The sequence below is a fragment of the Akebia trifoliata genome, chromosome 10, assembly GCF_017979445.1.
Source record: "Akebia trifoliata isolate Shusen 1 chromosome 10, ASM1797944v1, whole genome shotgun sequence".
Lineage (NCBI taxonomy): Eukaryota > Viridiplantae > Streptophyta > Magnoliopsida > Ranunculales > Lardizabalaceae > Akebia > Akebia trifoliata.
In genome coordinates, this window is record NC_141384.1 from 21711164 (window position 1) to 21855342 (window position 144179).

The 144179-nt window shown below is 35.7% G+C and overlaps 4 protein-coding genes, 1 long non-coding RNA gene and 1 pseudogene across 7 annotated transcripts; 4 read left to right on the plus strand and 2 right to left on the minus strand.

Moving 5' to 3' along the window:
- The first annotated feature begins 34861 nt into the window (after window positions 1–34861).
- DJ1D (Class I glutamine amidotransferase-like superfamily protein) lies at window positions 34862–50711 on the plus strand. The gene is made up of 5 exons (XM_086456037.1): window positions 34862–35019; window positions 35322–35438; window positions 42436–42876; window positions 46989–47351; window positions 50315–50711. Exons 1-5 carry the CDS (start codon window positions 34954–34956, stop codon window positions 50501–50503), a joined length of 1176 nt encoding a protein of 391 aa, XP_086312163.1. The 5' UTR covers window positions 34862–34953; the 3' UTR covers window positions 50504–50711.
- Window positions 50712–59050: 8339 nt separating this feature from the next.
- On the plus strand, window positions 59051–62577 carry LOC147393262 (uncharacterized). Its single transcript, XR_015182208.1, has 2 exons — window positions 59051–59290; window positions 62141–62577. It is a non-coding gene; the product is annotated as an uncharacterized LOC147393262 (long non-coding RNA).
- Window positions 62578–67515: 4938 nt separating this feature from the next.
- On the minus strand, window positions 67516–72990 carry LOC147393263 (homeobox-leucine zipper protein ROC2 pseudogene; annotated as a pseudogene).
- LOC147393264 (RNA-binding KH domain-containing protein) lies at window positions 72757–108658 on the plus strand. Of its 2 annotated transcripts, none has more exons than XM_086454928.1 (13): window positions 72757–73028; window positions 76432–76654; window positions 78338–78414; window positions 81908–82018; window positions 96310–96378; window positions 104393–104449; window positions 104559–104597; window positions 106741–106845; window positions 106991–107073; window positions 107153–107234; window positions 107651–107794; window positions 107897–107971; window positions 108273–108658. In XM_086454928.1, the coding sequence occupies exons 2-13, from the start codon at window positions 76444–76446 to the stop codon at window positions 108384–108386; spliced, it is 1167 nt and encodes a 388-aa protein (XP_086311054.1). In that variant the 5' UTR covers window positions 72757–73028; window positions 76432–76443; the 3' UTR covers window positions 108387–108658. The 2 variants fall into 2 exon arrangements, with proteins under 2 accessions (XP_086311054.1, XP_086311055.1); XM_086454929.1 differs by lacking the exon at window positions 72757–73028 and adding an exon at window positions 75631–75779.
- Window positions 108659–121109: 12451 nt separating this feature from the next.
- On the plus strand, window positions 121110–122840 carry LOC147393265 (coniferyl alcohol acyltransferase-like). The gene has a single exon (XM_086456113.1). It carries the CDS (start codon window positions 121128–121130, stop codon window positions 122595–122597), a length of 1470 nt encoding a protein of 489 aa, XP_086312239.1. The 5' UTR covers window positions 121110–121127; the 3' UTR covers window positions 122598–122840.
- A 1097-nt stretch (window positions 122841–123937) lies between these two features.
- Window positions 123938–134323, minus strand: LOC147393266 (exopolysaccharide production negative regulator). Of its 2 annotated transcripts, none has more exons than XM_086456114.1 (5): window positions 134015–134323; window positions 132927–133057; window positions 127027–127152; window positions 126677–126804; window positions 123938–124319 (listed from the first exon to the last, which is right to left on the minus strand). In XM_086456114.1, exons 1-5 carry the CDS (start codon window positions 134244–134246, stop codon window positions 124010–124012), a joined length of 927 nt encoding a protein of 308 aa, XP_086312240.1. In that variant the 5' UTR covers window positions 134247–134323; the 3' UTR covers window positions 123938–124009. The 2 variants fall into 2 exon arrangements, with proteins under 2 accessions (XP_086312240.1, XP_086312241.1); XM_086456115.1 differs by having other exon boundaries at window positions 123939–124316.
- Between the last annotated feature and the right edge of the window lie 9856 nt (window positions 134324–144179).

Sequence of the window (144179 nt, forward strand, 5' to 3'; positions counted from 1 at the left end):
TACCACAAAACCCATAAAAAAATTCGAAGAATTCAAATCTAAGAAAGAGATACTTCAATTTGGAGATCAGAAATCAGATCCGGTGACAGAACGAAGCGAGGAATACTGTACAAGAAGTTGTTCTATCAGATCTGAGGGAAAAAAATCATTGCGTTCGGAAAAGGTAAGTATTTTTTTATTTTTTTTATTGATTAGGTCTTTTTAGCAATGTAGTTCTATTTGAGAATTAGTAGAGATCGGCGTTTGTCGGGCGGGGTTGGTGCCTAACACCTTCCAACTCCATAACGTGATCCCCGAACTTAGTTTCTTATTTTTCGTAGATTAGTTTCTTTTGCCTTTTAGAGTCAATGTTCGGTTCCTAGACCATAATAACTAGGTGGCGACTCCCAAACCTCAAGGGTCAAAAGCGGATCCGCACACCCCGCGGATCGAAGGCACTTTCAGTGGCGACTCTGTTGGGGACATTGAGGATCAAACTTGAAAAGTCCCAAGTATGGGAAGCATTGCTAGTAGAGACCTTTTTTATTATTATTTTAGTTTATTTGTTTATTTGTATGGTTTATCCTTCTTTTGGCTCTATTATTGATCGTTATGTTGAATATTTTGATTGGCACCTTTTTTATGGTTCGATCTAAGAACATTCAGAACAACCCTAAATAATTTGGGATTTCAAAAGGGTGATTTCATTAAGGACGGAATGATAGTTATAAACCATATAGATTTTTTTATTAGTTTTTTATTTATCTTTTAGGAATCGATCTGTCTTTTGACATTTTTTTTAGCTTTTTTTAGTTTTGTGTCAATCTACCCTTTGGCATTACTTATATTTAAAAAAAAAACAGAGTTTTTGGCATGCTATTAACAAAATCAGCAACTTACTATTTTAACTCGTTGGTGTGCCCCTAGTAGAAAGTCACTTTTACGTGTTAAACCCTTAACATTTTTATATTGATCAGTGGTGTGCCGATAGTAGAAGAGTTTTTTTTTCATTTTCTATCTCCTTCTCAATAGAGAAAGAAGAGACAGCAAAGGGGAGAAGACGTTTCTCCTTCATCTCTCTCTCTCTCTCTCTCTCTCTCTTTATCTCTTCGTCTTTTCCTTCTCTATGGGATTTATTCATCGATTGATATCTGCCAAACTCCAATCTAAGGATTCGGATTTATGGGCTCAATTAAGGAATCGATTAAATGGAGAACAAGCCTGCTAACAGATGCGATGGATTTGAATCTTTGATACGAGTATGTTTCTTCGATCCGATTAATTTCGGAGCAAAAAAAAAACAGAGAGAGAGAGAGAGGGAGAGATAGATACGAATCAGCTAATAAAGGAGAAAAGAGAAGAAAATAGTCCATTATTGTCCAACATATAAATCGACAGCAAAAGAGAGAGCATAGATGTTGCACCAGGCCATACATTCACATTCTCTACAGCAGAGGCTATGGATTGGCCAACAAGACATGTGAGATAGATGAGGTTGGATGAAACTCCATAATAAACGAACCTCTCTGTGATTTCTACTCCAATAATGAAAAAAGCAGATCACTTCCATCACCATTGGACCTGGTGTGGAGGTTGAGGTGACGTTTCTTTGACCCATAAGCATATGTTTGAAGTCGCTATTTTCTTGACTCCTTGATTGTGTGATTAATATAGATGCTTTCTTTTTATTATGTTTGCATCTTATCATCTAATTGGTTGAGGGATTCGTCGGTTTTTAAAGCGAATATGTCTTTGAAAGAGGTCGTGAGTGTTGCTGCAACAACATAGGAATATAACAAGCTTCAAGTGCTGTGAGTGTGTGCTGCTGGCAGCAACATTTTTTATTAAAAAAAAAATAGATTTTTTTTGACACACCAACTTTTGCTAGCGTTTTTACTAGTGCTACGTGGATTGGGTTTGTGTTTTTGAAGAATAATTGAATGAAGGCATGAGTGATGTTGCTGCCAGCAATATTAAAATGCAAAAATGTGAAGTGTTGGCAGCATGTTGTGTGTTGGCAACAATTAAAAAAAAAAAAAGAGAAACCGAGTTGTGCGTTGTGTGTCGTTGTACCAGCATGGCAGCAACATATAAAAATGTGGTTGGGTTGTGGTTTGTTTCTGTAGCAAAAAAAAAAAAAAGGGGGGGGGGAGTAAGACTATCTTCACCAAGTTAGTAAGGTTATTTTCCTTACTAAGGGTCATTGACGCCCCCACGTGGCAGCAATTTTTTTTTTTATAAAAAAAAAAACAAAAAAAAGGAGTTTTGTTGTGTGGTGGCAGCAAGAAGATGGTGGTCTACCTGTGTGTGATGGCAACAATCGAAGATGGTTAAATTGTGAGTATCCTGGCAACAACATAAAAATTTGTGGCCTATAATTTTTTTTTTAAATAGGCTAGTCTTACTAATTTAGTAAGGTCTCTTCCTTACTAAGGGTTATCAATCTCGCCACGTGGCATCCAAAAAGGTGATCTAATGCCATGTGTTGGTGACGAACAAAATTCCATGAACTTTTAAAGGAAATTTTCAATTTAAAAAAAAAATTTAATTTCATCTTAAATTTTGATTTGAAATTTCATAATCACTCATTTTCAAAATCTTGGACTTAAATTTCTCATTTTTAAAATTGATTTTTTGGATCCAAATCTTTTCCAATCAAAATTGTAAAGGTCATGAAATTAGATTATCAATGAGGGAACCACGTGGCCTAATGACCCTTAGTAATTTTGAAATCTCAATGTGTTAGTCGAGATAACCCAAGTTCTCTTTGAGAAATTTGTTGAGTCCTAAATTCAAAAATGCAAAAAATTCCTAAAATTCCAAGAAAAAAAAAAGAATTTTTTGTGCATGTTTCAATATTGGATCTGATCGATTATTCTGTGCTATGTTCATTGATTGATTATCTGAAATACCATGATCTTAATGGATATATACATGCTTTGATTTCGAATTGGATATTTTGAATATTTATATATTTTTTATCAATATTTATTCGATATTCATATGTTGATGGCTTGATTGGTTTGATCTAACCCATGGGCCCATTTATTCGAGAAAAGGCCTCGGGCACACCCTACCCTGTTTTGCACACACCACATGCATGTTTACTGTTTTACACACTTTATCGTCCCATATAGCCAACGTGGCACTAGTGCGTGGCTCAGTCTCTTCGGAGATGCGACGTCATTCATGAAAACCACAACTCCAGTCGTGTACCTTAGGGTATATCAAACTGGAGCATTAATATTTTTTGATCAGGTGATTCTGAGAAGTATATTGATGTACACAGGCTGGAGCAACCTGAGCCTTTGACCTATTGTGAGCCACACAGTCACATGTCCCGATTGCCAACGTGGTACTAGTACGTGGTCGGTCCCTTCGTGGGATGTCAAACCATTTATGAAAACTACAACTCTTGACTCGTACCCGTAGGTATATAAAAGATAATCCAAGTACATCAATTGCACTTTTTGGTCAAAACCAGTGCCTAAGCGAGATCCTGCCCCGCTGTACCCTATTGTACGAAGGGGATAGACTATGTCTATTCTAGACGAGAGGTATTTAAGTGGGCCCTTGCTCAACATTGTACGCCACCTCTCAACTAAGGATCAAACTGGCTATTTTTGACTTCAGAGAAGTGAGTTGAGGTTTTATATTATCACCTATACGGTATATCAAACCGAGTCACCACGTATTTAGAGGTATATAGGTGTGCTTGGGCAAGGGTGGCCAGATAAATTGCATTGCACGTAGTGAACTTAGAGACTAGAAAATTTCCTATAGGTCACGACCTGAACTGACTATGGGTGTTCCCGGGTTGCTTAATTTAATCCAACCAATAGGTAAGTGGGTGAACTGATCCAGACTATTCAAACGAAGCCCAGTATATCGGTCCGACCCAATCGGTGAAATGTACTGATCAAACTAGTTGGCCCAATTGACAAATGGATCAAATTGATCAATACCAAATCAGTTGGACTAATTGGTTTCACTTTTAAAGATCCAGACCACTTTGTATAGAAAGATTCGATCTTAGGATCAAATTAATTTGTCTGATCAAAGGTTCAATCCCAATCAGGGGTAGACCCGTGTATAACATCTCTCACTTTCTTGGTCACCATAGACTTATAGTGCATTTGGATTCAATATTTTCCACCGGACTTGGGCTATTCTATATCGAAACTTTAATCATGTGGTTAAGAGTCAAGCCTTTAGAATCAATGGTTAACCTTGGTTTACTTTCAATCAGGTGATAATTGGTCCCAAACGTTCTAAACCTCCATCTGTACTACTTTGGAGTCCGTGAAAAAAGCCGTCTTTCTAGAGTACCATTGTCAAGTAGTCAGTCTTTGCCACGAGAAGAAACGAGTACTATGGATGAAGTTGCACTCCGTCAAATTTTAAAATCTTTTCAAGCACAGATTATTGCTTCTATCCAAACACAAATCGAATCCCTGAAAATTGAAAAGGGAAAAGATAAAGGTATAGAACCTCATGATGTGTTTGACCTCATTGAAAACCAAGAAGATGATCAGTTACACGTTAACCCTGTCCTAGCTCATCGAATAACTCAGGTTGAAACTGCTTTGAAGAATATTAAAGACCCCATGATCTTACTCTTGGATTAGGGGTAATGACCTTATTTCCAACGGTCCGTCTGCCAGAGAAGTTCACAATATCAGATATGGAGAAGTTTAACGGTATTGGATGTCTTAAGACTCACTTAAAAGTATATGTCGGCATAATGCAATCTCAGGGTCTAAGTGAAGAACAGATGGCTCAACTTTTTCAGAGAACCCTGACAGGTCTTGAACTACACTGGTTAATGTCATTGGACTCATCTTGGGTAAGAACATGGCATGAATTGATGAAAGAATTTATTGGTCGATATTCATTCAACACGGATATTGAACTCACAAGAAGAGATCTAGAAACTACTAAACAGAAACCCGGGGAAACTTTCACTGAGTTCATTGCTCGATGGAGAGCTAAAGCCGCTCAATTGTGGGACCGACATCAAGAGAAGGAACAAGTCAAGATTATCCTCAGGAATCTCACTCCAAATTATGCCAAATATTTGATGCCTCAGTACCTTCCCACTTTTCAATCCCCCCTTGAGGCTGGAAATCAAGTTGAGGATGCCTACTCTTCGAGACTTTTTGGTAACCCGTCTGAGTCAAAATCCAAGCATTTCAAACTTAATGTCAATTCCTTACAAGTGGCCAACACCACCTTCGCACTATCTCCTCAAGCTACTCAACCTTCACAAACTAAGCCTAGGAGACAGTTTGCCAATCTTGGAATGTCTCTTAGTGTTGCTTATAAAAATTGATGAAAAGGGGATTGCTGACACCTTTACAACCTAAGCCTTTACCTAATCCTCTTCCCCCAAACATGGATAATGGGCAATTCTATGAATTCCATCAGATGCCTGGTCATGTTCTTGACAGGTGTATTACTCTCCGACATGCTATCCAAGACCTTATTGAGCAAGGAAAAGTCACCATACCCACTCATACTACTCCCAATGTTAAGACTAACCCTTTGCCTACTTTTCAAAATCAGCTCCCTCCTACTCTGAACCTAATATCCATATCCAAACCCGAATCAATTGACCCAATTTCTTTCATTCACCCAATTGATCTTAATAGTGCATTCGCTCCATGCTAGAATGAGCTCAACTACCCTAAGGCAGTGACAGAACTGAAGAACAGAGAAATCATTGAAGCAACGGGTTGTCTCACATATGACAGGCTTGAATCGGAATATGAAGAGATAATAAAAGTAAGCAAGTTCAAGTCATCCATCGAAGATAACTGAAGTGGCATAGACTCTAAAATTGTGTCCCTCCATTCAGAATGATGTCGTCTTTTAAGTCTTCTTATTTTATTTTTTTTAGCTTTAGTTGCGGCAGTCTTTGAATTCAGTTAGTCATCTTTATTTTTGGGTTTTAGTAAGGTTTGTCAGTCTATGTTCTTTTCAATTCCAATAAATAAAGAAACTTTTGATTATCATGTGTGCAATAACGATTTGAATATAAGATTTAACATGAGAAATGACTTAAAGCTCACTAACTGAACTTAATAAATATTGGAATTAAAGAGTACACTCAAGAAGTGCAAATTGGTGATACATTATCCTCAAGAGAACATGAGAGAATAGTAAACTTACTTGAGAAATTCAACAATATTTCTTGCATGATCTCATAAGATATATGGATGAATTACACAAAAACATAGATCAAGTCAAGAGTGATTTCAAAGTCAAAGATTATCGGTAAAAAATGATATAGTTGAAAGCATCGACAAAAACGCTAAGACTTATAAGTGGATCTACCATGTTTCTCACTCAAAAGAGGGGAGTTTCATTCATAAGAGAATAAAAGATTTTCTCGAAGTTTTAGAAGAGTTGAATAGTCAGAAAACTTAAAAGAAGATTGAAGAATATTCATTCTCAAAAGAAGACCTTACTCGACAGAGCAATCCAGATATCAAATTCTTGAAACTTTGACCAAGTCGAGCAGCATTCATCAAAAGAGGCCTCCTTTGGTCGAATCATTTTCTTATCTTACAAAAAAAAATATAACCTTCTTTAGCCCCTCGCTGCCTTTAAAAAAAAAATCAATAACATTTTCTTTCTAAGCCACGCCGACCTACCTTGGAAGGGAATCTTAGTATGAACTACGTTTTGACCTGATCCCAAAAGAGAAAATAAATATTTGGGTACGTAGGCAACCTAAGAAGTTACTTCAGGCCTGGTCATGCAAAGAATATGTGTATTCTCTTGTCATCTAAAAGGAAAATCCCCTATTGAAAGGTTTAAAAGAAAAGAATGTCAAACTAGGGGCATTAGAAAAAAGAATCAAAAGAATTGATAAAAAGAAAAGAATGTCAAACTATGGGCATTTAGAAAAAAAAATCAAAATAATTGACAGAAAAGAGAGAATATCAAACTAGGGGCATTTTGGGAAGTTGAGCCTTTATATCTTTTCTTTCTAAACCATATCCTAAACCCACCTATTAAGTCCTCCTGAATGCTAATTGACTCGGTTAAGGTGCAGGGAACTGAGAAGTTGTCGAGTTGGTTATACAAGATCATCAAGAAAAAAAAGAGAAGCCCGCTAAGTCGAAAATCCGAAAAGGCGATTTAGGCAAAATTTAGGGCATAACCATAAAAAAGAAAGCCTACTAGGTTGAAAACCTGAAAAGGCAACTAAGGCATCATCAGAAAAAGAAAAACAAGGCCCGCTAAATTGAAAACCTGAAGAGGCGATTTAGGCAAAAATTAGGACTTCATCAAACGGGAGGAAAGGTCCCATCAAGAAGAAAAATTCAAAAGGAAGCTTGTGCAGAAACTAGAAAATGCAGAACCATTCAAGCCACAATATTCGTTTTTTAGCCAAGAGCTCACATCCAACGAAAACAATGTTGAAGTCAAAAAAATCAGAATCATCTTGAACATTGTAGGATTTTCAAAAGTATTTTTACTTGTTCAAGTGTTCGCTAATGGAAGATATAGAATCATCAACCACTTTGAAGAGAAAGATCTTCTATTCTAATATTTATCAAGATTTTTTAAGTCCAGCTCAAGCATTTCTCAAAAAAAAAAATAATGATCAATTCTTTATTTGCACATATGATAATCTTAAGAGTCTTAAATTTAAGAGAATGTCAGTTCTTCTATCTGTCATACATCAAAGTCCATATTTTTCAAGCGTAATCCATTCCATCAGTCTCGTAGTCAACTCCCAGTTAAAGCCAACCTTGAAACTAGGGGCATTTTGGAAGGTCATTTAATTCCAAAGTTTTTGTTCTTAATCACATGATAAAAAAAAAATCTTACAAAAGCTTAAAAGTCCGGCGAAACCCAATGATAATTATGAATCCAGATGCATGATAAGCCAACAAAGGCCTGATCTTTCAAACTTTGAACTCGATTTTGAAGCATAGAATGAATTAATAGGATTGTTTAAGTTCCTATAAATCTAAGCCCGAGAAACGTGGCTTAGTAAGTTCGAGTCCGAAAAACGAGACTCCAACTTTTTGAATTATAGAATGAGTAGGTTTTTTGAAGTGCTTACAAACCTAAGTGCGAGTCCGAGAAACGAGACTCCAACTTTTTGAATCATATAATGAATAGGCTTTTTGAAGTGCCTATAAACTTAAGTTCGAGTCCGAGAAACGAGACTCCAACTTTTTGAATCATAAAATGAATAGGCTTTTTGAAGTGCCTATAAACCTAAGTTCGAGTCCGAGAAACGAGACTCCAACTTTTTGAATCATAGAATGAATAGACTTTTTGAAGTGCCTACAAACTTAAGTTCGAGTCCGAGAAACGAGACTCCAACTTTTTGAATCATAGAATGAATAGGTTTTTTGAAGTGCCTACAAACCTAGGTTCGAGTCCGAGAAGCAAGACTCCAACTTTTTGAATCATAGAATGAATAGGTTTTTTGAAGTGCCTATAAACCTTAGCTTGAGTCCAAGAAATGAGACTCCAATTTTAACAGGATTGTTTAAGTTCCTGTAATCCTTAGCCAGAGTCCGAGAAACGAGACTCCAGCTCTTTTTGAATCATATTGAATTAACAGGATTGTTTAAGTTCTTTAGCTCGAGAAACGTGGCTACAATAGGTTCGAGTCCGATAAACGAGACTCATACTTTTTCGAACTTTAAAAAAGAATTTCAAATAGGATTTAATGAAGTTCCTACATTGTTATAACTCCAATTACTTCATTGTTCAACCTTGCCATGATTGTTTTCGTTGCATAAGCACATTTCAATATTGAATCATTATTGTCAGTAAGAGAAGATCTCTAGGACTTGACACATTTTTACTCAGTTTCACACAGTACACACACTCACACTTGCACTTTTTAGTCAAGGAGAATTCTTTAAAATTCAAGGATCTAACACTGTCAATGAGAGCTCGCGCTCAAGGACCTGACATTTTTTTTAATTCGGGGAGAGCTTTACCCTCAAGGATCCGAACACCCCGACGAATTGCTAAATCAGGCTGCAAAATGAACTGTCACTAGCTTTGGCTTTCGGATATCGCACTATCTACCAAAATAGATTTGCTATCTAGTTGCTTCAATCCTCTGCCAAAGAGGGGCATCTGTAGACACCCCATTTTTGTACTTGCTTGATTAATCAACTCGTCAACCCGATTGCAACGGTTCCCAATGAATGATGATTATTCCAATGCTTTATTTTGTTACCAGTTATGTTTCAGAAATTCGGATGAGGTATTCGAACTGACGAAACTGTATAAATCATGCTACGCTAGGAAAACACGACTCCAGAAATATAGAAATCATTCATTTTTTAGACAAAAAGAAGTTTCACGATAAAAATCACTAAAAATTAACCAAATTATCAAAATACCCCTAATATCAAAACAACCCTAGAGCCTACGTTACGATTAGAAAAACTCATTCAAACACATAAAACAACCAATCGAAATCAAATAAATCATTTCGTCAATTTTTACAGAATTTGACAAAATTACAAAAAATGTCCCTCATAAAGTTCACAATCATTTCACACATAAAAAATTCATAAATTTCACAAACTAATATTTCCATTGAATTCCTTATGAAAAATTGATTCTAAAACATCATAAAACATTAAAAATCGACTTAAAACGTGAAAAGTCCTTTTCGGGGGTAAAATGGTAATTTCACAATTTTCATAATTAAAATTTTTGAAATTAATAAATAAAACATTAAATAATTAAAGAGAAACATTAATGAGATTAATTTAAAAGTTTGAACTAAAAAAATCGATCAATTGGGCTCTCATGAAAAATTGTTGAGGGTTCGTGAGATATTTCTTTAAGGACCCCTTTATTTAGGGGTCCAAAGAATTAAAGATATAATAGAGGAGGGTTCTCCAAAAAAATTAAAGTCAATCAAGCAAGACTAAGGTCAAGGTATTAAAGTCAATCAAGTGAGATTAACGTCAAAATTAAAGTCAATTAAGCAAAACTGAAGTCAAGATATTAAAAGTCAATCAATTAAGACTAAAGTCAAAATATTAAAAGTCAATCAAATAAGACCAAAAGTCAAAATCATAATAGAGTTCTAATTAAATAATAACTCTATCTAATAGAGTTCTAACTAAAACACAACTCCACCTAAAACAATTCTAATTAAAACACAACTCTACCTAAAACAAGTCTAACTAAAACACAACTCTAACTAAAAGAATTACAATCAAACACTAATTCTATCTAAATCAACCCCTAAAAAAATCTATAAATAGAGGTCCTCACACCCTATTTTCAATCAAATCATAAACCCTAGGAAAAGTAGGTCAAGAAGCCTCTCCAACCTTCCCAAAACCCTAATTTTGAAGCCTCAACTTCTTACCTAACACCCATACTTCGATTTTAGCTTGAAAAATACCTAGAAACCCTTCAAAAACACCGCAAAACCCATAATCAAATCTGAAGAATTCAGATTTAAGAAAGAGATACTTTAATTTGGAGATCAGAAATCAGATTCGATGACAGAGGAATACTGTATAAGAAGTTGTTCTATTAGATCTGAGGAAAAAAAATCATTGCGTTCGGAAAAGGTAAGTATTTTTTTATTTTTTTTTATTGATTAAGTCTTTTTAGCAATGTAGTTCTATTTGGGAATTAGTAAAGACCGGCGTTCGGGCGGGGTTGGTGCCTAACAGCTTCCAACTCCGTAACGTAATCCCCGAACTTAGTTTCTTATTTTTCGTAGATTAGTTTCTTTTGCCTTTTAGAGTTAATGTTCGATTCCTAGACCGTAATAACTAGGTGGTGACTCCCAAACCTCAAGGGTCAAAAGCGGATCCACACAGCCCGCGGATCGAGGGCACTTTCAAATGGCTAATTGACTAAACTATTGATATAAAGACTAACGTACCAATTGAACATCACTTGTCTTTTCACACTTTACAATTATTCTAATACCTATTTTGCAAATTCTTAAATGATCTTCCAAAAATCTTATTCTTTTTTCGCAAGGCCTCCCAATGGTATAAATAATTTCATTACTTGACCTGTGTCAGTGGTTTCTAGCTCTAGCAAGTGTGCAAACTCTTCACAGAATCATATAATCTAGAAGAATCAATATTGAGTAAAACTCCACATTCTAACATTATAATTAGAAATTGTACCTTCCAAAACTTCGTTGGAGATAGGTACTTTCTCCTGGGTCACAATCTTTGCTCGTGACTGTGATAAATGACATTATTTCCTAATATTTTCCACCTGACCACACGCGTAACATGTTAACAATCTTGTCTTCGTAGATCTTTATGGAGTAGGCAGTTAGTAGACTAGGGTCTATAAACTTTGAACATGCCTTGTTGATTCCTTTGGCCCTCTTGGTATCATTGGAGCTCCAAGTGCTCTAAAACTCGGTGATTGGGCAACTCTACAACTTGATAGTGGAGGAGTTCTATATTGTGGATACACGGATCTGGGGAAGATTAACCTCGAATACATCGGCCTCTTAGCCGAATCTGATCTGGGAAGAAAAGAAATCTAAGGTCAACTCATTTGCCCTTTGGAGGTCTGAAACTCTATCTCCTCTTGTTTTATCCTTTAAGCTTGATTGACTGTATCTCTTTAATTGGTAGTCTCAATCATCGACCTCCTCGCCCTTAGGTAAGTTTATAGTCCTCTAAAGAATTTACGGCCCTTCTACAAATCTGTCAGGATAAGCTCGGGCGCATATCGTGACAACCTAATGTACATCATATCTTAGTCTTTGTAATTGATAGATTACCCTGCACTAATCTCAAAACTCTTAGTGTTTGATTTCTCGAGCAATCTCGGATATAAATCTATCGAGAAATATCCTCTCGAAGTTTACCCACTCAAACGATCCATCTCCCAATACATTCATCTCAAAATGTTACTAATGATTAGCATTCTCGTCCAACTAGAATGTAATCACCATCACCCATTGATTTCTTCGGCATTACATGTCACTCAAAATCTTTTAGGTCTTCAAAACCCACTTATTGACCTCAATCAAATCGAAAAAGTCTCCAAATCTTGATAAACGTAATCGTTGAAAATTCTACAACCACATCCTTGGATTTACCTGTCTTTTGGGCTTGGGAATTCTCTCATTCTTCAAAGGCACGACCTGTGGTAATGGTCCCTAAGGTGGAATAGTATTTCCCTTTTGCGAAGAAGTCCAACGCTCCTTTATTTCTTGGATTTAGTGATGCGCCTTGCAATCGTGGTAAGTCTTGTACCATCTCTCACTTCCGATCGCTAGTCTTGTCTGTTCGGGATGGCACGAATATGTTATCAACTTTATTTAAATCTGGTGGCCTTATTGTTCCTTCAATTGATTTGTCTAGCATCTTTTTGGAGGCACGCATCCTTAATCAAGTGATATTGACCCAAACATTGTTCTCCTTTATGTCCCGATTTGCCACATTCATAATATACCACAACTCTTTCTTTCGACTGATTTAATAGTATATGTTATTTCTTATGATATTCTTCCATCCATTGAGTTGGTATGTCTATAATATCACTCCCCACTTATTGTTATTTTCCTATAAATTTGTTAGTTTAGTAACTGTTTGTCGCTAATTGCCTTCCTTCCATTTGGCTTCGAGGTGTTGGTGGTTGCATTATTCATATTTCTTCTCTAAACTTGTCATGAGACTCAGACACCTATCCAATGAATGATATTAGTTGTGATATCAGGTCAAATATCTTATCCAGAACCTATCTTGTCTCTGTTGCGTTTTGGCCTCTACCTTATCCATTCCTCTAGCTTATGTTCATCCGTATTAAGGCACTTATCATAATAAGGCCAAAGCTACTCTTACGTAACTATGAATTACTATCATAGATTGGAACTTAGTAATGGACTCCATTTCCATTACTAAAGAATAAACTTAGAATCCTATCTTAGGCTTACAAGGCTCTATAAACATCTAGACACGGAAGAACTCATAATTTCAATACGGAATTACTAATGAGCTCGGATACCGAATTCCTAGTGACACTCTATGATTATCGCTCTAATATATGTGGTATCAGCTAACTCTTCAAAACATAGCAGATCAGTATCCCATACGGATCTAATACTATGCTCTGATACCATCTGTGGCGCCCCGCCGAACGCTAACACAAATCCCCATGTCAGATCTCAAGGTATTATGTAGCACCTCGAAATTTCGGCATGGTTTCCTCTGTTTATGTTAGCATTCCAAGGCGTTCAACCTGCACCTGATAAACCACATACAATCCTGCATTTACATACATAATGTAATAACGAGCGGAAGCCTATATACATCTAATATCGTACGATAAATCAGAGTACGGAAGAAGAAAAATTATATACAGGATTATACAAAATTCCTCACTCTAACATAATTCCTAACACTCAAGACAGAATCCATAAGACTACTTGGAGAAACTGACACCACTAGGGGGTATAGCCCTATGAAAGCGCCCTCGATCCGCGGGGTGCGCGGATCCGCTTTTGACCCTTGAGGTTTGGGAGTCGCCACCTAGTTATTTCGGTCTAGGAACCGATCAATGACTCTAAACGGATAAAAACTAATCTAAAACCAAAAAAATCGAATTCGGGGATCATGTTACGGGATTGGAAGGTGTTAGGCACCAACCCCGCCCGGCCAAATCCAGTCTCTACTAAATTCCCAAGTAAATTACATTGCTAAAACCTAGATAAAAATAAATAAAAATAAAAATTTACCTTTCCGATAGCAAGGACTTTGTTCCCTCAGATCTGACAAAAAGAGCTCCTTGTACCGTGCTCCCTTGCTTCGTTCTGTCTCCGGATTTGACTTCGGATCCCCTAGACCGAGGTATCTCCTTGTTTTTGAATCTGAACTCTTCAAGTTCGTTACGGATTTGGGGGTGTTTTTAGAAGGCTTTTGGGTGTTTTCTAGACTAAAATTGAAGGAGGGATGTTAGTGAAGGAGTTGGGACTCCAAAACTAGGGTTTATGGGGGACTAGGGGAGCTTCTAGACCTACTTCTCTTAGGGTTTATGATTTTATACGAAAATAGGGTGTGAGCACCTCTATTTATAGAATTTTTTTAAGGTTGATTTGGATAGAGTTAGTGTTTAATTAAAGATCTTTTAATTAGAGTTGTGTTTTAATTTGACTTGTTTTAGGTAGAATTGTGTTTTAATTAGAATTGTTTTAGGTAGAATTATTTTTAAGTTAGAACTCTATTAGATAGAGTTATTAATCAATTATAATTCTATTATGACTTTTGGTCTTATTCGATTGACTTTAGTCTTAATTGATTGACTTTTAATATTTTGACTTTAGTCTTGCTTAATTGACTTTAATTTTGACTTCAGTCTCACTTGATTGACTTTAATACCTTGACTTCAGTCTTGCTTGATTTACTTTTAATTTTGGAGAACCCCCTTCCATTATTTCTTTAATTCTTTGGACCCCCAAATGGAGGGGTCCTTAAAGAAATATCCCACGAACCCTCAACAATTTTACCCGAAAGTCCGATTGATCGATTTTTTAGGTTCAAAATTTTAAATTAATTTCATCAATGTTTCACTTTAATTATTTAATATTTTATTTATTAATTTCGAATTTTTTAATTATGAAAATTGTGAAATTACCATTTTTCCCCCGGAGAGGACTTTTCACGTTTTAAATCGGTTTTTAATGTTCTAGGATGTTTTAGAATCTGTTTTTCATAAGGAATTCAATGAGAATGTTGGTTTGTGTCATTTATAAAAAATTTTATGTGAAATGATTGTGAACTTTATGAGGGGCATTTTCGTAATTTTGTCAAATTTTGTTAAAATTGGTGAAATGATTTATTTGGTTCCGATTTGTTATTTTATGGGTTCGAGAGAGTTTTCCTAAGCGTAATGTAGGCTCTAGGGTTGTTTTGAGGTTAGGGATATTTTGGTAATTTGGTAATTTTTAGTGATTTTTATCGTGAAATTTCTTTCTGGTCTGCAAGATGATGATTTCTATGTTTCTGGGGTCGTATTTTCCTAGCGTAGCGTGGTTTCTAATGTTTTGTCAGTTCGAGATACCTCATCCGGATTTCTGAAACACATCTGGTAACAAACTAAAGCAATGGAATACACATCCATCATTGGGAATCATTGCGATCGGGTTGACGAGTTGATTAATCAGGCGGATGCAAAAATGGGGTGTCTACAAATGCCCCTCTTTGGCAGAGGGTTGAAGCAAACTAGATAGCAAATCTATTTTGGTAGATAGTGCGATATTTGAATGCCAAAGCTAGTGACAGTTCATTTTGCAGCCTGATTTAGCAATTCGTCGGGGTGTTCGGATCCTTGAGGGTAAAGCTCTCCCCGAATCAAAAGGTTGTCAGGTCCTTGAGCACAAACTCTCACTGACGGTGTCAGATCCTTGAATTTTAGAGAATTCTCCCTGACTAAAAAGTGCAAATGTGCAAGTGTGTGCACTGTGTGAAACTGAGTAAAACCTGAGCATAAATTGAGCATAGTCTGAGTATAAACTGAGCATAATTTGAATATAAACAGAGCAAGATTTGAATATAATCTAAGCATAAACTGAGCATAGTTCCGAGAAAACCCTCGGTGGTAACTGAGCATCTCAGTTCCGAGAAAACCCTCGGCGGCATCTGAGCATAGTTCCGAGAAAACCCTCGGCGGTAACTGAGCATAGTTCCGAGAAAACCCTCGGCGGCATCTGAGCATAGTTCCGAGAAAACCCTCGGCGGTAACTGAGCATAGTTCCGAGAAAACCCTCGGCGGTAACTGAGCATAGTTCCGAGAAAACCCTCGGCGGTATCTGAGCATAGTTCCGAGAAAACCCTCGGCGGTAACTGAGCATAATTCCGAGAAAACCCTCGGCGGTACCTGAGCATAGTTCCGAGAAAACCCTCGGCGGTATCTGAGCATAGTTCCGAGAAAACCCTCGGCGGTATCTGAGCATAGTTCCGAGAACACCCTCTACGGCATCTGAGCATAGTTCCGAGAAAACCCTCGGCGGTACCTGAGCATAGTTCCGAGAAAACCCTCGGCGGTATCTGAGCATAACTGAGCATAATTCCGAGAAAACCCTCGGCGGTATCTGAGCATAGGTCCGAGAAAAACCCTCGGCGGTAACTGAGCATAGTTTCGAGAAAACCCTCGGCGGTAACTGAGCATAGTTCCGAGAAAACCCTCGGCGGTATCTGAGCATAGTTCCTAGAAAACCCTCGGTGGTAACTGAGCATAATTCCGAGAAAACCCTCGGCGGTATCTGAGCATAGTTCCTAGAAAACCCTCGGCGGTAACTGAGCATAGTTCCGAGAAAATCCTCGGCGGTAATTGAGCAAAATCCAAGATAACCCTTGGCGGAGACTGAGCAAAATCCAAGATAACCCTTGGCGGCAACTGAGCAAAATCCAAGATAACCCTTGGCGGAAACTGAGCAAAATCCAAGATAACCCTTGGCAGAGACTGAGCAAAATCCAAGATAACCCTTGGCGGAAACTGAGCAAAATCCAAGTTAACCCTTGGCGGCAACTGAGCAAAATCCAAGATAACCCTTGGCGGCAATTGAGCAAAATCCAAGATAACCCTTGGCGGCAACTGAGCAAAATCCAAGTTAACCCTTGGCGGAGACTGAACAAAATCCAAGATAACCCTTGGCGGCAACTGAGCAAAATCCAAGATAACCCTTGGCGGAAACTGAGCAAAATCCAAGATAACCCTTAGCGGCAACTGAGCAAAATCCAAGATAACCCTTGGCGGAGACTGAGCAAAATCCAAGATAACCCTTGGCGGAAACTGAGCAAAATCCAAGATAACCCTTGGCGGAGACTGAGCAAAATCCAAGATAACCCTTGGCGAAAACTGAGCAAAATCCAAGTTAACCCTTGGCGGCAACTGAGCAAAATCCAAGATAACCCTTGGCGGCAATTGAGCAAAATCCAAGATAACCCTTGGCGGAAACTAAGCAAAATCCAAGTTAATCCTTGGCGGTAATTGAGCAAAACTGGTAGAGGAATGAATGAATTTTGGAAAAGAATGAACGAATTTGGAGAAAACTGATTAGAATGAATCGGAGAATGAATAAATCTGGAAGATAATGAATCTGGAAGAGAAATGATCAATTCCAAGAATGATTGGATCTTAAAAGAATCTGGAGAATGAAAGAATGCCATATCTCCTATGTGAGATCAAAATGTTTTTGTTTGAACCTCAAGGATTTATCAAAAAGTTTTATGAATTAAAACCTGAGTTTTTATTTCTCTTGAACCTCAAAAGTTTTTCAAAAAAAACTGTTATCAAGAGGGTAACCTTAAATTTGGGGTTCTCATTATCTTTTTGGATTAACATTGCTCAAAAACAAATCACCTCTAGTTTGACAATGAACATGGCCTTGAAAATAATTGAACACATCGTGCAAAAAAATGCCCCTAGTATAAGGGGGAAAAGTTACAAAAGAAAGAAAATGCCCCTTGTATGAAGGTTTGAAATAATTGATTACCACAAGCGCAATAAAGACTCAACTTTTTAAATTTGTATTAATTTTATTGAAGGTTTTGAGTCAGGCTCAAGAGTACAAAATTATTTCTTTTCGAGACTCATCATATAATTCACCTTTATCTCCCTTGGTTCATTTGGGGAAGTAAACATTTTCAAATCGATCATAGACAAGATACTTGTGGCTTCTGAGTCTATGCCTGGCTTAAGCTAAGTATTGAACTTGGTTATTCGAACTTCTAATGTTTCAGTTCGGACCGCTCTCAGCTTGGGATCTTTTTCTATTTTTCTTTGTTGCTCTAACGTTTGCCTAGATCGCCTTTTCAGGTTTTCAATCTAGTGAGCTTGCTCTAACTTTTGCCTAGATCGTCTTTTCAGGTTTTCGATCTAGCGAGCTTTTTTTTTTCTTGGCTCTGATTGTTGCCAAAGTCGTCCTTTCAGATTTTCAACCTTGCGAGCTTGCCTTAATTTTTGCCTAAGTCGCCCTTTTCGAGTTTTCAACTTAGCAGGCTTCATCATTTTTTATCTTTTTATTTTTTTTTTTTGTCTCTGAACTTCTGGAGTTGCTGCCTGATCATCCTTTGCTATCTTCCTTGACTTTTCGCACGGTACTTAGGAGGACTTTTATAGGTAGGCTTAGGACTGGGTATAAAAAGAAAGGGATTTTGAGGCTCAAAAACCCAAATGCCCCTTGTGTGACATTTCCTTTTAAATTATTTTCTTTTTTCTTGAATTTTCTTTCCCACTTTGACAATTTTTTCTTTTGAATTTTTTTCTTGATTTTTTTTATTGTGTGGGAAAATATATTTTTTTATTTTGATGTGGTCGGGCCTAAAGTAACTTCTAAGGTTGCCTACGTACCCCAGAATTTTGGAATCAGACCAAAACGTAGTTCGAATCTTCCCTCCCCTAGGTTAGGTGATTGGGCTGAGAAAGAAAAAAGGCATAATTTTTCTTTTTGAAAATGCTGCAAAGGGCTGAGAACGGAGATATTGAACTGGATAGCAAGAAAATTGATTCGGCCAAAGATGGCCTCCTTAAATGTAGTACCATTTGATCCGGTCAAGGTTGGTTGACTCTGGTAGTTCACTTCCATCATGATCTTGAAGTCTGACGACTTTTCCAGACAGTATTTTCTTAATGAATGAATTTCTCCAATTGGGTTCAGACTTTCTCCTATAATCGAGGAGGAGTGTTCAATTTTCTTTGAAGTCTGATAGTTGAATCCTTGACCTGTAAATGATGAGCTTTGACCTTTTTGTCAAATGCACGGGTGACTCTTCTTAGATAAGCTTGCACATGGTACAGGGCTTTAACTCGTTTTCTTCGATCAAGTTTAATTCTTCATAGTGCTGACGAACCCAATCTGTTTCTAGCAAATGATTTTCCAACAAGACCCTAAGAGACGAAATTTCCATTTCAACTAGCAAGACTGCTTCCATGCCATACACTAAAGAGTAAGGAGTAGTTCCAGTAGAGGATCGAATTGAAGTTCGATATGTCCATAGCGTGAATGATAATTTTTCTGACCAATCTCGATGTGATTAACACATTTTCCTGATGATAGTCTTGAGACTCTTACTAACTGCTTCAACCGTTCCATTGATCTGAGGACGGTAGAGAGATAATGTGATGTCGAATCTCGAACTTTGAACAGAGTGATAACCTAAGCTTTGATGTACGACCCATTATCAGAGATCAATACCGTTTCAACTGTTTTGATTAATCTGATAATGGTAATCTATTCTGGGAGCTCTACCATGTTGAGAAGTCTAGCACTGATATATTTTGTAAGTTCTTCTTTGATCGAATTTTATCAATTCAATATCTAATCTGTGTCAGACAACACACAAGCTTGCACCTAACATATCCTCATGGGCCCACGCGAACAAGTCTTTTGAAATTTCTGAGAAAATTCATTATCCCCTTGTGTTCCTCTAGGGATAAGTTAGTTCCAATCTGAATTTCTTGGGAATTATTTTTGTTCCGAGGTCATTGACCTTTGCTTCCTCGAGCAAGACATTTATCTTCTCATTCAAGAGGGGGTTCCTTATTAGAGGAATTTCTCCTTGAAGCCAGTTATTAGTTAATTCGTTAATGCGCTCGCGGTATTCAAAAATTTTCTTTATCCAATCAAATTCAGAAGAGACGACAGACACCTCTATAAACTCGATAAATTAACTCGACTCAACAGGAAAAGAGTAGACTCAATTTAAAGAAGACATGACCTTACTGAAAAAAGGGACTCGAGCTAACCCAAATGACTCATGAAAACAGAAGACAACTACCCACACCGGGCTTGATTAGGACTGAGGACTGAGACATTGCTTACAACCGGCATGACTGAGGCACTGTGATCTTCAAAGAAAAACTGGGCGATGTTGAGAAATTTTGAGGTTATTTTTGACTGTTGACTTAATATTGACGTTTACTCTAACTGACCGGATTTACAACCCTAGCTAGACGATGGACGATTGAGCTTAGATATAATGATAACCCTTAAACCTCTTTGAAGGTGAATTTAACCAATTTCAGTGTCACCCCCTTGATAACATTTTAAATGAACCCTGAGATTTTATTGAATTTTGTGCACCAATCCATTAAATAATTTATCCATTCAATGATTATTCAGAAGGAAAATAATTATGTTGCACTCTTGAAAAATATTGGAAAATAATGTTTTTATTTCACAAATCTGATTATTTTTTGCAACATTTTTTTGGTAGTTTTCCAAGGTCCATAAAAACTTTTCATGCAAAAATAGATCTTTTGCAAATTATTTTTCCTTCTTTTTCTTTCCTTTTGGAAAACATTTTCTTCTGGAAAATATTTTTTCTCTGAAAAATAGTTTTTTATTTGAAAAGTATCTTTTCTTGGAAAATATTTTTTGGAAAACGTTTTTTCTTAGAAAACATTTTTTTTAGAGAATAACACTTTTTTTGGAAAACACTTCTTTTGGAAAATATTTTTCTGGAAAATATTTTTCCTTCGTAAAATATTTTTCTTCTTTGAAAATTTGATTTCTATTTCGATTTAAATGGCCCGGTTCATCAGGATTGTTGGATCGAGTTGGGCTGGGTCATTTGAAAGAGATGGATTTTTTATTGGGTCGGTGCACCCATTTTGATTTTCAAAAATAACATTTTTTATCTTTGAGGACAATCATACACTCTGATCTCATCATTCACATACATCCATTTTATCATTCACATGCATTCTGATCTCATCATTCACATACATCCATATCAATCACAAAGTCTCATAAAATTTCATTCAATGAACAACCCGGGAACACCCACGATAAGTTCGAGTGGTGACCTACTGGGAAGGTTTCTAGACTCTAAGCTTACTACGTGCAATGCATTTTCATCTAGCCACCCTTGCTCAAGCACACCTATATACCTTTCGATACGTGGTGACTTGGTTTGATATACCGTGTAGGTGATAATCTAAAACCTCAATTCACTTCTCTGAAGCCAAAAACAACCAGTTTGATCTCCAGTTGAGAGGTGGCGCACAATGCTGAGCAAGGGCCCACTTAAATACCTCTCGTCTAGAATAGACGTAGTCTATCCCCCTCGTACAGTAGGGTACAGCGGGGCAAGATCTTGCTTAGGCACCGGTTTTGACTAAGAAGTGCAATTGATATACTTAGATTACCTTTTATACCTACGGGTACGAGTCAAAAGTTGTAGCTTTCATAAATGATTTGACATCCCACGAGGGGACCGACCACGTACTAGTACTACGTTGGCAATCGGGACATGTGACTGTGTGGCTTACAATAGGTCAAAGGCTCAGGTCACCCCAGCCTGGGTACATCAATATGTCTCTCAGAATCACCTGATCAGACGGTATTGATGCCCCAGTTTGATATACCCTAAGGTACGTGACTGGAGCTGTGGGTTTCATGAATGACGTCGCATCTCTGAAGAGACTGGGCCACGCACTAGTGCCACGTTGGCTAAATGGGACGTGTAAGTGAGGAAAGCAGTAAACGTGCATGTGGTGTGTGCAAAGCAGGGTGGGGTGTGCCCGGGTTTTTTTTCAAACAAATGGGCCCATGGGCCTGATCATACCATCATACATTGGATTACATGGAAATTTAATCGAAACCAAAACCATTCAAATCATATGAACATTTAATCAAGATCAACATCATTCCAATCACATGAATATTTAATCGCGATCAACATTATGATCAATATCAAACGTATATTTCGAGCAAGATTATGGCATGTTAGAAGGGTGATTAACATAAACTACTAATATGGTCCGATTTAAGATCCAACCATGCACATCACCTTCATATATCAATCATGGTAAATTAATAAATATGGTATGTGGCAACCAATTAGACCCGATCATTGCAATAGGTACAATTTGATAATTTTTATGGTCCAATCAAGGGTGTTTTGGGGCGACCCGAAATAATTCGAAATTTCTAAGGGTATTGAATTGAGGGTATAATGATGATTGATGAGATAATGATGGTGTTTTTATTTTTTTATTTTTTTATTTTTTTATTTTTTTATTTTTTATTTATTTTTTTTAAAAATTGAGCCCAATCGAAAGAAAATTAGAAAACAAAATAAAACCATACAACAAGCATATGTTGCCGTTGAAAACATTGACAGAAAATTGATCTGCTTTCTTTTTCTTTTTTTTAAAACTTTTTATTTTTTTTTACTTTGATTTTTCTTTTTAAAAAACAAATTAATTTCCCGCTTTTTATTTTTAGGGAACAAATCGATTTAAAAAAAAAAAAAAAAAACTCAAAATAATTTTGTAAAACAGATTATACGTTGCTGCCCAAAATCCGACCTCATCCATTATCGTCGAGATCAACCTTAGATACCATTCAGAACAGTAGAACCACGTCGAGATCAGCCTTAGGTGCTATTTTAAAACAACAGAATCGCTGTTATTAACTCGGTGTTCGGCTACGAACGTTCTTGGTTATTCAGAACCGAGAGTAAGAAAAGAACCATAACCGATAGCTTCGACAAATTTAATCGAGCAAGAACACAGAGAGAAACTGAAATTCAAACATCCATCGAGGTCTTCACATTCGTGGTCGAGATCAGAAGTACCTTCCTTACAAGAACGACTGATCGGGCAAAAACAGCCACTAAAAATTGAAACATGAGACGATCTTTGAGTGAAGAAGATGCGAAATAATCAAGAAACAGCACCCCATACCAGTCCCAAAAAAAATCGAGAGAAAACAACGATATTTGTGATCTTTTATATCAATTGAATCTCCCATCTCACAGAGGAGACAGCGCCTCAAACCAGTATGTTCGTCGTTATTTGTTCGATCTAGAGGTAATCAGGATGAGGGCTGCTTTGATCGGTTGATACTTAAATCGACTGAGATTCGCAAACCCAGGTATGGTTTAAGGAACCCTTGGGGGCAAAGCTCTTGAGACAGATGGAGTCAGTTGGGGAAGAAGACGGATTTGTTTTTAAAAAACTGTTTTAAGAAGGGCTGAAGAATAAATAAAAAGAAATTTCTTTTACTAACAACTCCCTATGAGCATCATTGGGTTTAAAAGTAGAAATCAAGTTGTACTGGGAGCACACCACCAAGGGCTACTGTCAACAGTAACTCAAAAGAAAACTTTTTTTTTTTTTTTTACTTCTTTTGTTTGGCTGTCTTATGTGCAGCATGTCTTGCCTAAAAAAAAACTAAACACCTAAATAATAAACAAATAAACAAAAAAAGAAAAAAACGGAAAAAAAACAAATAAATCTAATTTTTTTACACCTTATCAAATAACATAAAATCGTATTTCTAAGAAAAATCTTTAGTTATCTAAACAGACACAGATCGACATACCTTTAAAAATAAAGAAAACAACCTTTTTTTTGTTTCATTATTCCATCATCATTATTCTACCCTCAATCACGTTATTCTTTGAAATTTAGTATTATTTAAAGTTACCCTAAGTGACTCTCAATCGAAATACAAAAAATGTGCCACATTACCGTACCCGGAATTAAATAGAAATTAATGATTGGGTCAGTAAATAAACGAACAAAAAACGGTAACCAGACAATAATAAGAAATTACCTAAAAATCAAATGGAAAAGAAAGAGAGCAAAAACAAATAAAATCTAGGTCAGTGGCAATATTCCCAAACTTGGGGTTTTTCAAGTCTGTTCCTTAATGTCCCCAGTGGAGTCGCCACTGAAAGCGCCCTCGATCCGCGGGGTGCGCGGATCCGCTTTTGACCCTTGAGGTTTGGGAGTCGCCACCTAGTTATTTCGGTCTAGGAACCGATCAATGACTCTAAACGGATAAAAACTAATCTAAAACAAAAAAAACCGAATTCGGGGATCATGTTACAGGATTGGAAGGTGTTAGGCACCAACCCCGCCCGGCCAAAGTCGGTCTCTACTAAATTCCCAAGTAAATTACATTGCTAAAACCTAGATAAAAATAAATAAAAATAAAAATTTACCTTTCCGATAGCAAGGACTTTGTTCCCTCAGATCTGACAAAAAGAGCTCCTTGTACCGTGCTCCCTTGCTTCGTTCTGTCTCCGGATTTGACTTCGGATCCCCTAGACCGAGGTATCTCCTTGTTTTTGAATCTGAACTCTTCAAGTTCGTTACGGATTTGGGGGTGTTTTTAGAAGGCTTTTGGGTGTTTTCTAGACTAAAATTGAAGGAGGGATGTTAGTGAAGGAGTTGGGACTCCAAAACTAGGGTTTATGGGGGACTAGGGGAGCTTCTAGACCTACTTCTCTTAGGGTTTATGATTTTATACGAAAATAGGGTGTGAGCACCTCTATTTATAGAATTTTTTTAAGGTTGATTTGGATAGAGTTAGTGTTTAATTAAAGATCTTTTAATTAGAGTTGTGTTTTAATTTGACTTGTTTTAGGTAGAATTGTGTTTTAATTAGAATTGTTTTAGGTAGAATTATTTTTAAGTTAGAACTCTATTAGATAGAGTTATTAATCAATTATAATTCTATTATGACTTTTGGTCTTATTCGATTGACTTTAGTCTTAATTGATTGACTTTTAATATTTTGACTTTAGTCTTGCTTAATTGACTTTAATTTTGACTTCAGTCTCACTTGATTGACTTTAATACCTTGACTTCAGTCTTGCTTGATTTACTTTTAATTTTGGAGAACCCCCTTCCATTATTTCTTTAATTCTTTGGACCCCCAAATGGAGGGGTCCTTAAAGAAATATCCCACGAACCCTCAACAATTTTACCCGAAAGTCCGATTGATCGATTTTTTAGGTTCAAAATTTTAAATTAATTTCATCAATGTTTCACTTTAATTATTTAATATTTTATTTATTAATTTCGAATTTTTTAATTATGAAAATTGTGAAATTACCGTTTTTCCCCCGGAGAGGACTTTTCACGTTTTAAATCGGTTTTTAATGTTCTAGGATGTTTTAGAATCTGTTTTTCATAAGGAATTCAATGAGAATGTTGGTTTGTGTCATTTATAAAAATTTTTATGTGAAATGATTGTGAACTTTATGAGGGGCATTTTCGTAATTTTGTCAAATTTTGTTAAAATTGGTGAAATGATTTATTTGGTTCTGATTTGTTATTTTATGGGTTCGAGAGAGTTTTCCTAAGCGTAATGTAGGCTCTAGGGTTGTTTTGAGGTTAGGGATATTTTGGTAATTTGGTAATTTTTAGTGATTTTTATCGTGAAATTTCTTTCTGGTCTGCAAGATGATGATTTCTATGTTTCTAGGGTCGTATTTTCCTAGCGTAGCGTGGTTTCTAATGTTTTGTCAGTTCGAGATACCTCATCCGGATTTCTGAAACACATCTGGTAACAAACTAAAGCAATGGAATACACATCCATCATTGGGAATCATTGCGATCGGGTTGACGAGTTGATTAATCAGGCGGATGCAAAAATGGGGTGTCTACACCCTAATACTTACCAGGTGACGGATTCTGGTTGTCTATCTGACCAACCAGATGATCCTCGCTCTTGTTCTACACTTGTTTCGCCAAGCTTCAGATCTGAAACTAAAAAAAATAGAGAAGGAAAGGGTGAGTAACAATGGTTACCCAGTAAGGAAGCAACAATTTCTGCCAATAACCTCTCCTAACATGAACGAATAAACATACTGAATCATTTTAAAATAAACAAAGTTTTACAGAAGAAACCTACGATTAACTGGTATATATAGCCAGGGATGAGCAACTAAACATTTTAAAACTCACATTACATCGATCAGCAGTACTCACTATAACATTCTCTTTTTATACAAATCTAATTGATCAAATGGAAATAATAAACATGCATTTCATTTTATATATGAAAATAAGCAACAGATACATAATACACAATGGTCGAGTATTGGAATTAGAGAGTTGGGATTCACGACTTGATCGCTCCCAGTCGGGACATAATTTTACAATTCTTCTCTGGTTTTTAGTTCCTGATTTTGTGGCCGGTCGCTGCACTTACCACGCTTGGTTGACCATTTATCCGGCTCAGGCTGGCCGTTTGACGTGACCGTAAGCAATGGGTCTTTTTTCGATGTGTCAGAACGTTCGACTACTATAGATTGTTAGTGATCACTGACTAATCATCTTCGTCTATGCCTATCAGGCGTACATGTGATTCCCAAAGATACAACCATTCGTATACGACCACCTTTACATTACAAGTTCACTGGTAAAGATAGAGAGGAATAAACCCGGATTTCAATTGTGACTCCACTCTCATACGCGTCCCATACCACGTATGAGCTTGGTGGTCCCTACCGTACATCCCAGGATAGTACACCACTCCGGATGATATGATGCAATATCCCTTCAGGCATTCACAAACTCTTTAACAGCTCACAAAATAATTACTTATATATATTATTTTCATTTGAAAACAAAAGAGAAATTAACAATACAAGGTTGAGAATAGATATCCAGTTTCCTACCATGCAAGTATGGCCACCCAGCCTAAAATAAATAACATAACAGAGCACCTCGCGCTAACAGAAAGTAAATAAACATGCAACCAGTAACATTATCCCTGGATATCTGTTCACCAACCTGCATACAACACAGCAACGTAAAATGCAGACATCACCCCTCGGGTGTGACTCTGACATTTTACCGTTTCATACCCTTTTTCCCTTTTTTCGACTTTTACAGTTTTCAATATCTTCATAAAATATCCATTTTCTGATATTCATCAACTCAATATGAGTTCATTGAATATTAAATCACATTTTTCAACTATAGAATTTATTTTTATCAATAATATTGAAAAAAAATACAAATTTCATATTAAAACGGGGTCCGAGCAGTGCACAAGACTCAATTTATGGCAATAACCCGTTAAAATACCCTACCCACGTATAATTTATTAAAAATACAATTAAACATATCAAACATACAATTTCTGGCGTGAATTTTTGAAATAACAAAATAATTCTATATTTTAAAAATACATCCAAATTTTTCGATAAAATCCTAAATGCAATTTTCACAATCTAGATTACTAATAGAAATTGAGAGTTCCTTACAATCACTAAGCGATGGAATTGAAGCACGTGCGCGGAAATCGAGACGATTGGCGCGAAAATCGAGATAGACCGAACTTTGAAGCGGCTGATTTTCAAAACTGGCTTGGTGGTTTCGAAGATCTCGATGTACTCGTCTCTTCTCCCTTCTACGGCGAAAGACGGTTTGACCCCGAAATCGATGAAAATCGAAGTCGAAGTTACGAAAATCTCCGTATAATAATACAGCTGATTTTTGACTATACGGGGTGAAAAAGACGAGAAAACGGAAGGAACTTGGTTGGGTTATGTAGAGAATGAGGCTGCGGACGTTTCTCCCTTCTGCGTCGGAAAGCGATTTGACCCCGAAACGGACGAAATCCGAGGTCAAAGTTTCGAAATTTTCGTATCCAAATACGGCTGATTTTTGACGATATCGGGTGAAATAGAAAGTGAAATGAAGAAAGGTTGGGTGGGTTTTGTAGAGAACGAAGCTGCGGACCTTTTTCTCTTCTGCGGCGATCGTCGAAAGTGGACCGTTTGCGAGAGATCTGAGGTGGAAGGTCGAAGAGAAAAAAAAATGTCATTTCGTATAGGTCTCGGCTGTTTAGACGCGTTGGGGAAGATGAGATTAAAAAAAAAAATTTAAATATTATTTGTATAATATTTGGGACGAATTCGGTATTTCGCCTATTGTTTTGATCGACGATAACTTAGTCATTCGGTCTCCAAAACTGACAAACGAATACTCTATTTCGCGTAATTTTTCATTCCGAATCTAATGGTATAGTAAATTTTTACAAATTATGTCTCCATCAAAAATTTACATTTTTGGCCTGACGTGACCCATAAACTTGATGTCATTTTCGTTTTTGGCGATAATTCAACTTCCTGATCTCCAAAAATGACAAATAAATAGTCTATGTTGAATAATTTTTTGTTATGAACCCAATGGTATGATCAAATTTTAAAAATTATTGCTCTAACAAAAAGTCATTGTTTTAGCCTGGTCCGACCCGATAATCGAGGATTTTGCAACTTTTATATTCGGACTCGCATTTGAGCGTGCTTACAGGCTAAACTATGTTTTTCTATCATTTTGAATCTAATGGTGAGGTCAGATTCCTTTAAAAATGATCAGAAATATCCTAAAGTTTTACCTATAAATCCTACTTTCAAGATTTTCTTAAAATTCCACTATTTATTTTTCCTCGAGATACGAATTAAAAATTTGGGATTTTACAGACTGAGTTGAATTCAATGAATTACAACTCATGACCATTGTAAGAGACACATACAGACATGTGTGTCTATTCAAACATTCACAATCCAAACTCTATAGACACATGTCTGTTCGAAAAGTTATAATTTTTTTCAATAGTCTTGATGATTGTCTTGTTCAAGGAGATAGAGTTACAATTCTATAAATTTTCATGTGTTTTCTTATTTTCATTTATTCAATTTTCGAGTTATTACTTGCAGAGTGTCATTCGATTTTCAAGAGATTTTTTTGTGTATTTTTGGCCCCGTTTGATTCAACTGCCTGAATCTGCTGTTAGAAGTTGAAACACTAAAAAGCTTGTTTGTTACAGCTTCGTAAAAGTGCTGTGCTGTTGACTAGAATCTGGTAATTATTGTTTGATACAGCTTCTATAATCTGTTGTTTAGGATAAAATGACCAGAATACCCTTAAGGTTGATTGAACACTTAAAATGCATAAAAAATTACCAGAATACCCTTACAAATATATAATTACACTAAATATATATAAATATAATAAAATTATATAAATTTTTTAAAAATAATTTTTTTAATTTTAAAATATTTATAATTCAAAAAAAATTATAGAAAAATTTATAATTCTACAGAAATTTCGGTAGCATCTCCTCTTAAAAATGGACATATGAAATTTTCCTGATAAACAAAATATCTGCATAATACGCAATTCAACATTCACATTACATCATATATACATAACATATCCACATCACATCATATATACATAACACATCCATATAACTTCTAATTTACATTCCGACATCATTTAAACATAATAATCATAGTTAATATAATAAGTAAAATTGAAATAAATAAAAACATGAAAAATATACATCGAACAAATGCATACAAAATATATTTTTCATTCTTCTTATTTGACTCCGTTACTTTATCTTGAGGAATATTATCATTGATCATGTCAACTTCATCTGCCCACACAAAAGACCATGCATGTCTCTATAAAGTAAAATAACACATGAATTAATATCAGTCTCACCAAATATAAATATACACCCAACATTAATATCAATATCATATTACCTGTCAAGATGGACACCTATAAAACATCCTCATAAATTTTCTTTTGTTTTAGCTGTGATTAATGTCATCACATGAACAACATGGTGGATACGTATAATTTACCATCAATGCTATTCATCATACACAAAGAACATAAATAAATAAGCATAAAATTTTCAAAATATAATTAAAAATAGTATAATCTTTATTCTAGTATCGAATAACAGTATTTATAATTATAATACAAAGTAAAAAAATTTAATATGAAAATGCATCAATGATTGCCAGTAAAAATGACATCAACTATTGAATCCCTATGCATTTTCATTGTTTGTTGACTTTGATGACCTATTGATGGGGGAACTGGATACTTTTAATCAATGATCCCATCTTCTTCCTCTTCCATTGCCCCTTCTTCCTCGAATCGAATAAATTCTTCATCGGTAATCACATGTTTTCTAATAAAATTGTGCAATGCTATGCAGGCCACAACAATGTTTCGTTCTTTATCCAAATTATAGGAACGCATCATCTTCAAGATAGGTCATTTTACCTTCAAAATTCTAAAGGTTCGTTCGATCACATTTCGAAGTGAAGAATGTAAATGATTAAACATTTCTTGTCGACCATTTTCCCGTGACCTCCGATAGTCTTGTAGATGGTATCGAACACCTCGGTAAGGTGTGAGATAACCTTCCATGAGCGGGTACCCAGCATCTACCAGATAGTATTTACCTATTATCCAAAAAAAATTTATATTACCTAATCTTGAATATAAATATATATAATTGACAAACTTTTAAATACAGACCTTGTGGAGGATATGAAAAATTTAAATTAGGAGTATTCAATGTCTCAAGGAAGACCCGTGAATCATTAGCCGATCCTTTCCAACCAACCACCACATAAGTGAACAACATGTCAAACGAACATGTTGCCATTATATTTTGCGTGAGTCCCTTATGTCATCGATATTGCATTTGGTCTGTTATTGGTACAAATGCACTAACATTTGTTCCGTCTATCGCTCCAATACAACCCTACATATTTTTTAATTATATTAATCTATAAACATTAATAAAACAAATATATTTAAAGTGTATGTATATAAGAAATTACTTTAAAATATGACAAAAAACGAGGATTGTTACGGATATGCGGAGAGACTTCATTGAGGTCGGGAGGTACAATAAAGGACATTGACAAGTTCACAATCGCCAAAAGAATTATGTTGAAGTACTTGCTAACCGTTTCAAGTAAATGAACAAAACGATCTGCAATTACTCTTTGTCCTTGATTATGTCCTATTATCAATAGGAATATTGCTACTTGTTCTTGAATAGTAATATATCATTGCATCTTTAGCAGACCCCATTCCTCCAAAATGGAACATAGATTAACAAATACATGATTTTCCATTCTAAATAATGAGTGGCACATCGTATTATCATTTAGTATTTTCTGCACAAAATCAATCCCCTTGAACGGACAATTACTATGTTCCTCCCTATTTAAGACATTCTCACAATAAAATAAAAAACCTAGGATGACTCCTCTCGTGCCTATATTTAAAACACATGACCTAACAATATTATTAGTATCATCATTTGAATCCATGGTATCAGTCGTATCAACAGTATTTGTGGTATCAATATCTGAATCCATTTAACCTGTTTATAGATCTATATTAGTTGTATATACACCTAACTACAATACACAATAAAATGATATCCACCACATACAACAAAACTCATTATCCACAATATTAATCATAATAAACATTCAATAGTGCAAATAATATCCATCTAACAGAAAATATAATATAAGTCTAACAAAAATTAACATATCAATCTAACAGAGTATATTACATCATATTAGTGCAAAAAGTAACTAATGTATATTGCACCCTATAGGTACATCATCAAATCAACATATATATAAAAGTAACCAAGTATATTGCACCCTATAGGTGTATCCCAAGACCAACATAATATAAAAATAATATGAAAAAATGTCTAACAATCTCTCCCAGCCAAATAATCAGTCATTTTGCTCTCCAACCACCTAAGACGAATATCTGTTGATCGTAACCCACAAAAAATCTCTTTGAATTGCTTGTTTTTCATAAACATCTTCAACGCAAAATGATAGAGATCACTGTTGGGGGTTATATCTGTTAGCTGGTCTAAGAGGTCGATTGACTATTGAATAGTGCCTTTCTTAATAGAAGTAAGATTGATAGAAGTAAATATTTGATTGTTAACTACATCTACGAGCTTCTCCAATGACTGGCCAATTCACATAGCAGTAGTCATCTTCTACCTACGACCCTGAGGTTGTAGAGTATCGCCACTTTTGCGTCGAACAGGGTCTGTGGGTGGGGGTACAGTAGCGGTAGCATCATCCCCTAACTCATCAGCATCATCAGGAGTAAAGTCTAGAGGTGTCTGAGACTCCGGGGCAAGGTCTCCATGACATCTTCTAGATCATCCCCAAGATTATCTGGTTGGTTTACTGATGTAGATGGCATTGTACCAGATGCAGGCGATCACATCCGGCTACCAGTAGCATATGTGCCTCCAAAGATTACATCTAATTGCTTCGCAAACATTAAAGGCTTCGATCGAAATATTGCATCTTTTGGATGATGCTTTAAAAAATAAAAATTCTAAATTATATATAAAAGAAATAATTTTTTTTAAATAAATAAAAGAAAGAAATAACAAAAAAATATACCTCTAACCACCCATCCCACCACTCCTCACTTGCATCTAATATATCAGTCTCAACATCATAAGAGACGCCAGTATTTGTGCAAATCTTATTCCAACGTCCTCAAATTCCTTTTTGTCTATCCCACTTATTTTTCATTTGCCCTCTGTCATAGTAAACGCCAGTTATCCTTTTAAACTCCTTCACCAATGTTTCATATCCGATCTTATCAAGTACTTTATGTGGTCTACTCCCCTTTTTAACTAATTCATAGTATATCTCGACCCAAACTTCATGTTGTTTGGGTGTCCAATCTGCTTTCGCACTCTTTGAATTGTTATCTTCCATCTGTCAATGGTAATAACAACAGTAGTGCATGGAACAAAACATGTCATATTCTACTTCAACTTCATCACCAATTTTTTGTAAAATCTTTAGTCAACTAACAAAAAAATCAGAAGAGAAACCAAATAGAGGCAATGTATAATGAAAGAAAAGCACAATGTATAAGTTAAAGAAAATCACATATATATATTTTTTGACTTTTGCACAATGTATAATCAAAGAGAGAAACAAGGAGGCAATGTCAGGTTATCTTATAGATAGCCGGAAGAACGCACAGTTCTCAGTCCCACGCTGAGGGATCCTTGTGTTCCCAATATTTGACTGTACATAGTACAGTAATTGATGTGTGTGTGTGCGTGTGTAAATTACTCAAAGCTCAAACAACTTTTTTGCTCAAAACTGAAATCCAGTCCTTACTCGACCAAACCTTACATTATGAATCATGCTACCATGACTAATTTAGTAAGGTTGTAAATCTTACTAAGGAAAATGATGAATTGAAGAGAAATTTGAGTAGATTATAAAAAATAAAAATATCTTGGACATTTAAGAACTCTTAGATAGAAGATGACTTGTTTTAGGAAGTCATGCTACCATGACTAAGAAAATGTTTTAGAGCCATGGACAAAATTTTCTTGGGGGTAATGATGGAGAGATGACCATGGTAAACAAATAAGATTGGGGGTTATATTGCCTAATCTTTCTAAATCCTCAACCCTTCCTAATCCAAACACCTTGCTATTGTGAAAATTTATTGCCAACCCAAAGACCGCCTGAAAACAACATAGAGTGACGCTTAGAAATCTAATTTGGTCCATCAAGGCATCCATCATTGTGAAAGTGCTTTGTTGATGGTATAATAACTCAAAGAATTCTTTTTTATTAACATTGTGAAAGTGCTCCACCCAATTATTGGACAGAATTGGCCCTTTTGGTCTATTTGGTTTGCAAGATGGAGCTGCATTATTCGGCAATATGAGTTTTGGGGAAAATAAACAGTTTGCTGAACTATCAGTCACTGCCATGTTCAAAAGACAACAAAACTATCAGTCACTGGCAATATAACCCCCAATCTTATAGATTGCTTCATCCATTTTATCCATTTCAACAAACATATTAAAGATTTAAGTGTCCTCCTGCCTAATCCATTTTATTTAAATCATGTTTCTCTATATAAATAGAGGAAGAACTTCAAGAGTGGTCTCAACAATCCAGAAGAACAGAAACAAAATAAAAAATAATATATAAGACAAAATTCATGAATTCATTCTTCAAAATAATAGAGCAAAACCCAACATAAGAAATGGGTTTCCCAAAAATCTTAAGAAACCGAAACCCTCAAAAAAATTAAATAAAAAAAACTCATGGGTTGTTCTCCTCATTGCTTAAATATGAAATTTACAAAAAAAATAAATCTAAAATTTGCATCAAGTAGACATTAAAATTGAAAAAAAAAATCTGAAATTTGTATCAAGTAGACATTAAAATTGAAAAAAAAAAAAATCTGAAATTTGCATGTTTATAGGGTTAGAAAATTCGAACAAAAAATCCAGATGTTTGTCGAGAAAGAAGAGACGAAGTTGAACTCCTCACGCAGATCTGTGCGAGGCTGATGTGCGAGAGAGAGTGAGTGAGTGAGAGCTTCGCGTGAGAGGAGTGCGAGAAAGAGAGAGAGAGAGGGAGAGGGAGAGAGAGAGAGTGAGAGCTTCGCGTGAGAGGGATCTGTAAATACAGATTTGTGCGCAGCCGTATGTGATGTTTGTTGATCGAGAAGAGAAGCAGCCGAAGGTGTGGGACAGAGAGAGTTGTGTGAGAGAGGTCTATGACAGAGAGAGGTGTAAGAGAGAGCTTCTATGAGATGAGGTGTGAGAGATTTGGTTGAACGAGTGGGAGAGATGGTTTCGATCGAACGAGAGAATAGAGATGAGTGACAGGGGCATAGCGGTCAATTTACATGAACCGTTTATTCGATCATATATTCCCCCGCAAACGCGATAAAAAAAGTGCCTAATTTGCACTTCTCACATTTACGTTTCAAAATGCACTTTTCTAACGCTGGATTTTAACAAACGGAAATTTAAATGCAAACGCAGATTCAAATCGCAAACGCAGTAAAATTTGCGTTTTGAAGCGGTAACAAACAACGCCTTTGAAAGTATAATTCACAATACAAATTCATTTGTACGATTCCCTCAAAATAACCCAACTCTGCTTTCACATTGTCTTTTTTGTTTCTCAATCTTGAAAAATAGGTGGACTCCCTTTCGTTGTTTTATCATCCTCTTCTAAGGGCTGTTACGTAACATCATTTCAGTTACATGACACGTATCTTTTAAGGAATATATCATGTAAATGCAAGACTGACACGTATTTATCATTTTTTCTCCTTTGCAAGGAGAGTAGTTTCACTTGCAATAACGTCACAATGGCGTTTCTAGATGCTCGTGCCACTCAAAAGTGCGCAAAATTGTTTGCGTGGTTAAATTTTATTGGTTGTGAACAATTGTTTGTCCGACGACGTTGGATACTGGAATAATCTTCTTCAATATAAACGTCCGTCCTCTTCCTCTTCAGTTGAGCTTAGCCCTCATCTCATCTGATAACACGACCATCTCTCCCACCACTTACTCAAAAAGTCAAAATGGAGAGCTCAAAAGCTCATAAAACCGTTCTAATACTCTGCGGAGATTACATGGAAGACTACGAGGTACTTTAGATTTACATCCACAAATAGTTAATTTTTAAAAAAAAAATTAATAATTAATCTCACTAACTTCTTTAAATCTAATTTACCAAAAACATGCCTTGAAATTTGAGAAATTCCCATTTCAACGCACTATTTATTTTTATTTAATTTCGAAAAAGAAAAAAAAGCTAAAAGTTTCGTTTTCTGAATTAAAACCATTTAGTCAAATAGTTTTATATATAAAATAAAAAAAATTCTAATCATTTATTGATATTAAAGTGGGGAGGGGGGTTGAACTAAAATATGGAATGGGGGTGTTGTAGGTAATGGTACCCTTTCAAGCACTGCAAGCTTATGGAATCTCCGTAGATACGGTTTGCCCTGGGAAGAAAGCTGGCGAGATCTGTCGAACTGCTGTGCATCAGAGTGCCGGCCATCAGGTTTCTACCTTTTTAGTAATAAATATAGGGTTATTTATCCATTTTTTTTTGGTAAATCTCAGAGAATAGAGAATGATATCCCTGCCCTGTGTTTCTGTTTCCAAACTGATGATATGCTCCTTGACTTACGTTTTGTCTAAGAGACTAAAGTAAAATGACATAAATGCCCTTTTCTTCATTCGCTCTAGCTGATTTTAATTTTTCCTAACTTCAAGCTATTAACCATTAATTTTACTTCTCCAAGAATAATCATATCTTGTTCTTGAGGTTTGAAGGTTGAAGATGGGGGTTTAACAAACTTTGATTTGGAGACTGGTTTTGGAGCTTTAGGTTATTTGCATTAGTCTTTGAGAGAATACCAAGGTCAAGGGATAGAACACTGAGGGTTTGTTCTTTACAAAAGTCAACTCTAATTTTAAAAGTTAAATTTTGAAAGAAACAGAAGCCCAGAGCTTGAAAATTCACATCTAGTAGAAGCTTGTTCGTTACAGAAGCACATAAGCCAGAAATTGATATTTGTTTGCTAGTTTTTTATTGTTGGATTTTGGTAAAATGACCAGAATAACCTTAATGTTGATAATGCACTTAGAATGCACAAAAAATGATTAGAATATATAAATATAATAAATTTATATTAAAAAATTATAAGAATAATTATTTTTAATTTAAATAAATTTATAAATTTTATAATTCTATCGAAATGTCGGCAGTATCTCCTCTTAAAAATGAATATATGAAATTTTCTTGATAAAGAAAATACCTGCATAATACACAATCCAACATCCACATAAAGATGAAGAGTATTTTGGTAATAAAATAGTGATGATGAATTATTTTTGGTCTTGGTAGTAAAGATGAAGGGTATTTTGGTAATTCTCTTTTGTTTTTTAAGGTTAGGTTTAGTTGAAATTTTTTTTAAAGATGAAGAGTATTTTGGAAGATGAAAGGTATTTTGGTAAAGATGAAAGGTATTTTGGTAATCTCCATTTGTTTTTTAAGGTTAAGTTTGGTTGAAAATTTGATTAAAGGTGAATGGTATTTTGGTAAAAATGAAGGGTATTTTGGAAGATGAAAGACATTTTGGTAAAGATGAAGGGTATTTTAGTAATCTCATTTCATTTTTTAAGGTTAAGTTTGGTTGAAAATTTGATTAAAAATAAAGGGTATTTTAGTAACTATACTTGAGTCGTTTTACGTTTTTGGCTTCCCGCAAAAGCCATTTGAAGAAGTCCTTCCTTTACGACTTTTTTTAAGAGTTACTTTTGGACTTCAATTGAAATTAGCGAGAGCCAAAAAAGCCCAAACGAACATCATTTATCTGGTTTTTTTGGCTTGAAGGTAAAAAAAGAAAAAAAAAAAAAAAAGTTGGCTTCTGAAATTCAAACGAATAGGGCCTGGGTATTTCTAATGTAATGTATTACCATAACATGGAGGAGCATGTCTAAATCACCCTTTATGTAATATATGCTTTACTGTTTTCAGCCATTAAATGGTTATCTTATGGGGAAATTATAAATAAAAAAAACCTAATAAAAACAATTTTACTACTGGCACACCCATGGTTTTTAAACTCGGTATCGCGTCTCGTCTCGTTCAGCTCCGATACCGAGTCATCTCGGACGAGTTTTCCGATACGTTTGAGACGTCTCACGAGATAACTCGAAAATTTGTACATGAGTTGTAAAACTCGGTCAAAAAAATCACTTTGTGAGTTGGTCTCGTTCAGCTCTGATACCGAGTTAACTCGGGCGATACGTCTCGGTCTCGGACGAGTTTAAAAACCATGGGCACACCACGTTGAAAGTGCTGTGTTTTTTTTTTCGAATTTTTTTTTAATCCTTCTCATGGCGCACAACAGGATTTTTTTTTACTAACAGCAACATAAAACTAAAAAAAATAAAAAAAATTCTTTTTTTCTCTTTTCTTTGATGCCTTTATCATGTGTAGATTCAAAATAAAAATAATTTTTTTATTTTTATTTTTTGCACACCACGCACAGTAACATTAAAACATTTTTTTTTATAGAAAAAACAATTCATAGCTCCTTGTCTTCAACAATCATTATTCCATCCCCAATTTCTGGAAATTCAAAATTATTATGGATCACCAATTGTGACCTTGATTGCACCATAGAAAATAATATTCCAAAAATAATATACTCAAAATCCAATAAAATGAGTTCAAAACAACAAAAATAATGAAATCTAAAATAAAAGAATAAATAAACAATTAAACGAAATAAAATAAAAACTAGGTCTATTTGGCAATATTCCCATACTTGGGGCTTTTCAAGTTTGATCCTCAATAGTCCCCAGTGGAGTCGCCACTGAAAGTGCCCTCGATCCGCGGGGTGCGCGGATCCGCTTTTGACCCTTGAGGTTTGGGAGTCGCCACCTAGTTATTACGGTCTAGGAACCAAACTGACTCTAAAAAAGATAAAAATTACTAATTTACAAAAGAAAAAAGGGTCCGGGGATCACGTTACGGGGTTGGAAGGTGTTAGGCACCAACCTCGCCCGGTCAAAGCCGATCTCTACTAATTTCCCAAATAAATTACATTGCTAAAAAAAACCTAGATAAAAACATTAAGAAATTATACCTTTTCGAAGACAACTTTATCGTTCCCTCAGATCTGACAGAGTAACTCCTTATTCAGTATTCCTTACTTCAATCTGTCTCCGAATCTGATTTCTGATCTTCGAGGCGAGATATCCCTTCCTTAGATCTGGATTCTTTGGATTTATTTATGGATTTTGGGGGTATTTTTGAAGGGCTTCTAGGTGTTTTTTGAGTGAAAATTGAGGTATGGGTGTTAGGTAAGGAGTTGGGACTCCAAAACTAGGGTTTATGGGAGGTTAGGGACAACTTGGTTACTATGCTATTAATAGCCATTGCTTTCTACAGAATTGGTGGTTCAATGGATGAACATAGTGAACCGTCTTAAAATACAAAATTTTGAAAATTTGTGATTAAATCTTGGAAAAGCAAGTACAATTTGAAGAACCTTTAATAACAAAATGATACATAAATTAGGGAAACTTTCGTATAAAAAAAAATGGGAAAAATTTTGCGGATGCAAATGATGTTTTTGAGTTTCTTCCCAAAATCCAACATCTTCAACCTCTCTAAAATCTCTATCTTGTTAATGAGCTTTGAATGTTGAAGAAGATAAAATCTTCTTCTTTAGTAACGCCTTGTTCTATTTCAATGGGACCGGCTTTTTTTATAAAAGTCAGCTTGACCCTTTGAATGGGACCAACTTTTATACAAAACCTTCCCCCACTCAGTTGGTCGGACCACCGTTGGTTCGATTTTTAAACCATTGCTTCATGGGGTTGTTAGAGAGTTGAGCTTTGAGACTCACCCATATAAGAACTTATGTCAGGGAAGAAGCAATTCATCCCGAGGACAACGATTCTATCAATGATGAAGAGGCCACATCCCTATCCACCCTCATCATCAAGGTACAATAATATGATAGGGTGGGTTACAAAATTGTAGGATCAGTTGCTCAAGATAAGTATTAGGACTACGATTGGGGATTTGATTTGAATTGTGGTGAATATTTCATATATACATTAGTTAATGAATTTCTCTATAAATATGTTTTTTTTTTTTTTTATAACCAAATTTCTCTATAAATATTCATTGTATTTCCATTTGAGAATCGACCAAAAATCAATAAAAATTGCATGAAAATGCAAGGAGGACCCCATGGTTTTCTCTTGTCCCCTTTCTTCATATTTTTATCTGTATTATCTGTGATTTGCGGTAGCGCATACATCTTTGGCACTAGACCAGCCAACGACCTTTAGAGTACACAAGCAATCATTGAGGGAAACAATCATGACATAAGAAGATGATCGATTGGATTTTATTGATGATAGGCCATGAGATCAGAAGGGAAAGGAATTGAACCATCAAGATAGCCAGTAAGATTATAACCAGTGAGAGAGGGGGGGGGGGGGGGGGGGGAGAGAATGAATTGTTGTTTCAATAAAAGATTAACAGAGATGTTGTTACAAGGTTAGAAGGATTTGGTAAAATTTTGAAGATTGGGGGTGAAGTCCATGACTGCAAAATAAATAAAGCAGAAGTTTAGTGGGGTAATGGGCGCATGAGTTTACAATGCAAAAACTATTTGCTTTGATACCATGAAAAAAACCTGTTATAAAAGCCTTCTTCCTCATACTGAGAATTAGTTGATGATCACTAATTTATAAGGAATTACATAATGGTGTTTTTATACAATATTATGATCTCTTTTGAGAGTTTTGAGGGGGATGTTATACATGATTTTTTATACGCATAAAGATGAATTCATTAGAAGGAACGGAGGCTGAGATGACCAGCTGAGAAAGTATAAGCAAAAGACACAACCTATCAACAGAACTTTACCAAAACAAAGATACTAAGAATCCAAAATACAATAAATTTGATCCTATTGAACCACAAAATTTTCAAATAAGATCCCTTTAAGCTCCCTAAAGACTGTACAGAAGAAAAAAAAAAAAAAGAAGATGACCCAACACCAACAGGATCGCATCCTCGATGGTTCAGCCTTTCTTTCAAAAATTCGATGGTTATGCTCCTTCCGGACCCCAACAAAATAGCGAAGTGGGTAACACTCCACATTATTCTCTTGCAAACCATGGAGGAGTTTTCCCAAGCAGCTCTAGCTTGAAAACACTTTGCATTGACCCCAACAAGCACCCCACCAAACCAGTTAAATGCTCCCAAATCCGGCTCACAAAAGGACAATGGATCAATAGATTATTTGTCGAATCCTCACACCGCAAGCACATGGGACAACAATTGGGCACCAGCGTTTCTCGTTTCCTAATAAGGTGTACATCGTTAGTAGAATCCTAGCCAAGTTGCCAACGGCATGAAGACGGCAACCTTCGAAGGAACCTTTGGACCCCACACTGACATAACTGGGAAAGAATGACCTTGTTGCTACACCAAAGACATATAAAAAGACTTCACTGAGAACAGCCCATCCTTTCTTCCCACCTAAACTTTCCCATCCTCCATACTACTCCTCAACTGAACCCCCTCGAAAATCTCTAGCAAAGAAGCAATCCCATCAACCTCCCAATCATTGAGGTTTCTTCGAAAGCCAAGATCCAAGTATATAGAGATCTCTCTGGAGAGATTCCACGGAGTAGCTATAAAAGATATGATTGGAGTTGTAATACAAAATATAGTATCTAGGGTGGACTAAGTCAACTCCTATGATTTAGGAGTTTATGGAAATCGTGTGCTTATCTATTAGATTCCTATAAAAATTTAACATTAATTGAAGTAAATGAGACTGGATTAAGTACATATAAAAATTTTCATTTTGGATGATTGGGATGTAATCAATTTGGGTCCCTCCCTGTCTCTCATTTTCCTTTTTCCAACTAATGCACTCACATCATGCATTTATAGCAGTCTTCTGAGTGTAATTGCTTTTATACTTTTATTATCATTTAGAACTTTATTTTATTAGCCTTTGGATGAGCCCAAGAATATCGAAGTCAAACATGATGTATGTCCACTTATATTTTTAACTGATAGAGCCAAGCGAATGATTGGTTAATTAGAATTTGGAATATCTCACATTGAATTATCCAAAAGACAAAGAACCCAAGTTGGCATGAGGAAATTTAGGTCAATGAAGATGCCTTCAATTACAAACTTACTATCAAAAATAGTCAAACTTAGCAAAATGGTGAACTTTCCAAAAATGATAAAAAAAATTAATTTGACTAAAATTTTTATACTAACCTTAGAATACTCGATAATGACCATCTAAAACAAATTAGGACTCAAATATCATAAAACTGGCTAAAAATGCCAAAAAATAAAAATAGAAATCTAACACTCGGACTGAAATTGACCTCCAAAACAACCTTTTCTTGAGCTTCGTGTTAGAGAGAACTTTGTAGCTCTTTTCCTTAATTTTCTGAATTGGTAAATAGTATAATCAGTCTGATTGCAAAGTTATGCTCCTTTGAAATAAAGACAAATGTTTGTCCCTTTAGCACTCCATAATTTTTTTTTATATAACCTTTCCTATATCAGACGGGATCCATTTTCCTCTTCTATAGTCTCTTGGGTTTTCAATTTTTTGTCTAACTTAACATCTTAATCTGATTAGCAGGATTTCTTATTGCTGAGATTTGGTATCTCCTCATTGCCTATCTTTTGTGCCGGCCAGCTTTTCTCCAAAATTGTTCCATTTATGTCCCTTCCTAAATTAGGATATTCAACCAAATACAGTTGTTAAAGTTCTTTCTATCTTTAGAATGTCTTTAAGTACAATGTCGGTCAGTTCAAATAAGGCTCTTTAAGATATACCAAAAGCATCTAGTATCTCACCAGAAAATATTCTCATACGATAAATAACTCAGTTGATTTTATTTATTTATTTATTTTTTTTGCAGAAGAAAACTAGACCTAAAATTAATTTGTAGTGGACCCCACATTTTTTGGACAAGGCATTGATGATATTCCTTGTAAAAAATATGTAATCATAGAAGAGAACATCAAAGGAACCAATGAATGACCGTAAGGTATACCCATGGCATAGATTGTCATGTGTATGCGTGATGTTGGGACCACCATTCACTGCCCCGAGCAATCTCTTAAACAAACAAATTGGCCTGGTTGGATGATCTTAATTTCTTAATGATTAGTTTATCACATTCTTTTGGACTGCCAGAAAATATGGCAAACTTTCCAGAGAACGAGTATAAATTAGATGGTTATGATCATTAATTGGGTTGATCATCTTTGGAGATTTCCTAGGTTGGTTTATTTGAGTGGTGGGCCACCCCTTCATATGCCCTGCTTGTACGATATGCCATTATAGTCCATCTATATGGAATATGGGTACCATATGAGAACCGTAATTCCTAGATGGAATGCATCTATGCAGTTTAGTAAAAGAGTAGCAAAAAATGACATTTTTTTTCTTCTCTGTTTTGATTTATTTTCATGGTTGCAGACTTATTCTGAATCACGGGGCCATAATTTCACAATTAATGCAACATTTGAGGAGATTGATGCTAGCAAATATGATGGGTTGATTATCCCAGGAGGACGGGCCCCAGAGTATCTTGCCATGAATGGATCTGTTCTAGACTTAGTGAGTAAATTCTCCGACTCTGGCAAGCCAATTGCCTCCGTTTGTCATGGACAATTGATCTTGGCTGCTGCGGGCTCGGTCAAAGGTCGGAGGTGCACGGCATACCCTCCTGTGAAGCCTGTACTTGTTGCTGCTGGTTCTCATTGGGTCGAACCTGAGACCATGGAGGCATGTGTAGCAGATGGTAATCTTATAACTGGAGCAACGTATGAAGGCCATCCCAAGTTTATTCGGCTTTTTGTGAAGGCACTTGGAGGCACAATAAGTGGCTCGAATAAGAAGATTTTGTTTCTTTGTGGGGTGAGTTTTGAAGTTGTTTGTAAAGTTTCAAGTATTGAAATACCTAAACCAGGAAATTTTTTTCTGAAAATGGAGCCTCATTTTCTTCGGACAGTTTCAAATATATAACCTCTCATAAATTTTTAAAGAGGAGTATGAAACAGTTAATTACTTGTTCAACATTAAATAAATCTATATAATAAAACACAACGGTGGGTACCACTGTTGCTACAATTTTGTGGGGATAAACGTTCCAACCAGCTACTCCACTCCTATCCCACTTTATGCCTTTCTTGTTCACCCGCTTTAATTTTATTGTCTTTCCTCTCCGCCTCTCCCCTTTTTTCAATAATATTCCTCTAATTTTATTATCTTTCCTCTCTTACCCCCTTTTTTCAATAGTTCCCCTCTAACTTGACTATCTTTCCTCTTTTACCCCTTTTAACCCACTTTATTATCTTTCCTCCTTTCTTAATAGTACCTCTCCAAGTTGACTATTTTTCCTCTTTTACCCCCTTAACCTCAAATATTTTTAATTGACCCCTCCAACTTTATTATTTTTCCGCTGTTACTCTCTTAACCCGCCGGTGAACTCTAGTAATACCTCAAATAAGGAAGAACATGAAGCCCTAGAACTTGTGTGCGTAAATAAACACTACATGCCCGCTTTATTGTAGAACACGTCTCTAGGTTTTTATACAGCATTTTTCATGACTGCTAATTTTTGTAGTCTACTGACTACAAAGTTATTGTCACAGCATACATGTAGGATGAAGGGGTTGTGACCTATTACAAAGTGTCCAACCTATGAGATCATGTTGACCAAGGCCAACTTGATGAGCCTAACTATTTGATTATTAGACTTTTCCGGACAGAAAAATGTCTTGTTCCTTTGGCCATTCAAAAGATTGTGCGACATCTCATATGGTTATGAAGAACTGGTTCCAAGATCCTCATGTGTCTCACAATTAAGAAATAATAGTTTAAAGATTGGGCTCTATTAAGAATGGCAGCCAATCCCATTATTTTCATCATACCTCGATCTAGATAAATTCAAAAGTTCCCAATATTTTCACCTAAACCTTATGCCTAGATCTATAAAGAAAACAACTTTGATTTGTGTGTTTGGGAGTGGATTCAGTATTCAATACAGTTGTTTGCTTTTACTTTTCAGAGAAAAGGTAAAATACATGTTTTGGTTTTGACATTTCTTCTACAAAGATCATTTGAATCACACATCTATAGGTCTTATATTAATATTATTATTGTTTAGCTTTTTATGTTTTTTCATTAAGTTATTTAACTTTTTTTCCTTTGTTTCCATTTTTTTTCTTGATATTCTTCTTCTAAGTTATGTTTAGATAATTGTTGTAACTTGTATCCCTTCTTTAAGAATAAGGTAATTAAGGGGTATGTCCCTCATATACTGAATCCCATCTTTTCTTTTTTTCTTGCTTGTTAAGAAAAAAAGCTCCTGAATGACATTCCTGGTTTTAGAAAAAGAAACACCTTCTTTAGTTTTCTCTAACGCAATCTATTTTTAATTGCTTTAACGCTGTTACTTCTATACTTGCCTATGTGTAGATTATACAGCTATTGACACATATACTACTGGTACAAGCAATTCTTGATTATCAATGTGTCAGAAGCTCTATGCATTTACATAATCATTTACCTATTATATTTGAACTTATATAGTTGTTTACCATGGGATATTGATCCTCATAGTCCATTTTCATGCGTTGTTAACATATTTTTTTTTTACATTATTATTATTCCACGCTTCTTCAAACTTCCCACCATATTGACCCAGGGTTGATTATATAATTGTTACCATTACATTGAATTTGAACAATTGAGAGATTGGACCAATAACCAACTTACACTCTATAACATTGATGGGTTTATCAATATTTTGCCCAACAGGGATAAGAGGAATTGGGTCTTGAATAGGATGGTTGGTTCTCCGGTAAGATACACACACACACACAATACTATAATCAATCATTCTAAGCCTAATTTTCCAGCTTTGTTTGTTTGGGTGTCCAAAATTCTTTCCAATTGTTTCATTTTTTATCATGTTGCAATTCGTGGTACATTCCTTTCTCATTTTGCAGTTGGTTGTATTACGCCTAAAATTGAGTTAGGGACTCCTTGCTGCTGGTACTTCGCCAGAACAATCTCTCATGCTGGATGTATTCTTGGATGATTCTCCCTTTCTCCATTTTTAGGAGATCTAGAAGGAACCTTTCAAAAAAAAAAAACAAAGGGTTGTACATTTTTTTAGGGTTATGCTTGAACTCTGCTCCGTAGATGGTGTTCTTTCTCTGTGTATATTTCCTCTTCTTAATAAAACTTACGTTTATAAGCAAAGAAGTTTAATTCTAGGGTGAAATGAAAGATTATTTTTTCTAGGCATAATCTTAAACATCATCAGCACCAAAGCCTTTTCCTGAAAATTTGGGGTCGACTGGATGTAGCCTATTCAATTAAAGTGTGCTCATATTTGCTCACTACATCTATCCCCGTTCTTTTTTATCTTCTATTCGCTTCTTTAGGTCCTTTAACTTGTTTATTCCTTTTAATTAGGTCCTTAATAGGCCTTCATTGTACATGAGTAAATTATCTCAAATCAACTTTCCTTGATTCTATTACCTATAGGTGCTTTTCTAGCATCTTCTCCAATGCGCCCATTTCTAACTTGATCTTTCTTGGTCTTTTTTTTTAATGGGTAAGCTGGACTTTAACCCACGACCTCAAAGTTGCTTTGCAATATGTCAAACCAACTGAGCTATGGGTCTAAGTCTAATATTTCTTGGTCTTTCCATTCATCCATCTTGTCATCCTCATATCTGCGATGTTCAATCTATGAACAATATGTTTTTTGATTGCCCACCATAAAGCATAGCCGGTTTTACTACTTTTTTTAAAATAAATTTTTTCTCTTTTAATTTGATTGAGATGCATCAGTCACATAGCGCTCTAGAAGTACATCTTCATTTAAATTATACAATACTAATTCTATGGGTAAATTCTCCTCAACCTTTCCATTCTCTAGGATAATAGAACCAAGGGGATGAAAGTGATCATATCAGGATATTCCTTGACCATCTACGTGGCCTAGCAAAAAAAGAGGGTATTCCTTGACCATCAATTTTTACTGGAATCCAAGGGTGTCATTATCAAAATTTCACCATAAATACTTGGTCTTTGTTCTACTTATTTTGAAGTCCTTGGACAAGAAAACAACTCTCCAACCTTCTAGTTTTGCGTTCACTCCTCTCTAATATCATTTGACAACACTACATCATTTGCAAATAACACATACAAAGGGAATCACTCATAATCAGGAGCGCAGTTTCTTCATCTAAATTAGAGCAAATAGATATAGACTTAAAGCCATATAACATTGTAACATAGAACTCTCTTTTGTCTGCACCATTGTTCTCAAATGTGTCATAGCTCTCTCATACATGTCCTTAATTATATCAATGTATCCAAGTTAAACTCCTTTTTCCCAATACGAACCAAATTAACTCATTAGGCAAGTTGTCTTATGCTTTATCTAAGTCAATAAGAATCATGTCAGATTCTTTCTGTTTTATTAGTTTTCCATAAATTGTCTGCGTAGAAAGAGTGCCTTGATGGTTTATTTTTCTGGCATAAAATCAAATTGGTTATCTTGTAGCTCTATTTTGTATTAATCTTTGTTACATCACTCTTTCCTAGTGTGACTCATATGTTTATGTCACATTAGTTAGTGCAGTTTTGTATGTCTCCTTTGTTCTTATGTATAGTTTTGAACATGGACAACAATGATCAATGGAGACAATAGTGAGAAAGAATACTTTGGTGCTTGTTAAAGGCTTATAAAAAGTGGAAGGAAGGCCGAAAATGTTTATGGGGTAGTCAAAAAGGATATAAATTCTCGTGTATGTCTATGGTGTGTATGAGTGTGTGTGTGTGTGTGTGTGTGTTGGGGTGGGGGGTGGGTGCGTGGGGAGCAATAAGATCAATATAATTGATTGTCAATCTTCTTGGTTATTTGGATGAGTTGAACTCAGAGTATGGAGACTGATTTTCAACTTTTGTTGAATTCTTCAAATCATTATCTTCTTTATTGAATTTTGCAGGACTACATGGAAGATTACGAGGTAATGGTTCCATTTCAGTCTCTTCAGGCTCTCGAATGCCATGTTGATGCAGTCTGCCCTAAAAAGGTGGCTGGCGATACCTGCCCAACGGCTATCCATGATTTTGAAGGTGATCAGACTTATAGTGAGAAACCAGGCCATGATTTCACCTTGACTGCAAGCTTTGAAGGGTTAGATCCTTCAGGCTACGATGCACTCGTGATCCCTGGTGGTAGAGCTCCAGAGTATCTTGCATTGGATGAGAAAGTGATTGCTTTGGTTAAATACTTCATGGAGAAGGGAAAGCCAGTCGCATCCATCTGCCACGGCCAACAGATATTATCTGCTGCAGGTGTTCTCAAGGTAGGTAAATTTTTATTTATTTATAATAAATCTCTAAAATTTCTGTTTATATATGAGTTACAGAGATGGCAATGGGCACTTGGGGGGTCTCATTTGGTGGACAGGAAAGGATGGTATACCAATGACCAAGCAGTTTCTATGCTGCAGCAGGAGTTGGTTGAGACCCACCATTTTAGTTTCCAAGGCCTGCATGGAAACTTGGAAAAGTTTTCCTGGATAAGAAAATTCTACTGTTTTGGTTTCTTTAAAGGAATTTTAAAACATGGAAATTTCTTTTCAAGGTAAGATTTAAAGCAAAAGTTCTGAGGAACTTTTTTATTTGCTTCCATATTGTACTATCTTTTTTTTTTTTTTTTTTTTCTTTGTACATTGATATGATACTGTTTGTATTAATTGAAGTGAAAAAAAAGAGAAGATATGACTGATTTGAGGTGGTCGTGCCTCCGAAATTCGTCAATAGTCATTTCTTCAATGATTAATACGGTTACATCCTCTCATATAAATACAAATTGATTGCCTACCTCTTAGAAATGTAAATAATTTACTAACGGAAGAAAAACTAGGAAACTAGTAGTTTACATTGTCCTTAATTTTGCTAAGTGTACATGTTACTAGTTAAGTGGTGACCTCAGTATGTTACTAGTTGATACAATCCTAGATATTATTAATTAGAATAAAATAAGAAAAGAGAAATAGAGTACATATGACCAATTTGAGGTCGTGCCTCCTAAATGCCTCGAATAGTTATTTCTTCAATGATTCATCCTTACATCGTACCATGTTAAACTAATTGATTGTCCATCGTTTAGGAAAATAAATATAAATAATTTAAAGGAAAAACTAAATGGATTACATTCTTCTTAAATAATTTTTTGGAACTACATAAGGCCTGACTGAACTGCCTATATTGCGGCCAGAGCAGCAACATCTAGTTAAGTACCTTAAAACCCAACTGAACTACTCATAAAGTCGCCTTAATTAGCTCTGCTGCAATAGTATTGCAGCCATACCATACCAGCACCCTAGATTAGCCCGTCCGACCTTATTTTCATGCCCTAAAACCTTGTTGGCTAAAGTGCTGGGCCTGTGACCCTTTCCTAAACCATCACCCATCCTTGGTAACAGCAGCAGTCTAATCATAAGTGTAATCTCATCTGAAACCCAAATTTTTATAAAACCATCACTCCAAATCCCATTTTCTTTAGCCCATACCTAATCTACCTACCTACCTTAAACCATACCCAATCTATCTTAACCCTACACACTTAGCCAAGAAGTTTCCCTTTAGGCACAATTACTATTATTATAATCTTGGGTTTTTTTGTTGAATGTTTACATCATATCCCTTATTGTAGAACTTTTGTTTATTCCTTCAACATATAGCCAATTGGGATTGTGGAAACCTTCTTAATGGCCAATTAAAACTCTTTGGACATAATCAATCCTTGAAAAGATCAATAGAATTCAAATTGGCTATTGCATCGAGACCATAGTTTAGTGGAATTACAAAATAATCATTCAAATCCCTCTTTCCATATTTTAGAGATTAGCCTTGTTGAACTGTAATTAGCCTAGAACAATTTCTTTAGCCCTTATTAATTTTCCTTGTGAAAAAATTATCTTTTCTTTAATGATTTTTCTTTATCTTAATAATTAATTCTGATCTTGGACTCATCATTCTAGGTTAGTTGCATCACCTCTCAAACAGAGAGCTAGAGAACAATGTTTATTGGTGAATGATTTGAGAGAATCAAGTCACTTTAGTTATAAATTCATGTTTTCATTTAGGGGCTCACAAAAATCTGTTTTTAAATCACAGTTAAACTTGGAGAAAATATGGCATGTTGTGCTTAACTGGATTTTTTTGCTCTTTGATTGGGGGTTTCATCAAATGGGCTCTTTCTTTTGATGGCCAAATTCTCTTAATATTTTACATGATTACATCTGAATGATTCTAAACATCAGAGTTGTAAACTATTCTCTTTTTGTTGATCATCACTATTATTTCCATTTGTATGAAAGAAATCAATTGATGGGGTCATTGGAATAGTAAACAACTTCAGATTGGGCACTTATTGGATGGGGGGTCAGTTTGGATAAATCCAAGAAAGGTTTGGAAATTTGTTGTGAAACTTACTGGGGAATTATACGAATGATGTGTTTAGGTTTCTTCCAATGATTCATCATCTTCGGCACCTATCTTGTTCTTGAGATTTGAAGGTTGATGAAAGAAAATTCTGAGGTTGAAGGGTAAAATTTTACTGTGGAGGTTGACGACGAATTTAGGAAAAAAATAAAAAGTAATGTTCTTGCTTTGGTTTTGGAAGTGAAGAATAAAAGAATGTTTAATGAGATTTTGAATGAAGAAGAAGAAGAATGAAGGTTGAAGATGATAGTATCACCCATTAATTTATCGATTTGCCAATTTAATTGGCTAGTCCTTTATTTAGTGAATTCCTTTGAATTTTTTGAAAAAATTGGATAATTTTGTGAGAGAGGTTGCTGCAAGGTCCATTTGGTGTAGTTGTTTCTGTGGTTATGCAAGAGGGTCTTTGTCAATTGATGTGTGCTACTGCATCGTCCGTTGTTGGTGATGAGGCGTACTATGTTTCCTCGGGAGCTTAATTCTGCACCGATCAAACTTTGTAGTTCTTCCTTAAAGCAATAACTAATTTTCTCTTATCAAAAACACTTTCCCGACTAACTTAGTAAGGAAAAAGGGTCTTACTAAGGTTAATCTACCTTCAAAACAAACCTCGAGATTTGTTATGAATCTCGAGGTTTTGTTTTGACAGTGGATAAGCCTTTGTAAGGCATTTTTTCCTTACTAAGTCAAGTCAGGCTCTTTCTCTATTGAACAATTTGTAATTTAGAGTAGGGACCTTTGCCCCTCTCCTCTCTCTTCTCTGTTCTCCCCCTTAATGCTGACACTATGTTCTGATTTCTGTGGAATTGTGTTGTAGGGAAGAAAATGTACGGCATACCCAGCCGTGAAGCTCAATGTGATCTTGTCAGGGGCAACATGGTTAGAGCCGAATCCAATAGAACGTTGCTTTACTGATGGAAACTTGGTGACTGGAGCAGCTTGGCCTGGGCACCCTGAATTCATTTCTCAGCTGATGGCGTTGCTCGGTATAAAGGTATCATTCTAATGTGTGTGTGTGTGTGTGTGTGTGTGTGTGTGTTAGTTTCTCACTTTCCTTTGCTTGTTATGCCTACGAAAAATAAAGTATACTCGAGAGAGAACTGCGGATGTGTACTCTTGTTCTATGTATATAAGACCTACATTTGGTGGGTTCCCTCCAATAGAATGAGTAATGTCAGACTGAAATCATTTGATGTGCACATTCACTTCGATTTGATCTGGACCCTTAGTTTCAGTTGCTTTCACATATTGCAATATTCAAGTCTTGCTTTCCCCGCTTAGAAAAAAACATAAATCAATTTACAATTCAACTCTATTTAGAGCCTTCTGTCGATATCCATTTTTATAATTTCTTGTAACACTTCAGTTTCGGTTGTGAACTTGTATGAAAACTGAAACAAAACCATGTTTACAGACATTAAAATTATTTATAATGTTAAGACCCAAACCATTGCTCCAAAAATTACCTGGCGGTAATGGAGTGGAAAATTTAAGTCTTAAGAATTGTAACATACCCCCACCCTTCAAGGCTGACGCCCTCGTTGGCCCACTTTATGGTGAGTCTCCTGGCCTCTTTCCAAGTATCAGGTTTTAAGAAAATAGGTGCAATCGAAATAAGAAAACGAATTGAAAAACAATCACAAGATGTAATTATACAAAGAAACACAGAGATTTTACATGGTTCCCTCTAGATTGAGGTACATCCACGGATCATTCACACCGATTCCAACCTTTTCACTAAAAACGAGAAATATAAATACATCAGGAAATCTAATTAAGGTTTAACATAATATTAGAGAAATTACAAAAATACCATTAGGAAAATTTCTTTCATTGACTAGGGTAAAGGCGTGGCTTGATTTACAGTACCTCATTGTTGACCAGTACTATCAGGCTCCACAAATCACAACACCAGGTACCCCTTTTTCTTTTTTCCATAAGTCGCCCCATCCTAGACTAATGGAGGATTTTGGTTAGGGGTGCAACTTGATTCGCTTTGAGGTCAAATTGGAACTGAACTGACATAGGTCGCTTCCACTAAATAAGAATCAGAACTGAACCAAATTCCATTGGAACCAAAGCAACCCAAACCGAACTAAATTCGGTTCGGTTCTATGGGTTGCTAATATTTTATAAATTGTAATTAACATTTTTTAATGTAAAAAACAAATATATAATAAACAAAAAAATTTTGTACAATAAATCACTAATTTATCCATAAAATATCATTAATCTTTCCCAACTCTTAAAATAATTCATAATAATTATTATATACATATATATTTATTTATTGCATGCATAAGGGTTCAGTTCGGTTCTATACAAACTTGATCCGAGAATTGAACTAAATTTATCGGTTCTCCATTTTCGTAACCCAGAATCAAATCGTAACTTGTTCCAAGCCCAATCAAACCACCCCAAAGCTATCGGTTTGATTCGGTTCAAGTTACACTCCTACTTTGGGAACAGTGGAGAAAGAGATGAGGGTTTCTACGATGCCGAGAATGAGAGGGATACAATGGAGGGATCCTGGGGGGGAGAGAGAGAGAGAGAGAGAGCGGGGAAGAAGAGAGAAAGAAAGAGAGCATATGGAAAATCAAGCGAGATTTCGAAATCCCGGGGGTCAAGGTGGGAAATCTAAATCCCTCATGTGCTAGACATTTTGTTTAAGGTGGAAAATGGGTTTCCAAGGAAAATGTTAATCAAACCGTGGAAAATATAATATTTTCCACGAAAAACCATTTTCCTCTTTCACTTTCCATTCGTAATCAAATATACTCTTAGTAAACTTTTTATATCTAAATGATCCCTCAACCCCATCTCTCCTTGTAATTTTTTTGGAGTATCCAAACTACATTTTCCTCATCTTCTTCACATATTTAGATTTTTCAATGGTTATTGCAATTATTTTTGACGACTTTTAACCTTGACAAATGAAGAATGATATTCTGATTTTGATCATTTAGATGTATTTTTCGATTTATTTTGATGATTTATAACAAAAAAAAGTAAGATCAACATTTTTATCTCAACAATGATAAAAAAAAAAATGTTGTATTTGATAAAATTATTGAACTCAATAATAAAATGTTGAACGCCACAATAAGGTGTTGAACTCAGCAGTGTGAATGTGTTTTAGATTTTTTTTATTTTTTTGGTTTGTCCAACTTCTGTATCAGATAGATTTTCCTGAAATACCCAAAATGCACATAAAATAATTGTGAAAAAGACACTCAAATAAAAAATTATGAACTCTGACGCGTGATCCTTGGGACAAGTCCCATCCACAAAGAGTGAGAAAATCCTGCGATATCCAAAACAAATGGTGGTGCTCGACAGTCAATGTTAGGAGTCAAAATTTGTCCTATATGACTTAGAAGTTTTAGATTGAGCTTATTTTTTGTGAGGATGATCTCCATGGTGAAGAGATCACCGTCACAAAAAATCAGCCCAAACTGAAATTTCTAAATCCATCAAGAGTAATTTACAAATTATCGGTAAAAAATTGACGGTTCACAATTCTAAACCACTTTTGATGGGGTTAGAAGTTTCAGATTGGACAGATTTTTGTGAGGATGATCTCTATGATTAGAAAAATGCATTGGCTCCCTAAAAGTAGGTACCCGAACCTGAACCCCCCCTCCCCTCCTCTATAAAAAATAAAAAGTTTCAAATATTTTAACGGTATCACTAAAATACTTCTTTGATTGCAACAAAAACAAAAAAAAAACAAAAGAAAAAGACTCTTTATCAAGAAATTGAGAATTTTGGTAATCCATTCCTACAAAATTAGATGTATTAGGTTTACCCTCCACAGAAACACAATGCAAGAATAGGCTTACCCCTTATTAGTCAAAAGCGGATGTCCCTTTTTGCTGATGAATTAATAATGAAAATTTGATTTTACTCAAAATGCCATTCAAAAACTTAAATTAGTAATCCATAGTTGAATAAAATCAAACTTTAATCATTAATTCATTCATAAAATGGGATAGTAACTTTTGGTCAAGGGTAAATCTAATATTGCCAATTTTATAGGGTGTGTTACTTAAACTACCAAAGAAACTTAAAATCTTTGGCATTATAAATACACATTGGCATTATGCCTCGTATCAACTTAGCTTTGAGTCGTTTAAAATGCCAAACAACTCAGAATTTTTGTTCCTAGTAGTTCTAGCTTTTGTACCAAAATAAGTAGAGTAAATAGACTTCAATTCCACTTGGATATCCATTACACAAAGACCCATTGTTCGTAGGCATGTCAATAGATAGTGAAAATTTTAGTCCAAATTTTTGGATAATAAAAAAAATTGGATTTAAAAGTAGATATTTTATTAATATTTAATAAATATATAATATTTCAAATAGGATATTATAAGAAAAAATGAAGATATTTTATTGAGAGACCTCAAACCCAAGTATTATTTTATAGATATTCTCCTAAAGCATAAAACTTGCTTTTTCAATCTTGTTACAAATTCTCACTTCACAAAGGCATTCTTTTTTAAATGATAAGACTACCGTGGAGGAATAAAATCCACTTTCATTTGAATCGTTCATGTCGGATCAATCAACATGTATCCCGAGACATACATGTGACATTATCAGGATTATATTCTATCTAGTTCAAGAAAAAATCGCAATAAGAAAGGATTTTTTTCATATGAATAATTAATATATTTGGATAATAATAAAGATGAATGTTATAATTTGAAAATGATCATGATTCATTTTTAAGATTATAATGTATTTTCTATTTAAAGGAGTAAAAGCAATTGTAAAAAAGATGTGGAAATGGTAGCTAAGGGCTGTCATGTAATATTGATTATAGTGGAATTGAGCCATCAGATATAGACATTTTTGCCAGACCATGTAAAACCTTGATACTTTTCTCATTTTTCTATTATTTTTAAGATTATTTATGAGATTTTGAGGAACATGAGCCAAACTATCCCACCAAAGCTCTAGAACCTTGTGCAAACCAACTCCAATTATGGGATTTCCTAGGTGAGACTCATTGAATAGTTGGCCACTAAGTGCAAACCAACTCCAATTATGCGACAAGTCCCTCGCTAAACACATGGATAGGCCAACAACTATCCCACAACCTCAAAGTTGTTTTGCAATCTATCAAACCAACTGAGCTATGGTTCTAAATCCTAAATTGCCTATCTTAATAGCATACATATTATTATTGTTTTGATAAGTGTAAAATTTCATTAATAGCATAACTATTATGAAAATGTATAGAACATCAAATTTGAAAGAAAGTGGTGCCAAGTTGTTTAATTTGTAAAGTGTGTGGGTGTTGATATGCCACCTTCACCTATTAATTACTGACCACTAATCTCTCTTGTCTAGCCAAAAAAAAAAAAAAAATTGTAAGTAAAGGATTTCGGATAAAAAATATTTAGTAAACCTTTTTTTATTGTATATGGTGTCTCAACTACAATATTGTCAACAATTTTACCTAGTTTTATACAAGTATAACTGAAAAGTGTGATATAAGAACGTTGTTCTCACTTTGGTACCAAAGATGAAGAGAATCTTTAGCACGGAAGGATAAAAAATTACCATTTTCTTTTCCAATGTGCCATATGTTGCTACTTGTGAAAAATAAGAAGCAATCAAATGGTTTAGGTGGCTGTCAATGATTGTTGAGGTACCTAGGCACTCAAACTCTATACCACACTTATTGAAGAAAAGAAGTATTTTAATACAAACGAAAAAAGAAGTATTTTAATACAATGTACATGGAAAATTATGAACTCATAGTTGTTGAAGAAAAGAAGAGCTTTCTTGTTTTGCAAATTTGTATCTCTATTATGCTATTTTCAATGAAAAGTTATGAATGTGGGGATAGGGAGCTTGTGGCCATTTGATTCCCCATGAATTCAAACTGATTTTTATTGAATCATGGCCAATCAATTGCTCATGATTCTAAAATTAGATTCGGATCACATAAAGTTGGCCCATTAAACCTTATTTAACTCATTTGGAAGATGAGGGCATTTAGGTCATCTAAAGTCAAAAGAGGTTTTCTGCTAAATGCTTTTGGACTAATGGTTAGAAATGGGAAATGTTCAGCACCCTAAGTTTTACCACACACTTTAACAAACGTTTTTTGTCCTACATGGGTTAGAAGCTTTGGAATGAGCTGATTTTTGGTGAGGATGATCTCTATGATTAGAAGATCATCCTCCCCAAAAATCAGCCCATTCCGAAATGTTTAGCCCCATGTTTACACGTTGAAAAATCGTGGACCGTCTATTTTTTGTAAATCAATTTTGATGGGGTTAGAAGTTTTGGAATGAGCTGATTTTTGGTGAGGATGATCTCCTCACCATAGAGATCATCCTCACCAAAAATCAGCTCATTCCGAAACTTCTAACCCATGTAAGACAAAACGCGTTTGTTAAAGTGTGTGGTAAAACTTAGGGTGCTGAACGGGACCCGTTAGAAATAGTTCTACAATTGCATATTGTAAATGACTAAAAAGTTTCCTCTTGGGCTCCATAGGATAAGAGAATATCCTAAAAGATTAAAATACCATAAACATAATTCAATTTTTCAAAATTTTCTTGCTTATTCTGTTTTTTTTTTTTTTTTTTTTTAAACATGGTATAGAGGACCAAGACCCAGTCCATCAGGCAGTCCATAGGACAGGCCCAACCCAAGTTTCCTAGTCATACCCGATAGGACTAATCCATGACCACATGCACCGACCCACACAACACATGTTGCATTTTAATCAAGAAATGGTCCTCGATTTCAAACTCTCTAGTTGTTGGTCTTACCATTGAAGCACATCCCTTGGTGGGTTTATTTTGGATATGCATAGCCGTGATTCAAATTTCTTGCTTGTCATTAGAATTCAAACCACTAAAACACAAACAGGTTTTATCAAACCTTACCAAAATTACAGAAATCAGTCAAAACTTCAAAGATGCTAAAAATAATATAAAAATATAAATTTTCATAAAATTAAACCCTAACTCACTTTCGTTCGAGATTTATATCCAAAAAAGGAATAGGAATAAGAAGAGGGGCTTCAGAAAGGCTTGGGTCTTCTTCCACGTAAATCGTACCTCAAGATGCCTTAAAATGAATAAAAATCGAGCAAGATGTCACCTTCAAGATAATCATTTCCCATCAAGGATATTCATTGAGAAAGGAAACTGAAGTGCACAATACCTTGCTTTGAGTCAGGTTGCATCCCAGAATATCCTTCTAATTCCCGTAAGGGAGTACCAATTTTTTTTAGAGATTTCAATATCCTACCATTCACCACCATTTCAATTAAAGGATAGATTCCAACATCCAAACATTTAAGAGTTATATGTATAATAACTTTTCTTCACACAAATTCTTGGTTATTGCATAAGAAAATTTAATAATATTGGATTCAAAAATTGATATAAAATATGGGTATTGGTCATTCCACCACAAAATTGATTTAATATGCTTTTGTTGATTGCATGTAGGAATTGTTAACAACGAAAATAATAAATCTTATAGGAAATATACTCGATCTGAAAATGCTCTCTCTAGCCCTATCCTCCACGATCTACCAATAGAGTGTAAAGAATAAAAAAATAACAAAAGAGAATAAAATAACCATTGAAAAAAGGAAAAAAAACAAAATCAGACCAAAGATAGTTAAAAGAGATTGGAGCCAAAGTCAACCTAGGGGATCAAAAATACATACCGAAAGAGTTGTGGGAAAATAAATGGGTAGCCCTAATTTTACCCATAAAACTTTTTTAAAAAAAAGAAGATAGATTAACTCTGTGGATGATTTTCACATTGATTTATGAAGAGAAGCCAACAAAGCTTCACCATCATTGTTGCATCTTGCAACTCAATAATGGGTAGCAAAAGAAATCGAAAGAGAGATATCTGGGAGAGGGAGGGTTTTGATATTAGAGTCAGAGAGCCGTGTATGAGAGATGGGTGGGATTGATGAGCGGGACATTCCAGGGACTTTTTTCAATTTTCACATTCTCGAGATTTGTAACAATATTAAATCCCAAGCCTTTCTTATCTCCACAAAATTGTAGTTTAATGTGAGGTTTGTGTCACAGAGAACTGTTGCAACTCAATTGTATTTTATTATAGAGTCATTATAATCTGACTTAAGCATGTGGCATACTCAATTGACTTACCTTAGGTGACAAGTTCAAAAACCCTAGATCTTCTCTCCTTAAGATAAAAACTACATTTTTTTTATAGGACTATAGTTCTGTATTCAAAGGAGAGCACATCTATGATTCCTGAGCCATCCTGTCAGATAAGTCGATTGAGTTGTCACGTGCCTAAGTCAGATTATCAACACTCTTTATTATATAGATTATAATTTATTATTATTATTTTTAAGTTTTAGGTTTTATTTGTCTTTAGTAGAATTTTTCCAAAATTTTTAAATGGTTAAAACCTATTCTCTCAATATCGAACAAGACGTATTGTCCGAGTCAACTCGATATCAGGTAAGGGCAAGACGAGTACGAGAAATCAAGTTTTAAAACCATGGGTTGGACTCCTTGGAGATGCTCTTCATCGTGTTCACTATTTAGTGGGTGTTTGATAGCACTTCAAAAATGGGTTTGTATAGTTTTTTGGTCTCAAAATGCAATTACGTGCTGCGATTCGCGTTTGATAATTCTTAAAAAAAATAGATTTTTGAAGGTTTTTTTTACCGCAGTTTTGAAAAGCGGATTCGCGTTTATAAAAAAGCACTGCTGTGAAATGATGTAAATACCCTTAGGGTATGTTTGATTGCATGGAAAGTCACTTTCCATGGAATTTGAAATCCATGGAAAATTAGTAGTGGAAAATAGGTAGGGTTGGAAAATCAAATTTCATTGTTTGATTTCACTTAGATAAAATCATGGAAAAAATATGAGAAAAAGGAAGAAAAGGAGAAGGAGGAAGAAGATGAGAGGAGGGGGAGAGGAAGAAGAAGATGACGAGGAAGAGGAAAAGGGGAGGATGTGGCGACGGTGACGGCGAAGGCGACGGTGGCGGCAACGACGGCGACGGTAGTGGCGATGACAACGGAGGTAAATGAGGAAGATGGGGGGAAAACGTGGTGGTGGTGGTGGTGGCAGAGGAGGTGAGGGATGAAAAATAAGAAGAAGAAGAAGAGAGAGAGAGAGAGAGAGAGAGAGAGAGAAAGAAGGTGGTCGGAGACGGAGCCGACGGCGACGGCGACGACGAGGTTAGTGTAATGGTGGTGGTGGTGGTGGTGATAGTGGTGGTGGTAGGGAAGAATTGAGGATGGAAAATATGGGTGGATTTCATTTTCCCACCCATATAGGTGGGAAAGTGAAATCCATGATTTAGTGGACTTTTTGAATGGGGTGGAAAATGATTTCCATTTCCATGTGCAATCAAACACTTGAAAAATGTCATTTTCCATGGAAATTGATTTTCCACCCTATTTTCCATGTGCAATCAAACATACCCTTAATGATTTTTATTATTTCCAACGACAGTCCGCGACTAAACCTAACTCGTTCTCTCTATCGTTTTCAATCTATTTCGTGAACCTTCGATTTCGACAGCAACGATGACCCCATTGACGATGACGACGACGACGTTGTTTTCGTTCAATCTAAATACATCGACGATGACGATGTTTTCGTTCAACCTAAACCCCATCAAGACGGCGACCACGATCGACGCCATTGACGACGACGACATGAAGTCCGCTCGAACTAAATCCATCCACTTGACCCCTTTTCCGATTGACACCTTCAGATCTCTTCCCACAACAGCTTCTTACAGCATCTCTGTGAGCTCTCTCTCTCTCTCTCTTATCGATCTCAATTTCTGTTACTGATCTTGACGAAATTGCAACTTGAAGGTTGGATTAACAAAAAATTTTCTTTCTTTATAATTTCTTGGTAGGTTTTGTTTAGATGTTGAGATTAGGAAATTATATTAATTCTTCTCTTCTTTGACATCCTATTTGAATTGCTCATGGGATTTTTTTTTACCTATAATTTACTGTGATATTATGTTTTGATTTTGATTACTGCCTTATATTGTTGAATTTCTTGTTCTGATTTAATTACTTGAATCCCTAATTTGGCACAAAGTGTAGAAATAATTGTAGTTCAATTGAATGTGAGCTCATTTAGAGTCTTAAAACAAGTGAATTAGTTTATTGAGACATTTTTGTTTGAGGTTCAAGATTTGTTTCCCAGCAACAATGGGTGTGGTGCCTTTGTGAAATATTATGCTCTTCAATTAGCCCAATCCATTCTACTCTTCTAAATTCAAACTTTAAGGTTTATATACCGTCCGTCTCCTACAATCATCATATTAAGAATTTTTCTGTAAGCATTTAAATCATCTAATATTCAGGAAGACAAAGATGAGCCTTTAAATTTGTTGGTCATTTTCTTTTTACCTAATCATTGGTCATTGACTTGAGGCATTGGTTCTCGTGAAATTACGTGTTATAAATCATTGCAATAATTTCTCAGCATGCATTTTCTGATTCAGTAGTTGGAGAAAGGTGCATTTGGCATCTTTGTTAAGGAACCATAACCTTCCCTAATTCAAATTACTAGGTATGAATATTTATAATTGGAATACCATTATTTGGATTTGAAACTTGAAAGTTGGTAATAGCCACCTTAATTTTTTTTTCTTTCCAATTTTAAATATTTTTATATATGTTAATTTTATGTATATGGGGCTTATGTTTCAAGGCTTAAGTCTCGTGACGCTAGTTGTTCAAACACCTTGCTTTGCACCTTAGCATTTGAAAACATTGTTTTATTTGGTATGAGAATATTTTGCATGTTGAAGTACAAAGTGACTATGCTTTCATTATGCTCGAATGTCTTACTAGATTCATCTCGTACTTTGTTTTTTATTTGTATAGACGTCTTTTAGTTGGTTTACACTGCACTCTTGTCTAATATTAATTAAGATAAAGTAACGGATGCAAATAAGAAGAATGAAAAATATATCTTGTATGTATTTGTTGGATGTATATTTTTCATTTTTTTATTTATTCCAGTTTTATTTATTATATTAGCTATGGTTATTATGTTTAAATGATGTCAGAATATAAATAAGATGTTATGTGGATATGTTATGTATATACTATGTAATATGAATGTTGGATTGTGTATTAAACAGGTCTATAGCATTTTTAAAAGGAATTACTGTCGAAATTTCTATAGCATTATAAATTTTTATAAAATTATAAATTTTTATAATTAAAATAATTATTTTTTATAATTTTTTAATATAAATTTATTATATTTATATATATTTAGTGTAATTATATATTTATAAGGGTATTCTGATCATTTTTTATGCATTTTGTGTGCATTATTAATATTAATTAGACAAGTATTTTATTTATTAGGAAAATTTCATATGTCCATTTTTAAGAGGAGATGTTGTCGAAATTTCTATAGAATTATAAATTTTTTATAATTTTTTAATATAAATTTATTATATATATATATATATGGGTCGTGTTCGGATGACAAACAAACCTACTCACATCGTGACAAATCGTAGAGACCGTTCGATTTCGCGCAGATCTGCAATCCAGATCATAAGTAGCGTTACAATCGATTTAAACAAATAACTTTTCCGATTTTACAACTACCTCCCTGTAAAAAAAAAAAACCCAAATCTGAGTTCTCTTCTTCCTTCGTCGTTTCTCTGCGTTTGAAGCCCTCTCTACAGAAAACAAAAACAAGCTTCTTCCTTGTTTGCTTTTCTCTACTAACTACAACGACGACGACGACGAAGCCCTCTCTACAACTACTTCCTCGTTCCTCGTTTCTCTCTGCTCTCTGCGTTCGAATAAACTTTGTCTTCTTCGTTCGATCAGAGATTAGATCTGACCTCGTTTCTCTGCAATCGATCTTCTTTGCTGTAAACAAACGTCACGGTGCAGAGAAAAGAAACCCCATATCTCTCTCTCTCTCTCTAACTCGTTGCAAAGAACCCCAACTTGACAGAAACCCAACCCGACTGAACTGAACTTCCTCTGTTGGAAACGAAGAAACCCAACTCGGCTTCGTCCTCATCTCTCTCTCTCTCTTTCTCTCCAAAGAAACCCTAAGGTAAACCCTTAATTATTATTTTTTTTTAATTTTTTTTTTCATTTGTTTTATTTTTATTTTTTATGTATCGATTATGATGAATCATCGACAAATTTCACTGATAAAATAGAGTGATTTTTTGCCTACATTTTGTGCAAAGTTATGATCTGTGGTAATCCTTCATCTTGTTTAAGTGTAATGTTCTGGTCTGGAGAAAAATTAAAACAGTAGATGGTCCGAAACATTTTGAAGAATTTCTGAAACATTCAATGTTTCTAATGTAATGTAGTTTCCAACTCTTAGCATCCAACAATTTGCTATGTTGGATTCCATCACTCATATTTCTGTTTATCTGATATAGAATGGTATTGTATTGGGTTAGCATGTACTGTATATATATAAATTTGTTGCTTGGATATCTCTCAACTCCAATTGATTAGTATGAAACAATCACCACTTTAGTATTGCATTGGTTTGCCCAATTGATTTAGGCAAATTTTAATCCCCTCACGCAGATTTTAATCCCCAATTTTTAATATTGGTAAATAAAAATTTTAAATTTGCAGGGTTCATTGCACATATATGGGAGGATACATGTCAAAGAATGTTATAGGATCAGTGGGTGATGTCATTTCAGAAGACCAAATTCACTCATTTCGTAGAGTGAGTGAACAGTTCACAGCTATGTTCCATAGGAAGGCTTTCTTGCATTGGTACACTGGAGAGGGAATGGATAAAATGGAGTTTACTGAAGCAGAAAGCAACATGAATGATTTGGTGTCTGAATACCAGCAATATTAGGATGCGACTGCAGACGAGGAGGATGAATATGAAGAAGATGAGGAACTTTTGGAGGGTTGAATGAGAAATATGAGTATTATAGATGGAGAAATGATTTGGATTTGCTTATTAATAGTTGATTGGGATGCAGACTAGTTTTGATTGCAATATGTTGTGTTTTGTGTACTTTTGGCTTTTGTTAATGTTTTGGATGTTGGGATGATGATGGTATGTTGGCAATGGGCTATTGCTAATATCTGGTGTGGGGATCAGTTACTTTTTGTTTGGTTAAGTTTACAATTTAACAAGGTGCTGGTTTTCTATTGGTTGGTAATATTGAAATTGCTGAAATTGTTCTCTGATGCTTTCAGCATGGATAATGTGTTATGTCAGCTTATATAATTTGTATCATTTGCATTTAAGCTGATAGTAGTAGTAAATACATAGCTGGAAAGGGAAGAAGAAAAAGAAAACTCATTAATGGTTGAGAATGGTGGCATCAAAACCCACAGTTAAATTCAATTGGATACTGAGGCTTTTGTACTGGGGCTCTGCTATGTTTGAGTATGGCTAGTGTGTTGGAATCTTATTTATGGTTGGTTGTATCTTGGAAGAGCATCTCTGGTCAGGACAAAAAATTTTATTAAAAACTTTGGTTCTGTTTGTTAAATTGGAAAACAAAAATGTGTTGAATTGCTTTTGACATTTGTGTGTTGTATATTAGAGAGTGCTATTATTTGTTGATGTTATTGCTGCTTAGCTGATATATGGGACATAGTCCAAAACAGGTCCCCATTACATGCTTGAGTTGAATTACAATCAACCTTTTGGCCTTTTTAGTGCTCAATGTCACTTGTTTTTGTGCTTGAATCACGGATACATTGTTTTATAAACTGTAAATTAGGGCTAAAGCTGTTGAATTTTTTTTTTCTTTTCAAAATGAGTTTTATCATCCATGCTCTCCATGAAATTAGAGTTTGTTTGGAACTAAAATGGACTTTCTACGATCATCTTGGTAATGGAAAGAAAAAAAGATTATCTTAGTATTGGTAGAGAGTATACACCTATAGGTCTCTGAGCACCCCTAGGGGACAGGATAGGATGGATACCTATATTGCAAGTATGCTGATGTGTGCATATAATCAACCATTCAAGACAGGTAGTGGTGAAAGTCTTTCGACTGGTGAAACCATAGACCTAATTTCAATTCTTGGAGTTACTAATCTCATTAAAAATAGGCTTATTGAACAAAACAAAACAAAAAATAAAAAAAATCAATCAATCCACAAGAAACATTAGCATTAAATAAGTTATTTCTTGTTGGACTGCCAGAATCTGTTCAAGTGGAATTTCTACGCCAAGATATCCTCCAAGTTAAGTTAAATTATGGGTCGTAACAGACTGCAGGCAATATAAATAGAAAAATGATGCACCAGTCAAAGATTAGCACAAAAATAGATTACAACATCCATACAAGATTCCTTAGATGGATCCATACATGAAAATTTTGGTGATATTACAAGAAGACCAGAGTTCACTCCCATGCCCAAGAAGACCAGAGTTGTGAGTACCATCACCCCATGTGTAAAGATCCCTAGATAATGTAACAACACATGTATGATACTCTCCACATGCAACTAGTTCAATTTTCATGCCAGTAAAATAACGTGCCTAGCACCACAAGCAATATTGTGGACGTCAAGAACCACTGTTGATTCCAATGACTTGGGCAAAAGTGCATCTATCTTGACTGCAAATGAACTTCCAACCTGGTGCATACCAACACCCAAATATAAACATCACCTAAAGCTTTGAACTCTTCATGATAAGATCCCTAGCTTGATGAGCTTACCGCACTAGACAAACTAACTCAAAAAGTATCAACTCCAAAACCCCGATCATTGGAATTATCTGCAACCCCAGTTGACAATGATGATAAAGAATTGCCAACTGATTCTGACTGAGTTACACCCTTGGCAGCTGTCGTATATAACATCACATCAGAAAATGCCTTTCCAAAACCATTCAGTGGAGGACTTTCATAAGGATACTAAATTCGTTGGGTGAAATCAACGCCTTGGCGGCTACTGTGTTATATGAACAACACAGTAAAAAAGCAAAAAGCCTTATTCAGTGCATTGCTACTACCACATGGTGAAATCAATGGAGAGTTTCTTCGAGTATGGGAACTTAGACCATCAGAAGAAGTTCCATCGCTTCTGGATTCGATTCTCCACTTGCGATAGTTACCACGTGAAATCAACGCCTTCAGACCAACAAACCATACTTCAGCTTCATCCTTATCCTTACATATATGTCAAAAGGCAATATGATGGCCAAAACAACCTTGGTAACCCAATAGCTTTGAGAGCTTCAATCTGATACAAATTCAAGCATATAAAAGAAAGACAATATAGAGGATCTGATTTAAGTTATCCATAAAAGTAAACAAATGACTATAATAGGAATCCAAACCTATTTTGAATGGATATATTATCATCAAAAATAAATAATCAAAAATTAAATGTGTATACAGCTCATGCTGATAACTTAGTATTATATAGCATCATAGTTTTTATTAAGCCAAGGAAGAGCACCCATTATGTCAATGAATGGGAACATGTTACAAAATACAATCATCAAAAACAAAGTAGAGAGGGATCATTATATCAATGCATTGGAATATATTAAGAAATAAACGTTGCATAGAACTAGTTACATTGATCAGAATTTGGAGAAGTAGATTGTAGATCAAAAAATAACCCATTGCTCTCTGTAGACACGGGATTTCGTCATTACGATGACCACATCTACGATGGTTTGGAGTCGCCACCATTCATTTTTGTAAGTGGGTGTGAATGGTCACCCGATATGCATTTTTTTTAGAAAATGTGACATTTTTGGTATTTGGTGACTCTCGATGGATAAAGATGAATCAACCCTTGAGATTCGGGTAAGCGGCTCGGTTGGAGAAAAGGGAAGGTGTTAGGCACCCTTTTCTCCCTACTAGATAGTGGTAACCTCAACTCAACTTGGTCATTTTGATTTTAAAAAAATACGAAAAACGATGTGCCACGTGTTGTGCATTTGTACCCTAGATAGGGGTTCATTTTCGGCTTGATCATAGGGTCATTCCATTGATGGAAATGACCCTTATAGACCTTTAGCCTTGGGGTCCATTCATTCTAAAAAATAAAATGAAGGGGAGAGGGTGATAGAAGGGGGAGGAGGAGAGGGTGTAGAAGAGAGAGGGGGGAAATTGCCTTGAACCTACCTTGTGTCTTCTTTCTTCTTTTCTTCTTCTTGAGTCCTTAGTATTTTATGAAAATACAATTCTTGTATGGTTGAAGGAGTAGAGAAGAGATGATGAGAGAGATGAGTGGAGTATAAATTTTTTTTTTTTTTGTATATGAGACTTGAGGAGGATTGGTGATGGTTGTTAGTAGTGAGAGTTGGAGAGAATTTTGTAGTGAAAGTTGGGGGCCATTTTTGGGAAGAGGAGGAGGGTATTTATAGATGTTGAGGAATTATTTTAGGGATATAATGGGGTGAAGTGAAGAAAAAGGGTAGAATGGTTATGAGTTTGAGAGAGAAGTGGGTGTAATTTAGAGGAGATTGGAGGGTATTTAAGGAAGGGGGGGTTAAATGGGTGAGTTTTGACCCAAATGGTTTGGATCCTACCCAACCCATTTAGGTGGAGTGTTTGGTGAGGTGAGTTTAAGATGGTGGTTGAGATTAAATGGTATTTGATTTAAGAGAATGGAGGATTTAAAGAGGTGGTTGATGATATTTTGAGAGGGTGAGGGAGATGATGCCATGTATTAAAGTGGGTGGAAATGAAGGGTTGGGATAGGTTGATGGGAGAGGTTGAGTGTTTGACTTGAGAGGATGGTGTAGGTTTAGGTTGTAGATGTGGGTTTTGTAGGGAATGATGAGGGTAGATTAGGGGAGGTATAGGTTAGGGGTGTAGGTAGATGTATTTGATTTGAGAGAAAAGGTGATGGGTTGATGTGTGTGATAGATGGGATTTAAAACAAATTAATGGTGTAGGTAGTTGGGTGAGGGAGGTGACATGGGGTGATGACATGTGTCATCTTTGATTATCAAGATGGTGATTGGTTGATGTGGGTAGTGGTTGATGGGTTAGGGTTGTGGGTTGGATATGGATTTGGGCTTAGAGGTTTTGAAGTGTTTTGGGCTTGGGTTATGAAATGGTTTTGGATTTTAGGAATTGGTTAGGGGTTATTTTGGAATGGATTTTGAGGGTGTAGATTGGTATTAGATTTTTAGGTGATGTGGGATTGAGTTTAGGTTAGGGGGTGAGAAAAATGGATTTTGAAGAATTAAGGATTTATGGGCCTTAGGTGGGTTTAGATTTTTTTGGATTCGGAGATGGAACGGTGGAAGGTATAGGAGGTGGTAGGCATCCCAAGTCTCGTTTTTTAATTTTATTTATTTTTTTGAATTTTTGCAATCATTAGTTTGATCAAAAATGCCACATGTTGGCCAATCAGGCTTTTTAGGCCCGTTGGTGAAATTTATCGAAAATTTGGCGTTTTTGATTTTGGAAGCGGAGCGGTGAATATTGGGAAAGCGTAAGGTAGGCCGAGTCCTTTTGGTGGGCCTCCTAAACCATTGAGAGGTCTTAGGGGCCTCGGTTTGATAAAAATGTCACTTTTCAATGACTTGGGCCCTTAAGGCCCGTTGGCCCATTTATTTGGAAAATCGATATTTTTGGGCCCTTTCGAGAAGTGGCCCTTTCAAATTGAGGTGTCTACAGCTGCCCTTCTTTGCAGGAATTGCGTGTAAAGAACTGCAAAGAATAGACTAAACCCCTATTTGTACGGGCCAGAAAAATTCTGTAAAAACACGATCTCAAATTATCGATTGTATTGAAGATTTTTGTGGAAAATGGTTACTCAAGCACGGGGTCTGACAGAGTTTTGCCTTATTAATTCATTGATCTCGATGGCGCGGAGCTCGTGTGAGATCTTTGATTTGATGAAAATTTGATGAGTTTTGAAATCCGACTATTTCTTCGATCGTGTTTTGACAAATCGAAGTTGAGTGCAACTCGAAAGGTTTTTGAAATTCTTTTTTTTTTTTTTTTCATTGCCTTTTTTTGTTGATCTTGCCAGGTTTCTATCATAAGCTAAACCTCTCAATTCGTGCATTGTCCCTTGATACTTTTGACCCTTTCAATGGTGCAAGCACTGAGGTTGTTAGCAGTTGCCACAAATCCAAGAGAAAGTTTTGCAGTTGGAGCACAGTTAACCAAGATCTGGAATACGACAGTCCATAGGGATCCACCAGACCCAACTTCAGTAATTCTACCTCTATTTACTGTTAGCCCATCGGGGAGTATAGCAAAATCAGGGGGGGGAATGAGTGCTACACAGTCTGGGTCTCCTCCATTTAGAACCACGTTCATTGCAACAATATCAACAGGAGCATAGATTACAAAAGAGCCCGTTGCATCGGTGTTACTCTCTTGTAATATCAACATGTTGTTCTGACTGGAATTTGGAGTATTAACTCGCAGTAGAGAAACACAGTTACTAGGATCTCTACCATTAGCAATATGTGTCATTTCTTGAACAGCACCGCCATTAGAAAGAATGTCCCACTCACTTCTAAAGTTCCCATCGCGAAGGAAATTGAAAACTCCCTTTGGTGGGACTGGAAGCAAGAAAGAAGTAGCTGCACTTAGCACAATACCAGGAGGCCTGCCGGGATCATCTATGCTTTTTCCAATCATGGCCCTTACATCTTCAGCGCCACTTCCCGATAATGTTGTCCATGTGTGAACAGTAGAAGCACTTATACCAGAACAAAAACTCATCACCATTCTTTTAGCTAACTTCAACATACTCTTTCGCCCTTCTTGACTTGTGATCACACCAACATCTCCAGCGGGTATGTTACTAGCCATAACACTTGCAAGGCGCTCACATTGTTGATCTAGGGTAGCAATCCAACGCTTTGCGCCAAACCCAAGGCTGGAGTTAACCAGTGTTTTATATATACTATGAACTGCTTTATCATCCACTTCTACGTGTTCGACCCATATAACCTTGGAGTAACCAGTTGGCATTTTTTGGATTTAAACAACCTGATGGTCTTCTTCGACATCTCGATATCAGGCTAAGACGCAAATGATCCAAGGAAACATCGACCACCACCCAAATTCCCTCAGCATGTTGTTTACAATACCTTACAAAGAAACTCTCTCGAGTCGGAACAAGAGGTGAAGGGACTTGAAATTCTGTTGTCATCATTTGGAGGGCTCCATTATAGTTTTCTACTACGCCTATTGATACGACTTCAAGAGTTGTTGCTTTTGAAACAATGTTAGAAAACACGGTGGACCACTGATTCACATCCATAAGGATCTCAACAAGGTTAATGTGATTCATGATAACAACGGCAGTTTCTTGAGAAGCTTCTGATTTCGATCCACATAGTTTTGGTCCAATTCCCCTCGGAAATGTTTGTATGTACTCATCTTCACTTAGAATCTCATAAGCATCGTTAAGGCCACGCATCCATAAGGGTTTCCCTAGTTAGGTCATTCTTATAAACTCTTCCATTGCTGCAACTGTAAGTTCGATGATCAATGATTTATCTACCTCAGTAGGCCCGGAGAGTGATCTTAGGAGGGGCTTGCCTGCGGTCCCTTCTTCGATGCCTTCGCGTCTTGTCTAGTGAGTCATGATGATGAGTCAGGCTGAAAAATTGATGATGAGTCAGGCTGTCCGAATTCGTGCTTTGTAGGAACGCCTTGACTCTTTTTACAAAATGTTGAAATATTAAATCACTGGATATTAAAAAGCACATTCCTACACACATACCTTGATTCAGGCATCCAAGGGCGTGTTTGGATACCAGGAGCAGAACTACTGTTCCAAATAGCAGGAGCTGGAGTACTCTGTGGAGGAGTTGGAAAAGTAATTCTGTGCAGAAAGGGCGTTTGGCAATCAACTCTGTGAAGTACTTGGCAGAAGTACTTTTGTGCTGAAAGTCTATTTGGGAACCATACTGACTTTTGATGACTTCTAGAAAAAAACTAGAATACCCTTATATTGTACTAGTTACTGTTTTTTGTTTTTTAGTATCATAATATGCTTCAAACTATACTATTTTTGACATTTTAACTATAAATATTAATATAATATAATATAATAAATATTAATATAATATAATATAATAAATATTAATATAATATAATATAATATTTTAAATATTAAATATTAATATAATGTGTTTAAAACGGGGGTATTTTCGTAGAAAATTAATAAAACGAGGTATTTCGGTAAAATTAGGGGTATTTCGTAGAAAATTAATAAAGTTAGGGGTATTTCGGTAAAATGAGCCGTTAGAATATTACTCCCCGCAAGATGCGAAATTGAGAAGTAGGTTTTAGTGACTTTTTCATAAAGAACAATTTTTTGCTCTTGTGCGGAGTAATTCTTCGAAAGAGTTGTTTATCTAAATTATCCAAATGACTTCTAACTCCCCGCAAGAGTCAGAAGTAGCCAAGGAGTCCTATCTAAACGCCATCCAAGTGTTTGAACATCAGAGCATTTTTTAGCACATCGAGTATGACCATTAATCTTGGATTTCTTTTGAATTAATTATAAAACCACCATACCTTTAGCAATAAAATAATAAATAAATGAAAAAATGAATAAATACATACCTTTAGCAATTTCATCGACCAAATTTGGGTTAGTGTCGTCTGTTAACCCTGCAACAAACTTTATATTTTTAAATTAATAAATACATAAAACTGAGAACATGAAATTAAAAATAAATAAATAAATACTTTCGGGGAGTGATTTCTTATCGTCGTCACCTGAGAGAGGAGGGCGAGTCACCGTCTAAATGCGAGATAGGTCACCAAGAGAGAGGGAATGCAAGATAGATTAGATTAGGGTTTCTTTGCATAAAGAGGAGAGAGAGGAAGATGATTTAGTAACAGTCGATTAGAAAGAGAGGGAGGGTTCGTCGCCAGAGAGATGAGGGTGAGAAAGAAGCCGTGAACGACGACTTAATTCATTTTTTAGCAGATCGTCGTCATTAGCAGAAAGGAAGAGATCGTCGTTAACAGAGAGGAATCGTCATCATCAGCAGAGACGAAGTTGATTCAAACGTCCATAGATCGTCGTCTCTTCGATCTGTGTTTTCGATGACAGATCGAAGAGTTTGTCGATTTGGGTTTTTCGAAGAGGGAGGTAATTGTAAATAAACAAATTTCGTTTATTTATTTCGATTGTAAAGTAAATTCCGATCTGGACCGTAGATCTAGCTAAAATCGGACGGCTGAATTAGTTTGTCGTGATGTGAGTAGGTTTGTTTGTCGTCCGAACGCGACCCTATATATATATAGGTCTCGTTCGGCACCCAACCATTTACCCAACAATGGCCCAATCATTATTGTCTTACATGGGTTAGAAGTTTTGGAATGGGTTGATTTTTGGTGAGGATGATCTCTACGGTGAGGAGATCATCATCACCAAAAATCAGCTCATTCCAAAACTTCTAACCCCATCAAAAATGGTTTACAAAAAATGGATGGCCCACGATTTTTCAACTTGTAAACTGAGGCTAAAAGTTTTGGAATGAGCTGATTTTGGCGATGATCACCGTAGAGATCATCCTCACCAAAAATCAGCCCATTCCAAAACCTCTAACCCATGTTTTGAAAAATGTTTTGCCAAAATGTTTGTTGCTGAACGAGACCCATATATATATATAGGGAAATGTTCAGCACCCTAAGTTTTACCACACACTTTAACAAACGTTTTTTGTCCTACATGGGTTAGAAGTTTTGGAATGAGCTGATTTTTGGTGAGGATGATCTCTATGATTAGAAGATCATCCTCCCCAAAAATCAGCCCATTCCAAAATGTTTAGCCCCATGTTTACACGTTGAAAAATCGTGGACCGTCCATTTTTTGTAAATTATTTTTGATGGGGTTAGAAGTTTTGGAATGAGCTGATTTTTGGTAAGGATGATCTCCTCACCATAGAGATCATCCTCACCAAAAATCAGCCCATTTCGAAACTTCTAACCCATGTAGGACAAAACGCGTTTGTTAAAGTGTGTGGTAAAACTTAGGGTGCCGAACGGGACCCATATATATACATATATATAATATATATATATATAATATATATATATATATATATATATATATATATATATATATATATATATATATATATATATGTATATATATGGGTAGCGTTCAATGGCAAACTTTTTAGCAAACTTTTTGGCAAAACATTTTTCAAAACATGAGTTAGAGGTTTTGGAATGGGCTGATTTTTGGTGAGGATCCGTAGAGATCATCCTCACCAAAAATCAGCTCATTCCAAAACTTCTAACCAATGTTTACAAGCTGAAAAATCGTGGACCGTCCATTTTTTGTAAACTGTTTTTGATGGGGTTAGAAGTTTTGGAATGGCCTGATTTTTGGCGATGATGATCTCCTCACCGTAGAGATCATCCTCACCAAAAATCAGCCCATTCCAAAACCTCTAACCCATGTTTTGAAAAATGTTTTGCCAAAAAGTTGGCCATTGAACGCCCCCTATATATATGGCCAACTTTTTGGCAAAACATTTTTCAAAAGATGGGTTAGAGGTTTTGGAATGGGCTGATTTTTGGTGAGGATGATCTCTACGGTGAGGAGATCATCATCGCCAAAAATCAGCCAATTCCAAAACTTTTAACCCCATCAAAAATAATTTACAAAAAATGGACGATCCACGATATTTCAACTTGTAAACATGGGTTAGAAGTTTTGGAATGGGCTGATTTTTGGTGAGGATGATCTCTATACCGTAGAGATCATCCTCACCAAAAATCAGCCAATTCCAAAACTTCTAACCCATGTTTGAAAATGTTTTGCCAAAAAGTTTGCCATTGAACGCTACCTATATATATATATATATATATATAATATAATTATATATTTATAAGGGTATTCTGATAAATTTTTATATATATTAAGTACATTATTAATATTAAGGGTATTTTAGTCATTTTATTCTAATACATCTAGAAGTTATATCAAATAATAATTACCAGATTCAAATAAATAACAAATCATTTTTACAAAACTCTATCAAACAAACTTTTTAAGAGCTGTTCATTTGAGTTTAAGAAGCGAGCTCTTTTTTGCTTCTTTAGCTTTTGAGCCAAAAAAGCTAGTTGAACATCGTTCGTTTGAATTTTTTGACTCCCACGAAAATCAACAAAAGCCCAAAAGTAGCTTTTATTTAGAGTCGTGTAAAGTGGGCTTCGTAATTTTGGTTCTGCGCAAAGCCCGTTATCAAAAACGGCTTAAGTATAATGACCAGTATACCCTCCATCTTTATTTCAATGTTCAACGAAAGTAAAACCTAAACCCTCTTTCGTCATCGACTTTCAACGAATGTAAACCCCTTCTGCGTCTCTCTCGTTGCAGTCCCAACCTCTCTGTGATCTCTTCTTCTTCCCCAAGCCTTCTAGGTTTTATAACCGAGAGATACGAAGCTCTGTGCACTTAACGAAATCGGAAGAGCTTTCGTCGTCATCCACCATTGAAGCTCTCACTCCACAAACCCTAGAACCAGAGAGGCTGTTCATTTGTGCTTCAGAAGCCGGTATTTTCACAAAAACTGCAGGTATGCCACACGACAGCTCGACATTTCGATCTCTCTCTCGTTCCTTCCTGTGTTTTGGTTTTGATTTTGATTTTGTTATTTTTCCTTTATTTGATGTTAATTTGTAGAAACCTTCTCCATTTTACTTCTCTTTCATGAATTTTCAATTACGGATTTCTTCTCCTCTGGTTTTTTTTTTCTTGGTATTTAAGTAGAGTTCTCTTCTCTGTTTTGTTGTTTCTGCGTCCTGAAGTCTATGATTGGTACAAGGATAAAGAAAATCAAACTTAAAAATAAAAAACCTTGTAAGAAAATTGCTGTAGAGATTTGGGAAGAGCTGGACACAACCTTTATAGGAAAGTTATGGAATCATTGTAGTTGGTTTTGATTGTGGGGTTCTAACCCAATTTTATATGAGGGGAATTTGTAGAGGAATTACAATAATTCTTTTGGGTTACATGAAGGGTGTCACTAGCTTATGACATTAATAGGTCATTAATGGCAGTTGTTATTGATCCAACAAGAACAGTATCTGCTGGAAAAAGTAGAAATTGGAGCATTTTGGACTTACCCTGAGGGGTATAAGCCTTCTGATGAGCCTGTTTCGGAGTATCAGACTATCCCTCTCAATAAGGTTGAAGACTTTGGTGTACATTGCAAACATGTCATTCTTCTTCATAGATTAGTTATCCTGAAATATAAGCATGGTTTTAAAATTCGGTTTGATGTCTCATCTTGTTTGTGGACGAGACTAAGTTGTCTCGAACGAGATAAACCAATAAACTCGCTTTACAATTATTTATTCATATACATATGTTTATATGAAAATAATTATAATTTTTTTTATAAATTTTATTGATTAGAAAATGTTTAGACATAAGATCATATTTATTTAGATAATATGTATTTAAATTCTAAAAAAATGATTGTTTTAATTAAAATATAGAAATTCCGGGTTGACTCGTCTGAGTTCTATTTGCTTGGACAAGATTTTGAAAATCTCTTGCAAGTCATCTCATTTATCTCGCGAGATTCCACACTGTTGAGACTTGAGATGCCACATCTATCCATCTCATTCGCTCGAGTCATCCCGGTCTCGAACGAGATTGGAAACCATGAATATAAGCCATTGGTTCTTTTGGCCATTGTAGTAATATCCTTGTTTTGTTATAGTATTATGCATTGGATATCACATATTTCAATTCTTCACTCGATAGCCACCTGTTGGATCTTTTATAGAATAAGTATTGGGTAAATGCACTTTTTTCCATCTCCACTGTTGGGAAATAGAGACTATTTTGCTAGACAAATTGCAGATCTTGGTGAGCCAAATACTTTAGTGGTTTATATGAAAAATGGTTTGTAAATGAACCTCGCCTGTTTTGAATCGTAATAAAAGCAATAGCTTCTACTCTTTTATCTCTTTGACATTAAATAATTTTGCTTAGCCTTGTACAGCGGAAAAGCTGCAGCAAGCGAATAATCAACTTCATTCACGGTTGGGATCTTTTATTTTACCCCTACATAGAAAGAAATAGGTTAGTGTAAATACGTTTAAATTGTACCACATCCATTGGTGATGCACAATTTACAATTATAATAGTTTGATCTTGCACTAAAATGTTGCATCTCACTAGTGTTGTTATTAGTCACCTTTGTATATGCCAAACCATCTCAGTTGATTATCTTATTTTATCTCCTATTGGAGGCATTCCTAAATTTCCTTAATTATATTCATTTTTTATTTGTTTTTCTTAGTACTTTCCCAACTCATTCATCTGAATATTCTCATTTTTGCTATCCTTATGTAAAATTTTAGTTGATATAATACTATCTCTAGTTTATCAATTGTTCTCAAATATAGCTATCTTGGAAAATACGTGGGTTCGCTATCACCCGGTATTTAATTCCTAAATTAAATATCAAGATAATGCCTATGGTGGTATGACAATGCCTGTTTATGATAGAACTTGATCTATTTTGGATTTGTTATTAAGGAAAATTATTTTTCTCTGTTTGTATGACATTGTAACACTTTTGATTTCTGTATAATATGTATTTGTTTGAATGTTAATGTGTATGGGGATGTTATGTGGATATTAGATTGTGTATGGGATGTTATGTGGATGTTGGATTTGTATATAGGATGTTATGTAGATATCAAATTGTATATTATGCAGGTATTTTCTTTATCAGTAAAATTTCATATATCCATTTTTAAGAGGAGATGTTACCGAAATTTCGATAAAATCATAAAATTTATACATTTATTTAAATTGAAAATAATTATTTTAATAATTTTTTAATATAAATATATATATATTAGTGTAATTATATATTTATTATATTCTAGTCATTTTTTGTGCATTCTGGGTGCATTATCAACATGAAGGGTATTCTGGTCATTTTACTAGAATCCAGCAATAAAAAGCTGTAAAATGAACAGGATTTTCTGACTTCTGTGTTTCTATAACGAATAAGCTTCTGCTGAATATGGCTTTTCAGGCTCCTGGCTTCTACTTCTTCCAGAAGCCAACTTCTGGAGCTAGAGCTGGCTTCTGTAAAGAACAGACCTGTATTCCAGTTTTTTACAGTTGTTTGTAACACCAGCTTCTTATAGCAGATTTTGACGGTTGTATTAAACGGGACTTAGGGTTTTAGAGCTTTTGAGAATGGTGAACCATCAACCCAAGCCCCAGGCAGCAACCATCTTCTTCGGTGATCCTCTTTGCGGCGAATACGTTCTCCGGCGTTTCGTTCGAGTACTTATTGGTACCCTTATCTTTCTATCTCTCAAAATCTGTCATCTTCGAGCTATATACGATTGTTACTCACTTTTCTTCTAACCTCATATTGAATCCATCGTTTTCAACCTCTAGCAAAAAAACCTTTGATTTTTTCCACCCAATACTCCATCGATTTCCGTTTTTTTACTTCTCCAAATCCATTATCAAAACAAGAGCTTTTTTCATGGTAAGGAGTTTTTGTTGATGGGTTTTTAATTACAGAGTTATGTGTGGTGGGGTTTGAATGCGAGAAGTGATATGATGATTACTTGAAGAGGTTGCAGAGTTACTTTTTCTGTTATTTTGATGTTTTTTTTCTTTTGAAATTGGGATTTTAGGTATTGTTTGATTTTTATTTTTTTAAACTTCTCTAAGCATTAGAGGATTTAGGATCTATTTTCTGAACTGGGTATTTGGTTTTAGTTTTATATTTGGTTCTGGAACAGGTTTTGTTTCCCACATTTTTTTTTTTTTTTGGTTTTCTTTCCATTTTCAACTTTTATCAGTGTTGTTGATGCTTTCAATGAGTTTCAAGTTTTTTCTAAAATGGGTTTTGTCTATATTCTTTTTCTTTGTTTTTTGTGACTTAATGTACTGTCTTCTGAATTATTAACTATGATATGCACATTACAAAGCAGTGGTAGGTTAATATGGAGATTTCGGACACAGAGGCAGGCAATGAGAGTGGGCATGGAAACCGCACGGAGAATTTAAGGAAGCATAAGGGGAAACACGATAAGCCGAAGCCATGGGATGATGAGAGCATTGACCACTGGAAGATTGAAAAGTTTGATCCTTCATGGAATGAAGGAGGATTGCTCGAACCCAGCTCTTTCTCCACTTTGTTTCCTCAATACAGAGGTTAGCCAACTCACTAACACCCTCACTACTTAATTGATTATTTTCTATATCACTCAGAAGTTATAGTTTCATGTTCCATTAATAAAATTAGGTAGAAGCATGTTGACACGAATATGATCCCATTATTTTTTTTGTACAACTTAATTTACTAGGTGTTTAGTTTTGGTTATGTTTTCATTAATAAGGGGGTTGATTTAGAACAAATCAACCCCCTTATTTTTTTGATAAATTAATTTATCAAAAAAATAAGGGGGTTGATTTGTTCTAAATATGAATGTAGGTTTTAGTGCGTGAGGCATGTTGATCTCCTGAAACAGATAGATCACAGATCTATCAATTTTCTTATTTACTCGTCCTCTTTTTATTTTTGATTTGATTTAATCTGTGTGATACAATTGGGTTGTTTCAATTTGGTATCTATGCCGCTCGATCCCTAATTTTTGTGATCCATGATGGATCCCAAGTTGAAGAATCTGAGCAAGAAATGAGATCAAACTGAACTCCCTTTGGCTCAAAGTCTTGAGTCGGTGGTGGTATCAAGTACGATAAAAGCTTTGATCAATGGGTTGGGAAAATGAGATTTAACTGAATTTTTTGTGAAGAAAATGTTGATGATGATGATGCTAATAGCCTAATCTATACCAATAACATCACATAAAATTTGGTTGCATCTGATCAAGCCCTCAATTACGGAAGGTGTGAGAGAACAAAGACTCTTCTCCAACCTCCATTATGTTCTCCATATACGTTCATGTCGGTCGTTGACTTATGCTGCCATTTATGTCACTGTTTTCGTCCTTGTTGTTTGCATCACTAAGAACATACCTCATTAGGTTTTGGAAGATGAATACATGATTGGCAGAGGTTTTACAGGGTATATGTTTCTATTTCAGAAAGGTTCCAAAGGATTTTTTTTACTGCTGTATTATACAAGGATGTGGAAACCATAATAAACATGAGTTAAAAATGTGTATTTTTCTGCAATTGTATTTTTAAAGATGCGGCCTATAATATACAGTTTAAGAAAAAGGTAAAATTCTCATATAAATGCGATTAATACTGGAAATTGCTACATGGAATCGGATTTCTTGGGCCTGGGAGTGTAGGGAGGGAGTATCGTGAAACATGGATGATAGGCTATTGCTTATTTTTTGGGAGAGAAGAAGGAAGGATGAGATGAAGGAAAGGATGGATTAAAGGACTTTGCCACGTTAGAAAGTGCCAGAGACCTGGGATCAAAACCCCATCTTACACTTATACCTACATAGGAAAGGGTGGATTAAAGGACAAGAAATAAGGGTGAAGGAGGTTGAGAAATGACACATATGAAAGAGGGTAGAGTCAGGAATTGCTCTGGAAAAATCATATGTAGCTTTAAATTTATCACTGATCTATGCATCAGTCTTCTATTCTGTAAAAAAAATGTTAAGGACTTCGTGTTTATATTAGATAAGTTTCTGTGTGTTTCTATCAGATTGTAGGACTCACTTATTAGTTTTATAAGTTTTCTGGGTGAATAAATTTCATTCAAAGGTCCAACTTATCAACAACTACCAAGAATTATTGTCACCTGCAAAGACTTCTTTTATCATCTTTATTTATTTTTTACTCAGTGACAATAAAATGTATAAATGTTTTCTGGTTCTTATTTGTGAGCCTTCTTCGTCTTTTGGTCCCTTTCAGAGAAGTACTTGCAAGAAGCTTGGCCTATTGTGAGAGGTGCACTGAAACAGTATGGCATTTCATGTGAGCTCAATCTCGTAAGTGTTCTTAAATGTTCATCTACATAAGCTTTTAGCGGTGAGCTTTTTAAAGTGGATCTCTTATTCTCATGAAAATGGTGTTTTTAGATGGCTTATTTTTATTTATTTGTTTTGATCTATTATTAAGTATATTACTTTGTTTATGAGTTATAATGTTAAATTTACCATTATAAGTCTGTGAATGGATCATTAGGGTCCGGACTTTTCTAGCCTCAATCCATGGTTGAGGCTCTTTCCATCAACATGACCGTTGGGATAAGAGGAAAAATGCAGATTACCTAGACATCAGTTCTGATTTCCAGGGATTAATATACTTTTTCCTTGAGATACATTTTTATAAGGAATTCCTAACATCCCAACGGTCATGTTGATGGAGAGCCTCAACTATGGGTTTAGGTTAGCATTTTCCTTAGGTCCCTTAAGTTAGCTTATTAATGCAACCCCCCCTTTGTGTCCGTGATCAGGCTTGAACTCAGATACAAGCTAAGCTTGAGATGCTGAGTTCAATTTTGGTTAATTTGTAATTTTCACAAGCTTTAGGCTTGGGTTGTGTGCTTTTGGGCTAGGCTTGAGCTCAGTTGATAGGTACATTGATGTGGGTGTATTTGAATTCTGTAACCCCATAATACCTCATAGGAGGAGGCTTGCTTATAGATCTCTTAAAAAATATTTCAAACATTGGGTGGGGATATGAGTCTAGGATGCAGGACAATGAGGGAAGAAGATGAAAAAATGGGTAGTTAGGGGATCTGATTTGGGATTTGGGATTTGGAATTTGACGAAGGATTTGTGCGGCAATAGGAAAAGGGTTTCCAAAATCCTAATTGGCTATTGAAATGCAAAATGCAAAGTTTTATAAATTACTATATTTTCAATAGGGTAAAGGAAAGGATTGAAGGTTCAGGTTTGTAGGGTAAGGATTAAAGGTTAAGATACTTGAGAAATGATCAAAGATTGAGGAAAAGGTTAAAGGTTGCGGGGGAAAGGTTTTCAAAAATTCAAGAATTCAAGAAATGAGTTTCAAAAATTAAGAATTCAAGAAAATCAAGAACAAGAAACTAAAAGAAAAAAAAAATAAAAGAATAAAAAAGAAAGGGAAAATTACTAAAAGATGGTAAAATATTTTATTTATTAGAAAAAAATCTATTTTAAAATGTTTTTACCAAAATGAATTAAGTTGCTGGACTGTCCAGCTTTTTAGTAACTCCTTGGACTATCCAACATTTTAAATGTAGGCTAAATTAGTGAGGTGTTAAAACATTGGACAGTCCAACATTTTAACCATCAAAAGGGTATTTTTGGTAAAGCAATGTATTTTAACACGTTAAAACACTGGACTGTCCAGCGACTTAATTCGTTTTTGGTAATTTTTAATAAAATAGATTCTTTTTTGTAAATATTAAAATATTTTATCCTCTTTTAGTAATTTACCCAAAAAGAAATAGAGAAATCGATAGAGAAAAAGAATATTATCTTGGACTCATTGTAAAATGGTCTCACACCACACCCATTGTTGGGAATATCAAACTCAAGCTTTATTTTTATTCACCATTATTCTTTGTTAAAAAAATCCAAATACAATCTATATATAAAGAAAATAAATCCAAGAATCCTTATTAAAATAAAATATTAAATAAATAACTTAATTTCGTAACTTTCTCTCTCTTAATTTTTCAACCCTAATAAACGTAAATTAAAGACAAACTAATGTTACTAAACTGCTCCTAAATATTATATTAAGATCATGTGCCAATAAAACACCAAAATAAGCCCAAAAAAACATAAAAGTAAAGTCCTAAAACATTCAAAACTAAAAAAAAATAACTAATCTAAAATAATCCTGAATTATAAAACGATAAATTTAGACCCAATTAAGTGAAAGCCTAAATAATAAATTTTTTTCGTTGGAACCGTTGACTTGATTTGCATTCCGCATTAGTCAAACAAATGAGAAGACACAAATTTGGAAAAGTAGGTATTTGGTATCTTGATATTTATAGTCGCAATTGGTCAGTATTATGCATTTATTAGTTAATTCTAGCTATATAATTATCATTCTTCATTTTATTTTGTTCTTTTGCTAGTGAACTCTGCTATCATTATAGTTTCTGTTTTTAATTATTCTCTTGTCTAATAAGTTTCCTCAAGATGACAAAAAATATATATAGGAAAATGGGTAAAGCGTATACTGTTATATAGAGTTTATTTTTTCTGAGTCTTGTATTACAACTTTTTTGGGTCAAAATGTCTGATATTAGAAGGCCATTTTTAAGGTTCCTTTTAATAAGTAAATGTTCCCGGATAATTATCTGTTATCATTTATTGAGCCTCTAAAAAGTCTCTTTTTATTCTGTCTCATATTTTTTTGATGAGATTCGTCCCCTTTTAATACAAATAGTGACAAAAATATGTATTTGCTTGAAAGCTATAGCTGAACTAGTTTTGATTTATTCGAAGCCCCTTAAGTCATTAATTCCTTTCATACTTTTCTTACATGGGTTTCTGTCTATGTCTAGTGAAAACTCAGCATTCGGACTATTTGAACTTTGACCAAATTAATCATTTTCGTTAAGATTATGCCTGCATGTACCAGTCCTTTGTCTAAGAGAAGGAAAACGTCTAGTTTTTTTGACTTCCCTCTAATATACATTTTACCTTCTCTTTATTTCTTCCTGAAGGCTGGACTCTTGATTGTTGATACTCATTCAAAACCTCTCCATATAACCAGTTGACATTTCTCTAAGAGTTGTCAAGCACCAGACCAATTTGTAAAGCTGGGTTGGTCCAACTCCATAATGGGGTAGACTTAAATTCATGGTACTACTATTGGGGGGGGGGGGGGGGGGGGGGGGGTCTCAAACCAATGACCTCAACATGGGTTTTGCTCACTTGAACCACTTGACAAAAAAAAATGTTTGGACCTTACCCTTTTTTCTCCTCATTGGCTCTCTCAATTCCTATCAGTTCCACACGTGCAACATGGGATTTGCTCACTTGAACCACTTGACAACAAAAAATATGTTTGCACATCCTTTTTTGTCCTCATTGGCTTTCCCAATTCCTATCTATTCCCCACATTCATCTTCTAAAAATCTACCCATCTACTGATTATCTTCACTTTCTTTAACAAAATGTGGTCCATCCTTTTTAGAGAGCTGCTATTGCTCCACTAACTTTTACTAATGCCACACCAATTCCCATGTAAATCACCAAAGAATTGCACACAGTTGGTGTGGTGTTAGTAAAAGTTAGTGGGGGCAATAGTAACTCTCTTCTCTATCGTCTCGTGGATTTTCTTAATTGACTTGAACTGGTTGAATTCAGTGATCAAATGCTTATTTTACGAATCAATTTTTCTTTATATGCATGCTATTGTCAGTACCTTGCACGGAAAAGTCTTACCCGATGAGTAGATGCATATATGTCATATAGTGTGTTTCTTCCTTTTCTTTTCTTTTTTAATTGCATGTAACCCCCTGTTACTGATCAGGTTGAGGGATCCATGACTGTTTCAACAACTCTCAAGACTAGGGACCCATATATTATTGTTAAAGCTAGGGATCTCATAAAGCTTTTATCAAGAAGTGTCCCTGCACCTCAGGTATTCCTTGTTTATTGATCTTCTACTATTTGATTTGTAATACATGGATGTTCTATTACTTTTGAAACATGTTAAATACTTGAAATAAGTAAAGATATAGATAGAATAGTAATGTCTGATTAGTTGGAGGACATTGTCATATTCTTTTTGTTATATCATTATATAATGAAAACAGAGCTTTTGTGACATGTATCATTTGGCCACTTTTCCCCAAAAATGCTTCTATATGGTGATATCATGGTAAAACCAGTCTTTATGGAAGTTTTGTAATTTATGGAGGACCATTAGATAATCATCCCTAAAGTTGTTTAAATTTACAATGTTTCCAAGTAGTTCGTTGCAACCAACCATATCTACTCACGTGTCTCCCTTACCTATTTCTCTTAAAAGTTGTTTTGTCCAGATTTTTCATAATGTCATTACCTCTAATTGATAAGTTGGCTTGCAATTAAAATTATATAGTTAGAAAATCCTTGTTGAGATCTTCACAATGATGTTAGAAACTATATTTATTTAAATATAAAATTTTTATGAAGTTTTTTTGCAGTTCCCTTAGAAATTCGGTATTTTGGAATCAACAATGATTACCATATTTCCCTTAGAAATTTATTTTATTGTTAACATGTTTAGAATCTTACTTGTGGTTATAAGCTATGGATTTGATGTGACTCACTGATTTAAAATCTATGGCTCATCATTAAGGATATCTCTTTGATTCCTCAATAGCTTGTGAAACTTATTATTGATGATGTAACCTGCAACTACATTCGTGAGAAATATTTTGAATAAAAAAAGGGGGGGGGGGGTTGTTCCCTTCAACCCCAGCTTACCAATCAAAAAAAGAAAAAAGAAAAAGAGTGGTGGCCCAGCCAATCTAGATTCATGGGTACCCTTACAAATGATCTAGAGTTGGAAATAGGAAATGGGATCATGCACCACGTACAATGCACCATAGGTCATTAATTTTGAACGCATGACAGATTTTCATCAATCTGAATTGTCCAAGTGGCATTTCATGGTGTAAATGGAATTCAATATAAAATCACACAGCTGCTTAAGTTCTGCCATCTACCAAAAGGGCCTGGAAATTGATGTTAAATCCATTCTTCAATTCACGTGTTTGTACCACTGTTTTTTTTTATATATAGGTAAACAGATTTTTACTAAAAAATTAGAAAAAGGCGATCAAGGTGACAAACCACAATACAAAGCCTGCACAAAACAAAGGAACAAAACATTAAAGGGAACACATTGCCTCCCATTTGAAAACAAACTCCTCAAAAAAGACCCCTTTAAACGCACATCGACCTTACACCAATAAAATAATAACCCAAGAACCTCTAGAATCATGTCTTGATGAGTCTTTTCCACCTCCGAAAAAACCCTCCTATTTTTTTCCAACCAAGTCCCTCAACAAAGTGCAAAAGGGAGAAGAGCCCAAAGAAAATTCTTCCTTCCCAGAAACAAGTTTGAATTCCAGCTCTTAAAAAGGAGAAAACAATCAATTGGAAAGACCTAATTAACATTGAACAATTGCAAGAAATGAGTCCAAATTTTTTCCACGAATGGACAGTGAATGAGAATGTGATTGTTTAACTCTCTGTTATAAAAACATAAAACGCAAAAATTAGGAGTTATAAGACCTTGATGGATAAGTTGATCAAGAGTAAGCAATTTCCTTGAAACCGCTAGCCAAAAAAAAAAGGAATCTTATCAGGAAATTTTGCTTCCCAAATGGCTTTTACCAGAAAAGAGGCATTACCTTGGGGCTCAACAATGATTTTAAAAGAACTCTTTGAAAAACATCTCTTCTTTGAGCAGGTCCATTCCCAACTGTCACTCCCAAAAGGTTCTAGACACACATTGTCCAGCTTGGAGGATAGTTTTGCTAGCGTTTGAATCTCCTAATCATTGAAGTCTCTCCTAAAGCCCAAGTCCCAAGAAGTTTCATCCCCGTTCTAAGTCACGAAGGCAGGTAAAGGCATATCCTTTTTGGAGGATAGCTCATAAAGCGAAGGAAACTAAGCAAATAAAGAAATCTCACCATCCCACTTGTCTTCCCAAAACTTGATCCTTTCACCATTCCCCAATTTAAACACATTCCACTTCCTAAACTCTTGGCTTACCTTGACGATGCCTTTCCAAACTCCGCAACCAACAGAGTTCGTCACCCCTTCACTTTCCCAACCAAACCTTTTTTCCCCAAATTTTGCTTGAATGGTTCTTCTCCACAAACTATCCTTTATCCACTTCCAAATCGCCACAACCATTTTCCCATTAGGACAATATTATTCAACCTGAATTCTTTTATCCCGAAACCACATCTGTTTCTTTGGACCACAAACAATCTTCCACTTCACCAAATGGTATTTACACTTCCCCTCTTTGTCATTCCACAAGATTTCCCTAATCATCCTTTCCAATTTAACCTCGACATTCTTGGGCAATGAGAACAAGGATAAGTGGTACACTGAAATACTCTCTTGTTCAGGTTCAGGTTGGCTAGAAAGTTTGAGATTGGGGTTTTTTGGTTGAAGAACCAGAAAGCCATCTCATTATGGGAGAAAGGTAGGAAAGGGGAGTCTTCCCTCACTTTTGTGCTTCAGGAAGCAAAGTGGTTGATAGATCTTCTGAAGGCCTGTGGTACTGCACTTGGTAAGGAAATCTAGAACAAATCTACTATCAATTGTGGAATCAAGATGGCTTTTGGGGAGCAGAATAAGCATGGGCGGTTGCTTAAGATCACACAATGCTCGGATGGACTGTGGATAAACTCGATGAGAATTCCTGAAGGTTTTGTAGGTTTGGGTTGGAGGAACCTAGCTTCCAAGTTGGATGGGCAGATTCGACCTTGGGAAGGCGGTGTTGCTCCTCAGTTGAATGCTGACCAAAGTAATTAGTATCTAAGGAAAGAGAAGGTGAAGGTGGACAGTAATTTAGGAATTGTTGTTAAGGAGGTAGGTCCTAGTGTTCAAAATCCTTGGCAATCCCGGAGTCTGGAGCATTCAACCTTTAGCAAAGGTGTGGGGTTTGGTGTCGGAGTTAAGAGGAGTTGGTGGGGTCAGGATTCAAGGAGTTTGGTAGGGGCAAAGTTGAAAAAGGGAAGTGGAACTCCAGTGGGTTTACTTTGTGGAACTCCAGTGGGTTTTTAGCATTCAACCTTTAACAAAGGTGTGGGGTCTGTTGTTGGAGTTAAGAGGAGTTGGTGGGGTCAGGATTCAAGGAGTTTGGTAGGGGCAAAACTTGATAAAGGGGAGTGGAACTCCAGTGGGTTTGCTTTGTAGAACTCCTTTAGGAAGTAGAGGTGGGCCTTGGTTTGAGGCGGAAGATTTGGAGAAAATTTGGGGTGTCGTGGAGGAGGCCATTAAACTCAGTAGTCTCAACTCCATAGATAGACCCCTAATTCCTTTCAAACCAAATTGTGTTATTTTCTTCGCTGGGCCTGATTTGGCTTTTAATCTTTTGTTAAGATTAGGGCTCTTAATGGTGAATGATCAGTGGGCCCACTTTTCTGGATGGTTTGCCCACTGTAATGCTGCTGCTGCTGCAAAGGAGAAATTGGCAGGGCCATTGTGGCTAGAACTAAAAGGGCTCCCATTTCATCTTTGGACTGAGCCACACTTGAAGGATATTGGAGAGGACTTTGGATGTCTCTTTGAAGTTGATAGGCAGACGACTGACCATTCTGATTTAAGAGGGGCCAGAATCAAAGTTAGAGTTGCTTGTCGGGTTGTTCCAAGCTTGATCAAAGTCAGGATAGGTTGGTTTGACTATTATGTTGGAGTTTTGGTGTGTCTGGGCCTAAGAGGTGTTACGAAGACAACTATTGGGAAGGAAAAGGGCTCGCTAGCTTCCTTGGAGCAACCATTGCCTTCGATGGAAGAAAAAACATTCTTGTTGCAGTGGATTTGGTAGTTCCTGGCAGGCTTGCCACTCCGGTGGAGCTTGTTGAGGTGGAGACTGTTGTTTCAATAGTGGTGGTGGAGCAAGAAATGTTAGGTGTTGAGGACTTGACCACAGTGGTTAGCAAACCTGGGTTAAATGAATTGGCGTCTACACCTGTCGTGGTGGGGTTCGCTCCAGCTCATCTGAGGTTAGTGGATAATGCAGTCACGCTTGTTGCTATCTTTGATGGAGAGGTTATTTCCAATCATGGTGAGGCTAGACCTATATCAGTAGGGGAGGCTATGACAAGATGGCGATCGAATGGGCGACACGTGGTATGAAGGATTACGCTAGGAGGATTAGGTTGAACAATTTCAAGCTTCATCGGTTTTGGGGTATCTCGAGCGATTAAAGCTGGATCGAGGAGAAGTGTGGATTTGGTTGGTGACACGTGTGAGGCTATGACCTCGGTCGTTTCAGATTCTTTTACTAGTGGGATTTTTAATTGGGTAGGGAATTGTCTCTCAGATCCAAGCCCATCTTTTATGGCTAAACCCTGTAACTTGGAAGCCTTCCTTTCATCTCTAGAGCCTAGCCCAGCTGAGTTTCTAATTGGTCCAACCCAGGTACCACTCCTCAATTTCATGTTGCAACAAAGTCCATAAGTGAGGAGCCCAATTTACTGGAGGAGAACAGGGAGTTAAGCCCTACCATACGGGCTTCATCTGGTAGGCCTTGGCCGAAGTGTCTCAAACTTTGAGAACTCGACTAAACTTGAGAAGTGTTTAGTTTGTGTTGATGGGTGCCTGCACAACTGGTTCAAAGGAAGGTGTTTGACCCCCAACAACTTGGCTTAGTCGACTTCTTTTCTTTTGTCATTGTGACCGTGGGATTGGCTAAGTCGATCAGGGTTGTTGATGGTAGTGCTCATGTTTCAATGGATCCTAGTTTGTTTGGGTGGGTTACTTCAATAAGGAGCGCTGCAGGGTTAAAGCAAGGCTCGTGGGAGGGAATTTGAGATTTCTGGGGGTTGTGGAACCTGCTGTTAATCCTTGAAATCCGGTTATTAATATGATTTGTGATTCTTTTGTGGTTAACGATGTTGTTGTTGATGTTGGGATGCAGAGAAAAGTTCTAGATTGGGAGTTAGATGGTGCCTCAGAAGCTTTGAGTGTTAGCAAGCAGGATGCTCACGATTTTTGTGACTCATTGGTGGGGTAGCTTTTACAGAATGTTTTGGATATCAGCTTGACAATAGGTTTGTTGTTGGAGAATGGCCAAGAGGATGTTGGAATTTTGTTGGAAGTTGCTTTAAACATTAAGAACAGGTGTGTTCCTATGTCTAGAAGGTGTTGAGTTGCTGAGATGAGGAGGTTTGCGAACTGCACTGACTTGTAAAGTCCAGCTAGGGAGGGTGTAGTAGAAGTCTCTCCAATTCGGACATTGAAGGTGCTGGCATATCAGGTGTTGGAAGATGATACTAAGGGAGGCAAAAAGAAAATTTTTAGACTATTGAAGGATGTGAAGGATTTTTAGAGGACAATCCTTGAATTCCCAATCAAATCAAACTCAACTCGAGAACAAGGTGTGGAGTGAAGTTTTTTCATGTCGTGTAAGATTTTTTCTTGGAATGTGAGAGGCCTTAATGATAGTAGGAAACATGCAACAATGAAAGCAGTGGTAATTGTTGCTAAGCTAGACTTGGTGTGCTGCAAGAAACTAAATTAAATGCTATTAATAATGCAGATGTAGGCAAAATTTGGAGCTCCATGTTCACTGGCTGGTGCTTCCTCCCGATGATTGGGATAGCAGGGGGTGTGTTAGTCATGTTGGATAGAAGAGCTATTGTGGTGGAGGAGTTGCTGGCGGCTTTCTCGGTTTCTGTTCTATGCAAAGGAGTGAATGATAACTTTATGTGGGTTTTTTCAGGTGTTTATGGGCCTAATAGTGATAGAGAAGGACAAGGTTTTTGGGAAGAACTCGATGATGTGTGGGGGTTATTGGGGGAGATCATGGTGCATCGGAGGTGATTTCAATGTTATCAAATTCTCTTTTGAAAAATTAGGGGTGGGGTGTAGGGGGCTCTAGGATAACCAGCAAGATGAGGGCTTTTGAGGAGTCCGTTAATAGGAATGAGATGATGGACATCCCTCTATGTGGTGCTTCGTTTACTTGGTCTAATCATCTTGAATGATCTATTATGAATAGATTTTTGGTATGGGAGGAGCACTTCAAAGATATTATTCATGAATCTATTCCAAATCTGGCTTCAGACCATTGCCGATATCCTTGATAGTAGGATTGGTAAGGAAAGGTCCTCGTCCCTTTCGATTTGAGTACATGTGGCTCCATCATCAAAATTTCAAGGAGTTGATATAGGAATGGTGGAGTGAGTTGGAGTTCATAGGTAGGCTAGGGTTTGTGTTTAGATTGAAGTTGAGAGAAATCAAGTAGAGGTTTTTTTTTTTTTTTTAATGGGTAAGCTGGACTTGAACCCATGACCTCAAAAGTTATTTTGCAATGTGTCAAACCAACTGAGCTATGGATCTATGCCCAAATCAAGTAGAGGTTGAAGAGGTGGAATGAAGAGACTTTTGGGAGAACTAATGCGGGGAAGAAAGAAATTCTCAAGGAGATTGAACTCATTGATTTGAAGGAAAAGAGGGAGGTTTTGACTGGGGTTGAGAGGGATCGTAGGGTGGATTTGAAAGCTAATTTTAAAGGGTGGCGTTTTGGGAGGTAAGTTGGAAGCAAAAATCCAGAATTAAGTGGTTGAAAGAGGGTGACAAGAATACTAAGTTCTTTGACAAGGTCGTTATACTAAGTTCTTTGACAAGGTCGTTAACCACCGCATTCACACTAATCGTATTACAAAAAAATCAAGTGTAGGGGCTCTTGGGTGGAAGGGGAGGAGGGTGTTGTTAGTGTGGTGGTGGAGTTCTATAAGAATCTTTACTCAGAGGTTCACCGGGGACGATTGAGGCTTGATGGGCTTGGCTTTGATCAAATCTCTAAGGAGCAAAAGGAGTGGTTGGAAAGACCTTTTGAAGAAGAGGAGATGCTCGGGGTGGTTACTAGTTTCAGCTGTGACAAAGCTTCGAGTTCGGTGGGTTCTCTATGACTTTCTTTAATGAGTGCCGGGATGTCTTGAAAAGAGACCCAATAGAGGTGGTTCGTGATTTTTATTGTAATGGGTTTCTTAGATTTTGGGTCTAATTGTTCTTTCGTAGTGTTAATCCCTAAAAAGGAGGCTGTGGAGGATGTTACAAACTTGAGACCTATTAGTTTGGTGGGAGCAGTGTATAAGATCATTTCTAAATTGTTGGCTGCAAGATTGAAAACAGTGTTGCCTACCATTATTAACTCATCCCAGAGTGCGTTCCTAAGGGGAAGACAAATCATGGATGGTGTACTAGTGGCAAATGAGTGCATAGATTCCAGGGAAGATGAGGTGTTTTGAGGTTGGTGTGCAAGATTGATCTGGAGAAGGCGTATGACCATGTCAATTGGAGTTTCCTTAGGTACTTGTTTAGGTGCATGGGACATATGGATTCGTTGGGTGATGTGTGTTTCTTCGAAGCTCAATGGGGCTTAGGCAAGGCGGCCACTATCACCGTTCCTATGCCTAATTGTAGCAGAAGCTTTAAGCAGGAGGTTAGGAAAGGCTAGTGTGAATGGTGATCTTGTAGAGGTTGCTTCGGGGCAAGGTGGACCGATGATCTCTTATTTACACTTTGTCGATGATATTTTGGTGTTTGTGGATGCATCTGCAAGGCAGGTTGGTTTTCTAGGAGGTTTGTTGTGTTGTTTTGAAGTGGCCTCGGGTTTGGGTGTCAATTTTCATAGGAGCAAAGTGTTTGGGGTTGGAGAAGTTCTGAGAGCTCACTTGTTGGCAGCCGATTTGGGTTGCTAAGTAGGAGAGTTTCCCTCAACTTATTTCGGGTTACCATTTGTTGCGACTTACAATAGTAAACAATGTGGGATCTCATGGTGGAGAAAATCTGAAGAAGGTTGAGATCTTGGCAAGCAAGTATTTGTCGAAAGGGGGCAAACTAGTTCTAATCAAGAGTGTGTTGGCAAGTATATCGGTCTACTTCCTCTCTATATATGCCTAGGAATGTGGAAGTAAGGTTGGAAAAACTTTTTCGCGACTTCTTGTGGCATGACAGGTTCGGCAAAAGGAAGCTTCATTTGGTGAATTGGAAAAAAGTTTGTAAGCCTAAGGTGAAAGGGGGTCTGGGTATCAGGTATCTCTATGTTATGAGTCAAGCTTTGCTCGGGAAGTGGCTGTGGAGATTTGGGGTGGATGTCAATAGTTTGTGGAGGAAGGTGATTGCAACAAAGTTTGGGGCAGAGCCATTTGATTGGGAAAGTAGAGGTATGCGAATGCCCTTTGGTTGTGGGGTTTGGAAGGGGATTCTTAAAGTTCTTCTGGTGTTTTGCAAGTGCATTAAATTTGTGGTGGGTTCGGGAGAAAGAGTTCGATTTTGGGAAGACATTTGGTGTGCTGAGAGCTCACTCAGGTTGAGATTTCCACAGTTAGTTCTCCTTTCCACAAAAAGAGGATTACATGTGCGCAAGTTCCTTACCCAAACGAAAGGAGAAGAAGGTTGGGATCTTAGCTTTGGAAGGAATCTTAATGATTGGGAGTTGGAAGGGGTGTATGCGTTGCTTCAGTGTCTAGATGGTGTGAGATGCAATGTTGGTTAGGGTGATGCTCGTCTTTGGACATGGACTTCTTCAGGATCATTCTTTGTTAGTTCCTTTTATGACTCGATGTCTATATTTTCTAATTTCCCAGCAAAGAAAGTATAGGGCAAGAATGTACCTCCTAAGGTCTCTTTTTTCATTTGGTGTGCGGTGCAGAGGAAGACCTTGACTATGGATCAATTGATCATATAAGAAGTATTGGAGGGCTAATGTCTATTTACTTTGCTTAGAAGTCGAGGAGACCATTGATCTGAAAGCGCCCTCGATCCGCGGGGTGCGCGGATCCACTTTTGACCCTTGAGGTTTGGGAGTCGCCACTTAGTTATTACGGTCTAAGAACCGAATACCGACTCTAAACGGATAAAGAAATTAATCTACTGAAGAAAAACTGAATCCGGGGATCACATTACGGGGTTGGAAGGTGTTAGGCACCAACCCCGTCCGGCCAATGCCGGTCTCTACTTATCCCAAATAAGACTACATTGCTAACAACAAAACCTAGATAGAAAAATAACATAAATTTTACCTTCGATACGCAAAGATCTTATTCCCTCAGATCTGACAAAAACTGCTCTTTGTACCGTACTCCTTACTCTGTTCTGTTTCCGGATCTGATTTCTGATCTCCAATGCAAGGTATCTCTTTCTTGGATCTGGATTCTTTGAATTTGTTATGGATTTTGGGGTGTTTTTAAAGAGCTTCTAAGTGTTTTTCAATCTAAAATTGAGGTATGGGTGTTAGGTAAGGAGTTGGGGCTTCAAAATTAGGGTTTATGGGAGGCTTTTTGACCTACTTCTCTTAGGGTTTATGATTTGATACGAAAATAGGGTGTGAGGACCCCTATTTATAGATTTTTTTAAGGGTTGATTTAGATAAAATTAGTGTTTAATTAGAATTCTTTTAGTTAGAGTTGTATTTTAGTTAGAATTGTTTTAGGTAGAGTTGTATTTAAATTAGAATTGTTTTAGGTAGAGTTATATTTTAGTTAAAACTCTATTAAATAGAGTTATTATTTAATTAGAACTCTATTAGGATTTTGACTTTTGGTCCTATTTGATTGACTTTAAGATTTTGACTTTAGTCTTAATTGATTGATTTTAATATCTTGACCTTAGTCTTTCTTAATTGACTTTAATTTTGACTTTAGTCTTATTTGATTGACTTTAATACCTTGACTTTAGTCTTGCTTGGTTGACTTTAATTTTTTTGGAAAAACCCCCTGTATTATATCTTTAATTTTTTGGAACCCCAAATGAAGGGGTCCTTGAAGAAATATCTTGGCAACCCTCAACAATTTTGCCTGAGAGCTTGATTGATCGATTTCTTTGGTTCACAATTTTAAATTAATTTCATTAATGTTTCATTTTAATTATTTAATATTTTTATTTATTAATTTCGAAAATTTTAATTATAAAAATTGTGAAATTACCGTTTTGCCCTCAGAGAGGACTTTTCGTTGTTTTAAGTCTGTTTTTGATGTTCTAGGATGTTTTAGAATCGATTTTTCGTAAGGAATTCAATGAAAATATTGGTTTGTGTCGTTTATGAAATTTTTTGTGTGAAATGATCGTGAAATTTATGAGGGGCATTTTTGTAATTTTGTCGAATTCTGTGAAAATTGGTGAAATGATTTATTTGGTTTCGATTTGTTGTTTTATGTGTTTGAATGAGTTTTCCTAAGCGTAATGTAGGCTCTAGGGATATTTTGATGTTAGGGGTATTTTGGTAATTTGGTCATTTTTTAGTGATTTTTATCGTGAAATCTCTTTTTGTCTGTAAAATGATGATTTCTATGTTTCTGGAGTCGTATTTTCCTAGTTTAGTGTGGTTTTTAAGGTTTGGTCAGTTCGAGATACCTCATCCGGATTTTTGAAACATATCTGGTAACAAAATAAAGCATTAGAATAAACATCCATCATTGGGAATTGTTGCGATCGGGTTGATGAGTTGATTAATCAGGCGGATGCAAAAATGGGGTGTCTACAGATCATATCCTCCTCCATTGCATTTTCTCGAGCAAAGTTTGGAGCTTCATCCTTAACAGGTTTGGTGTGGAAGGGTGTTTCCCTGCCTCCGTCAAGGCTTTATTGACGAGACTGGGGGTATTCTTTTAGTGATGCTAAAAGTGTTCTGTAGGGGCTCACTCTCTTTGCAATTTGTTGGGTGATTTGGACGGAATGTAACAACAGATGTTTTGATGGTAAAGAAGAGACAATTGAGGAGGTGTCTTTCATAGTGCATTTGTGCGTCTTCTTCTAGTCCAAGGTTCTCCTTGAGTTCAAGGGTGTTTTTTTTAAAGATTTTGTGACTAGATGGGATTGAGTTTGTAGTATTTTGTGCTAATTGCTATTGTTTGTTAGTTTCTTTGTTGTCTTTGTTTTGCTAATTGGTTTTTTCGACTACTTCTATAATAAAATTCATTATTTATCAAAAAAAAGAAAAAAAATACTCTCTAAGGTGCTCCTAATTAAGGTCAACTTTCCTCCTTTGGATAGGTCCTTTGCTTTCCAAGAACTAAGCCTCTTTCCCAATCTTTCAATCACTGAGTTCCAAGTTGAAGTGCTTTTATATGTTGCTCCTAATAGTAACCCTAGATAATAAGAAGGAAATGAGTCTAGCTCGCAACCAAACATCGCCACCCACCTAGAAATCTCAGGCACCAAACCAACCCTTAACAACTTACTCCTTCTCAGATTTATGTTAAGACCTGAAATCGCTTTGAAATAGCTCAGGGGACCCCTCAGGAACCAAACTTGGTCAATTGAGGCCCCCCAAGTAAACTAGTGTGTCGTCAACAAACTGAAGATGAGTTATTTGCGGACTCCCAATCTTGACCTTGAACCCTTTTAACTCGCCTAAACTAGCTGCTTTCTTTACTAACCTCCCCAAGGCTTCAAGCACTATAACGAAGACGAGTGAGGATAGAGTATCCCCTTGCCTTAACCTTCTAGAACTCCTATAGTGGCTTGTTGGACTCCCGTTAAACAAGATTGAGAAGGAAGCCAGGGAAACATATTTCATTACCCAACTGACGTAGCGGAAACGTGTGAATCAATAGATTTGATAGGTCGTGTTCAATTGAACGCTCAAAATCAATTTGAATCAATAGATTCAATTGATAAATAAGCAATAGCTTGAAAGAAAATAAAGCATAAATCTAAAAAGTAATTAAAAGAGAAAAGATAATTGAATTGATTCATTATTTCTTGTTAATTTTCGGATAGGAAGCTCTTTATATAGATAACTCCGTCATAACAATTTAGAATCCTACTAAAATACTAAAAACTAACTTTCTTAACTTCTTTATAACATAATACTAACTTTCTTATCCTTTTAGAACTCAAATTGGACACTTCTAAGCACTTCTAATTATAGCCTAAATAATAAAAACGAATTTAAAATAAATTAGAAACTAATAACGAATTGTATTCCTAACATAACTATGAAATAAAAATCCTACTAAAACTCTAACTAGGAGTGCAAATGTCCTACATCACCAACCAATCCATTATGAACCAAAGCCCATCTTCTACGTCAAATACCTTAAGAACTCCCAATTCACAAGGTCATATGCTTTATGAAGATTGATTTTGCACACCAAGCCCGGGATCCCTTATCTTATTCTTGAAGCTATGCACATTAGCCACCAAAATCTCTTCCAATATTTGCCTCCCTCTAACGAATGCCCTTTGCTCCATACCAATTACGCCTGATATCATCCCTTTCAACTTCGAAGCCAACACTTTTGAAATGATTTCGTATGTGGAACTCATCAAACTAATGGGTCTAAAATCATCTAAATCCGTAGTCCCCTCCATTTTCGGAATCAACACCACAAACGAATTATTCAAACCGTAGTCCAAATTTTTTCTCCTTGAGATCCCTAACCACTCCTAAAAGATCACCCTCGATTGTATCCCAACAACTCAATCAAAACTCTATCAAAAAGCCATCAGGCCCAGGAGAATCTTCACTATTCATTTCCAGCACCGCTTTACGAACCTCTTCACTAACAATTGGTCTTTCTAACCACCACTGTTACTGATGGGAAATAGACTCAAAATCCAACGACTCTGGGTAGGGCCTCATGGGGTGATCTTACACATAAGGATTTCTATAAAAATCCACAATCCCATTCTTAATCTTTTCCTCTCCCTTGAAAATCTCCCCATTGATACTCACTTTTCTTAAATTATTACCTCTCCTCCGAACATTTGCCACTCTGTGAAAAAAAAAACTTAGTGTTATTGTCCCATTCTTTTAGCCATTTTACCTTTGCTTTTTTTTTTTTCCTGCTTCCAACTCACTTCTTCCATCAAGCACACCTTTTGGAACTCGGCTTTAAGGTTTGTTCTTTTAAGTTTTTTTCCTCCAAAGATAAGCTCAGACCTTCCTCCTTCCTATCCAAGCACTCCAAATCCTTAAGAGTAGCTCTCTTTTTCTGATCGACTTTCCCAAAGACCTCCACATTTCAAACCTTCATTTTTTTCTTTGAGAGCTCTCAGTTTACGCCTAAAAACAGGTACAAGATCCTTGACAAACACTAACTCTTTCCACCATCCATCCACCAAGTTTCTAAAGTCCCCATGCAATAAGCATGTATTCTCAAACCTAACCGGTCTTGGTCTCTTAATCTGCATCCTGATCTCCAGAATAATTGGGTCATGAAAAGAGGCTGGATTCGACCTAGAGAACTGGGAACTTGGCCCGAAATGATCTCCCCACTCCCCCAGAATCAGGAATCTATCCAACCTAGACATCTTTGGCTTATTCTGATTATTCGACCAAGTAAACTCTCTCCCTTCTGGCAACTAGTGTTGTCAAATGCGGTCGCATATTCCCATGTGTGACAACATATTCTATTTTCACAGTGAAAATTGCATATGCTACAGTCGAATACTCCAAATTATGCCAATATGCGAAGATATATTTTTCTGCATTTTTTTTCTTGCATCATATGCAATGTGCGAAATCGCATATGTGAACAACATGTGTTGGTCGCACATGGTGGCATATGCTATTTAACAACATTGCTAGCAGTAGATCCTCAAGAAAGGATCAATTCACAAAAGCCCCAAAAGGCTCCCAACAGAGAATCCAACACCTTTACTTTATCTTTTTGCCAGTTGCCACATTATTACAATCCCACTTGACACACCAAAGGCCTAGATCCAAGGCCTCCTAATCTCAGGACCCCACAACTCCTTGATGATTGACTCATTACACTCCTTTAACTTTGTCTCTTGCAACGTAACTATTTGAGGGTTATTTAACTGAATCACTGCCTTCACAGTTTCTTCCTGCTACCCAAACCTCTGACATTCATACTACTTAATCAAGCCCAAACGCTTGATAGCTATTCATGTATTATAGCTTTATAACAAGAACCTCATTGCATAGGCTCATATTCAACAATTTAAGTTAAATATTTTGCAATTCACCTCATCTCAGTAAATCATATAATATATTATTTGGATGTATCCAGTACTTCATCAATATATACATTACGTGCTTCATAGATACTCCTGCTTTCTAAGTTTTGTAAAGATTACGGCTTTTCCACTCTTGCTTCTGCTTCATGCTACAACTATGGTCTTGGTTGAGACTGCCTAAACCAGGAGCAAGAGTGGTACAGTTCTAGCTGAAGCACATTTACCTGTAGTTCACATTGCTTATATGATACATTCATGTCATAGGCAATCAAGATACTTGATGACGAGATGCAGTGTGATATCATAAAGATTGGCAACCTCATCCGCAACAAGGTATACTGTTTTCTTCTAATTATTCATGGACTTGTCTATGCATTTTTTGAGCTGATGTTACCAACATTCATTCTGAATCTGTTGAGATATTGATGTCATTCTTGGCAAATATTAACTATATTTGTCAAAATTTTAGGGATGCATGTAGAAGCTTTCATAAATGTTGTGTACAATATCTATATGTATGCATATCCTGTTTACTCTATTTTATTCACTCCTAGATGATTTCATGTCTTTCCATACATCAACTGTATCAACTTTGAGGATCAGAGTTGTCTAAGATTCCTGTAGTGGTTTTTAGCTTTGAAAGAATTTTATGGAGTGGAAACTGTCAATTGATGTCTCACTTTTGGTCATGCTTCATTTGCTTTCCCCTATTGGGCAAGTGAGCTTTGGCAAAAAACAAGGCTCTAAGGATAAGTCTAGTGTTGGCACCACATCTCAAAAGTAACTACTACTTATTGTGAGACATTCTGATCTTCTGATGTTACCAAGAAGACCCTTTGAGCGATCAAATTAGTTGGGGTCTGTAGATCACATCACTCCAGAAGCACTCTTTTAGTTTAATCACCAACATCTCATTCTGTGGATAACATAATTATCAGTCTCTTCATCTTTATGGATGATAAAATCAAGGTTTGAAAATGGTCCCTTCAAGGTACTTCCTGGCCATCACTTTTTATTGACTGACTCTCAATGATGATTATGATGTGTATTGAAGCTAATTCTCCGTGTAGCCTTAGTCAAAATCAAGTGGTTATAGTGTTTATTTATTTTTATCTTACGTAACCATTTATTCTTGATGATTGGTAAACCGTGCCATCATTTAATTATATTCATTGAACTATGTGGTGTTTTTGATATTCTAGTTGCGTTAACTATCTAATCTTTCAATTAGGCTATCAAATGATTCAAACTGATCTGATAAGGTCAATCATCAAATCAACTTAAGTGAAACCAAGATCAAATCATCTTAGTTGTTGGATTATATTGAATATTATAAACCTTTTGAATCATTCAATCTAGTTGAGCTGATCTATGAATTATTTTTGCATCGGATCAAAGATGAGATCTATTAATCACCTTCTCCTTCCTTGTCCCTATGGCAGGAAGCGTTTGGTCTCACTTGTTATTTCATTTTCATTTGTTCATTTCTTATTTTGTGCGGTTCTCTTTGCTAGCTGGTATTGTTTTGCTTTTGATAGTAGAGCCACAACTTCGTGCGAGTCTTTTGCCCTTTGCAAGTTGTTGGTGCATTTGGAAAGAGATGAATTTTAGTACCCTTCAAAAGAAAATATAAATAGATAATCACTATATCGGACATCAAAGGAACAATGTTTTATTGGTTCAAGATTCATGTGGATTTTAGGAAGGGCTTTTGTTAGGAATTTGTATTTCATGGGATTCCTTGATGGCATGAGTTCGATGGGGTTTTTCTGTATTGAATGGCTGCTTCTATAAGGGTTGTGCTCTTTGGAAGGTGTCTTCGTCCTCTGCTTTAGCCTTCCCTTTTGCTTTTTTTTTTTTCTCTTTCATTATCTGAGGCAATCTTTGTACTTCATGTGTATCTATATATGGTCAGGATCCCTTGACTCATGAAGGATGCTGACTCATGGAAAAAAACACATGATCCCAACCATATAAAGACAAAATCCAATTGTTGAGATTTATCCTTGGGATAAGTATCTCCAAGATATTTGTTATCAAGATACTCATAAATCTTAACTGTTGGATATTGTATCTAAACTGTTATGATCATGTGTTTTCTCATGAACCATTCTTCATCCCAACCTATATATATGTAATTTCTCTCTTTCATTTTCTGAGGCAATCTTTGTACTTCATTTATGTATATATGTGGTCAGGATCCCTTGACTCATGAAGAATGATGACTCATGGAAAAAACACATGGTCGCAACCATTTAAAGACAAAATCCAATGGTTGAGATATATCCTCAAGATAAGTATCTTTGAGATATGTGTTATAAAGATACACATAAATCTTAACTGTTGGATATTGTATCTAAACGGTTGGGGTCATGTGTTTTCTCATGAATCATTCTTCATGAGTCAACGGATCCCAACCCATATATTTATGTAATTTCTGTCTGTTTCCAAGACTTCAAATTGAATTTGTTTCATCGTAGCAATGAAGAGTGAGCCCCCCCCCCCTCCCCCCCCTTGTCTCATTATTCTTTTTTTCCTTCTTTGTTCTATGTCAATGATTAATTAAGAACATTTTCCAGCCCATTTGTTTTTACTTGATAAGTAAAATTTCATTAGAACAGAGAAAGGGCGATCAAGGAGACCAGCCCAAGAACAAAGAGCACACACACAAAACACTACTTCGCAAATAAATTACAAATCTTTTCCGTCTAGCCAAAAATCTTCAATGAACACCCTTCTAAAAACCTTAAACATATTGGCTTAGAAATGCAATAGGTTAAATATATTTGTAATCTTCCACGACTTGCTTCTTACCTTCAACGATTCAAGTGTTTCTTGTTGACAACCATTTTACCCCAAAAGACCGATCTGATGGGGAAGGCACAACTATGAATATAAGAGGGTCACAGGTCGAATTGGGGCACGATATGTGAGCACGTAACACTTGGGAGTGGAGGTGCATAACCCAACACTCCCCCTCACCCGTAAGGGTGGAAAATTCCTTCGAGGAGACTCGAACCCGTGACCCAAACCTAGTGCTTTGATACCATGCTGACAACCATTTTACCCCGAAAGACAGATCTGATGGGGAAGGTGCAACTATGAATATAATAGGTTGGAAGACTATTGTGTGAATGGATCTTGGTCTTGGGATTTTAGATTTCGGAGGGATTTTAATGATTGGAAGGTTCAAGAAGTTGGAAGACTATTAAGCCGCACTTGTTCAGTCCACATTGAGGTAGAAAAAGAAAAGGTGGCAAGTTAGCAAGGATAGCGTTTTCTTGGTAAGGTCGTTCTATCGATCATTGATTGAGGCTGATCCATCCTCATTCTCGGAGGTAGCGGTATGGGGTCCAAGAGTACCTTCTAAGGTGGGCTTCTTCATCTGGACGGTTGTGTTGGATAGGATCCAAACGATAGATTTCCCAATGAAGAGGGGCTTTTATATCACTAATTGTTGTGTGATGTGCCATGAGGATGCGGAATCAGCAAACCATCTCTTAATTCATTGTAAGGTAGCCCAAAAGGTTTGGGCCCATTTTCTGGGTTTATTCGGGGTTTCAATCTGCGTTCCTGCTACTTCGTGAGATCTATTTACTTCTAAGTTACATGTTGGATGCCCATTTGAGGGTATGAAGAGGGTGCTTTGGAGCATCACCCATTTTGCCATTTGTTGGTGCTTGTGGAAGGAGCAAAACGGTAGGATCATTGAGGAAAAGGCGTCGAGCATCCTGGATCTTATTATCGATGTATTAGGGGTCATTTTCCTGTCAAAAGTGTATGGCGAGTTTAGAGGAATGTTTTTTTCCATTTTGTAGAGAGGTAGGATTGGATATGTAGAATTGCGAGTAACATCTGTACTGGTTTCGCTTGACTAGCCATCTTGACTGATCTTACTCTTCTCTTATTAATGGAATTGTTTACTTAAAAAAAATAATGAATATAAGAGGGTCACGGGTTGAATTGGGGCACGATACGTGAGCACGTGACACCTGGGAGTGGAGGCGGATAACACAACACTCAACATTTATCTCCTTCCAGATGTCCCGGTTGCAAAGGGAGTCAAATTCCACAATCTCTGTGCTGCCCCAAAAAAAAACCCCCCCTACCCACCCAATTCATCCATGATTGGAACAAAGAAAGTGAGGTAGAAGGAAAACACCCTATAACTCTGAATAACGAAAGGAAGTAAAACCAAATCCTTTGAGAAATTGAGCAATGCACAAGGATATGTCCTGCAGACATATCGTGGGTCTTGGGGGGAGATTTCAATATCATTCGTTTTGCGTGCGAAAGAACCGGGGAGACGAGATTCACATCGAAGATGCGTAAATTCTCGGAGTTTGTTGATAGGAATGCGCTGATTGATTTGCCGCTTTGTGGGGGAAGATTCACGTGGTCCAATAATCAGGAGAATCCGATTCTTAGTAGATTGGATCGCTTTCTCGTATCGTTGGAGTGGGATGACCTCTTTAGTAGAGTTACTCAGGAGAAACTGTCCAATTCGGTGTCAGACCATTGTCCTATTTCTCTGACGGCAGGTCTGCCAAGGAACAAGCCTACGCCTTTTAGATTTGAGAACATGTGGTTGGAACACCAAGGTTTTGAGGAGATGATTAATATCTGGTGGAATGAGTTTTCGTTTGTTGGTAAGCCAGGAAGAGTGCTGAGGTTAAAGCTGAAGGCGATTAAAGAAAAGTTAAAAATGTAGAATAAAGAAACGTTTGGGTCTGTGAATGATAGGAAAATTGCTGCGTTGTTGGAATTGCAAGAGCTCGAGGGCAAGGAGGAAAGAGGAGTTTTGGGTGTTGAGGGGAGACTGAGACGAGCAGATCTTAGAGTTGAATTTGAAAAATTAGCTACTATGGAGGAAATTTGCTGGAAACAAAAGTCAAGAGTTCAGTGGCTCAAGGAGGGCGATAGGAATACCTCTTTTTTCCATGGCATGGTGAATTTTAATAGTCAGGTTAACTTCATTTCAAAGCTCAAGGTGAATGATTCGTGGAAGGTAGGTGAGGAGGAGGTGTCAGAGGGTGTGGTGCAATTCTACAAGAATCTGTATTCGGAAGAGTTTGTGGATAGGCCGACATTGAATTCTTTACATTTTGATAGCATTTCCACAGAACAACAGAGGTGGCTTGAAAGACCGTTTGATGTAAACGAGGTATGGGGAGTGGTGAGAGGTTTGGCTAGTGACAAGGCACCGGGGCCGGATATGTTTTCCCTAGGCTTCTTCAAAGCTTGTTGGGAAACAGTGAAAGTGGATGTGATGGCGGCTGTTGAGGATTTTCATAGGGAAGGTTATTTAGATCTGGGATCCAATTGTACTTTCCTTGCTCTTATCCCCAAGGTGTTGGGCACGGAAGATATCACGGATCTTAGACCGATAAGCTTGGTGAGCTCAGTCTATAAGATCATATCGAAGGTTTTGGCGGCGAGGCTTAAAAAGGTGTTAAGTAATCTTATTGGTCTGGCGCAAGGAGCTTTTGTTACAGGAAGGCAAATTCTAGATGGAGTTCTTATAGCGAATGAATGCATTGACTCACACAGAAAAGCGAAATCCCCGGGGTTAGTCTGTAAAGTTGATCTAGAGAAAGCCTATGACCATGTTAACTTGAATCTAGTGAAGTATCTGTTGAGGAGGATGGGGTTCGGGGAAAGGTGGGTTAAATGGGTCATGAAGTGCATCTCAACTGCTACATTTTCGATCTTGGTGAATGGATCTTTAAAGGGGTACTTTAGAAGCTCAAGGGGGCTTCGTCAAGGAGATCCGTTGTCGCCTTTTCTGTTCGTGATAGTCATGGAGGCATTGGGCAGGATGTTATCTAAAGCGGTGGATGTAGGGGAGATGTCGGGTTACTCTACTAGGGTGGGGGGACATGTGGTGTCCCATCTACAGCTTGCGGATGATACCTTGATTTTTCTTGACTATTCTCTAAGACAGTTGAGCTTTCTTAGTGGTATTCTTGGGTGTTTTGAGGCAATTTCGGGCATTCCAGTTAATCTTCGCAAAAGTAAATTGTATGTGGTAGGGGAGGTTAAAGGTTTGGCGGTAGCAGCGGCATTGATCGGATTTCAGATAGGGGTCCTCCCATCTACATACTTGGGGCTCCCGTTGGGGATGAGTTATACCAGTAAAGATATTTGGGAGCCGGTGATTGAAAGAATGAGAAAGAGACTCAGCACGTGGAAAGCTAAGCTATTATCGAAAGGAGGGAAGATTACCCTTATAAAGAGCGTTTTGGCAAGCATTCTTATTTACACTCTTTCCTTGTTTTCCCTGCCAAGGCAGGTGGAAGTGTAAATAGAAAGAATCTGTCGTGATTTTCTGTGGCATGGCAAAGGCGGCTTGAGGAAATATCATTGGGTGAGCTGGAGCAAGCTTTGCTTGCCCAAGAAGAATGGGGGCTTGGGTATCCGTAGATTTGGTCCTATGAATTCGGCTCTTTTGGGGAAGTGGCTTTGGAGGTTTGGGGAGGAGGAGGAGAGTCTTTGGAGAAGAGTGATTGTGGATAAATATGGGTCAGTGAGAATGGTTGGGAGAGTGGTCCGGTGCGTAGTGCAACGGGTTGTGGGGTGTGGAAGGATATTCTCAAGAGATTTTCGTTATTTAAGAGTAGAGTGAGATGTAAGGTTGGGAGTGGTACCAAGTTGAGATTTTGGGAGGATTGGTGGTGTGGAGATGAACTTCTCAAGGACTTATTCCCAAATCTTTACGAAGTGTCTTTGAAAAAGAACCAAGTTATATCTGCTTTCAAGAGTAGTGTTAATGATACGCTAAATTGGGACTTTGGGTTTCGAAGAACTTTCAATGACTGGGAGGTGGAGGCGATTGGAAGGTTCATTTGTATGGTGGAAAATAGCTTTGTGCAAAATCCAGTTGAAGATAAAAGGGTGTGGGGAGGCATTAGGGATGGGAAGTTCACGGTCAAATCTATGTATGTTGGTCTTGTTCCTAGGAGCAATGTAGTTTTCCCTAAATCACTCGTCTGGGGAGGTAAAATTCCACCTAAAATTTCGGTTTTCCTTTGGTTGGCAACCTTAGGGAGACTTGCAACAGTGGATCAACTGGTTAGAAGAGGTTTTATTTCTCCAAATTAGCGTTGTTTGTGCAAATCCCAGGAAGAAATGGTGGATCATTTACTTATTCATTGTCGGGTGGCTTGGCACATATGGTCGCATTTCTTATCGTTGTTCGGTATTGTGGGTTGTTTTCCTCGCTCAATTAAGGCGGTCCTGGAGTCTTGGATGGTGTGGGGAGGGTCTTTCTTGTCTTCTAAATGGATTCTTTGGTTCTTGGCCCCTTTTGCGATTTGTTGGGGTATTTGGAAAGAGCGTAATCATTGCATCTTTGAAGGGATAGTATCTACGTTGGAAGTATTAATTTTTTCTATTTTGGAGTTGTTGTACTCTTGGAGCAAACTTTATAAAGAGTTCAAAGGGGTTTTCTTTGAAGATTTTGTTGGGCGGTGTGAGAGGATTTGTTTGCTGCCAAGGGTCTAACTTGTAGTTTGCGCTTTGTTGTCTTTCCTTTTGTTGTGCTGTTTTTCTTGTTGGTTCCTTGATTGGGTTGGTCATCTCGACCCCCTTGTTCTCTTTCGTAATAAAATTATCTTTACTTATAAAAAAAAAATGTCCTGCAAACATCCCATTCTTTTTACACTGATTGCATAAGTTTGTTATAATCTGATCCGGCGTAGGCAACTTTCCTTGCAATGTTCCCAAACAAAGAATGACATCTTGGACAAAACCTTCATACCCGAAACGATTGATGCCGATAAGGAAGTATGAGACGTTTGGCTCAATGAAAATAGAAAGATATGACACAAAATGATCCATCCATTGATCCTACTCAAAACCTGCAATCCTCCTCCACTTCCTAAATTGGAACTGTTTCAACACACCTGTTAGACGCCCCTCGTTCTTCATCTCGCAGTTGTTAAAAGATCTAAAACCAAAGACCCAAGCAACTGTCCTCTCATCCCTGAATATGAAAGAGGAAATATGCCAAAAGAGAAAAGAAACAAAAAGAAAAGAAAAGAGGAACAAAGTAAACCTGTGAATCTCGTTTGCTTGACCATGTTTAGGTTACGTTGAACAATTGGTTAAAAGAATTTCATATGGATGTCCTTTTCATCGCATTAATTCATGTTCATGCTACCGTCGATATCAACCATGAATGGAACATATACTTGGCTAATGCAATGGCCGTTGACCAAAATGCCTAGATACAAATCTAATGAAGCGTGTACATGTCTAAGCCTTTATTTTTTGTACTGATTGCTCTCTATTTTGGTGACCTTTATTGAATGTTTGTCATACATCTTATCATCATTATCTTCTGCAGGAACGATTTGTTAAACGGAGGCAGCATCTTTTGGGCCCCAATTTGTCTACTTTGAAGGTGTGTACACTTCAGCAAATGTGTGTTTGAATAGATACAATCATTTAACATTAAGGATGTGAGTTATATGTTTGAGCTGATATGGTCTTGCTCTTCTTCTCTGGTGCAGGCTATTGAGATTTTGACTAAATGTTATGTTCTAGTTCAGGTCTATCCCTGAGGCTTATTACTTCTTCTCCTCAAGTTCCATTTTGTTGTTCATTACATTTTCTTTTTGTTATGTCTATGCTGTATAGACTCTAGAACACTTTCCAATAACAGAAGATGTGGCTCTAGACAGTTGAATAGAGGAATAGGATTTGTTTAGCCGACCCAAAATCTTTCAGATAAGTCTTTGACGATGGTGTTGTCCAAATTACATAGTTTTTGAACTGCTAAGTGGCAAGGTATTGAATTTTGGTGTCAGGTATATTTTGAGCTCCCAGGGTGAAAGCACTCTCATAAACCACTAAACTATAATAATGAACAAATATGAAGTGAGGAAATGAATGACCACGTCATTTTGGTACATGTAGAAAAGTTATGCATGAAACTGATAATAGCATACTTTAAGTATATAATAGCTCCTTTTAGTTAAAATAAAATGAAACTTATGTAACTATTAGACCTAGTTTTGTTAAACACTACGGCGTGAGGTAAGGTACTTCAAATTGCCACATCTGTAGTTCCATACTTCAAACTTTCTAAGTTTTAATGCCTCAAAATAAACGCAAAACTTGAGGGTTAACAATCACTGTAAAAAAAGAAGCAGCTGAACTCCACTCTAAGACTAGAAAGAGCTTAGGCTATAAATAGAAAAATTATGGAAAAAGAAGAGTCAGAAATTGCTCTAGCTCTGGACTGACTATTTATTGTAGAGAATAGGGTCAAAACAAAATGTATATGTTAAACATGGTTAAGGATCTTTGTGTAAATTAAATGTTACAATAGGGATAACTTCATAATTAAAGGATTGTTAATTATTGTGTAATGTCATTATACTAAAAATCAGAGAGGAAAAAGGAAATACAGCACATCCCAATAAGGTGTACACCTTGGTCGAAGGATGTTGGAAGGTTTATGCCTCTCCTAAGGCTTAGCTTTTTTGACTCTTGTTCATATTAGGTGTCAGCTTTTGGCTTTACTTTAAAGCTTGCAGCCTTTTTCTAGAGCTTTTCCCGTGTGAGCCTCATGACTGAAGGCTCCAACGCGTTCAAAAGCATTGTATAGACTTATGTTTACTCCATAGATGGGCACATGATGAGATGCCTCCTAGAATTAATTCAACCTCCTTTTTAACCCTTTTGTGTTATTATGGAGGTTGGCCTTGTATGATGGATCAATATAAGCATAGTTGCCAAGTCGGAATACGGGTTTAAAATCGGAAGAAAAAGCTTTGAAAAGGGGGACAAACGAGTAGAAGAAGGGGGAAATGATGAAATATGAAAATATTGTGAAAAAATGTAATATAACATGCATGATAGCATGTTTCCACTGGGGTTCTCAACAGGTCTGTTTTGGTTCCACATAAACCCAAAATTGGAATGTAAATAAAACCTTGGTTCCTGTTCTGAGTATGAGACGCTTGGAACTAGAACTGGACCTATAAATACCCAATTCCCATTGAGTACCCAAATGCTCATTTTTTTAATGGAAAAAAAGATGAGTACCCAATAGAATAGAGAATTATTTTTGAATAAAAAATAGACCCTTCAAATACATGTCTATATGTCGCTGAATGCTATTAATCTCCGTTTTCATATTCCGTATGGTCGTGTAGTTTAGTTTGCTGACTTATTAGGTCTTCATATCTGTTTACTCATTTTTTACAGTTTTTATGGATTTTTCCTCAATATTTTTCTTTTATTTTTTCACAGCATTACCATGAAATTGTATTTGTTTCCACATTGACCCATTTCCAGGCTGACTGAAATAGACACTGAAAACCGAAATTTAATATCTTGCAATTAACCAAGTTAGAAAAAGTACAATACAATCAAGTACTTGCAATGAGGCTACATTAGTTTCCCAGGATTGAGAAGTCCGATTCTCTTAATTTTTAGAATCTTCAATGTAATTTGGAATAAATAATCCAATTTATTTAATATTATTTTACAATTTTGTTGGAAATACACCCTTCATTGAAAAGGATGCGAAATGAATATCTTTTGACCGATAATTTGCAGTAAAGAGATAATAACTTTTGATGTCAATAATTTGAAATATAAATACTTGTGAAATTATGGAAATTTAATACCTTGCGAAGTGGACAAGTTAGGAATTGAAATCCTCCAATATTGGTTGATGGCCAGGGAAATAGTGTTGCTGCAATGGGTTCATTCAAGGGTCTAAAACAAGTTCGGAGGATTGTAGAGGACTGCATCCAGAATAAAATGCATCCTATTTACCATGTTAAGGTGGGGAAGCATTGTTGTTTCTATTTTCTGAAATAGTATTCTCTCCCTTGACCATCTTATGATGGTTCCTTTTGTTTCTATTGTCTGAAATAATATTTTCTCACTTGACATCTTAGATGGTTCCCTTTGCTTTCTTTGTATGTAGACTCTCATGATGAAGAGGGAGCTCGAAAAACTTCCAGAACTCGCGAATGAGAGCTGGGATAGGTTTCTTCCTAAGTTTAAGAAGTACGGAAATTACAATTATTCATTTTTTCCCCATGTGTTGAATACATTTGTCATTTTCAGCATATTTTATGCTTTTCAGGAAAAATGTTAAGCAAAAGAAGCCTAAGAGTAAAGAGAAGAAACCGTATACACCCTTCCCCCCTCCTCAACAACCTAGCAAGGTGAGATAACTTTAATGGTTAAACTTGGAATGCTTTCTCGATTTATTTATTTTAATATTTATTTACTGCTCTTCTTTTTCTATGCTCTGCTAGAAATTTGGTGCGGTGTAGTTTTAGCTAATGCGCCTAGACAACTATGAACACAATTTATTCTAGCATTTATTGATGCGTTTTATTCTATTTTGTTTTGTTTTGTTATAACAAATGTTGTCTTGTCACAACAAATCACAAAGAATGGAGTTCCTTTTTTCTGTTGTATTTGTAGTTTTTCTCATCTTTTATCTTTGTTCAAATTTGTGTGATCTATATAAATGTTATCTTCTTTTGGCATTAAAATGTAGTCGTTTTTAACTAGTAACTTTTCATCTCACCACTATCTAAACATAAAATGTTCTGTATATATATATTTTTTTCAGATTGACCTCCAACTAGAAAGTGGCGAGTACTTCTTGAGTGACAAAATGAAATCAATGAAGAACTGGCAAGAGAGGCAGCAGAAGCAGTCAGAAAAAACAGCTGAAAACAAACGAAAGAGAGACGCTGATTTTGTTCCTCCTGAGGTGGTTTAAATTTGAAGATTGTTTTGCACACATCTTTTTTTTATTTGCACATCTAACTTGGTTGGCTATCTTCTCCACTGTATTTTGGGCTTGTGATCATAGGAACCCACTAAGAAGGAATCCATCATATCTGGAGGTGACAAGAGTGATGTTGCTGCAATGACAAAGTCTGTAAAGGTAGTTGAGATATTACTCCTTTTCTTGATAATTTAGAGAGATTCTATTGCCAATCCCAAGATGTGCGTTAATACTTTGTGATTTGCATATGAAGTGGGGTGGAATTAGTAAAAGTTGGTGTGGCAATAGAATCACAAAGAATTTATTGTATTACAAAGTGGTAGGAGCTTTGCATGTCTGAATTGTGAAGAACCAAAGAAAATATATACACGTTAGAATTGTCCACCACTGTTTATGTTGGAAACTAGGAATAACGAGTTGTTTTCGTAAGCGGGCTTAGTGTGCAGTTTGTTCTTTACAGGAAAAGACCAAGGAGCTTGCGAAAAAGAAGGCCATTGATAATATCAAGGCAGAAACATATATTACTGCTCCTGGTGAGCCATCTTCGAAGAAGTCCAGATATCCCAAGTCATAGCTCGTGTCAATTTGTATTGCAGAGGGAACTAGTTGCCAAATCGTTTTAAGATCTCACTTAGAAACGGGGAACAATATTTAACACTTTCTCTTCAAGTTTCTTCTTTGAAAATTTTGTTATAGTTCCAGTTAGTTGTGTAGATGAGATCTTGGCCAACTTATCATGAGATCCCCCTGTGAAAGGTTGAAAGGTACAATTATTCATGATGGGCTGATGTTGTAGTTTCTCTTGAATTTAATTAATTTTATACAACTGAACCTACCCTTCTCATATATACTTCATGAATTATTTATAAATGCAGAACCCTAGATATAGCAATTATGGATTAAACCTAAATTCCATCAAAACTATTTTATGTGGCTTGGCTAAGTTCAAGAATGAGATATTAGTGAATTTCATCATGTATGTGAATGATTACAATACTAATAGAATTGTATGCATTGTGAAACTAATTCCCTTTTGTTATCCAAACCTTGACCAAATCCTTTTCTCTCAAAATACCATAAGTTTCCTTCTAAATAATAGTTTTCTAAATTGATTGAAAAATGTCTGAAAATTCTGGTTTGGGGTTTCTGCCCCATAACCCTCAACCTTTAGCCTTTAGGCAAGGAGTGCGTTGCAATACCCGTCAGTCAACCTAGTGCAGAGTTGGGCCCAGTGAATCACTCCTTGGTGTACAATCGATTCTACTTACCAGTAGAATATGGCATTTAAATATTAACATTATTTGATTTGATTTTATCAATGATTTGGTTATTTTGAGTAAGGACTATAACTTCATATTGTCCATTTTAATGCATATATATATATATACAATGTGTCTACAAGAAATGGACGGTTCACGATTCTTCCAACTTATAAATATGGGGTTAGAAGTCTTAGAATTAGCTGATTTTTGGTGAGGAGGATGATCTTGTCAAAGAGATCATTTCACAAAAAATCAGCTCAATTCGAAACTTTTAGCCTACATAGGACAAAACACATTGTAGATATATACACATAGGGTTAGGTTCAAGGGACATGAGAAAACATATGTAAAAACAATGTAACATTAATAAATTTTCAAAATATGGGTTAGAAATTTTGGATTGAGCTGATTTTTTGTGAGGATGATCTCTATGATGGGAAGATCATCCGAAAAAAAAAATCAGTCCAATCTGAAGCTTCTAACACCATTAAAAGTGATTTAGAATGTGGACCGTCGATTTTTTTGCCAATTTTTGTCAATAATTTGTAAATCCCCTTTGATGGATTTAGAAGTTTCTGATTGAGCTGATTTTTTGTGAGGATAATCTTCTCATCATAGTGACCATCCTTGGAAAAAATCATCTCAATCCAAAACCTCTAACCCATATTTTGAAAAATCATTGTTTTTTCATATGTTTTTACATATGGCCCTTGAACCGCCCCCATACATATATGTGTAGATGGATCCTAACCCAATATATATATAGGGTCGCGTTATTACGACCCCCTTTGCGACACACCTTTTTGTCTTATATGGGCAAAAATGTTTGGAATGGGCTGATTTTTTGTGAGGATGATCTCTATGGTGAGGGGATCATCCTGGCAAAAAATCATCCTATTCCAAAACTTCTAACCCCATCAAAATTGATTTACAAAAATTGGACGGTCTATAATTTTTCAACAAAAATCGGACGGTCTAGAAGTTTTGGAATGGGATGATTTTTTGCCAGGATGATCCCCTCACCATAGAGATCATCCTCACAAAAAATCAGCCCATTCCAAACATTTTTGCCCGTATAAGACAAAAAGGTGTGTCGCAAAGGGGGTCGTAATAACGTGACCCATATATATATATATATATGGGTCAGGTTCAAACGACAACCATTTCAACACACATATAGACAATGCGTTTTGTCTTATATGGGTAAAAATGTTTGGAATGGGCTGATTTTTTGTGAGGATGATCTCTGTGGTGAGGAGATCATCCTTGCCAAAAATCAGCTCATTATGAAACTTCTAGACCGTCCAATTTTTGTTGAAAAATTATAGATCGTCCAATTTTTGTAAATCAATTTTGATGGGGTTACAAGTTTTGGAATGGGATGATTTTTTGCCAGGATGATCCCCTCATCACAGAAATCATCCTCACAAAAAATCAGCCCATTCCAAACATTTTTGCCCATATAAGACAAACACACATTGCGACACACATATAGACAACGTGTTTGTCTTATATGGGCAAAAATGTTTGGAATGGGCTGATTTTTTGTGAGGATGATCTCTGTGATGAGGGGATCATCCTGGCAAAAAATCATCCCATTCCAAAACTTGTAACCCCATCAAAATTGATTTACAAAAATTGGACGATCTATAATTTTTCAACAAAAATTGGACGGTCTAGAAGTTTCATAATGAGCTGATTTTTGGCAAGGATGATCTCCTCACCACAGATATCATCCTCACAAAAAATCAGCCCATTCCAAACATTTTTACCTATATAAGACAAAACACGTTGTCTATATGCGTGTTGAAATGGTTGTCGTTTGAACTTGACCCATATATATATATATATAGGGGGCGTTCAAGGGCCAACTTTTTAGCAAACTTTTTGGCAAAACATTTTTCAAAACATGAGTTAGAGGTTTTGGAATGGGTTGATTTTTGGTGAGGATGATCTTTACGGTGAGTAAATCATCCTCACAAAAAATCAGACCATTCCAAAACTTCTAACCCATGTTTACAAGCTGAAAAATCGTGGACCGTCCACTTTTTATAAACTGTTTTTGATGGGGTTAGAGGTTTTGGAATGGGCTGATTTTTGGTGATGATGATTTCCTCACCGTAGAGATCATCCTCACCAAAAATCAGCTCATTCCAAAACCTCTAACTATGTTTTGAAAAATGTTTTGCCAAAAAGTTTGCTAAAAAGTTTGCCATTGATCGCTACCCATATATATATATATATATATATATATATATATATAGGGTCCCGTTAAGCACCCTAAGCTTTACCACACACTTTAACAAACGTGTTTTGTCTTACATGGGTTAGAAGTTTTGGAATGGGCTGATTTTTGGTGAGGATGATCTCTACGGTGAGGAGATCATCCTCACCAAAAATCAGCTCATTCCAAAACTTCTAACCCCATCAAAAATGGTTTACAAAAAATGGACGGTCCACGATTTTTCAACGTGTAAACATGGGGCTAAACATTTTGGAATGGGCTGATTTTTGGGGAGGATGATCTTCTAATCATAGAGATCATCCTCACCAAAAATCAGCCCATTCCAAAACTTATAACCCATGTAGGACAAAAAACGTTTGTTAAAGTGTGTGGTAAAACTTAGGGTGCTGAACATTTCCCTATATATATATGGGTCCCGTTCGCCACCCTTAGTTTTACCACACACTTTAACAAACGCGTTTTGTCTTACATGGGTTAGAAGTTTCGGAATGAGCTGATTTTTGGTGAGGATGATCTCTATGGTGAGGAGATCATCCTCACCAAAAATCAGCTCATTCCAAAACTTCTAACCCCATCAAAATTGATTTACAAAAAATGGGCGGTCCACGATTTTTCAACGTGTAAACATGGGGCTAAACATTTCGGAATGGGCTGATTTTTGGGGAGGATGATCTTATAATCATAGAGATCATCCTCACCAAAAATCAACTCATTCCAAAACTTCTAACCCATGTAGGACAAAAAACGTTTGTTAAAGTGTGTGGTAAAACTTAGGGTGCTGAACATTTCCCTATATATATATATATATATTCCAAAACTTCTAGCCTCATATTTCCAAGTTGAAAAATCGTGGACTGTCCATTTTTTTAAACCATTTTTTATGGGGTTAGAAGTTTTGGAATGGGCTGATTTTTGATGATGATGATTTCCTTACCGTAGAGATCATCCTCACCAAAAATCAGCCCACTCCAAAACTTCTAACCCATGTTTTGAAAAATGTGTTGCCAAAACGTTTGGTGCTCAACATTTCCCATATATATATATAGGGAAATGTTCAGCACCCTAAGTTTTACCACACACTTTAACAAACGTTTTTTGTCCTACATGGGTTATAAGTTTTGGAATGGGCTGATTTTTGGTGAGGATGATCTCTATGATTAGAAGATCATCCTCCCCAAAAATCAGCCCATTCCAAAATGTTTAGCCCCATGTTTACACGTTGAAAAATCGTGGACCGTCCATTTTTTGTAAACCATTTTTGATGGGGTTAGAAGTTTTGGAATGAGCTGATTTTTGGTGAGGATGATCTCCTCACCGTAGAGATCATCCTCACCAAAAATCAGCCCATTCCAAAACTTCTAACCCATGTAAGACAAAACACGTTTGTTAAAATGTGTGGTAAAGCTTAGGGTGCTAAACGGGACCCATATATATATATATATATGGACAGCGTTATTACGACCCTATTACGACTCACATTGCGACACACCGTTTTGTCTTATATGGGCAAAAATGTTTGGAATAGGCTGATTTTTTGTGAGGATGATCTCTGTGATGAGGGGATCATCCTGGCAAAAAATCATCCCATTCCAAAACTTCTAACCCCATCAAAATTGATTTACAAAAATTGGACGGTCTATAATTTTTCAACAAAAATTGGACGGTCTAGAAGTTTCATAATGAGCTGATTTTTGGCAAAGATGATCTCCTCACCATAGAGATCATCCTCACAAAAAATCAGCCCATTCCAAACATTTTTACCCATATAAGACAAAACGGTGTGTCGCAATGTGAGTCGTAATAGGGGTATACGGAACGTGACCCTATATATATATATTGGAGTGGGGGATAGTATTGGGAGCCGATGTATATGGAAAAGGTTACATGGATCAAGGGACCATGTAGAGCATGGACCGTCATCTACATGGCTGCCATGTGGACTTCCATATTGGTCCAAATGACATTTCATCTCTCCAGATTGGGTTTGAAAAAAAATAAATTGGGTTAGGTCTTGAATTTGAAAATTGACAAGTATTAACTCCCAGATTTAAAATTTAAATTGAATGGTGAAAAATCTCTTTTTTCAATTTTGTTTTTTTGGAAGTTTATAAAATTTCATGCTCTACATAAACGTAGCACATGGTATTTTTGGGTGCCACGTTGGCATGTTGTCTGTAGAGATAGATGGTCCTTCAGTCCATATATATATAGGGTGGCGTTCTTTTGACAAAATCTTAGACAATATTCTAGAAAAAGCATTTTGTCTTATATGGGTTAAAACTTTTATAATGGACCGATTTTTTTTTTTTAGGATGATCTCTAGGGTGAGAAAATCACCCTCACAAAAAATCAGCCAATTCTAAAATTTCTAATCCTAGTTATAAGATGAAGAATCGTGAACCGTCAACTTTTACCGTTAGTTTGTAACCACTTTTCATGGGGTTAGAAGTTTCATAATTGTGAGGATGATATACTGACTATAGAGATCATCCTCACAAAAAATCAGTCCATTTTGAAACTTTTTAGCCATATAAGACAAAACTTTATCTAGAATGTTGTCTAGGATTTTGTTAAAAGAATGTTACCCATATATATATAACATTCGATAGTCAAATTGTAGCCAATGATTTGTCTTACATTGCTAAAAAGTTTTTGGAATGGGCTGATTTTTTGTGAGGATGATCTATATGGTGAGTAGATCATCCTCACAAAAATCAGCTCATTCCGTACTTCTAATCCCATCAAAAGTGGTTTACAAATTAATGGTAAAATTTGACGGTCCACAATTCTTCAATTTGTAAATTTGAGTTGCGGATTTTTTCTAAGGATTGTAAGACCCTAGATTTTTTTAATGCGAATATCGAGAAAATCTTAGGCCAAATATATAAGATTTAAAAGAAAAAAAAAATCAAATATGACATATCTTGCTACACCATTAGATCCACACTGAAAGAGACTATAAGATCGCAAGAATCAGAATTCAAGATATAGACATGTTAATGAAAGAAAACAAAGTTATTAATGACAGTTGCGTCCCTGGGACATTATAAATATTAAGCCTAGGAAAATTTATAAATTTTCTATTTCTTACGTGCTTTCTTTTCTTAGAGAAAATCGTAGACTCCTTCCATCTTCCGACTCGATTCTCTTCTACCTAAAGTATTCGTTAGAGTTCGTTGTAAGAGAAGAAAGTGTTTGTCTTGTTGTTAGGTTCAAAAAGATACGGAAAGTTAGGACTTTCAATCACTCCGAAGAGGAAAGCTTGGCAACGAATCAGATTTCTGCATTCTTTGAGGATTGTTTGACTTAGATCATAGGTAGGAAACTTCTAGATCTTCTTAATTGTCATAGTTTTTAATGCATTATAGTTCTCGATTCAAACCTTTATAAGTTTTATTATAAATTAGAAAAAAAATATTCTTTTTACAATTTCATGTTTAGCATTGTTTATTTAATGTATTTTCTTGATTGAATCGATTTGAAATTTGCTTTTGAAGAGTTGAGTAAATTTAAAGTAAAATCGTCGAAGGAGATAACAAAATCCCTTTTGCTCAGTCTATTCACTTCGGTCGACTGATTAATCGTCCCATGTGTAAATATAAAATACACTTGTGGCGCCCCGCCAAACGCTAACACAAATCCCAATGCCAAATCTCAAGGTACTAGGTGGTACCTCGAAATTTCGGCATGGCCTCTTCTGTATATGTTAGCGTTTTACGGAACTCAAACCTGATAAACCAATTTCAAACAATCCTGTATAAAACAATATACCAACAATGAATAAGAAGCAGAAGACGCAAAATTTTACGAACATCATAAGTGCGATCAGAGTTGCTCAAAAAGGAATAAAGACATACAGGATTACAAAAGTCCATCCTCATTCTAACATAGTCCTAGCACTTGGTCTAAAATACTATGTATACCTCTTAGGACGAACAAACTCCTAAGGGAAGTAACCCCAATGCTCACCGGGTAATGGACACTGGTCGTCGATCTGACCAATCAGATGTTCCTCGGTTGATAGCTCAACACTCGCCTCCCCAAGCACCGGCTCTACAACTAAAAAAATGGAAGGAAATGGTGAGTAACAATGGTTACCCAGTAGGTCCACAAACAATTCCTACTAATAACCTCCCCTAACGTGATCGAATAATCATACTGCATCATTTAAAAACATTCAAGTTTTACAATTGAAACTACGATTAACTAGTACGTATGACCAGGGATAAGCAACTAAATAATTTAAAAATTACACATAACATCAATCATTCATATTCATAATACACTTGTCCTTTTATACAAATATAGTTGACAACATTGAAATAATAGACATGCTTTGCAGTTTATAATTCGAAATATAACAACAGATACATAATACAAGTGGTGGAGAAATGAAATTTGAGCGTTGGGATTCATGACTGGATCGCTCCCAGTCGGTACATGATGTTACTACGTAAATTTGTCTTTTAGTTCCTGATTTTGTGGCTGGTCGTGTCTACCACGCTTGTGAAACCATTTATCCGACTCAGGCTGACCGTTTGATGTGACCGTAAGCAATGAGTCTCTTTTCGATGTGTCAGAACGTTCGACTACTACTAGAGTGTTAGTGATCACTGACCAATCATCTTCGTTATGCCTATCAGGCGTACATGTGATTCCCAAAATATCACTCCACTCGTATACGACCACCTTTACAATACACGTTCACTGGTAAAGATAAGAATGAAATGGACCCGGTTTTCAGTTGTGACTCCACTCTCATACGCGTCCCATACCACATATGAGCTTGGTGGTCCCTACCGTACATCCCAGGATAGTATACCCCTCCGGATGATGTGACGCACTATCCCTTCAAGCATTCACAAACCCTTTAACAACTTACAAAATAATTACATATATATATATATATATATATATATTTAAAACAAAAGAGAAATTAACAGAACATGGTTGAGAATGGATATCCAGTTCCTACCATGCAACGATGGCTACCCGGCCTAAAATAAAACAGTATTCAGCGCATGCGTTAATATAATCTTAAATAAACATGCAACCCTTTCATTAATAGCCTGGATATCCTTTTACCAACCTACATACAACATACAATGTAAAAGGCAGACATCACCCCTCGGGTGTAATTCTGACATTTTACCTTTTCATCCCTTTCCCTATTTTTTCGGTACTTTCATTTTTTATCTTTTCGAATGAAATAATTTATTTTCAATTTTTGTAAGTCGTTTTTGAGTTTTCAATTGAAAATCATCAAGATTTCTTCAAAACGAGGTCCCGTGATGCTTCGTACCTAAGCTGGTTAAAATGGCAAAAGCTGGTGAAAATTTGGCTAAGTGTTGGAAACTCAATTTTTTAAAGTTCTCAAAATTGAAAATGGATTTTTGAAAATGAAAGCCTCAAACACGAGATTTGACATCATGTAAATTTTATAGCCTAATTCAAAGTAACACGAAAGTTATTACATTTTGAAAATCTATCGAAAACGTCGAAATTTACGTTTTGTTCTTGAAACAAAAATTCAGATTTTGATCTTTTGAGATTTGGATCTTGAAATCATTCTCATTGTTCTGAAATGGGGGGTAAAACCTTAATTTTATTAAAGAACTTAAAGTAGACATTTACTTAAATGTTTTTAATGAAATGAAGGGTAGGAAATCAAGTATAGGTAATGGGGAGGTCAAGGCAAAAGTCAGAACTCAGTTCTGAAGAGAACTGTTTCTGTCGGTGGCTGTCGATTATTATCAGGATGCTGTCGGTGGAATCGACAGAATGCTCATCGACAGGTGTCGGTGGGACCGACGACATCTGCCGACAGAACAAAATTTTCTTGCGGTTCTTGATTTCGTCAGTGGCAGAAGCTTAATTTTGTTGATGGGACCGACAGAATGCCTTCGACATGTGCCGGTGGCACCGACCTTTCCTGCCGACAGTCCTGAACCTTACTTGAACCTTCGAGTTTTCGATCCCCTTTTCAAATTCTTCTTCCATTCTTTGAACCATTCGACCCACCCACGAGTTTGTTATCAAAATTCGATAAAACTCATCAAAACAACTACTTTTACCATGAATTTTAAAACTAAACAAGAGTTTTCTACGACTTATCACTACAACACATTTTCAACAAAAATCCCTAAATGCACATTTTCAGAAATCTAAAGTTACCAATAGGAATTGAAAGTCCCCTACTTGTTTGTGGTTGTCGGACACGCTTAACTAACTCGAAAATCAAAGATTTGCAGCAAGGACTCGAGGTTGAACGATTTCGGGGCCCAACGATCGGGTTAGTTGCGAAACCCTCGATGGAGATGTTTTTCTTCCCTCAACAACGATGAATCACTCTTCTTCAAACTAGGTGGAACTCCAAGTGGTAAAAATAAAAACCCCTATTGCTGATTTTTAGTGGGAGCCTAAGAGAAAAGAAAAGGAAATGGAGGTTGGATGGGGTGAGGACGTAGAGCTCAACAACGCCGACAATATTGCCTTCTTCGTCGGGGTTCAACTCAATTTCGTTCGCGCTAGAACTTGATGGAAATGGGTCAAAACCCTTGGGTTGAAAAGTGGCTGTCGTTTGGTTCTTTGGAGAAGAAGAGAAATGAACGAAATAAAAGAAAATCAGATTTCTTTTATAATAAAGCTGAGGGCATATTTGTAATTTTTCCATCATTTCTAGTTTCGATCGTAACTTAACTATTCGGACTCGAAAATTGACAAGTGAGTATACCATTTCGAATAATTTTTCGTTGCGGAGCTAATGGTGTCATCAAATTTTTTCGATTCTCGCTCTAACGAAATTTCACTATTTTGGGTCCTACTTAATGTGAAATTCAAGGATTTTATAACTTTTTTATCCAAACTCGAATTCGAACTTACTTACAGGCTAATGTATATATTCCGATCCTTTTGAATCTAATGGCGAAGTCGATTTTCCTTGAAATTAGTCATAACAATATTTGAGTATTTTACTCTAAGTCTCTCCTTCGATATTTTCCTCCAAATCTCACCATTAAATTTTCTCGAGATATGAGTTGAAAATCCAGGGTGTCACAACACTCCTTTTGGGTTCGATCGACCCACCTTCCACCCAGGTTGATCGACCATTCGCTTCACATATAATTGGAGAGTAAGTAACTCTCAGGTTAAGTCGGCCCAACAAGTTTGATCGACCCAACTTTGAGCTTGATCGACCCACCTAGAGCCCTATGTACAAAAAATCCGCATATTACATTTTTCAAATTTAGTCATACTTGTGTCGATCGTCTGTACCTATGCAAATTACCTTACAAACTCAATTTTTATTATCATTTCGAACCATTTTTCTCACATATTTTAAGGAAAATGAATTTTTATATTAAAAATTGATCGTACGCTTTATTTGTAAAGGTGTTCAATATTTGTTGAATTTAAAAAGAAATTGATTCAGGTGTTGATGTTATAATATATAACATTTCGAGTAGGATGTCTTATGTTTCATAAATGAAAGTATAGACTCTTTTTGTTTGCGTGTGATGGTGAGTGGATACTCGAAGGTTAATATTTATTTTTTGTTATCGCGAGACGATGTTACATCTTTATTTAAATTCTATTATTGTGAGGTGATGTGCATTGTTGTTTATTTTTTCAGATTGGGCCATTGCATGATAAGAGCCCAGATGTCCATTTTACATACTTGTATGCTTTGATTTTTATTTTGTTTAAAAAAAAAGAAAAGTATACATATACATAGTTATTTTAGGATCCGTTAAAGAGTTTGTCAATGCCTGAAAATATACTATCATGTCATTTTCAAAGTGACATACTATGCTAGGATGTACAACTGGGATGAAAAACTTATATGTAGCACGGGATGCATAGGGAGTAACATCACAACTAAAATCCAAGAAATTCCTCTTATCTTTACTAGTAAACTATATGATGTAATGGTAATTTGTGGGAGTGTAGAGACGTCTTAGAGAACCATATGTTTGGCTAATAGGTTTAGAAGAAGATAACTAGTCAATGATCATTAACAATTTAGAGTAGTCGAATATATAGACACTTCGTGAAAGGACCTGTGTCTTATGGTCACGTCAACGGCCAATTTGAACCGGATAAATGGTTACTCAATTGTGGTAATTGCAGCGATTAGTCATAAAATCAGAAACTAACGATAGGATTTTACATCTGTGAAATCTGAAAAATATTCAGATCTTGACAGGGAAGTATCCAATAATAGTTATCTACGTTTTTAACAAATACACTACCAATGCTTGTACTCATTTTGTTGTCTATGCATTATTTTTATTAAATTAGAATCTATATTGCAAACTGTTTAAATTATTCCATGTTTATATTTTTTAGTATGATTGTATTTCTTCATGCTTATTTATAATTAAAAACTTGCATGTATTTTCAATGTATTATAATGATTTTACTCATGTTTAAGAGACTATTAGTTTGAGATAGTAATTTACCTATTAAATAACTTCCACGTTACTCATCCTATCATTCAATTGCAGATTCTCCTCTAGTCGAGGAGCAGTTAAAGGAGGTTCCAATAGAATACCAACTTGTAGATCAAATTGATGATCAAAGCCCACTTTCGGGCAAGAACTGGAATTATTTTTACTAAATCCATTTTAGTTTAGGCATTATGAAATCTTTTGTTTTATTTTTATTTTAGTATAGGATTGATGTTGGAGTGAGGATTCGTTCTTGACAGATTTTTGAGTTCTAATTTACATTTCAAATATTCTGTGGATACTTTCACATTTATATTTTAGATTGTTTTGATATTTCCGTTGCGATATTACATGCATGCTATCACTATATTGCTTATTTATATTGTTATCATTATTGGGAGTGTGTATTTGAGTACCTTAGATTCTAGCATAGAATTATGGGGATTCATGTTTGAATTTGGTGGCGTCGTAAGATGATCTCCTCACCATAAAGATCATCGCTATAAAAAATCAGCCCATTTTGAAGTTTTTAGCTCATATAAGACAAAAACATTTTGGCTATGTTATTTGCAGTTGAACTAGACCTTCTATATAGTGGTTTACAAATTAACGATAAAAAAATCGACGATCTACAATTCTAAATCATTTTGATGAGCTCATTTCATTTCGTAACTTTTAACTCATATAGGATAAGACTAATGATTAAATGACTTGCAAAACATATGTGATTTGTACTTGGTTGACTTGCACAGAATCGTAGACCTAGTCTTAGACCAAGAAATCCAGACCACTGGGCTGTCATTTTTATAAGTCCACAGATCGCAACCCTTATTATACATAAGTAATGATAATCTGATTCTCCCACATGGCATACTCAAAATACTCTCCTCACGTCGGGTCGGATGTGCAAGAATCATATATTTTCTTTCATGGAGATACACAACTGCACAGATTCATCTGAAGGCATAAAATCTATGGTTCTAGCACATACCACGTCATGAGAGTATTTTGAATATGCCACGTGGGGGATTTGTATTATCCCGACTCTATATACATTATACATAAAGGGTTGGAAACCCAATCTCATATCTAATGAGCAATAATGGGTGACTGCCGAATGGATAATGCTGAAGTAACATTGAAATGTACATCGTAGGGGACATGTCTGATGAGGATGTGTATCAAAAACTTGGATGCTTTCTCATCCAGATCCTGCCGAATGTATATATATAAATATTCAATAGAGTCGTGATAATATGACTAGCGAATAACTACCAAATACTATACTACAACAACAAAAAGACATGGCAAGGAAACTCCAAAGCTTGATTCATTTTTTATTCAAACTATAGCTACAAATGACGTTTTTTGCTTTGTGTTCGGCTCTTGATCTTCCTACCATCTTCTGGCCTTCTACTAAAAAATATTCCCCATTGTTTGTTCATCCTCCCTCAACAATGGTTACTACAGATTTCAAAGTCCAAATCATTGGAAAATCGATCGTAAGAGCCATGAATGCCCCCGTCGACAAGTCCTACGTTCTCCCCTTCTCCAACTTTGACTTACTTTCAGGCCGGGCTTCTGTATCCGTCTTCCATGCCTACCCAAAACCACAATTGGGAGATTTCTCATCAGTTGTAGCTGTTATCAAGAGTTCTCTTCAAGAAACTCTTTCTCATTACTTCCCATTCGCGGGTCGAATTGTCTCCAATCCTAAAACTGGTGATCCAGAAATTGTGTGTAATAATGAAGGCGTTGAGGTTATAGAAGCATGTTCCGATATTGAGTTAACTAGTCTTGATTTCTACCATCTCGACCAATCTTTACAAAAATTGGTCCCTCTCTCACTTGAGTTACCGTTTTGCCTACAAGTCACTAGTTACTCATGTGGAGGCTTCTCCGTCGCTTGGAGCTTTGATCATGGACTAGCTGATGCCTCGTCGTTTAACAAGTTTCTTCTTTCTTGGTCGGAGATTGCAAGGAATTTACCGATTTCAAAACACCCATATCACCAAAGATCGATTTTTAGGCCTAGATCACCTCCCACTTATGGTCCGTCACTCGATGAGACTTTTAGCAAGTTTACCATGGAAGAGGTCTTGAACACGCCGATGACTTTAGATATCTCTGTCAAGCGATTATTTTTCATCGAGGCATCGGATGTTGTTCGTTTGCAGGATGAAGCAAGCCAAGACGGCTATAAGAGGTCCAAGATTGAGGCCTTCTCCGCGTACCTATGGAAGATTCTAGCAATGACAGTAAAACCCGAATCTGAGTCAATATCCGAATCCAAATTCCAAACTACTAAGATAGGATGGTTGGCAGATGGGCGTCGGAGGATGACACATGAGAATGTGTCAAATTTGGTTGGGAATGCGGTGTCCATTGCCATTGGAGAGGCAAGTGTAGAAGTTTTGAAGAAAGCCTCACTTTCCCATGTCGCGAGCATCGCACACGAGGCAATTGGTGAGGTGACTAATGAAGCGCATTTCTTGGATTTGATTGACTGGATTGAGTGTCATAGGCCAGGGTTGTTCCTGGCCAAGATATTGCTAGGGATTGGTGGGCCAGCAGTCATTGTGTCGTCGGGTCGTGAGTTTCCGACGAAGGAGGTGGACTTGGGTTTTGGTCCACCAGTGTTTGGTTCTAGCTATTCGACTATACCTAGGCTTGGTGCAGGGTTTGTGCACCCTCAACCTAGTACAAAGGGTGATGGGTCATGGGTTGTGTTTGTGATGGTTTGGCCCGAATTGGTTGCGGCCTTGGAGTCAGATCCCAATCATATTTTCCAGCCGTTCACTGCGGCTCACCTTGGATTGACCGGCTAATGTATGTTTCATCATCCACTTGTTGGTTGGTCGTCGGCCAATTCATTAAGCCCATGATGAAAATTTGTTTAAATCTATGTCTACCAAACATTTATATGGGTCAGTGAAATTGAAGGATCTGCTTTGTTTGAATTTCCAAATATGTGCCCTACAAAATCATTTTCCTTTTATTGTTGTGAAGAGATGAAATAAGGTCCATTTTTATTACGTTACCTTGTCGATCACTTTGCTTTGTCATATACTTGTGTGAACATACAATGGGTATTCTTTTCGATAATCTGCATTGTACTTGAGTGAGATCAACCTAAGAAAATTCTTTAATTATATGTTGTTTATTATAAAATACCCATTTCAAAACCCTAGTGGTTAGATTGTAATAGACTTAATCCTTTGATGACTTTTGAGGAATATTGCATGGTAGAACAACTTAATTTGAAGGATTGCATGAATAAGGGTATTTATGATATCTTGAGCTCTTTGGATTCAATGTCAACCAAATATATTATCTATTTGTAATTTTAATAGATCTTTAGTCAAATAGATATCTCTAATTAAAAGGAAACTAAATTAGAAGGCTATATAGCCCAAGTGGTTGAAATGTCCCACACTGTACCCACATTCGTCTATAAAAAGGACATAAGTCTAGAAAGAAATTCAGTAGATCTCTCAAATTTTTTGGGATTTGGGAAAAAGGAAGATTAATGAGATTTGATATGCATCCTTTGGCGAGTCAACCAAATATGATATTGTGCCCAGTCCAATTCACACAGAGGAAACCATGTATTATTCTCGTTCTATCAACCCCATATTAACATATGATGACTTAAATCTAAATCTTTCTGCATTATTATATATATATATATATATATATATATATATATATTTTTTTTTTTTTTTTTCAAAAATTAAATCTATATAAAATCTTGTAAAGAGATATTGCCCTGATTAAAAAAACAAAAATTTAAAAATTAAAAGCACAAAGCTGATTGTTTCATTCATCTCAACAAGACACTGAAAACTTCAAACCATGAACCTAAGCTTGCTAATCTCAAGGCAAGCTTAGCTAATAGTAAAGTTAAATCTTTGAAATAATATGCAAGTTTTGGGCCACACCTACAAATTCCACAATCACAGCATTCAACTTTAAACACAACAAAATATTCTCGACTCAAATCACTTTAATACATCTAGAATAAGCACACATACAAGTGACTATGACTAACATTCTGTAATTCTTTATACAATGCCTGTTACATGTTCCTTTCCATGCCATTGCATCAGAACCCTTGTTTCAAGACTCTCATGGCACAAGATTAAACCTTCCCCCCCCCCCCCCCCCCCCCCCCCAAAAAAAAAAAAAAAAAAAAAAAATCTGGAAATTTTACAAGGATGAGTATAAACCTTATAACAAGCTACAAATTGACGAAGATCTTTGGAAGGCCGAGCATCTTTCCATATTGGATGGTCAGCCAACCCATAATTGAGAAGTACGCAATGAGAAAACAAGCTCGCTTATAACAGACCCCATAGACTGCAATATGGACCTTCCTTGCTTCCCACATTTTGGCCAACCAGGATTTTGAACTCTTTAGGAGTTTAATCAAGCTTATACAAACCAAGGAAGTCAACATACCAGCAATCGTTCCGGCTATTGTGTCCCACATTGCATGCTTAGATCTTCCCTCGTTGGAAAAATAGGTACTTATGATCCTTGTGGTTCTGCTGGGACGGGATAACAAATGGAATTAATTAGAAGATGATGCGATTTGTAACTTAAATTGGATCTTTCAGTCTTAAAATAAAATCTATTCACACTTTCAAAAATGATAAATCTATGGTTAGTTTAGATTTATCTAGATGGCGTAGTAAACCCCATATCTATACAAATAACAAATGGGAGAGCCTGAATCATGGTGGGCCATGCATACATAGGATGAAGAGATGAGCATAGTCTCTTTCCTCAGAAAAATTGTGGTGAATCCACAACAATTCACCGAGTAATGGGACTAAGTTTGCTCATGTATAAAAAGCAATACCGAACAAGTCTGCAACTTGGACCAACTTTCTAAGATGAAATAAGTTACATGGGTTTAATAGTAACAAACATGGTCACCAAGTCGGGGTTTGGGAATAAATCAGCCAGGGAAAATTCCATAAAATCATGATTTTTTTTTTTTTTGAAAGAAGTCGAGCTAGGATTAGGGCCCCTGTAATTGTTCCTACTAGACGGTGTTCTCATATTATATTATCAAATCCCATGTTAAACTACAACAGTAAATAACCAGACAATAGGTCGCAGAATTTGGTGACTAAGGTAATAAAAAACAGGTCACCTCTAGGATAGGGCAATGTTCAAAGAACACTTTTGAATCATCCTAAACTTACATTGAAGCATATTCTTTTGGGAACAAATGGTATTGAGACTATATTTTTTGGGAATGAACAGAATGAGGACTAAATATAAAGAACATGTCACTACAATTGTGTCATACAAGTTTTTTTTTTTTTTGTAAGTATAAATTTATTGATTAGAGAAAAGATACAAGTGGCGGTTGAGATGACCAACAGAAAGAAAGATCAAAAGCTCTTAACTTCCACACAACGAAGCCCATCTCCAAAAAGGTCTTCAAAGAAAACACCTTTAAACTCGGTACATAATTTACACCACAAAAACAATCACCCACGAATGTTTAACACCAGATCCTGAAAATTTAAGTCAAAACCACCTTTAAAAACTCTCCAAACCCGTCCCAATCATAAGCCCCAGCAAGTGGCAAAAGGAAGAAACCTACAAAGGGTGTTTTTTCTCCCTGAGAACAAAAGGAAATCCCAACTCTGAAGAAGATGATTTTTTTGGGGAATAGCTTCATTTGGGGTTGAGTTTCTGTCATGCCAAGAAATTGATTTAAAGTTTAACCCCGTTTGCGATTTTTTGGGGTATTTGGAAAGAAAGAAATGCTCGTACTTTTGAAGGAAAGGTGCAATACACAATAGTTGATTATTTCAATTCTTGACCTCTTATTCTTTTGGTGCAAGATCTTCAAAGAATTCAAAGTGGTGTTTTGTAAGGACTTTATGGTCTGGTGAGATTTTATTTGTAGTTTGGAGATGTCTTAGCTGTTGTTTGTCTCTTTTTTCTTTATCATTTTTTTGGGTTGGGTTGGGTCACCACGACCTTTCCCTCCCTCTGTTGTATTATTTTATTTTATCTTATCAATAAATAAAAAATCTCTAAAGAAGAGACATTATCATACACGGGAATACCCAAGAGGCATTGAACAAACCAAGAAAATGACGCCAGTGGATCAAAATGCGGTCGACTGACTCTCCACAGGATTTGCAGAGGCAACAACAATTTGGTGCTACAAAGCCTCGTTTCATTAAGAGATCAAGAGTGGGTAACTTATTCAAGGCGGCTAGCCAAGAGAAAAATTGCACCTTGGAAGGAGCTTTGGAACCACAATTGTGTACAAGTTGCTCACATGCAGCACATCAAAGCAAAAGACAATCATTTGATAAGGTCCACAGTTAGGTGTTTTGGGTTGATTTTCTTTTCAATGGGGCAATTCCCCATACTTAACACAATCATGCAAGAGAATGTACTAGGCAATCATCTGGTCAATATTGGCCTCCAAGAAGTCCCAGATGAGACTGAAACTAAGCACTGACGAATGTAAATGAGTTATTGGACTCGTGAATGTTTCCCTGAAATAAAAGTTTTCAAGATTTCAAGAGGCTAACAAGCAGGGGATCAGTCAGTACATGAGATCCATCAGTTGATAGGTCCCACAATGAAGGCTTTTAGGTTGATTTCTTTTCAATGGGGCAATTCCACATAAATTAGTTAATTGTGCAAAAGAATATGCTAGCCCAGATGATTACAATTGTCCAATTTGGTCAATTTTGGCCTATAAGATCTGGATGAGACTCACCAAATGTTTCCCTCAGGTAGAATTGTAAGGGAATTTAAGTACTCGTGAGACATGATTGTAAATGAACTAATGAACTGTTGCATGCCTAAATTATGAAAACAAGACAAATACAGGAAAAAAGAAGAAAAGGGGATGAGATTTGCTCACAGGATGGAATATCTTCTTATCATCTCAACAACAGAAGGATCTTCTGCTTGACAATTGAAGAGACTGTCAGAATATATGTTCACCTTGGAAATCCCAGGCGTGTACCAGCATTCATATGTTTCATTCACCTGTGAAAAAGCAGTCAAGAGAATAGGAGAACGTCCCAAATCATATAGGCTAAAAATAAAAATAAAAAGGGAACAAAATCGAATATGACTTATGCCTGAGTATTTACAAGAGCCAACTGAATCCAAAATTATTTACATAGACAACTACAAGTTATACAATCTGATATCCATGGAGGTTCAAGAATGGTAGTATATCATGTGAGAAAACTTGGCAATCTGTACCTTGAACTTGTCTTTGGTCAACCATGCCGTGTCAAAACTAGGCCGACAATCAATAGGGAGGGCTTCTTTTGGGGTTTCTGCTAATGCCTGGCGTGTTTGACCTGAAGAATGTTCTGTGTATTCCACCTGAAACAGAAATATTGAGTTGTGTGAATTCGCACTTCCTTGGGACTCCTATTGCTGAAGATGAAGCCCCTCACAGTAATCATTGGTACACTTCAGTTAAGGTCACATAATAAACATTTTCTGAAGGACATCAACTGAACTAAGACACATTCAACAGTACAAGAGAAGTAGAGAGAGAGTTCTAAAACCCACATAACTTGTATTTTCTACTAAATTCCCCATAACGTGATAGTTCTATAGAAGTCCATAATACACGAATTTGTATAAAAACTCAAAATTTCGTAATGGACACAGTAGTGGACAAGAAAAATAATTTATTTAAAAAGCCTAACAATATAGATAAAAGACAATTGTGTCATTAAAAGAATGAGTAATGGGGAAAACATGGGTATAACATCCAGGCTACATACACAACATCCTAAAACCATACCTTGCAAATTTTGAGTTAGAAAACCTACCTAGATCTTGGCATAAGAATATGGTGCAAATTGTGTCCCTCAAACTAAGATGCATTAATATCTGAAATTTCGTGGGAATAAGAAGTAGGAACTACTAATCCTTCTTGGACATGCAAGGGTCCTTAATTAGTTGCACAAAGCAGGAGTGGAGAATGACTATTGCAAACAAGTTTTATATATTATTTTAGGAAGCAGGAGCAGCACCTAGGGTGGAAAGTTGGTACAACTCTACAAGGGACAGCCCTACTTCTCGGCTATAGAAGCCAGCAAGCAACCAACAACTAAACCTGACTTCATGACAGCATGGAATGCAAAATACCTACACATGCTAAGGCTACTTTTCAGAAATAATCTGGGTAAGGATCTTAACTGACTTCTCACGTACATGAAATAATACCCCTCGACACCCAAGACAACTTCTCAAATAGAGTTCTAGAAGTATTCCAGGCCAACTACTTGAATTCAGGCACAAACACCTTGAGGCACCCCTAGTTGAGACACCTAATCAAAAAATGAAGGCAAAGAAAGGCAAATTAGCCGATAAGGATGATAACCACACATGTTTTGCAAATAATTACCAACTAAGTCACAACCAAGGATTATACTCATAAGAATAGATGAAAGTGTCCCACAACTACTAACTCACCATGACTAGTTTGCACAGAAACATATGCTGAATTATGTCATGCAAGGACCATGTCAATCATATATGAGATTCACGCCGATGCCCACTACATCACGGCGTCACAAAAAATGGCATTCTTTTTTTGAAAAAAAAAGTAGGCTTTTACGTTTTAAACAAGTCTTAAAGCACATTTTTTGTGGACTAGTGGTTACTTTTCGTGGTCCTATGGTTGTTTGTGATTTAGTTTAAGAATGATGTTTAATGCAGGATTTGATACATAATAGGATTTGGTGATTCATAAATGTAGTTTAATATAGGAATTGATGATAATTCTTGAAGTTATGATTTTTAACTTTTTCAACTGATTGTCATTTTGCTCAAAAAGATATATTGATGATTAGACTTTTTTTAGCATCACAACATGTACGATCATGTATTAACATGCTATCACGCATAGAAATGCAATAATGTGTTCTTTTTACTTGACAAAATATTGAAAATATAGATTTCTAATGCATTATATATATATATATTGTTATGTTATTCATAATTTTTAATATAGAAATTATTTTGTCATTTTTTCAAAGTTCTCCCTTGCATTTTAAACCACATTCCAACCTTTTCACTATGATCACAACATGATCGTGTACATACTCCATGTACAAGATCATGCTCAAGCACATTAAACCGTGGCGCGCACATAATGAATGTGAGTAGAACTCCAAAGAACCTATGTAAATAAAACATCTTTTATCTGGATGAAGTGAACAGAGAAATATGGAAGAAAAAGGACAAGAACAATTTTTGGTTATATGATTTTCTAATAAAACAAATATATATTTGGCAGCTTGAATCACTGAGGAATGATTGTGGCTTCACTTTTCAGCATTTAATGACAACAATTTCAAGATTTTTAAAAGAAAACTGCTTGGGAAAGATTTAAGTGTTGCATTTTATGTGGTAAAGTGTATACAAACTATATATATTGGAAGTGGGGTTGGAAGGTCTAAGATCAATAGCTAACATTGTAGATTGGATATGGAAAAACTTTACAATGATTGAATGATCATCGTCGTCATCATCATCATCATCAGCAAAACCTTATCGCAAAAATTCATGGTAGAAAATTTGTGTTTGGCCATTCAATTCAGTCAATGTATGATCAAGATTCATGTTGGGAGAAGATGAATTTTTACACCGACTACCAACCTGACGTAATCCCTGTCCTTTATTTGAACTTAGGACCAACTACATTGTGAATATATATATATATATATATATATTATACAGAAGAAGTTTTTGAATAATTACAATCATTATTCAGAAATGAAAAAAATCGATGAAAAACAAAAGACTGTGATTTTAGATATAGTACTTCAAATGGTTAGAAGTTGATGATGAAAGAATCCAGCTGATTTTGACTTTGAAGATCCCATAAGTCACATTGACCTTAAAATGGCTACGACCATTTGACTGGATTGTAAGTAACCTATGAAGTTTGCTTATTTCAACCCTTTTGAAAATAAGTTGAGAAACCCTTCACGTGGGCCAGTTGGAATGGATTTCCTCTCACAAGGATCCATCTTCTGTTCAATGGACCATGAAGTACTCACAACCCAACACCCATTTATCCTAACTTCTACTCAAAATCATTATACTCTACAAGGATTGTACAAATAATATAAGTAAAGCTTAATTATGGTCAACCATCAAAATAGCATGTGTTTAAAAGTTGCATGATATATAGTATAGCCCACCCAATTTTTATATACAAGAAATAAGGTATAGGATTTTTTTTATGATCGTACCATAGCGTGATCCAAACCATAATCTCTTATTCTTCTAACATTGAGAAAGTTAATGACTGAGCCATAACAGAGAGGTCATGGGATATGATAAGCTTTATTTTTTTCTTTTTTTTCTTTTGATAACATAAGGTATCCCAAGATCTCAAAGAGATGTGGGCTAATCCTTATGATTGCACACCCCAACCCACAGAAGTTTACGTGCAACAAGGTAAATCAAGAGGACCCCCAGTTTCAAACACATGACTCTCTGTCTCTAGTTTTACCACCAAGCTAACCCTCTAGAGGTGGTATGATTAGTTTTCTTCTTTAATGGAGATGTATAGAATGATTGGTCCCATAAAACCTAAACAGAACCCCACATTAGCACCGTCAAATGGATCAAACTAGACTACCTGAGTTCCCTATGTCAACAAATATTGAGGTCTTGAGGTCCTATAAAGACCAGAGTCGTTAATGATCAAATACGAACCCTGTAGAAATGGAAATATTTCGTGGATCAAGTATATTAATGATCCCAAGGTCATTAAATATTCAATGAGCCTAGGACTTCTTAGGATCTTAGAAATGTCCTCCCATCTGACCAGAATGTTTCGTTTGAGACTGGAATTTTCCTCACCGAAAAAATATGTTTGGAGTTAATTTGGAAAGTGGCAAAGTCAATACTTAATAACAAACATTTTTGTAGCTTATTTTTAGCCAAATGCAGTGTTATTTCAAGGACAAATTGAATATGATTTTGAGGAGTCTATAGGTGCATTGGGAGCAGTTAAAAACTTGATATTCATCTACCAAGGCCAAAAGGCCCAATAGATTCAACAAGATAGGTATAAACAGAAAACCAGTTGTAAACAAGCAATGGAAAAAAGTTTAAAAAGATTTAATGGTGTTCTACATCTGCCTAATCGAAAAAACCAATTTTCTTTTTTGAATCTCCTTTCAAGCTTTTTAACCATATCTTGTAGTTGTTCCTCTATTTATTTATTTTTTTACCTTTTTGATATAGTTCAGATGGTTACTTGAACTAATTATTCGCTTCAAGAAGCTTTATCATAAACAACAATAACTTTGGATAAAATCTGACCGAATTTATGCCCTATATTTATTTGTATCATTTTTCTTTGCATCCAATTGTCGTTCCTTGATAAAAACGACACTTGCCAATTTCGGAGGCCTCCCGACCTCAAATATGAGATGAGTCACTAAATTTTTGACTTCATGGTCATTAATTTTTAAACCGATACGTATAACGAGGCAACAATTGTTCGTTGAGGATGAGGAAGTTGTGGCCCCAAACTAAACATGAAAATTAATGATGTATGAAAAAAAATATTTGATAAATCCAAAAAATTTAATTTATTGGGTGTAAGGGAAAAAAAAGATCTCAAGTGAGTTATTAAAAGCATATATGTTGGAATTATAACTACTGTTTGAATAGATGGTGGTGAAAACAAAATGGATTCGAGAAAGGGATCAGACATAAGTCTATACCTTTTACACTAGTTATGGATGTATTTTACTACTCATGTTCAAGGAGGGTCCCTAGGAGTAAGCTATTTGCAAATGATACTCAAGCTCAAGGAGGGGTTCTTGGGAGTAAGTTATTTGAAAATGGTGCAGATTTGGTTGGTGAAACTATGGAATGAGTAACCTAGGACTAGGATGCTACCTAAAAAAATTGGACAGTACCTTAGAAACTAAGAGTTTTACGATAAGTAGGAGCAAGACAAAATAATTGCATTGTAATGTTAGCAAATAAACTAATAAAGGCAAGACACTAATCAAGATTGATTGGTAAGAAATACCCCAAGGAGACAATTCCCAATTTTTAGGTTCAAATATCTTAAATATGGATAAATTGATTTAATGTAATCCAGAAAAATGGTGTTTAGTGGATAGAAGTTATGGGGTTCTATATGACAGATATGTTTCAGTCAAACTAACAGAAAGTTCCACAAGACAGCAATAAGGTCATCCCTACTTTTAAGATCTAAATGATAAGAAATAAATAAATATATATATTCATAGAATAAGCATAATAAATATAAAACATTGAGCTGTAGAGTGGTAAGGTTAAGAAGGACATAATCAGAAATGAGTACATTAAATGGCAGTTAGGGGTATCTTTGATTGGTGTAAACTAAAGGCTCTTAAAAGGTAGGCATAAAATGATTTGGATGAAAGTAATAATATAAAACATGAGTGGATCTTGTTGCAAGCAATGATTATTGATTATGGATATAAGGAATATTGATTCAGTTACGAGCTCCTAAAATCTTTCACAAACTTAATGTTGGGCTGATATTGAAGAGAGTAAAATCTTGCATTAACTTCTTTTTAATTATGACATATTTTTATCAAGAAAAAATGATGGTCAAGGTGAGCACCACTGAGAAATATAGAGCATTATGTTAGTCCTCTGACCAAAAAATTGAATCCCATCTAAATTGAAAGCCTTCAAAGAAGATGCCCTTGTACTATGGCACTAACTCATCACTTCAAAAAGTAATTTCATTGCAATTTTGGTTTTCACCTTAAAAAAAATGTTGATCAGACTTTGTCAGCAGTTATTCATAATTGGTATGAAACGTACTTGATAAGAGAACACTATTTATCCCCTTTCATTCCATGGCATTATGGGAAGGCGACTGCCACAAACTACTGCATGAAACGAGCATCCTAAAAATACAGTGATGATTAATATGGGGAGGAAGCTTTGTTGAAACTATCAAGAAATGTTAACGACGTGTTATAGGCTCACCAAGTATGTAAAAAAAAAAAAAACAAAAAAGTGAACACATTTAAATTACGAATTGCTAAAAATCAGAGTATCTTGATCATAGAAATGGAAAAGAGAACGAAGAAAATTTTAAATGTTAATATTACCGTAAAGATTGAGGCCCAATAGTAATCATAACGGCACCGGAATCTTTTTCTTTCCAAGGGGTAAAAGACATGCTTGGCTTTATAATTAAATAGACCAAGTTCACACACCTTGGATGACCTAAGATCCACACCTAGAAGAAATATAACATCAGCTCATGCAGTCCAGCAAGTTTCAAATTTCTTTTAATCTGCAAGAAATTGGCAGACCTAGTGATTTAGGATTGGCCCAACATCTTAAACTATCGATGTCATTGTACTGGACAAGAACTAAAGAAGATAGTCCACTTTGCAGGATTAAAAAACAAAAAAATCCTCTAAATGAGAAGAGAACAATATCAACAGAGAAAGAAAATGTGATACTTGTCTTCTCTATTTCTTTTGAAATGTTGGAACTGATCCTCAGGTTATTCTTATTTATTTTTTCTCTCTACAAATTTCTGGTTTGCAGGAAAATTACTATTTAGCATTGAAATAATACAAATATCCTCGACAAATCAGCCTTCTTATTCAGCAGAAAACCAGTTCCAAGGTCCGATTTATTTTATTTTTCTAAAAATTTTGCAATTAAATCTCCTCCAGATAAACCCTAGAACTCCATCCAACATCCCAAATCCACTGTCTCCATTAGATAAAATTTATTTTTGAGACTCCACTATCTATAATGGAATTCGAGAGGTTATGATCTGTCCCCAGTAATTCTTTAGTTCTGGTGTGAAAACTCTAGAGCTTGCTTGGATTATCGCCTGAAAGTGGGTTTTTTTGTAAGTTTTCAGAAATTTTTTGCTTTAAAGGTCACCAGACTATTACATGCACTACAAATCAATCGAATAATTAAATTTATATAAACAAAGAAATTTACATAAATCAAAGACATGAAAAACTCACAGATGCAACTAAGAAATTTTCGCATAAATGACAACCAAATTATCACTTTTTAACGTGAAGAAAAATCAATCAAATAATTAGATTAATGGAGACAAATAGAAATAGAAAAAACCCTAAATTTTTTTTAAAAAAAGGATAGAATTTAAATCAGAATTAAACCCAAAAAAAAAAAAAAAATTCTAAAAGTGAGAAAGAGAACTTACTTGTGGACACAATCTTGCAATCTGCAGCGACTGAGATTGGATTAGAAATGGAGAAACTCTTGACGAAGAGAAGATCGAAAACAGCGAAGAAAGATAAGAAGAGAACGAAGAAGACGACGAAGAGAGTAGAGAGAAGAATCAACGAAGAACGAAGTACTATGAAGAGGTTGTATAGAGCTCCTCTTCTCCTTTTTGTTCCGTTAGAGGCGTTGGAGTCCTCCGCAGGATCCATTTTATCGGAGGACGACTGTGTTTGAGTCTTAGAGATGAATAAAATTTTCTTTCTTCTTCTTCAAATATTTTTGAAGAAGAAATTCCAAATAAGTGTACTGGTGGACTTGAGGTAAGTGAGAGTAGCTGCTATTGGCACCCCAAACTTTTACTTATTACACCTCAATTAAAAAATTATTTAAAAAAAAAATAGAGAGAGAAATTTCCATAAACATGCTCAACTTATGGCAAGATTTTGGTTCTGGTAAGTGTTCATTTTAATTCGCAAAACATATTTTCTAATGAGATCGTTCACGCTGATAAATTACAAGCAAGATTACAAATAATTTTAAAGTGATTTTTATAATCGACGATCTTGTTGATAAATTACAAGTGAGGTCACAGGTATATTAAAGTCAAATATCCATGATATTTTTAACAGTGAGATTGTTGATTATATATGTGATGAATTAGCTGAAATCATGTTTTGGGAATTAAAATTGAACATTGCTCTAGAATTGAAATTTTGCCATATTTAGCACATGGAATGGTAATTTACTCACCAAAAAAAAAAAAATCAATGGTTGTGAATAAGTAAAAGTTGGTGTGCCCATAGAAACTCTCTCTTTTGTTATTTTTTTAGGTGATTTAGTCATGCCTTACGTTCTGCTGAATATTAGAGATACCCCCTTATGTTTTGAAATTTGATGATACGCATTCATTTATCTATCTTCTATATAGACTAATGGAAAAAAAATACTCAAATGCCCTCATCTTCAACCTTTAGTCAAAAATCTAGATTTTTCTTCTCAAAATCAACATTTTTAATAAAAAGTTTAATCAGCATCATCGATCTTAAGATTTTATCTATTTCAAATCTCAAGGCAATATACAATTTTCGAGGAAGTATAAAATGATGTAATTTTAGGTATAAAAGTCTAAGGTTTTCTACAAATGAGGCAAGGTTAAAAAAAATGATGGATGAAGAAAAAGTTGAATAGATTAAAGTTACCCTAAAGGTTGAAGAGCTTGAAGATGATTGTTTTTGGGAAGAAAAAACAAATAAGATTTTTTGGAGAAATTGAAACAAATGGGATTTTGGGTTAAAAAAATTTATATATATATAGGTTTTATGTAAAAGGTTAGTTCTAGGGTGAAGATAAAGTTGAGTAGATATACTATAGACAAGTAAGATTTATGATTTAAACCTTATTCCTACGTGAATTTGGGAGTTGTCACAATTTAAAGAGTAAATGTGTGAATAAACAACATAAAAATAATGTAGAAAATTGTTGTTTCCAAGGAGTTGGTGACTCAAAATTCGTCCTAACCTAGGGGCTCAGTTGCAAGATGAAAAAGGTGTTAGGCACCCCATCTTATCCACCAAGTTAGTGGTTACCAAGGTATAGTCAAATATGATAATGATAGGGTGTCTATTATGGGGTGCCGATTTTGGTTATTCAGTTTATACCAACCCATGAATTTTCAGATTTTTATTTTGGTTCAATTTTACAAACCCATAAGATTTCAATTTTGATTTTTGATTCAATTTATACAAAACCATGAATTTTCAGAATTTTTATTTTGGTTTTATAAACCCACAAAGTTTCGTGTTTTTTTATTATTGGTTTGGTTTTACAAACCCATAAAATTTCAGATTTTCGATTCACAATTTGCATTACTCTTGATAAATCTTGCAAAGTTGTAATTGGGGATTGTTAATAACTTCATCAAATCCTTACTTACTTAATTTTCAATTATTATTATTTTCGTTATGTTACAATGTTGCTATTATTTTTTAAAATTTCTTATTCATTAAGTTTTCATTGATGTGACCCTACATTTATAATAGTTTTATGCAATATTATAATATTGGCACATTTTAGAGAATAACCTAAAAGTTTAGTAAATATTATTGGTCAATTTTGATATACATAAATTCTATTAATTTTGTAACCACGAAAGTAACTTAAATTAGTAAAATTCCTGAAATATTTAATTGCAAAAAATTTGGTCATCAATGTGACATTAAAAAACAATAATATTTACAATGACAGCCTTAATTAGGTAAATGTAATTAGTCCAAAGGAGAATTTCATTTAACTAATTGAAATTTAAATAAGGTAATATAATTTATATGAATTTAACAAAATTAGAATTGGATATCCAAAGATAATAAAATTAACTGAATAAATTATGTAAATTATAATAGTCTTATAAGATAACCTAATTAGATTATTACTCTTAAAATGAGTGAACAATAAATATACTTAATTTAAACAAAATGATAAATTTAAGTGATATTAATAAGTTCATTATTATAAAATAAAACTCAAATCACTTATTAGAGTATTGTCCTTATTTAATTTTAGTTATCGGTTCGTTGTACTCTTATACCTTTATTGTCTCAATCCTTACTAGATCTAATTTTTCAGAATGGTATGAGCACATTCAATTCTTTATGGGCGGTCAGGATCTTGACTTAGCACACTTATTTCTACGAAACCTATAGATCTCACTGAGGATAGTATGGTAGAACAAAGAAATTTCTTTCACGTTTGTAAAATATTGAATAGACTCAGTTTGATATTTATAAGGATGATGATCGCTAACAATATCAAGACATCCCTACCTCTGATTGACAGTCCACAAGAGTATCTAAAATATATGGAAGAAAAATTCAAATTTATTGCGAACACTTTTATGGTTGAGTTGACGACTATAAAGTATGATGGGATGTGAAGAATTCAAAACATATCCTTAACATGATTGACAAGACTGCAAAACTTAAGACATTAGGAATGAGTATTGATGATTTCTTCCTAATATAGTTTATTTTCAAATTTCCCCCAGTTCAGTTCGATCCCTTCAAATTCACTACAACAACAATAAGGATAAGTGGAGCGTGAACGAATTTACTAATATGTGCATTCAAGAAGAGACAAGATTAAGACATGAAGATAAATAATTTGCTTTTATGATGACTTAAGGAATAAGAAAAAAAGAAAAAAAAATCAAAGTAATGAAAGAAAAATTCATCAGAAAAAGTAAATGGCATGGGAATGCAAATTAGGATGAAGGAAGAAATGACAATAATGTGAAGTGCTACTTTTGTGTCAAAACTAGACACATAAAAAAAGTTTGCGTAAAACACATAAATTAGTTCAAAAATAAAGATAAGCATTTTTTCTTTTTTATGTTATGAATTAAATTTAACTGAAATTCCTTTAAATACATCATAGATTGATTTAGGAGCCACAACTCATATTACAAATTTGATGTAAAGATTCTTTTCAAGTAGAAAGTTAATGTAAAGTAAAAAATCTGTTTTCATGAGAAATCATCTTGGAGCGCAAGTGTTAGCTGCGGAAACATATCGCTTGGTATTGGAGAATGGTCATCAGATGGATCTGAAGAACATTTTTTTTATGTTCGTACTATATCTAGGAATTTGATTTCTTTATCTAAATTATATAGTTTAGGTTATTCATTTTCTTTAAAAAGTCGACAAATAAATTTTTTTTATATTCAATTATAGTTAGATTTGCGATATTATTTGATGGTTTATATAAAATTAATTTGAATTATAATTTTTTCTAATCTTTAATTACCTTGCATTCGAATAATGGTTTGAAATGTAGTTTAATAAATAAAAATTCTTCCATCTTATGACATAAATGTCTAGGGTATATCTCTAGAGTTAAGATAGAGAGATTAATGAATGACAAAATTTTAGAAAATTTGGACTTCACAGATATCTCATCATATGTGGATTACATTAAAGGAAAGTAAACCTAAAAAAGGGAATCACAAGAAATAAAGAACTTCTTGAGATCATACACATTGACATTTGTAGACCATTTTTCACTGTATGTCTAAGTGAAGAACATAACCCATTCTCGAATAATGTAACAAAATTATTGTTACGAAATAAGTTTATAAAATTATTCTTTCTTGCAAGTGTTGGTGGATGCATGAATGTTTGATGAAGAAAAGATAGGAGTGCAAACATTCCTTCGTCACTATAGCAAACTGATGATCCATCTTTAAGGACACTTTCGTCGATGATTTGATCCATATATGATCTAATACTTGATGGATATATTCTGTATAGAAATTTTAATTTTTGTTTTTATAGGTTTAAATTCTTATTGGGTACCAACAATTCAATCCAAATGTAATTTGATGTCCAATAAGATCTTATATCGGATCATAGTTGTACGAAGAATTATTCTTCACTGCATACAAGTTTAAAGGCAACCACTTCAAGGCAAAGGAATTAGACAAAGATGTCTCCTCTACGCAACACGTACAACACTTACAAGTTGTTGGGCTCGTCTTATAATTCATTTAATGAAAAGAATGATGAAACGTTGTAATATAATATAACTATACATGAATAATGGATAACGTAAAAATCGTTATCTTTTTTATTACAAAAGGTAAAATGGCTTTGCATGCATGGGAACACTTATTTCTAACAGATGAGACTACCGTCCATTCTGGATGAATATGGAACTAAATTTTGTACAAATACCATCCAATTCTAAAACTTCTAACCTTGTCAAAATAGGGTCTACACCACAAAATCGATAGATTTTAGAGGCTTTGTTTTTGGGTGGTTTTCTTAAGGAGTCGAGATATGTGAAATGAAATGGGGCTTTTAGAAGCAGTTTCGTTGGAAACGCCATTGAAGAATGAGGAGCACCTTAAGGGAGGCGTTTCCAAAGAAAGAAGAAACGAGGTTTAAAGGGGGAATTTTAATGGCGAAAATTTGAGGCGTTTTTCTTTAAGCGTGGAGATAGACGATAAGGAAAAATGTGGCTTCTTTGAATGACATTTTTAAAATCTTAAAATTTCTTCTCTTCAATTGTCCTCAACCCTCTCTTGCCCTTGAACCCTAGTGTGGCACCCGCCAAATGTTAACACAAAGCCCGATGTCAGATCTCGAAGCACAAGGTGGCGTCTCGAAATTTCGACATGATTTTCTCTGTTTATGTTAACATTCCAAGGCGTTCAACCTGCACCTGATAAATGAAATGCAATCCTGCATATATACATACAAAAATATAATACTAGCGGAAGCCTATATACATCTAATAATGTAAAATAGATCAGAGTGCGGAAGAAGAAATTTATATACGGGATTATATAAAAATTTCTCACTCTAATAAAAGTCCTATCGTTCAGAACAAAATCTATAATACTTTTGGACAAATTGACACCACTAGGGGGTATAACCCCAATCAGATGATTCTCACTCGTTTTCTACACCTGCTTCGCCAAGCTTCGGATCTAAAACTAAAAAAAAAATGGAGAAAGAAAGGGTGAGCAACAATGGTTACCCAGTAAGAAAGAAAATAATTTCTACCAATAACATCTTCTAACATGAACGAATAAGCAGACTAAATCATTTTGACATATGTAAAGTTTTACAGAATAAACTACGATTAACTGGTACATATAGCCAGAGATGAACAACTAAACATTTTAAAACTCATATTACATCGATGAGTAATACTCACTGTAACATTTTCTTTTTATACAAATCTAATTGGTCAAATGAAAACATTATATTTTTGTATAAACATGCATTTCATTTTATATATCAAAATAAGGTAACATATACATAATACAAAATGGTGGAGTAGTGGAATTAGAGAGTTGGGATTCACGATTGGATCCCTCCCAGTCGGGACATGATGTTTCATAATAAAATATTAGTTCCTAATTTTATGGCTGATCGTTGTTTACCACACTTGTGAGACCATTTATCCGGCTCAGGCTGGCCGTTTGACGTGACCGTAAGCAATGGGTCTATTTTCGATGTGTCAGAATGTTCGACTATTATAGATTGTTAGTGATTACTGACTAATCATCTTCGTCTATGGCTATTAGGCGTGTATGTGATTCTCAAATATACAAACCATTCGTATACGACCACCTTTACATTACAAATTCACTAGTAAAGATAGAGAGGAATAAACCTGTATTCCAATTGTGACTCCACTTTCATACGTGTCCCATACCACGTATGAGCTTGGTAGTTCCTATCGAACATCCCAGGATAGTACACCACTCCGGATGATATAACGCACTATCCCTTCAAGCATTCACAGACTCTTTAACAGCTCACAAAATAGCTACATATATATATATATATATATATATATATATATATATATATATATATATATATATATATATATATATATATATATATATTATTTTCATTTGAAAACAAAAGAGAAATTATCAATGGGTTGGATCCTACCCAAATCCATTTGGGTAGAGTGTTTGATGGGATGAGATGAGTGATGGTTGATGGGGGGAGTGGGAGTGTAAGAGGGTTGTTTAGGGAATGAGTGTTAGGTTGGTTGATGAGGTGAGGTGTGTAGATTTAGAAGAATGGGTTATGTAAGAGTTTGTTAAATTGATTTTTGGGAGGAGAGAGGGGATGATGTCATGTGGCATATGTGATGAGAGGATGAGGTGATGAGATTAGTTGATTGGTTGATGGTGGTTGTTTAATTAGAGAGAAGGGTATGGGTTAGTTGGTTGATGATGAGGGAGGTATGGGTTGAGGTGATTTTGTGGGAGTGTTTTAAGGAAAATGATGGGTATAGATATGGGTTGTGATGTGGGTAGTTGTTGATGTTAGAGAGTGATGGTATGTTAGGATATGTTGAGTATGAGTTGTGATGTTGGTGGTTAGAGAATGAGGATAGGTTAGGTTAGGGTAGGGTATGGGTTGAGGTGATTTTGGAGAAAGTGATGAGTGTTTAGAGAATGGTGATGGGAGTGGGTGATTAGATGAGGGAGGTGAAGAGTGGTGATGACATGTGTCATCTTTGATATTGGGGGGTTGATTGGTTGATATGGGTAATGGGTAATGGGTTAGGTAACGAGTTGGATATGGGTAATAGTTAGTGGGCTTTTGAGTGTTGGGATTGGGTTCAGGAGGGTTGTGGGTCATTTTGACTTGGTTAGGATTTGTTTTGGGTTGGATATTTGAGGGTAGGTTTGTTTTAGGGTTTGAGTGGTGTGGAATCAATCTCGGGTTAAGGGTAAAGTTAAAAAAATGGGTTTAGGTATTTACGGATTTCGAGGCGGAGTGGTGGATGATAGATGAAGGGTAGGTCTCCCAAGTCTCACCTTTTTAATTTTTTAATTTTTTTGTATTTTTCTTGAAGTTATTGATTTGATCAAAAATGCCACGTATGGCGATTTGGGCTTTTTGGGCCCGTTGGAGAATTTATCGATTTTTGTGGATTTAAATGTGGAACGACGAAGGTCGGGACGACGTGGGATGAGTCCGATCCCTTTGATGGATCATTTAGACCATTGGATGGTCTTAGGGGCGTCGGTTTAATCGAAATTGCAAGATTTTAATGTTTTGGGCTTCAGAGGCCCGTTGGCCTATTTTGTCAAAAATCGATGTTTTGAGTAGAGCGGGGTAGAAGGGAGATGGTCGAATCCTTTTGGTGGACCTACTAATCCATTGAGGGGTGTTAGAGGCTTGGATTTTGGCAAAAATGTCAGATTTTGATACTTCGGGCCTTTGAGGCCCATTGGCCAAATTTATCGGAAAAACATTGTTTTTGGGCCCTTTCGAGTGAGGGTCCGTTCAAATCGAGGTGTCTATAGAAAGTAAATAAATATGCAACCAATAACATTATCCCTGGATATCCGTTCACCAACCTACACACAACACAACAATGTAAAATGCAGACATCACAACAATGTAAAATGCAGACATCACCCTTCGGGTGTAACTATAACATTTTACCGTTTCATACCCTTTTTCCAATTTTTATAGTTTTCAATCTTTCAAACAAAATATCCATTTTTTGATATTCATCAACTCAATATGAGTTCATTGAATATTAAATATATTTTTTTTCAACTATGAAATTCATTTTTATCATTTAAATTGAAAATTTACAAAACTTATATCAAAATAGGGTCCGAACGGTACGCAAGACCCAACTGGTGAAAATAACCCTATGAAATATTCTACCCACGTATAATTTGTTATAAAATACAATTAAACATGTCAAATATGCAAGTTCTGACGTGCATGTGAAATAAAGAAATAAAATTCTATATTTTTGAAATCTATAACAAATTTTCGATAAAATCCTAAATGCAATATGATAATCTACGATTACTAATTGAAATTGAAAGTCCTTACAATCTCTATGTGAAGGAATTGAAACACGTGCACGAAAATCTAGGTGATCGACACTGAAATCAAGGCGGTTCAAACTTTGAAATGACTGATTTTCGAATATAACCGGTGGTTTTGAAGATCTTGATGCCGTCGTCCTTTCTCCCTTCTACGGCAGAAGACAGTTTGATCTCGAAACTGATGAAATCCGAAGTCAAAGTTTCGAAACTCCCATATATAAATACGACTGATTTTTGACTATACGGGATGAAAAAGAAGTTGGGTGGGTTTTGTAGAGAACGAGGCTGCAGACGTTTCTCCCTTCTACATTGGAAGTCGACAGCGAGCTGTTCGCGATAAATTCAAGGTTAAAAATTGGAGAAAAAATGAATTTTTTTTTTAAACAAGTTAGATGGTTTTGGTTGGTTTAAAATGATGAATAGTGAAAACAAATTAAAAAAAATTATTTATATAAATCTTGGGACAAAATCGGTATTTTACCTATTGTTTCGATCGACGATAACTTGACCATCTAGATTCCAAAAGTGACGAATGAATACTCTATTTTGTCTAATTTTTTATTCCAGATCTAATGGTGTGGTCAATTTCTATAAATTCTATCTTTAACAAAAATTTACATTTCTGGCCTGATGTGACCATAAAATTGACGTATTTTCGTTTTTAACGATAATTCGACTTTTTGATCTTCAAAAATGAGAAATAAATAGTTCATTTTCTATAATTTTTCTTTAAGAATCTAATGGTATAATCAAATTTTAAAAATTCTTACTCTAGTAAAAAATCATTATTTTAGCCTGATCTGACTCGATAATCGAGGATTTTACAACTTTTCTGTTCGGATTCGCATTTGAACGTGCTTACAGGGTAAAGTATGTTTTACAATCATTTTGAATCTAATGGTGAGGTTAGATTCCATTAAAAATGATAAAAAAAAAACATCCTAAAGTTTTACCCCTAAGTCCCACTTTCAAGATTTTTTAAAATTCTATTATTTATTTTTTCTTGAGATACGAATCGAAAATTCAGGATTTTACAACTAAACCCAATCTTACACTCTCTCGCTCTCGATCTCCCACTCTCATACTTTCTCGCTCTCGAGCTCTCACTCTCACTCTCACACTCTCTTGATCTCTCACTCTCACTCACTCTCTAGATCTTTATTAGAACTATAAGAAAATCTCTATTAAAGCTCGATTTGGATTTCACCGAAAAAATATTTGGATTTTTTGATTGAAAACAAGGTTAGGGTTCTCTTACTTTCTTTATTGGTTTATTTTGGGATCTAATTGGATTTTTCAATTCAGAATCACTTTTTCCCTCTTACATAACGAATTCGAAAACCAAAATCTTATCTAGGGTTTCACTGATTTTGTTCGTCTCTCTCTCTATCTATTTTTATATATTGATAGAGAATCCATGGCTTCCTTTGCTTGTCGTGTGCACTAAGGATCTTGAAGATAACAGTAAATGGAGTTACATAGCTTCTCAGGCTCCTCTCTTCAGGAAAGGAGAGGTAAATTTAAGAACATCTCATTTGTTTTGATTTTGATGCTTTTTAGATTTTCATTCTTTCGAAATTTGAATAAATGTTTTGTGAATAAGTCAATTATGATAAAAATACCCTATGTGAATCATCTTGTAATTGGTCTTGCACATAAGCTAGAAAACTTTGAGGTTGAATTGTTCCAAAGATTTGAGTCTTCTCAAGTGAGTTGGAGCACACTTTAAGCTATTGAGTTTTCTGTGGCCAATGTTTTAGAAATT

Coding starts and splice junctions, on each gene's coding strand:
- DJ1D (XM_086456037.1), top strand. CDS start 34,954: ATGGAGAGCTCAAAAGCTCATAAAACCGTTCTAATACTCTGCGGAGAT. Junction 35,020..35,321: donor ATTACATGGAAGACTACGAG/GTACTTTAGATT, acceptor GGGGTGTTGTAG/GTAATGGTACCCTTTCAAGC. Junction 35,439..42,435: donor ATCAGAGTGCCGGCCATCAG/GTTTCTACCTTT, acceptor TCATGGTTGCAG/ACTTATTCTGAATCACGGGG.
- LOC147393264 (XM_086454928.1), top strand. CDS start 76,444: ATGGAGATTTCGGACACAGAGGCAGGCAATGAGAGTGGGCATGGAAAC. Junction 107,074..107,152: donor TTTCTTCCTAAGTTTAAGAA/GTACGGAAATTA, acceptor TATGCTTTTCAG/GAAAAATGTTAAGCAAAAGA. Junction 107,972..108,272: donor CAATGACAAAGTCTGTAAAG/GTAGTTGAGATA, acceptor TGTTCTTTACAG/GAAAAGACCAAGGAGCTTGC.
- LOC147393265 (XM_086456113.1), top strand. CDS start 121,128: ATGACGTTTTTTGCTTTGTGTTCGGCTCTTGATCTTCCTACCATCTTC.
- LOC147393266 (XM_086456114.1), bottom strand. CDS start 134,246: ATGGATCCTGCGGAGGACTCCAACGCCTCTAACGGAACAAAAAGGAGA. Junction 133,058..134,014: donor TTGCAAGATTGTGTCCACAA/GTAAGTTCTCTT, acceptor TATTTCTTCTAG/GTGTGGATCTTAGGTCATCC. Junction 127,153..132,926: donor ATTGGGCCTCAATCTTTACG/GTAATATTAACA, acceptor TTTCTGTTTCAG/GTGGAATACACAGAACATTC.